The sequence below is a fragment of the Salvia miltiorrhiza genome, chromosome 2 (assembly GCF_028751815.1).
Source record: "Salvia miltiorrhiza cultivar Shanhuang (shh) chromosome 2, IMPLAD_Smil_shh, whole genome shotgun sequence".
Taxonomy (NCBI): domain Eukaryota; kingdom Viridiplantae; phylum Streptophyta; class Magnoliopsida; order Lamiales; family Lamiaceae; genus Salvia; species Salvia miltiorrhiza.
In genome coordinates this window covers 43,256,799-43,378,694 of record NC_080388.1, presented here as the reverse complement: position 1 = coordinate 43,378,694, position 121,896 = coordinate 43,256,799, and the positions used below count along the sequence as shown (strand labels likewise).

At 36.8% G+C, this 121,896-nt stretch overlaps 7 protein-coding genes, 1 long non-coding RNA gene and 1 other non-coding gene across 12 annotated transcripts; 6 read left to right on the top strand and 3 right to left on the bottom strand.

Annotated features, from left to right (window-relative positions):
• The first annotated feature begins 5,258 nt into the window (after nucleotides 1–5,258).
• Nucleotides 5,259–5,338, top strand: TRNAL-UAG (transfer RNA leucine (anticodon UAG)). The gene has a single exon. It is a non-coding gene; the product is annotated as a tRNA-Leu (tRNA).
• A 2,417-nt stretch (nucleotides 5,339–7,755) lies between these two features.
• LOC131013589 (LRR receptor-like serine/threonine-protein kinase FLS2) lies at nucleotides 7,756–11,441 on the top strand. The gene is given in 10 exon segments (XM_057941716.1): nucleotides 7,756–8,107; nucleotides 8,109–8,321; nucleotides 8,323–8,586; nucleotides 8,588–8,668; nucleotides 8,670–8,975; nucleotides 8,977–9,090; nucleotides 9,092–9,250; nucleotides 9,253–10,470; nucleotides 10,472–10,883; nucleotides 10,964–11,441. Coding segments are annotated over 10 exon segments (3,420 nt in total). The 5' UTR covers nucleotides 7,756–7,792; the 3' UTR covers nucleotides 11,302–11,441.
• A 6,865-nt stretch (nucleotides 11,442–18,306) lies between these two features.
• On the top strand, nucleotides 18,307–25,307 carry LOC131013588 (chlorophyll a-b binding protein 21, chloroplastic-like). Its single transcript, XM_057941715.1, has 5 exons — nucleotides 18,307–18,811; nucleotides 18,916–19,288; nucleotides 23,071–23,077; nucleotides 24,707–24,731; nucleotides 24,836–25,307. Exons 1-5 carry the CDS (start codon nucleotides 18,388–18,390, stop codon nucleotides 25,210–25,212), a joined length of 1,206 nt encoding a protein of 401 aa, XP_057797698.1. The 5' UTR covers nucleotides 18,307–18,387; the 3' UTR covers nucleotides 25,213–25,307.
• Nucleotides 25,308–35,819: 10,512 nt separating this feature from the next.
• On the top strand, nucleotides 35,820–42,300 carry LOC131013587 (chlorophyll a-b binding protein of LHCII type 1-like). Its single transcript, XM_057941714.1, has 3 exons — nucleotides 35,820–36,208; nucleotides 41,532–41,664; nucleotides 41,769–42,300. The coding sequence occupies exons 1-3, from the start codon at nucleotides 35,918–35,920 to the stop codon at nucleotides 42,143–42,145; spliced, it is 801 nt and encodes a 266-aa protein (XP_057797697.1). The 5' UTR covers nucleotides 35,820–35,917; the 3' UTR covers nucleotides 42,146–42,300.
• Nucleotides 42,301–55,130: 12,830 nt separating this feature from the next.
• On the bottom strand, nucleotides 55,131–61,000 carry LOC131013585 (protein REDUCED WALL ACETYLATION 3). 4 transcript variants are annotated; one of them, XM_057941713.1, is made up of 16 exons: nucleotides 60,538–61,000; nucleotides 59,070–59,161; nucleotides 58,815–58,952; nucleotides 58,664–58,720; nucleotides 58,519–58,591; nucleotides 58,110–58,268; nucleotides 57,769–57,918; nucleotides 57,441–57,696; nucleotides 57,166–57,281; nucleotides 57,002–57,088; nucleotides 56,813–56,901; nucleotides 56,616–56,678; nucleotides 56,459–56,515; nucleotides 56,020–56,116; nucleotides 55,750–55,909; nucleotides 55,131–55,511 (listed from the first exon to the last, which is right to left on the bottom strand). In XM_057941713.1, exons 1-15 carry the CDS (start codon nucleotides 60,571–60,573, stop codon nucleotides 55,754–55,756), a joined length of 1,626 nt encoding a protein of 541 aa, XP_057797696.1. In that variant the 5' UTR covers nucleotides 60,574–61,000; the 3' UTR covers nucleotides 55,131–55,511; nucleotides 55,750–55,753. The 4 variants fall into 4 exon arrangements, with proteins under 4 accessions (XP_057797696.1, XP_057797695.1, XP_057797694.1 ...); XM_057941712.1 differs by having other exon boundaries at nucleotides 55,131–55,501; XM_057941711.1 differs by having other exon boundaries at nucleotides 57,441–57,918.
• A 15,679-nt stretch (nucleotides 61,001–76,679) lies between these two features.
• On the top strand, nucleotides 76,680–77,447 carry LOC131008503 (uncharacterized). Its single transcript, XM_057935374.1, has one exon. It carries the CDS (start codon nucleotides 76,680–76,682, stop codon nucleotides 77,445–77,447), a length of 768 nt encoding a protein of 255 aa, XP_057791357.1.
• Nucleotides 77,448–78,168: 721 nt separating this feature from the next.
• LOC131013584 (uncharacterized) lies at nucleotides 78,169–78,876 on the bottom strand. The gene is made up of 2 exons (XR_009097737.1): nucleotides 78,449–78,876; nucleotides 78,169–78,361 (listed from the first exon to the last, which is right to left on the bottom strand). It is a non-coding gene; the product is annotated as an uncharacterized LOC131013584 (long non-coding RNA).
• Nucleotides 78,877–79,355: 479 nt separating this feature from the next.
• On the top strand, nucleotides 79,356–83,661 carry LOC131013582 (uncharacterized). Its single transcript, XM_057941708.1, has 5 exons — nucleotides 79,356–79,380; nucleotides 79,491–79,544; nucleotides 80,235–82,815; nucleotides 82,900–82,999; nucleotides 83,085–83,661. The coding sequence occupies exons 3-5, from the start codon at nucleotides 80,246–80,248 to the stop codon at nucleotides 83,439–83,441; spliced, it is 3,027 nt and encodes a 1,008-aa protein (XP_057797691.1). The 5' UTR covers nucleotides 79,356–79,380; nucleotides 79,491–79,544; nucleotides 80,235–80,245; the 3' UTR covers nucleotides 83,442–83,661.
• Nucleotides 83,662–93,996: 10,335 nt separating this feature from the next.
• Nucleotides 93,997–96,047, bottom strand: LOC131013581 (WRKY transcription factor 71). Its single transcript, XM_057941707.1, has 3 exons — nucleotides 95,539–96,047; nucleotides 95,293–95,442; nucleotides 93,997–94,442 (listed from the first exon to the last, which is right to left on the bottom strand). Exons 1-3 carry the CDS (start codon nucleotides 95,913–95,915, stop codon nucleotides 94,097–94,099), a joined length of 873 nt encoding a protein of 290 aa, XP_057797690.1. The 5' UTR covers nucleotides 95,916–96,047; the 3' UTR covers nucleotides 93,997–94,096.
• Between the last annotated feature and the right edge of the window lie 25,849 nt (nucleotides 96,048–121,896).

The following is a 121,896-nucleotide window of genomic DNA, read 5'->3' as shown; positions in this document are numbered from 1 at the left end:
CCCTTTGTTAACAATGAATTGAGCCCGATCCTCCATTAATTATTCGCCCCCCCTTTCTATCCCCGCTTCTAGTCTCCCTCCCTTCGTCACGGTTTCCCCGGCTTAGTTATCCTTAATTAGGACCGGTCGTGACAAACGGGACGCGAAGCTTATACCATTAAGGAGATAATTGCAGGTTATGAGAGAGCTTTTGGACAACTGGTAAACTTTGACAAATCCAATATCTCTTTTAGCCCTAACACGCCTGACCGAGTTACGCATGAGGTTCAGGGGATTCTCAGTGTCCAGATTGGACAAGCTTTGCAGAAATACCTGGGCCTTCCGGCGTTCTCCATCCGCCAAAAACGCCTTCAATTTGGTTACCTGCTGGAGAAAATTCAAAAAAAAACTTCTCTATTGGAACCAACGTGACTTCTCAGGTGGCGGAAAAGAGGTCCTTATTAAAGCTGTGATTCAGTCGATACCTATTTTTGCTATGTAGTGCTTCCGTCTTCCGGACTCTATTTGTGATGACATTCAACGCGTTTGTGCCAATTTTTGGTGGGGCGACAAAGATGACAAACGGAGGCTGCACTGGCGAATATGAGAGGCTATGTGTCAGCCAAATGAGGATGGAGGAATGGGCTTTAGGAACCTCAAGGATTTCAATAAAGCTCTTGTGGCAAAACAGGTTTGGAGGATGTTGCAAAACCCGGGCTCGCTTGTGGCTAGGGTCTTTTGATCACTAATTTCTTAGCAACAAATATCGCAACTAACACGATGCAATTGTAGCAAATAATCAGTAACCGAGTATCGTATCCACAGGGACTATTATAGTGAATCACTCTAAGTAATCCTAATTAAACTCTAGTAATATTCAGGCAAACGAAAGAAGGAAGGTTTAATTAACTTAAACTAAAACGCAAATAACAATAATTAAAAGATCGTAGGAAAAATCAAATATAAAAGACAACTGATCCTAGGGTAGTAAATTTATTAACTAAATCTATGCAATAAATCTATTAATCCTATGTACCAATTTAATCCAGTTATGATGAGAGATCACTTAATTAATCAATTACTCTCGCTAGAGCAGCAACGATCGTAGATTAGTAAATTATCTATCTCCGTTAGGTCTCAAGAAAATCTACTAATTCCCAATAGCTCCTAAGAATAACTCCCTATAATCCACCTATCTCCGCTAGGTCTCAAGGTTAAAATCATATCATACATTCCTGAATCCGCTAAACAGTTATCTCCGCTAGGTCTCAAACCGAATAGCTAAACATGCAAACTATTGGCCAAATAATTCACAAGAATTTAAGCACCAGGAATTATGAATCATAAACTGGAAGGCACAAAGGTATTAACAAATAAATCACATAAATTCAATCAACTATTTACAAACCCTAGAATCAGCTAAAGGAAACTAGCCAGACATAGTAAAATAAAACATAAACATAATTAAAAAGAACGCAATTGTAAAAACTGAATTATATAAAAACCGAATAAAAACGATTTTAGCGACTTGAATCTTCAATCTTGATCCAAGCCTTGAAAACTGAAAAGCAATAAAATTCTAAAGCTATAAAACTGAAAATATGAATGCTAGGGTTCGGGGCTTGGGGGCTGCTTGAATAGGTCAAAAGAAGACCTATTTATAGATTTCAGATTTCCTTCGGATCACTATGGAAGTTGTCATGCAAAGTAGAATTCTAATGGCAATAGAATCGTGTAAAATATGGCAACTCTCCAGCTGGATGCGCGCTCCGGAAAATACTCCTACTCTTGCCGAATTCGCAACTCTCGCCAGAGGAACGGGTGTCGTCAGGGAAACGGGTCGCGCCAGAGGAATGAGTCGCCAGCGGAATGGGGATCTCTCTGCTATTGCCAGAGGAACGGTGATTTGGTCTGGCTTCGATTCCGCTGTAATGGCTTCTCTCCCCTCTGCTCTGGTCTTGACTCCTTTGGTGATGACTTCGCTACACTGGCTTCTTGATTTCGCTGACTCCAGAGAAATGGTGATTTCGCTGACTCCAGAGAAATGGTGATTTCTCTGGCGATTGATTCTGATGCACTGGAGACTTGATGTCGCTGCTCTGGTCTTTGATTTCTCTGACTCCAGAGGAATGATGATTTCTCTGCTCTGGAGACCAGAACACCTAGAAAACGCCAAATTCATCCAAAATTCTCCAAAACTGCATTCTTCCATCTCGAAAGCCTAAATCTCCTGCAAAGCATAAAATACACCATAAACGCACCAATTTGCAGAAGATTATCTTAAAACATGCACATACAAACCCTTAAAAATAGAGTAAATTAAGCATAAATCATCTTTCAAGCTAAATATTTCAAACATGGAGATATTTTAACTGCGCCGATGAACTCCAATGCCTCATATGTATGGAGGTCGCTTGCATGGAGTAGAGAGGTGATCAAGAAGGGCATGATTTGGAGAGTTGGTAACGGGAAGCGAATTAAGGTCTTCCAAGACCCGTGGGTGAACACACTGAACTCCGAAAAACTCACTGGAAGAGAGGAGCAGGAACTCGAAAACCTAACGCTGGACACTTGCATGCTTCAAAGTGGTAAATGGGACGTCCCGAAACTGACAGATTTACTTTGGCCCTTTGAACTTGAGGCTGTGCAGCGCACTCCCATTGGTGAGCACGGATCAGTTGATCGGATCTCTTGGAAGTTCGAGCCTAAAGGTAACTTTTCGGTGAAGACGGCGTATCTTGCCGAATGGGGATACTATGAGCAACATGATAGCCGAAGCTCGGTGGATACGAAAATGTGGAATAAGCTTGTGTGGAATTTGTCTATCCCACCGAAGGTCCGAATTTTTCTTTGGAGAGCACTCTCTAATCTTCTCCCTACAAATACCAACCTTAGGGTTCATCATGTGCCTACGGATGGGATTTGCAGCTTTTGCCATGATCGATGGGGGACAACCGAGCACTCACTTATTTTCTGTCCGCTGCTACGTGACCCATGGAAGAGCTCAAGATTCTAGACTTTCTTAGCTAACGCGCATTACTTGAGGCTTTGGAACATTGCTTTGATGATTTATCATGAGAGTGACAAAGAGGATTATGAGATTTGGGCACTGATGCTCTGGAAATCATGGTCTTCCTTCTGCGATCGTGTGCATGGTGATGATACAAGTAAAGCTCTAACACATGAACCTGCTGTGGTCGCTCTGTGGGAGTCATACCAGGCGGCGAAACCCACTTTCACGTCGGAGATGTTGATGGGAGTAAAGACGGGTGAGAAGAAATGGAGGTAACCGAGGACTGGGCGTTTTCGGGTTGATGTTGATGCTTTGTTTGACAGCGAGGCCAACAAATTCGGAGTGGGAGTTATCGTCCGCGACAGCAAAGGGGCGATCAAAGTGGCTGTTTCCAAGCCGATGGCACCTAGCTCGAATGTGGTCTTTGCTGAACTCATGGCTGTTTTCCAAGGGCTGATTGTGAGCATTGAGCATGATTTTCTTCCTATTGAGATCCATACAGATTCACTCTTGGCTGCGAGAGTCATGGCGAACCCAGATGACGAAAAGAATTTGTTGCCGGAAGACATGGTCGAGATGATGCAGTGCTCCAGGGAATGTTTCTTGGTGGGTGTTTTCCATGTTTTTAGAACGGCTAATAGGGCCGCTCATTGTCTTGCGCAATTTTCGCGTAGTCTTAGCCAACCCAAGTTGTGGAAATGTGATTTTCCAGGGTGGTTAGATGCTATTGTAACCGATGATACTTCTTAATTGAAATCTTGGTTACTGTAAAAAAAAAAAAAAAAAAACCTCACCTTTGCACATTTGTAGCAAATTAAACATTCTCAGCCTATTTAGATCACTAAAATTTGGTGGGCCATTTCCCATTTAATGTAATGGCAGTAATTGACACAATTATGCCAAGTCTCAGTTAATTATGACCTCTATAATATATTAAAATTAAAATGATAATTTTTAATTTGAAATGAATTTTAAAATTGAGTGACTAATTTTATGATTGTAATAAAATTAAAGCTTTATATTATAAATTATATTGACTATATTAAAAAATTAAATCACTTTGTAAACATAAATATTGCCGTTTCATTGAAAGGACTAAAGAGGAAGCCATAAATAATTCGAATGGGCGAAAAAGATTCAGAGTGCGCTATAAATTTAAGGGTTAAGTATCAAATAAGCCCCTAACGTGGAAACCCTTATTACGTTGCCGACCCTATGACAAAGGGGGTATCAAATAAACCCCTATCATAATTAATTTTGAACAAATACACCCTTAGACCTAACGTCCACTTAACAGCCGTTTACTTATTATTATTTTTTATTTTTCTTTTTTTGGTGGGTCCCACTTGTCCCAGCCTTGGCCCGGCAGTAGCGGCTGCCTTCGTCATCTCCGCACGAGAGCAGCGCCGCCGTCCGTTCTCCAGATCCGACGACGCCGCCGCCTCCCTCCATTTCGCTCCCCCTGCTCTCCCAGCCCTGGCCCAACAGCAGCGGCTGCCTTTTTCATCTCTGCACGAGAGCAACGACGTCGTCCGTTCTCCAGATCCGGCGACGCCGCCGCCTCCCTCCATCTCGCTCCCCCTGCTCTCCCAACCCTGGCCCGGCAGCAGCGGCTGCCTTCGTCATCTCTGCACGAGAGCAACGACGTCGTCCGTTCTCCAGATCCGGCGACGCCGCCGCCTCCCTCCATCTCGCTCCCCCTGCTCTCCCAGCCCTGGCCCGACAGCAGCGGCTGCCTTCGTCATCTCTGCACGAGAGCAACGACATCGTTCGTTCTCCAGATCCGGCGACGCCGCCGCCTCCCTCCATCTCGCTCCCCCTGCTCTCCCAGCCCTGGCCCGGCAGCAGCGACTGCCTTTGTCGTCTCTGCACGAGAGCAGCGGCGTCGTCCGTTCTCCAGATCCGGCGACGCCACCGCCTCCCTCCATCTCGCTCCCCCTGCTCTCCCAGCCCTGGCCCGACAGCAGCGGCTGCCTTCGTCATCTTCGCACCGATAAATATATATATATATATATATATATATATATATATATATATATATATATATAAAGTAAACAGTTGTTAAGTAGGCGTTAGGGCTAAGGGTGTAACTGTTCGATTTTAATTAGTTTAGGGGTTTATTTGCCACACCCCTTGCCATAGGGTGTTCAATGCAATAAGGGTTTTCACGTTAAGGGCTTATTTGATACTTAACCCTAAATTTAATGATGTTTTAATTGTAATTTGCAAATGACTAATAAAAATGAGTGTTAATTAACAAATATTAGACAGTTTGGCCGAGTGGTCTAAGGCGCCAGATTTAGGCTCTGGTCCGAAAGGGCGTGGGTTCAAATCCCACAGCTGTCAATTTTTTTTTTCGTTTTCCAGTTCTTTATTTTTCATTTTGTTCAAAATTTCGATATTCTTTTTTTTTTTGTTTAATGTTGGTTTTCCGGTTCTTTATTTTTCATTTTGCTCAAAATTTATCAGAATGTTTTTTTACATTTTAATTTTCTACTTTTTAAATTTATCGATTTTTTTTATTTCTTATTTATCAGAATTTATTTTTTTTAATGTTGGTTTTCCAGTTCTTTATTTTTCATTTTGTTCAAAATTTCGATATTCTTTTTTTTTTTTTGTTTAATGTTGGTTTTCCGGTTCTTTATTTTTCATTTTGCTCAAAATTTATCAGAATGTTTTTTTACATTTTAATTTTCTACTTTTTAATTTATCGATTTTTTTTATTTCTTATTTATCAGAATGTATTTTATTTAATGTTGGTTTTCCAGTTCTTTATTTTTCATTTTGTTCAAAATTTCGAATAAAATGTTCCTTGGTGTATTTTTTCCTATTCTTTTTTTTTTTTCATTTTAATTTTCTACTTTTTTCATTTATCGAATTTTTTATGTCTTATTTATCAGAATTTTATGTTATTTAATGTTGGTTTTCCAGTTCTTTAATTTTCATTTTGTTCAAAATTTCGAATAAAATGTTCCTTGACGTCAATTTTATTTTTCATTCCTCGTTGTCAATTTAATTTTTCTAGGTTTCATTTATCACATTTTATTATTTTTCTATATCTTTTCATAATTCTCATGTTTTATTTAATTTTTTTATATTTTCCAATTTATCAAAAAGAAAATTGGTTATTAGCAGCCTAATTAAATACACTTATTTGGGGAGTAGTTTGATTTTGCACATGAACTTTGAAAGATGTAAAAAATACATAACTTTAATGTTGTAGCAATTTTGCCACAAATTCAACTTTTGCTCAAATTAAAGCTGACGTGGCAAATCGAAATATCGACATGTACTCATCGGACGTTTTGAAAAATGACATTGTATATATAGGACATCTCTTAAAAGATATAGTATAAGACATCTAAACCCGTAAATCTTAAGATTTTAATAGAGTTCGAAATCTAGAATTTGAATTTGTGATAAAATTGATACAACATTAAAATTCATGTACTCCATTTTTTAATGTTTGTTTTTTTTCCAGTTCTTTATTTTCATTTTGTTCAAAATTTCGAGTATAATGTTCCTTGTTGTCAATTTTATTTTTCTATATACGTTTTCATTTATCAGATTTTATTTTATTTTTCTCTTTTAATTTATCATGTTTTCTTTTGTTTTTCTGTTTTCTCATTTATCGATATTTTTTTTCTCATTTATCAGAAATTCTGTTATTTAAGTTTGTTTTCTAGTTCTTTATTTTTCATTTGTTCAAAGTTTCGAATAGAATTCCTTCCTTGGAACTAACATATTGTTAAAAAAAATATTTGAATATGCTTTTTCTAATCATATGTCAATGTCAATACTCCTATTCCAATTTCAGATTTTTCATTGAATTCTGTTGTTTAATATGTTTTCCAGTTATTTTTATTTGTTGAATTTGTTCAAAATTTTGAATACAATAACCCTTTTGTTTGAACTATATTGTTTAAAAGAATCTTCGAATGCCTGATCTCATCATATTTCAATGTATATATATTTGAGCTTCATATTTTTTTACATCAACACTTGCATGTATAATTCCTACGTACATAATAATGTAGAAACAAAATCACAAACACTTGGGAGTTGGAAGTGATGCTAAAGCCCCCCCAAAAAGAAAGAATCTGATGCTAAACAATCACGAGCTCATATAGCTCAATAGGAAAAATACAAAAAGCTACTAGAAGCTATTCTGATTTCCAAAATCCCATATACATATCAATAGATGCATGCATCTCTCTCTCTCTCTCCCCATACAGAGTTATGCACTATATGCATGCATACGCGTGTGTGTGAGAGAGAGAGACATGTGACCAAACTAGCTACTAGAAGCCATTCATATGTATATAATTTCCAAAATCCATATCAATATATATAGGAGTATATATTAATTACTTTTATATAGTATAACTAAAATTCAGCAGTAAGTACGTGCATGAGAGAGATAGAGAGTGCTACCACTTGGAGTTGCTCACATCGTACACCACCCCACTTGGGCAGCCTATCATATTTGCTAGTATCAGTCAACTTAATGTATATATCTCCAACTTTCGTCTTCAACCCTACATTGCTGCACATTATCTGATTTTATTATATTTTACATGTCAATACAAATCCCACAAAATTCTGTTCACATTGCAAACCACCCCCTCTCATTACCGACACCAAAATAAACCATACATGTTTGGTTTCACTCATTCTCAAACTCAATTAAAAAACGTATTACAATATCTCGATCTTGATCATACTTTGACTCCATGAGTTGACTTCATATCTATAAATTCTTGACCCAAAAAGGAAAAGTAAAAAGAAAAACAAGAAACCATGTTCTTTCAAGTGATCATACTCATACTACTCTCAACTTTCCTTCTCGGAGCTCTCTCACTACCCCAATCCGAAGTCCAAGCCTTGAAGGCCTTCAAAAACTCGATCACCCACGACCCGACGGGCGCCCTCCTCGACTGGGACGAGGCCGCCCGCCACCACTGCAACTGGACCGGAGTCACATGCGATCCATCTACGCGAAATGTCATCAACATCACCATGGTGGACAAGCAGTTGCAAGGCGAGATCTCCCCATTCCTCGGAAATCTCTCGAGCTTGGAGGTACTCGACTTAACCCTAAACTCGTTCACCGGCCCAGATCCCCACCCAACTAGTCTCGTGCACGCACCTCACACAGCTGATCCTCTACCAAAACTCTGTCTCCGGCCCCATCCCACCGGAGCTCGGACGCTTGGCAAACCTGCAGCTGCTAGACCTTGGGGATAACTCTCTCAACGGGAGCATCCCCGACGCCCTATGCAACTGCAGTGAGCTACTACTACTAGGCCTAAACAGCAACAACCTCACAGGGCAAAATCCCACAACAAATAGGCAACCTAGTTAACCTACAAATGTTTACCACTTATAGAAACAATTTAGAGGGCTCAATACCTAATTCAATCGGGAATTTGACACAAATGCTAGCTTTTGATCTAAGTGAAAACATGCTAACCGGCAAAATCCCTCAAGAAATAGGATCCATGTCAAATTTAGAGATCCTTCAACTCCATATAAACCTCATCTCTGGCGAGATCCCACCCCAACTCGGCCAATGCACGAAGCTCGTCAACCTGCAATCTCTACACGAACCGCCTCAACGGAGCCATCCCACACGAGCTCGGGCGCTTGGTGGATCTACAAGACCTGCGACTATACTGGAAACAAGCTGAGGTCAAGCATCCCAACCACATTATACCAGCTAAGGTCACTCATCCACTTAGGCCTCTCCCAAAACGAGCTCTCCGGCTCGATTTCACCGGAGATAGGCTCCCTAGCATCCCTGGAGACCCTGACGCTCCACTCCAACAACTTGAGCGGCGAAATCCCTCCAAACATAACGCGTTTGAGCAACTTGTCGTACATCTCCCTCGGCTTCAACTCGCTCACGGGGCCCATCCCCGCAGAGATCGGGCTGCTGCACAACCTGATGAACCTCACGGCCAACGACAACGCCCTAGAGGGTCCCGATCCCCGCCACCATCACCAACTGCACGCGCCTCCTCGTCATCTCATTGGCTTACAACCGGATCACGGGCAGGATCCCACACGGCCTCGGCCGCTTGCCTAACCTAACCTTCAGTGTCCCTGGGCAGGAACGCCCTCTACGGAGACATCCCCGATGATCTCTTCAACTGCTCTAAGCTGCAGGTGCTGGACTTTAGTTGGAACTCCTTCAACACGACGCTCAATCCTCTGGTCGGAAAAGCTTTCGAGGCTCACGACTTTGAGAGCTATAGGATGCTGCATTTTTTGGTGAAATCCCAAGAGAGATGGGCAACTTGAGCTCACTCGTTTACTTGGACCTTCCCGAAAACAGAATTTCTGGCCTAATCCCAATACAAGTTTCTAGACTTTCATTGCTGCAAGGCCTCTCTTTGAATGATAACCAACTCCAAGGAGAGATTCCACAAGAAATCTCTCTCCTCAAACACCTCACTGATCTTCAATTACAGAGGAATCAACTGATAGGCTCAATCCCAGCTTCTCTCTCAGAACTCGACTTTCTCTCCTACTTGGACCTCAGTGGGAACAACCTCAACGGCACCATTGATGCAGCCCTAGCCCGTCTCATCCGTCTCACGAATCTTGACCTGTCAGACAACCGTCTCACCGGCTCCATTCCCGCACCGGTGATTGCAGGGATCAAGAACCTGCAGCTCAAACTCAACCTCTCACACAACTTGTTGAAAGGATCAATCCCAGATGAGATAGGCATGCTAGAAATGGTCCAATCAATCGACATCTCCAACAACGACCTCTCAAACACCATTCCTCGTTCCATCAGAAGCTGCAAGAACTTGATCTCTCTTGATCTCTCTAGCAACAATCTTTCCGGTCAAGTTGAACAAGACATTTTCCCTCAGCTCACTCAGCTCGTCAGCTTGAACCTCTCGAGAAATCAACTAGACGGCGCCCTACCTCAAAATCTTGCAAATTTGAGGCATCTCTCAACGCTTGATCTATCACAAAACAAGTTCACAGGCAGCATCCCACAGTCCTACGCCAACATCTCGAGCTTGAAGCATCTCAATCTCTCCTTCAATCTGCTCCAAGGCCGCGTTCCTGAGCTCGCAACCACTGCTAGTTTACAAGGGAATCCATCTCTCTGCGGCACAACTCATCTTCCACGATGTACAACCAGGAAAAGCAACAAGAGAGGCCTACTAATAATCATGGTACCTCTTGTTTGTGCTACTATACTGCTAATCATCCTGCTCTCAGCACTCTATGCTTTTCGAAAAAAAACCAAGAAAAGCAGTCCCAAAAGCGCACCCCCTGCAGCAGCAATCGCCCTCAAAAGATACGAAGCAAAGGAGCTAGCAACGGCTACGAATTCCTTCAGCCACGAAAACATAATCGGCTCCACCAGTCTGAGCACAGTCTACAAGGGAAAACTGGAAGACGGGCGGGTGATAGCAGTGAAGAAGCTGAATTTGGAGCAGTTTGCAGCAGAGTCATGATAAATGCTTCTACAGAGAGGCCAATATATTAGGGCAGCTACGCCATAAGAATCTGGTGAAGGTGCTGGGGTACGCGTGGGAGAGTCGAAAGATGAAGGCATTGGTGCTTGAATTCATGGAGAATGGAAACTTGGAGGAGATGATACATGGGTGGTCTGATGAGGATGGTTGGAGCTTAGGCGAACGCGTTGAGGCATTGGTCTCGATTGGTGCTGGATTGGTGTACTTGCACTCTGGCTATGACTTCCCCATTGTGCATTGCGACTTGAAGCCTTCCAACGTGCTTCTTGATGCCGCTTTAAGGCCTCGTGTCACTGACTTTGGGACTGCTAGGATGCTCGGCCTTCATTCCGACAACGCCATCTCTGCTTCCTCTGCGTTTCAAGGCACCATTGGATACTTAGCTCCAGGTACACAACACACTTCATCTTCGCTTTGTTTTTTTTGAAACTTGACCAAACAATCACGCACATTTCTTGATATGCACCAGAGCTAGCATACATGAGGAAAGTTACAACGAAAGTAGACGTGTTCAGCTTCGGCATCATAATGATGGAGATGATCACCAAGAGGAGGCCAACGGGGCTCGCAGCAGAAGATGGATCCCCAATCACCTTATCACAGCTAGTTCATCAAACACTTGGACTCGGAACCAACGGCCTAGATCAAATTGTGGATCCTTATCTCACATCATCTACGACCAAGAATCACGAGGCGTTGGAAGGCCTGCTCCATCTCGCCCTCTCCTGCACCATCCAGGCCCCTGAAAATCGGCCTAATATGGATCAAGTGCTGGCTTCTCTCTCTAAGATTCGTAACATGAGCTAGCTACAAGTGCCTTTCTCACTTCATTGTGAAGTTGGATAGTTTTTAGTGAGAGAAAAGTGTCAGCTTAAATGCACCAACATGCTAGCTTCTGTAACACAAGCTGTTCGAAATAATGAATCCATAGCCACAGATTTACAGCATGATCAATATGAAAGTCATTTATGCATAAGTAATAATCTATCGAATCCTCCATGATTGTAATATTTTTGCATTTGTTCCACTCGCGTCTCACTATTAAAATCACTATTCTAATAATATTATGATAACAATAACACCATAAACTTACTTTATACCTCACCCTTACAAGTAATCCCCATTTACTTTAAACTCTAAGCACATTTTTCATAATTTCCGTGTTAAAGATCGACAAGAAATAACGAATAACGCGAGACACACTGTTTACGTGGTTCGATCCTTGAGGGATCTACGTCCATGGGCCAAAGGAATGTTGAGATTTTATTCACGAACACAAAGAGTAATTACTGTAACAACCACGAGCTAATTGAGCAATTAATCTACCTCGACAAACTCAGAAAAGGAGGAAAGAAAGTACAACTCTCTCTTAGCTCTCAAGAAACTGTAAATCACACACACCAACTGTGAGAAAATGAGCTGCGAAGAAGATGAAATCAGAGCCCCACCCCGACACTTGATTAAAGTTAAGCCCTTGGATCGCGATCAACGGCTGAGATAAATCTTCCCATCCTGCAACTAAACCCTTCCGTCTTTAGTAATTTGCAAACGAGCCCTTCCTCCCAGATAATTAGACATTGATGAGGTAGATGACGCGGCATGCACATTTGGCAGTGGTTTACGACAACTTATCCTACGTTGGATTTCTTTGGGCCAAAAAATCTCAACCATTTGCTTTATCCAATCAGAATTTGACAATTATTCGGATGCATGGATTGCAAACTTTAACCGACAACTTGAATTTAAACAAACATTGTGTTGCTACCACCCTATAATTACATAACTAAAATTGTAAAACCTACTCAAAATTGTGTCGACGATAATTATGTTTTTACCATTTTCTTCTGTACATAATAAATACACCATTATATTTTAATAAATATATCTGTTGAGTTTGTCTTCCACTTTGATGTGGGCCCCAAACCTTTTGACATTTGAGCCACAACTTTTTGACTATATTAGTTGTGCAGATTAATTGAAGTTCAACAATTGCAGCTTCAACAATTGCTGCTGCTCATTTTTCAACAATCGGCAGCTCAATTTTGCCTATAAATTGAGGCTCATTCTGCCAAATGAGAGTGTGCAGAAGAGAAAAGAAAAGTGAGGCAACAAGAGAGAGTTTGGTGAGTGCTTTTTTTGAGAGAAGAAAATTGTGAGGAAAAATCATAGGATTTTTTCATCTCTCTTAAAATAGTAGCTCAGTCCTCTTGTGTTTTCCAAGTTATTAAACTTGAGATTTGTGTTTCCCCTATTTTGTGTAGGGAGAATTTTGTAAGCCTACTATATACATAGTGGAAGATTTCTAGACTACGGTCTCGTGGTTTTTCCCATTTTGGGTTTTCCACGTAAAAATTCTTGTCTCATATTTTCTTATATTTTGCACCAAATATTTTTCTTGGTTTGGATCCCATTTTGTAATCCAGCAAGAGGGAAAAGAATTATCCTGGTTCCGCTGTGCAAGTGTCATTTATTTTGACACTCGTGAATATTTATTCACCACTTTTCCCAACAAGTGGTATCAGAGCCAGGTTGGTTCTGAGGCGGATTAAAAATGGAGAAATCGTCGTCGCTTGGTGGTATGTTCAAATTGAACGGATCAAATTACTCAATTTGGAAGCCAAGCATGTTGGATCTTCTCTATTGTAAGGATCTCTATTTGCCCTTACATGGAGATGATGCCAAACCAAAGGATATGAGTGATGATGAATGGCTCATCATGCACAGAAAAACAGTTGGTTACGTCCGGCGCTTCATTGAACACAGTATTTTTCATCATTTTGCTAATGAGGAAAAAGCTGACGTTCTTTGGAAGAAAATGGAAGCTATGTTTGAAAGGAAAAATGCTTTAAACAAAGCTTCCATCATCAGAAAAATCGTTCGCTTGCGATATGCGGAGGGTGCCAACATGACGGAGCACCTCAATGCATACCAGGGTCTTATCAACCAATCCACCAACATGAAGATTTCTCTTGATGATGAAGTCGTAGCTTTATTGCTACTTAGTTCGTTGCCGGACAGTTGGGACACTCTTGTAGTGTCAATCAGCAACTCGGCTCCAGGTGGAGCACTGACCTTGCAGATGGTCAAAGATTGTCTTCTTAATGAAGAATCCAGAAGAAAAGATCAAGAACGTTCTTCTGAGACAAAGGCGATGATTGCTGAAAACGGAGATCGAGGGAGAAGTAAAAGTAAAGGCTCTCAATACTCGAGAGATAAATCCAGGGAGAAGTCTAAACCCAGAAAAGACTTCAAATGCCATTATTGCGGTGGTCCAAACCACTATGAGAGAGACTGCAGAAAGAAGAAAAGAGATCAAGCGCGTGGAAATAATGAAAATGCTGAGAAAGACACAACAGCAGTTGCAACTGATGGCGATGTTGTCGTAGTTTGCGATGATGCTTTTGTGAGTTCGTCATGCCAACAAACAGACTGGATCGTTGATTCAGGTGCATCATATCACATTTCACCACATCGTGATATGTTTGCATCCTACACCGGTGGCAGCTTTGGCAAAGTCAGAATGGCCAATCATGGTGTGACAGAAGTTGCTGGTATAGGAGACATTGTCCTGCTTACTGACACTGGATGTAAGCTTATCTTAAAAGATGTCCGACATGTTCCTGATATCAGACTCAATATTATTTCCACTGGCAAGCTCGACGATGATGGCTACATCAACCATTTCGGCGAAGGAAAATAGAAGCTAATCAAAGGCTCTCTAATTGCAGCAAAGGGTAGAAAGCAAAATTCTCTCTACATGATGCATGCAACGTTGTCCAATGGAGAGGTGAATGCAGTCGTCAAAAATTCCTCTATTGAGATATGGCATAAGAGGCTTGGGCATCTGAGCCAGAAAGGTCTGGAGATCTTGGCTAGAAGAAGCCTCATCCCTGAGGTTAAAGGAATGCACTTGGAAACCTGTGTTGATTGTTTGGCTGGAAAACAACGCAGAGTTGCATTCAAGAGCTTCTCTCCCTCAAGAAGAGCTCAACCTCTTGATTTGGTGCACACAGATTTGTGCTACATGAAAGACAGAACTCTTGGTGGCGCACTATATTTCGTCACTTTCATTGACGATTTTTCGAGGAAAGTCTGGTGTTTTGCTTTAAAAACCAAAGACCAAACGTTGGAGGTCTTTAAGAATTTTCAAGCAAAAGTCGAGAGACAAACAGGAAGGAAACTGAAGTGTGTTCGTGCAGATAACGGCGGTGAGTACCAAGGCCCGTTTGAGCAACACTGCAGGAACCATGGTATCAAGCTTGAGAAAAGCGTCCCAAAGACCCCTCAACACAATGGCGTGGCAGAAAGGATGAACAGAACAATTTGTGAGAGAATCAAATGCATGCTGTCGCACTCCAAACTGCCAAAATCCTTTTGGGGTGAAGCTATGAGGACCGCAGTTGACTTGATCAACCTTTCTCCATCAACTCCTCTGGGTGGTGACATTCCAGATAGAGTTTGGTCCGGGAAAGACGTGTCTTACAAACACTTGAGAGTGTTTGGCTGCAGGGCTTTTGTTCACATTCCAAAAGATGAGAGATCCAAGCTTGATGATAAAACCAAACCATGTATCTTCTTGGGATACGCTCATGAAGAGTTTGGTTATAGATTATGGGACCCAGTTAACAGGAAAGTCATCAGAAGTAGGGATGTTGTATTCCTTGAAGATCAAGTTCCTGATGATACGAAAGAAAAGCCTGAATCTAATTCAGAAGTTCCTGTCAACTTAGATCCAGTTCCTTCACCGACACTCCAGAATTACGGGGGAGATACCCAATCGGAGCATGGTGATCCGGTTGATGATGAAGCAGGTGACGATCAGACTCCACCTGTACAAGATGATGTCCCTCCAGTCAGAAGGTCTACCAGAGAAAGACAACCTTCTACCAGATATAGCCCACATGAGTATGTAATGCTCACTGATGGAGGAGAGCCACAGAGTTTTGTAGAAGCCATGGCGCATGACCAAAAGGAGAAGTGGTTAGAAGCCATGAAGGAGGAGATGAACTCCTTAGTTGAAAATCACACCTATGACTTAGTGAAGTTGCCAGCCGGCAAGAGATCGCTGAAAAACAAGTGGGTCTACAGATTAAAGGCTGAGGAGAATAGCTCACAACCAAGGTACAAGGCGAGACTGGTTGTGAAGGGTTTCAGTCAGAAAAAGGGTGTTGATTTTGAAGAGATTTTCTCACCAGTGGTGAAGATGTCTTCAATCAGAGTGGTGCTCGCGATTGCTGCCAGTTTGGACCTGGAGATCGAGCAACTTGATGTGAAGACTGCATTTCTGCATGGAGATTTAGACAAAGAAATCTACATGGACCAGCCTGAAGGTTTCAAAGTCAAAGGAAAAGAGAACCTTGTATGCAGGTTGAAGAAGGGCTTGTACGGCCTGAAACAAGCTCCCAGACTATGGTACATGAAGTTTGAGTCCTTCATGTCAATCCATGGCTACAACAAGACCACCTCAGATCACTGTGTTTTCTTCAAGAAGTTCACAGGAGGTGAATTTATCATATTGTCAGTCTACGTTGACGATATGTTAATTGTAGGCCATGATGCCAGCAAGATTGATGAGCTGAAGAAAGAGCTAAGCAAGTCTTTTGCGATGAAAGACTTAGGCGCGGCTAAGCAGATCCTTGGAATGAAGATCTTCAGGGATAGGAAGAGCAAGGAGCTCTGGTTATCTCAAGAACAATATATTGAGAAAGTTCTTGAAAGATTTAGAATGAGCAAGTCGAAGCCAGTCGCCACTCCACTTGCGGGTCATATGAAGCTAAGTTCAGCACAATGCCCGACAAGTGAGACAGAAAAGGAAGAATTGCAAAAGATTCCATATGCTTCTGCGGTGGGGAGTCTAATGTATGCTATGATATACACTAGACCTGACGTCGCTCATGCAGTTGGTGTGGTTAGTCGATTTCTCTCAAACCCAGGAAAAGAGCATTGGACAGCAGTGAAATGGATATTTCGGTACCTGAGAGGTACTTCTAAACTTTGTCTGAAGTTTGGTGATAACCATATTCTACTTGAAGGATATGTGGATGCAGACATGGCTGGTGACATAGATTCCAGGAAATCCACATCTGGATACCTGATGAGACTTGCAGGGGGAGCTATCTCGTGGCAATCGAAACTTCAAAAATGCGTGGCATTATCCACAACGGAAGCTGAGTACATTGCTGTGACGGAAGCTTGCAAAGAGGTGTTGTGGTTGAAGAAGTTTCTACAAGAGTTGGGCTTGAAGCAAGAGAAGTATGTGCTTTACTGCGACAGTCAAAGTGCAATTCACTTGAGTAAGAATTCGAGTTTTCACTCGAGAACGAAACATATTGATGTGAGATATCACTGGATTCGAGATGTACTTGAAAGAAAACTAATGCAGCTCGAGAAGATCCACACCGATGAGAATGGTGCAGATATGTTTACCAAGTCCTTACCCCGAGATAAGTTTGAGATCTGCAAACGTGAAGCAGGTCTAGTTGAATCCCCACATCAAGTGGAGGGGGAGAATTGTTGAGTTTGTCTTCCACTTTGATGTGGGCCCCAAACCTTTTGACATTTGAGCCACAACTTTTTGACTATATATTAGTTGTGCAGATTAATTGAAGTTCAACAATTGCAGCTTCAACAATTGCTGCTGCTCATTTTTCAACAATCGGCAGCTCAATTTTGCCTATAAATTGAGGCTCATTCTGCCAAATGAGAGTGTGCAGAAGAGAAAAGAAAAGTGAGGCAACAAGAGAGAGTTTGGTGAGTGCTTTTTTTGAGAGAAGAAAATTGTGAGGAAAAATCATAGGATTTTTTCATCTCTCTTAAAATAGTAGCTCAGTCCTCTTGTGTTTTCCAAGTTATTAAACTTGAGATTTGTGTTTCCCCTATTTTGTGTAGGGAGAATTTTGTAAGCCTACTATATACATAGTGGAAGATTTCTAGACTACGGTCTCGTGGTTTTTCCCATTTTGGGTTTTCCACGTAAAACTTCTTGTCTCATATTTTCTTATATTTTGCACCAAATATTTTTCTTGGTTTGGATCCCATTTTGTAATCCAGCAAGAGGGAAAAGAATTATCCTGGTTCCGCTGTGCAAGTGTCATTTATTTTGACACTCGTGAATATTTATTCGCCACTTTTCCCAACAATATCTTTATACTTTTAACTTCATTCTCACATACAATATTTATCAAAAACTCATCTCATAAACTATTTATTAATTATTTAATAAATTAATTTTGATGGGATCATTTCTCCTTTATATACATTTCTCAATATTTTCTTAAAGTTTGTGTCCTCTCATTCATGCTACACTTATTGTGGACAAAAAAATACTTATCATTTATGGGTCCAATAAAATTTATAAGTATAGGAAGAAGCCCTCTCACATTTTTCTTTCTTTCAACCATATTTTAATTATTAATACAATAAACTTTCACGATATTCACTTAATCGTTACAACAACGATAACTATTAGGTGTTGATTTTTTTTAATTCCACTAATAACTTGTAATTAACAACACAAAAGACTAACCACATGTATCAATTAAAGCTTTGATTTTGTGTTTTTTTTTTCGAGCATACTATTTTTATGTTTCAGTGTATGGATGTTTGAGTTATTTGACAATTCAACATCAACATCTCTAAACCGATAGATTTCATGATGGGAATTTGGGACCTTCTCTTTGTGAAATTTCAGAATAGATGGCTAAGAGATTGCCAACTCAACATGAAATCTTGAAACCCAATAAAAGATTAGAGAGATATTCGGATATCCACATCATCAACCTACATTACTACCTCTATATGTCATTACCACTTCACTTCCATTTTCTCCATCTCTCAATCCCAACTTTCTTTGCATAACCCATAAATTCAGAACTTGTATTTCTTACTAATACAATGGCTGCTTCTTCAATGGCTCTTTCTTCTCCTTCTTTCGCCGGTCAGGCGGTGAAGCTCTCTCCCGCTGCCTCAGAGACCGCCGGAAACGGCAGAGTCTCAATGAGGAAGAGCACCAAAAAGCCTGCAGTCTCCTCCGGCAGCCCATGGTACGGCCCCGACCGCGTTAAGTACTTAGGCCCATTCTCCGGCGAAGCCCCAAGCTACCTCACCGGAGAATTCCCCGGCGACTACGGCTGGGACACCGCCGGACTTTCTGCTGACCCCGAGACCTTTGCCAAGAACCGTGAGCTTGAGGTGATCCACTGCCGGTGGGCCATGCTCGGTGCCCTCGGTTGCGTCTTTCCGGAGCTCTTGGCCCGCAACGGCGTCAAGTTCGGAGAGGCCATCTGGTTCAAGGCCGGCTCTCAAATCTTCAGCGAGGGTGAGATTCTATTCGAGCACATAACATTTCTATTAATTTTAGTTATACTAAATGAGCATTTTATTATAAATATTTATATATAAACATTTGAATATATGATGTAGGTGGACTTGATTATTTGGGCAACCCGAATTTGGTTCATGCACAGAGCATCTTGGCCATCTGGGCTACCCAAGTGCTCCTAATGGGAGCCGTTGAGGGCTACAGAATTGCTGGTGGGCCCCTCGGAGAAGTCGTGGACCCATTGTACCCGGGCGGTAGCTTCGACCCATTGGGGCTTGCCGATGACCCGGAAGCATTTGCTGAGCTAAAGGTGAAGGAGATTAAGAATGGTAGACTTGCTATGTTTTCAATGTTCGGATTCTTTGTTCAGGCCATCGTCACCGGAAAAGGGCCGTTGGAGAACCTTGCCGACCACCTCGCCGACCCCGTTAACAACAATGCTTGGTCATACGCCACCAACTTTGTCCCCGGAAAGTGAACTTCATAAGATGTATATGGCGCAGCACCAAATTATCATTAATTTGTATTGCTTGATGCTGATATCTGTGATTTTAATGAAATAGAATGTAAATTTTTCATGCTCTCAAATATGTGTGAAATTGTACCTATCCAACAATCAATTGTCTCGACCACACACAAAAAGAGTAAGCTGTGATACTCAAAGAAAATCAAGCGGAAAGTAAAGAATACAAGACACCAACAATGATTACCCAGTTCGGTGATAACACACCTACGTCTGGGGGGCCACGCCCAGTTCCAACAGTTCACTAGTGAAGATAAGAAATACAAAGGACTTACACACGAAGACTCGATCTTCCTAGCCTCTATTTCTTTCCAAATCGTCACCTATGTGAACTACCGAGAGCAAGATAAAACTCACTCTCACAAACTTGATTGATACTCAATCCACATTCAAACCAACAACAATAAACACTCCAACAAGCTGGAGTACAGATGAACGAACATAAAACCAACTCACGCTTCCAAAGAAAACTAGCAAGAATCAACAGCACACTCACACACGAACTGTATGCTCTCCTACTGCACGAAAATACTCTCTCAAAATAAAGAGAATAAGAAAGATAGCAGCAGCACATTCGAAATCTCTTCATCACCAATAAATAGCCAAACCCTAGAAGAAGATTGGGCTCTTGGAAGTATGGGCTCGTGACAGGCTGCAGGCTCCAGACGGCGGCTCATCGAAGGGATTACTTGAGGCGGCACTGAATAGGGTTCATAAAAGCCCTAGGAATAAAGACTCATTAGCAAACTTGAAGGTCCAAGCCTATCTCAAACAAAAAACCCGTAGAGAGAGAAAACTGCCAGACAAGAGACTGAAGAAGCTACTCTGGTAGAAACAGTCCAAGAAACTCCTGAAGAGACTCACTTTAGTCTACAGCAATGACAACTAAAAAATAGAGTATAGAAATACTCTAACAATGTGGATTCATTTTGATAATTTATTGTTGATTTTAGCTATTTGCCCCATCGTTATATCATGCAGTCGCACACTCCATCAATTAAGTTATAACAAAAAGGGTAAATTGCGTGAAAATACTCGACCTTATATCAAAATTTGGTTTTTTGACAAACTTTTTTACTGTAGCAAAAAATATAACGACCTTGAAATTGGTTGAATGTCAGTACATAGACATTTTCCGTCTAAATTCAATTAGGGTTTACTGCTTACGTGTGGGTTTTATCCGATCTGGCAAAAATTAGTTGTATTCATGGCATGGGCGGAGCCACATTATGAGGTGGTAGGGCAATTGCCCCCCCTCCCCCCCAAAAAAATAGTATACTTATTATATTAATATGTGTATAATTATTATTATATAAAAAAAAGTTTGCCCCACCAAAATTTTGAGACAAAAGGGGCAAAATGTGGAGATTGGAAAAAAGTTGACTTTGATAAACTACATTCTTTTTCTTTTGTCTAACTTGGAGATCGGAAAAAAGAGAAATAAGTTAAATTTGCACCAATTAGTAAGTCTTGCAATGGAGATGGTGAAGACAAAAAGAGATATTGTATATTTATTGGTGTATAAGCTTATTAAACTTGCACTTGTTTTACCTGTGACAACTGCAACTATGGAAAGAGCTTCTGTTATGAAAATTGCCAAAAGTCAGCTTCGAAATCGAATGAGTGATTTTTGGATGAATGATTATTTAGTTACTTATATTGAGAAACAAATTTTTGAGACAGTTAATATTACATCGCTTTTAGAATATGAGTGATCGTAGAAAATTATTATAAAAATATTTTATTATATAATTTTTATAGAAGTTATTTTAATTTTTTTTATTTGCCCCCCTTGTCTTTGGGGGCCTGGCCCGCCCCTGATTCATGGCCTGGTGTGTGTGCAATGACTGAACGACATCATTTTCGATTGGGACCAAAACAACGTCATTTCTAGAAATTGGATGAATTTTTGGAAGAATTTTATCGAAGGAGAGGGAAGAACAATAGAAAGAAGAGATGGTGAGATAAGTTTGATTGAATCCTTAATCCTTATATGTATTGCAACCGATTTATTTCTTGCTAAAACGGCGTCGTTTTATGCAAATGGAAACGACACTGTTTCATTAGCCGGCCCGACTAGCCATCTCAGCTTTTCGGAGATCCACCTCAGCATCGAGTTGGGGGAAAAATGTCTCCGGACCGACATTGCAACCGATTGCAAGGTTGTTATACTTTTTGCTACAATTAAAAAGTTTGTCAAAAAACCAGATTTTGGTATAAGATCAAGAATTTTCATGCAGTTTACCCTAAAAAAATAGTAATTTATGACTTGGAATATTATACTCCCTCCGTCCCGTTAGGCTTGTCCCATTTATTTTGGGCACGATTATTGAAGAATATATAATTAGTGTAGTAAAAATATGTAAAGTGTGGCATTCATATTGTTTGTAGTGTAAAATCATTATCAAATATAAAAATATGATAAGATAAATGAGACAACTCAAAAAGAAAAACACGACGGAACGGGTGAAGTATTTGTTTGTGGGTTTGGATGATTTGCATGGCCATGCCCTTTTATACGGGTCATATATATCTTTGGAGATTATAACTATCTGTGTTTTGATTGGTTGGTTACATTTTGATGACGTGGCATGCACATTGGCAACTTATCCAACGTTGGATTTTCTGGCATAAAAAATCTCAAGCGAAGGGTTTGAGTATCTCCGTTTAGCCAATGAAAATTTGACAAAATGCATGCACCGATTCTATTGTTTTTAGGGATGTCAATCGGGCCAGTCCATCGGGTTTTCGGGCTAGCCCTATCGGGTTCCGGGTTAGTCGGGTGCGGGCTAATCGGGTTGGAGATTTTTTCGGGTTGTAAATCTTCAACCCTAACCCTAAACTTTCGGGTTTCGGGCTAGCCCATCGGGCTAATCAGATTAAAGGCGTAAAAATAAAATTATCATTTGTATTTTATTATTCCTAATGATCTAATGTATAATGTATAAAATATACATAGATATTAAAGATATAAATTATATAGCAAAGCATGAAATGCAAAAATATAAAATATTCAAGATTACATAAACAAAATTATATTAAAATGAGATAGTAAAATTTAACATGTATCAATGCACTAGAATCAATCTGGATTATTACTGAATAATTAGTGGATTTGCCATGCACTTCTCATTGACTGAAAAAAAAATGGTATCACTTTAAAATGAGATACTAATAATTAATTTCTAACTAATGAGATACTAATAATCAATTTCTACAAAAAATCCGTAATTAATTTCACTTTTTTTAATGAGATTGCACACACACACACACATATATTCTAACTAATTAATTTTACTTTTTTTAATGAAGCTACATTTATATATATTTAAGCAAATACCATAGATCTAAACATAGCAGAAGTTGTAACTGGATGCATCAGTCACAATTCCGTCAGCCCACCGGGCCAGCCCATCGGGTTTTCGGGCTAGCCCTATCGAGTTCCGGGTTAGTCGGGTGCGGGCTAATCGGGCTGGAGGTTTTTTCGGGTTGCGATTTTTCAACTCTAACCCTCTAATTTTGTCGGGATTATTCGGGTCGGCCCACGGATTTCGGGCTACATTGACATCCCTAATTGTGTTTAATGGTGATTGTTTTTTTTTTAACTAAATTTTAATGGTGATTGTTAATGATATTGATTATTGTGAAAGGAAATTATGGGGAGTCTATATTTTCTTCGTTCCTATTAATTTGTGATTTATTATTGTATATTACAATGTTGATAGTAAAATAGCAAGCAAGTGGCCATTATTTTGTTATACTCCATCCGTCCCAATTCAGTAGACTATATTTTTTTATTTGGACATTCCATTTCAATAAATCGCTTCTTAAAATAAAAAGTTAATACATAACAAATATTCTCACATAACTCATTATTTACACCAAATGACGTTGTACTTCACACGTAATTATCTCTTCTTTATTTTCTCTCCTACTTTTTAGACAAATATATCATTAAAAAAAGTTACTTTCTCTATCATGTTTTATTATAAAACTATTCGTTTTCTTAATATCTGTGTCTAAGCCTTGTGGCCTATTGAATTAAGATGAGAGAGTATAAAAAACTAACAATAAATTCTAAATTAATTTTATATTTGAGTACTGTCATAAGAAATAATTTCATTCTATTTGTGCTTTCATTATTATATATACATTAATTAATCAAATTGGGGAAAATTGATGTTTTTCTCAGTAATTTATTTAGATTCTCAATTTGTGCAAGCCATATACAAAAAATATATTTAATATCCTATCTTCAAATTGTAGATGGAACCATATTTTGTGACCATAAAATAATTATAGTGTATAATTTAACGAGGATATATTATTTATGTAGTCGTGTAACATGTCAGAATAAATTGTTGTCTACACAGGCCTATATATATCTTATTAGTATATCATCCCTGTTAATAATTTTTTCTATAGTATATTTTATTTCACCAAATTAATAAACTATGTATAGAAGATATACATACAACACATGCGTGCATTGATGCTATTGTAACACCATCAAGATCCTAACTCAAGGATAGATTTCCTGGTCGGAATTGGGACCCTCTCTGTCAATTTTTTAAAATAGATGGCCAAGAGATTGCCAACTCGACATAAAATCTTGAAGACCAATCGAAAAAAGAGATAATAATATCCATATCATCAAGCAAAAAACAATACATCTATCGCCTAATTTTTTATTAAAAAAAAAAAGGATGGCTAAGAGATTGCCAACTCAACATAAAATCTGTTATCAAAAAAAAAACTCAACATAAAATCTTGAAACCCAATCGAAAAAAGAGAGATACTATTATAATATCCATAATTCCATATCATCAAGCAAAAACACCACCTCTATCGCCTGCAAAAAAAAAAACCTACTTCTATATATAACTACCAAATAACTTGCATTTCTCCATCCATCTCTCAATTTTCTTTGCAAAACCCATAAATTCAACCTTCCATTTCTTACTAACACAATGGCTGCCTCTTCAATGGCTCTTTCTTCCCCCTCTTTCGCCGGACAGGCGGTGAAGCTCTCTCCCGCCGCCTCAGAGATCGCCGGAAACGGCAGAGTCTCAATGAGAAAGAGCGTCAAAAAGCCTGCAGTCTCCTCCGGCAGCCCATGGTACGGCCCCGACCGTGTTAAGTACTTAGGCCCATTCTCCGGCGAGGCCCCAAGCTACCTCACCGGAGAATTCCCCGGCGACTACGGCTGGGACACCGCCGGACTTTCTGCTGACCCCGAGACCTTCGCCAAGAACCGTGAGCTCGAGGTAATCCATTGCCGGTGGGCCATGCTGGGTGCCCTCGGCTGCGTCTTCCCGGAGCTCTTGGCCCGCAACGGCGTCAAGTTCGGAGAGGCCGTCTGGTTCAAGGCCGGCTCTCAAATCTTCAGCGAGGGTGAGACTCTATTCGAGCACATAACATTTCTATTAATTTTAGTTATACTAAATGAGCATTTTATTATAAATATTTATATATAAACATTTGAATATATGATGTAGGTGGACTTGATTATTTGGGCAACCCGAATCTGGTTCATGCACAGAGCATCTTGGCCATCTGGGCTAGCCAAGTGCTCCTAATGGGAGCCGTTGAGGGCTACAGAATTGCCGGTGGGCCCCTCGGGGAAGTCGTGGATCCGTTGTACCCGGGCGGTAGCTTCGACCCATTGGGGCTTGCCGATGACCCGGAAGCATTTGCCGAGCTAAAGGTGAAGGAGATCAAGAATGGTAGACTTGCTATGTTTTCAATGTTCGGATTCTTTGTTCAGGCCATCGTCACCGGAAAAGGGCCGTTGGAGAACCTTGCCGACCACCTCGCCGACCCCGTTAACAATAATGCTTGGTCATACGCCACCAACTTTGTCCCCGGAAAGTGATCCAATTGTTGCACCACCAAATTCTCATTAATTTGTATTGTTTGATGCTGATATCCATGATTTTAATGAAATCGAATGTTAATTTTTCTTGCCCTCGGAGAAGTGGATTCATTTTCATATTTTATTAATTGTTGATTTTAGCTATTTGCCCCATCTTTATATTATGCAGTCGCGCACTCCATCAATTAAGTTATAACCCAAATGTAGTAATTTATGTCTCGTTATATTTTCTCTAATTCGAGAGCCGTGTTTTAATATATTTCTTTTATTTGTGGAAAAGTTCAGAGCCACATATTATTAATAGCATGCGCTCATTTCAAAAATTGAATTCTTTTTGGAGATTCATATTATTTTCTTTGTAACAATGTGTATTTGATAAGTGTGGAAGGGTCTCACAAAATAATGATGATGATGATGATTAATGGACCAATTAAAATTAAAAAGTGGATTCAATAGTGGCAGTGTGTATAAATATATGGAAATGGTATGAATAATACTTAGTGAAATTATTTCCAAAAATAGATTAGAAAGATGTTTTGGGGAGAAACGAAAAATGAAATAAAAGAAGATGCTTCAGGGACAGAGGAAGTATATACGAGTTTGTAATTGTTGAATTTCGACGTATACATCAATTTACGTAATAATTTATAAGTAGAAATCATAGAAATAATTTTATATTAAGGTGGGTTTTACCATCTAGAATCGTTAGTCATGATGGAGCACGATGATGATCCTAAACAATATTAATTGTTCAACCAATTACACATGTGTAAAATCTATTTAATCGTACACATCTCAAATACAATTAAAAAATAATTTTATTACTTGTTCTAGTTTGTCGTTTAATGTGTCATTTTCTTGATCTTTTAGTTGTAGTTTTCTTGTGGAGTCGTATAGTTTAGAGTGGTTTTGATCTTATTTTGTCGAGTTGAGCTTATTTATTAATTTTGTGGAGTCAAGTAATCGTGACTTGAAATGGAAGAAAACAACGGTGCCGGAATGTGGAAAACTTGAAGATTAAATAAAGCATTTCAAAAAGGAAAGAAGAAATTCAAGTCACCCTAGTAGAGGTGGGAAGATAGGGTTCGGGTATAGGGTACCCGATTACCCGACCCGAAAAAATCGGGTATCGGGTACCCTATACCCGAAAAATTAGGGGTCGGGGTCGGGTTCGGGTACTTAGGGTGTTAAAAATTCAGGTATCGGGTATACCCGAAATACCCGATTTTTTAATTAATAAATTTTAAATTATTTAATTAAATTTAATTTAAAAATCTGTAAAATTTTGAATTAAAATTCAATTTTAATTTAAAATTTTAGACTTGGGAGTTGAGATTTGTGCTTGTTGATTTTTGATTTGATGTTATATATTATTTGTTAATACATGGAATTAAAAACATATACAATTATATAGGGAAAGGCTGAAAATAGGGGCTACATTTTTGAATTTTTTTTATAAAAAATAGGGTATTTCGAGTATTAGGGTACCCCGATTAAGCCAAATCGGGTACTTCGGGTACCCTAATACCCGAAATACCCGATTTTCACTGTTTGACTTGAAAGATTCAATTTTGACCGGGTAATTTAGGGTACCCGAATACCCGACTCGGGTACCCGAGTTGGGTATTAGGGTACCGATTTTTTTTCGGGTTCGGGTATAGGATTTTGGTCTTATTCGGAATCGGGTACCCTATTTTTTCGGGTAGGGTACCCGATCCCGACCCGATTCCCATGCCTACACCCTAGTGTGACAGTGAGTCCAAGCTCACTTAGAGCATCCACAATGGTGGTGTCTTAGAGGGGTGTCTTAGGAGTGGGCCCCACCTAAGACACACCCCTCTCCAATGCATTGTGTCTTAGGTGGGTGCTTAGATCCTCATTTCCACAAAATTCATATTTCTACACTTTTATTTTTAAAATTCAAATTTCATTAAAATTAAAATTCTACATTACAATAATTTAAATAAAATTAAAAACATAATTAAAATACGCTAATAAAATAAAAAATAACATAATTTCCTAATTTAAATAAGCCCTCGACGCTTGAGCACTTCTTGGACTAGGTGGTTGTGCAAAGCCAATTGTGCATCCGTCATACCCGTCGTATCCTTGTTCAAGAGCTTCATATCCATCTCCTCTCGTTTCATCTCGGCTTGCATTTTTTTGGCCTCGGCGATTACCCCCGTTTTGAGAGCATGCTCCTTCATGCTTTCGGCCACCTTCTCGAGGGCGTCGGAGAACGCCGATCCTCCTCCCGAAGACCCTTCTCCCTTCTTCGCCTTGCCCTTGTCTCGCTTTCCCGCTTTTCGGCCTTGGGGTCTCGCCGTGACACTCGGCTCCGAAGAAGTAGTGGTTGCTTCACCATTGGAGCCCTTCGACTTTTTGGCGGAGTGGAAATCCCCAGCTTGCGACGTGAATCTTTGGCAGTCACGAAGCACTTTTCAAGCTTTGACGTAGGAGAATTGCTTCTTGAAATTCGTCTCGAACATCGTCTGGGCTTGTTGGAAGATTTGATCGTCGCTCATACCACTCCCCCAGTAGTCCTTGCAGGTGTTGTAGAAGCCCTCGAAGAATTTTGTCTCCTTTTGGACACGGGCGAAGTGGGACTTGAGATGATCCGGCTTTCGCGGCGGCGCTCCCGACGTATTAAGCGCGTTGAACTTCTCGGCGATTGCTCCCCAATATTGGAGCAACTTTTGGGAGGTCCCCAAAATAGGATTGTGGGTTGCCTCCGCCCACAATATTGCCACGAGCTTGGTCTCCTCGCTAGAATATGCAGCACGGGTGCCCTTGGCTTTCGGCTTCACCTCCTCCGGCTCTTCTTGAACGTTGGCGTTTGCCGCCGGCGTAGGAACATTTCCCGTTGCCAAGACATTCGAGGCTTGTGAAAATGGAGCAAACCCCATCATTGGAACCCTCGATCCGCCTTGTTGCTCCATGTATTCATCGAATTCACGATCCATCTTTCGAAATGTAGAAGAGAGAATTGTTTTTGGGAGAGAATTGTAGTTGAAGATGTTGGTGAATTTGAAAGAATGGAAGGAAGAGTGGTATTTATAGAAGGGGAAAAAAGAAAAAAAAATAAAAAATCAAAATAGCCGTTGAATTTGCAACGGTCGTTTTTTTTTTTAAAAAAAAAAAACAAAAATTGAAAACGGTCGAATTTTGCCAAAATTACCGATTTTTTTATATATTTTTTTTAAATTGGGCGCGTCCTTCGGACGCGCCGTCTCCTCTCCTCTCTCGCCCCGTGTTGAAGCCTCGACCCCGCTTCGCATCTGGGCGCCCCTCCAGCGCGCGGCCGACTCCTTCGCCCCGGATCGACACCGGCTTCGACTTTGGCGCTGTGGATGCTCTTAGAGCATCTCCAATGCATGGTGTCTTAGGGGGTGTCTTAGATGGTGGTCCCCACCCACCTAAGACACACCCCTCTCCAATGCATTGGTGCTTAGATGTCTTAGATCTCCATTTCCACAAAATTCATATTTCTACACTTTTATTTTTAAATTCTCAATTTCATTAAAAATAAAATTAAACATTACAATAATTAAAATAAAATTTAAAACATAATTAAAATACGATAATAAAATAAAAAAATAATAATTTTCTAATTTAAATAAGCCCTCGACGCTTGAGCACTTCTTGGACTAGGTGGTTGTGCAAGGTCAATTGTGCCTCCGTCATACCCGTCGTGTCCTTGTTCAAGAGCTTCATATCCATCTCCTCCCGTTTCATCTCGGCTTGCATTTTTTTGACCTCGGCGATTTCCCTCGTTTTGAGAGCATGCTCCCTCATGCTTTCGGCCACCTTCTTGAGAGCGTCGGAGAACGTCGAACCTCCTCCAGAAGACCCTTCTCCCTTTTTCGCCTTGCCCTTGTCTCGCTTTGCCGCTTTTTGGCCTTGGGGCCTCGTCATGACACTCGGCTCCGAAGAAGCGGTGGTTGCTCCACCATCGGAGCCCTTCGACTTCTTTGCGGAGTGGACATCCCCGGCTTGCAACATGAATCTTTCACATTCGCGAAGCACTTTTCAAGCTTTGATGTAGGAGAATTGCTTCTTGAAATTCGCCTCGAACATCGTCTGGGCTTGTTGGGTGATTTGATCGTTGCTCATACCACTCCCCCAATTCTCCTTGCAATTGTTGTAGAAGCCCTCAAAGAATTTCGTCTCCTTTTGGACACGGACGAAGTGGGACTTGAGATGTTCCGCCTTTCGCGGCGGCGCTCCCGACTCATTGAGCGCGTTGAACTTCTCCGCGATTGCTCCCCAATATTGGAGCAACCTTTGGGAGGTCCCCAAAATAGGATTGTGGGTTGCTCCGCCCACAAGATTGCCACGAGCTCGGACTCCTCGCTAGAATATGCAACGCGGGTGCCCTTGGCTTTCGGCCTCACCGCCTCCGGCTCTTCTTGGACGTTGGCGTTCGCCGCCGGCGTGAGAAGATTTCCCGTAGCCAAGACATTGGAGGCTTGCGAAAATGGAGCAAATCCCATCATTGGAAGCCTCGAACCGCCTTGTTGCTCAAGGTATTCATCGAATTCGAGATCCAATATAAGCAAAATGTAGAAGAGAGAATTGTTGTTGGGATTAAAAAAATTTTAAAGAGAGAATTCTAGTTGAGAAAGTGGTGAATTTGATATTGTGGAAGAATGGTATTTATAGAAGGGAAAAAAGGAAAAAAAAATTAATAAAACAAAAAATAACCGTTTACAGCAACGGTCGAATTTAAAAAAAAAATTGCAACGGCTATTTTAAATTTAAAAAATGAATTTCTATTTTTTTTAAATGGGGCGCGTCCGGAAGACGCACCAATCATTTCCTCCCTTCCGTGTCTTAGTTAAGACACCGCCTCGCATCAGGGCGGGTCTCCAACGCTGGCAGCCTCCCAGCGACCCGGATCGACACTCCACTCGCACCAGCGAGTGGAGATGCTCTTAGAGAGCATCGAGAGCAACAAATTGGCTGGAGGCAGTGTCACCCCAAGGTGACAGTCACCCTAGGGTGACTTTACATCAAGATGCGTTTTTTTGCAGGAGCCTTAGTTACCCTAGGGTGACCCTCATCCTTGGGTGACCATGACATTCTTTTTACGAGAATTTAAGTGGGAATAGTAGTTTTTTCACTTAACACTCAACTATATTCTCTTAATTTCATTACTCTAGATTTGGTAGAAAAAGGTAGAAACACATATATTTTGCAAATTTTCTCTACAAATATCATTGTTAGAAGAATTGAAGCTACTTTTGTGAGAATTTAAATTACTTTCTCTTTAAGTTTTACTTGACTGATTTTTTTTTGTCCTGGATGAATGTTTGCGCTATGATGAACTAATTTCTAATCTACGGTTGGAGCTTAACTTGGATTTAATTGATTTGCTTGTGAATTTTTTATGCACATTATCCAATTCAGTTGTTTGATTTTCGATTTAGCAATTGATCATTGTTTTGTTGTGTTTGCAACGTGTGAGATCGAGAGAAAGAACTCGTTGCTTGACCGTGGTTGGACTTAATTGGAAACGTATAGTCTAATAATTGATTAATTCATATGATTTAATTAGCGTAGACTGCAAGCTTAAATTTGAAAGCTATGGTTTGAGCACATACGTTAGGATAATTTTGCGGGTTCATGAATTGTGCAATATTTTCACTGGCTTATAAATTTCCCGAGAAGATGATCCATCGCTCTAGAATCTTTAATCGTTGAACTTTTATTTATTTATTATCTTGAATTTATTTCTTATTATTTTAGATACTATACTTGAAACATTGGATAAAATGTGTAGGATTTATTGCTTTTACGTGTGTAACACATAAATCAAAACCATGCTAAGTCTTCTTCGTGGAATCTGACTTGGGTTAACTCATTACAAAACGATAGATCTCGTTCTCTTGCGAGTAATCTATAGGTTGAACATGTAACATTACTCGCTAATTACACAAATTCATTTGAATGTGTAAATGTAACTATTGCAATCGTTGAATATACGACATCTTGCAAGAAATCCAAGAATTTTTATTAAATATCTGTCGTAATAACAACCCGAACATTTTTAAGTAACATTAATAAATAAATTGAATAAACAACAAAATATTATAAATTATAAAAATCGCTTAAACATGTCGATTAATGTTCAACCTCGTTTTTAAAAATGATTTTAGTTGCAATTTCTATCTCAAATTTGTAAATAATACCTAATAATTTTTCAAACTCATTTATATTTATAAAATATAATTTATTAGAATAATTAGTTATGTTTCTCAACAAATTTCAAACATTGCATTGCAAGTATTAATAATACATAATATATCAAATATTTTTATTAACCAAATTATGCATGTTTTTTAGGAAAAAAGAAAGACATAAATGAGAATGAAAAAAGAAATAAATAATTTTTTGTATTTTATGGAAATTTTTATGTTTGGGGTCAAGATTTCTATGTTGAGAAAGAGAGAATTATTATTAAAAATATAAAATTAAATAATAAATCAATATCAAAGTAATTAGACGATGGAGGATTTTAGATAAATAAAAATTAAAATATCACATAGGAGAGAGAATTGTTGTGGGCACAGGAATCATCAATTTGGGATTAATATGAATCGTCATGGATTTTTCCTACTCCTTATTTCACCTTTGTGCTCGTTGAGTGCTCATCGACCACCTTGGATCCCGAGCGCGCGGTATTGATTAATGTCAGGGCTGACATGAAATCCCAACATGATGAATTGTTGTGGGGTTGATTCTGCGTATTTTAAGGAGGAGAATGCCACCGGACTTATAAGAAATCATGAGGGAAACTTTGTAGCTGCGTATTTTTATTAAGGTATAAATGTCCTAAATGACTACTTTTTTTCTCCCATTAGTAATGTCTCATTACTTTTGAGCATGTAAAATAAGAAAAATGTAATTAGTATATAATTAAAGTGAGTCGTTGGTGTATAAAATAAGTTGGACCCACTGTTAATAATACTTTAAATGATTAATCTTTTAATGAAAAAGGTATGAAACATTATGTCCCAATATAATAATTGAGACATTAGTAATGAGAGGGGGAGATCGGGAGAGTATTATTTATATGTTTTAATCTATCTATTACATAATAGGATACATATTAGAGAGCTCACATCAATTCTAAATCCTATGTGGCACTTTAGAATCATTCTATTCTTAATTTTCTAAATTCTTTATAAATAATTCAACTCAATTTAAATATCGCTCTCTGGCGTAAAAAATGATTCACTTTTACTTTTAAATATATTTTTTTTCTTAATTCTAGATTATTAATCATTGTTTTACTATCTTTAGCTAAAATAATTTTAACTTTGTAATTTTATTTTTTATTGGGAAAAAATCAAGAAAAAGATATATAAAATATAAATTTTAAATATAATCACCAAGCACTAGATATGGCATAATAGATTTATTAGAGTATTAATTACTATGAATTACTAAACTCAAATAATAAATTATTATTAAAATTTTAATTTTTACTATTATTTAAATTGTTAGAATTTCATTTACTAGAGAGCTGATCATTAAATTAAATGATTGAATATGATTTTAAATTTGAATGATGTCGTTTAAAGTTTGAGACGAGGTGATGCTCATAACTCAATTTTGGTATTTCAAGTTTTAGAGATGATGCTCATAAGTACAAGGCGAAATTATTAGAACTCAATTATGATCTTTTAAACTCTAGACAAGATGATGCTCACAAGTCAATTGTGGTCTTTCAAACTTCAGACAAAATGATGCTCAAAACTCGATTATGGTATTTCAAGTTTCAGACAAGATGATGCTCAAAACCCAGTTATATTTTTCAAGTCCCAGAAGTGATGGTGTTCGGAAGTCAGAGATGACATGTTTATTCTCATAACTCAATTATAGTTTTGCAAACTCTAAACTCAACATAATACCCATAAGTAAGTTATAATCTTCAAACTTTAGATAAGATGATACTCAAAAATCAGATATGGTATTTCAAATTCCAGACGATATGGTTTTCAAAATTCGGACGTTCAAATGTCATATGTGGTTTTTAGAGCTCCAGATGATTATCTAGTCTTATTATGTCCACATATGAGATGATACTCAGATGATTAATTAAATTATTTCTTATCTATCAATTTAAAAGAATTTGTACAAATTTAATAAATATTATCTATATACGATTAACAACAAATACAACACATCAATCATACATCATATCATACTTCAAATTTACATATTTTTTTGTGTTCTAAAATCTTCAATCCCACACCAACTTTTTTTAAACTTCATCAAATGAATATTTATATGAAAAGGTATTTCTATTATTACAATCTACAATTAAAATTTAATTGGTGAAAGTGATTGAGATTAATATTATTTCAAATATTGTACTACTAATTTAATTTGATCATATTTAAATTAATTATAAAAATAATTTATATATAAATATTTCATACGCTATAATAATATAAATTAATTATAAGTAAATACTCCCTCCGCCCCATTTGTATGGCACCCTTGCCATTTTGGGCTATCCCAATTGTATTGGCTTCTTTTTTAAAATAGTAAAAATAAGGGCTCTTAATTGGGCAAAAGTAAAGCTCTCCACCTATTTAATTCATAAATAAATATTTTTTTTAATTTTCGTGCCAAAAAATAAAAAGTCAATACAAATGAGATTGAGGGAGTATTATCGTAACAACTAGGGGTGGCACGGTACGGTATACCTTATTAAATCGACCATACCTTATACCTTACCTTTACCTCCGGTATGGAGAAAATTCATACCTTTACCTTACCTTTACCTACGGTATACCTTAGTTCGGTATACCTTAAGTACGGTATGGAGAATATACAAAACCTTTACCGTACCTTTATTTCGGTATACCTTACCGAATTTCGGTATACCGTACTTTCACGGTATACTGCACTTTAACGGTATATCACAATAATCGGTATTATCAAAATCGAAAAAATTCAATTGGTATATCGTACTTTATATTCGCATACTTGTATGCATTCATGTAATATATAATAAATTATATAAATGTTATAAGTTACATATAATTTATATGTTAGAAGTAATATTATTTATAATATAATACTAATATTATAACTATGCTATTATATATGTAACTATTATAAGTTAGATGTATAATTTATTGTAAAACAATAATTTTAGTTATATATTATAACTATATTATAATATCAAAATAAACAATTTTATTTTATTGTATGACTTATACTATATACTATATTTTATTTATTTTTGTATCATTTGATGATATTTATAAATTTATAAGTTATATAGTATATACTATATACTATATAGATGTTATAAGTTATATGAGATTTATAAGTTAGATGTAATCTAAGTAATAATATAATATCAATATTAATTATAGCTATGCTATTATATACATAGATGTTACACGTCAGATGTATAATTTATTGTAGAACAATAATCTTAGTTATATAATATATAATATTATATTATAACTGTGTTATGATATCAATATAAATAATTCAGTTATATTAAATTATATAACTTACATACTATATTATATTTTATTCACTTTTATATCATTTGATGATTTTTTTATTCGCATACTTGTATGCATTCATGTAATATATAGTAAATTATATAGATGTTATAAGTTACATATAATTTATATGTTAGACGTAATATTATTTATAATATAATACTAATATTATAACTATGCTATTATATATGTAACTATTATAAGTTAGATGTATAATCTATTGTAAAACAATAATTTTAGTTATATATTATAACTATACTATAATATCAAAATAAACAATTTTATTTTATTGTATGACTTATACTATATACTATATTTTATTTATTTTTGTATCATTTGATGATATTTATAAATTCATGTACAATTGTATATATTCACATAATATAGCTTTTATACACCCTTTTATAAAATTTATAAATATTTTTAAAAATATAGACATAAAAATAAATATTATATATTTTAAAACTATAGATTTTGATACGATATATACCGCGATTTTCGGTATACCAATATATACAGACAACTGCGGTATATCAGAATAAGGTATTGTACCTTATTACCGGTATATACCGAATATTAAGGTATACCAGAATAAGGTATGATACCGCATCACCGGTATATGCAGTAATATTCGGTATACCAGTAATACGGTATCATACTGTATTCTGGTATATACCTTTAATATGATATTTATTAATTTTTTCGGTATATACCGCGGTATCGGTATACACCGGTATACCCCGGTATTTGGAAAATTCATACTTTTATCTTACCGTAAATCTTTGGTACGGTATCATACCTTACCAAAAAAACCGGTATACCTTAAATTCGATATTTTGCGGTATTTTACGGTACGGTATGGCCGGTATACCGAAAACGGTATATTTTTCCAGCCCTAGTAACAACATTAAGATCTTAACTGACGGATAGATTTCCTGGTGGAATTTGGGACCCTCTTTGTCAAAATTTTAAAATAGATGGCCAAGAGATTGCCAACTCAACATGAAATCTTGAAACCCAATCACACAATACAGGGATATTCTGATATCCATATCATCAACCTACATTACTACTCTATATACAACTACCAAATAACTTACATCTCTTCATCTCCCAATCCCAAATTTCTTTGCAAAACCCAAAACTTCAATCTTCCATTTCTTACTAATACAATGGCAGCCTCTTCAATGGCTCTTTCTTCCCCCTCTTTCGCCGGACAGGCGGTGAAGCTCTCTCCCGCCGCCTCAGAGACCGCCGGAAACGGCAGAGTCTCAATGAGAAAGAGCATCAAAAAGCCTGCAGTCTCCTCCGGCAGCCCATGGTACGGCCCCGACCGTGTTAAGTACTTAGGCCCATTCTCCGGCGAGGCCCCAAGCTACCTCACCGGAGAATTCCCCGGCGACTACGGCTGGGACACCGCCGGACTTTCTGCTGACCCCGAGACCTTCGCCAAGAACCGTGAGTGATACGTCTGAACCAGCGGTGCCCAATGATACCACTAGCCCAAGCCCAATCAAAAAGGATGAAGGTCCACACCATGCAAGGCCCACAAGAGTTACTCGGCCCCCCAACAAATTCAAGGATTATATCGTGGGATGATATCAAAGCTGCTGGTCCCAGGGAGTTTGTTAGGAGTGCAGGTCCAGTTGTTTCTTTTGTTTGCTAGCATAACCGAAGGCCTGCGTGCCATTAAATAGATGTAAAACCCTAGTTGCTTTTTCTTTAATGAATGAAAATCCTGCTGCTATCTGAAAATCTTGTTATTTCCTGCATTTTTGGGAGTTAGAGTTCACTCGAAGAACTCAACACTAATTGAGAGTGTATCAATTGGTGCTTTCATTGCCTTTTTTTTCTCCTTTTCACCATGGTTGACTCTGACATCCTCGCTGCCATCAATTCACTCAAAGCCCAACTGGAATCTCAACAACTCGCCCATTCCACCACCATCCAACAATTTATGACATCGGTCGAGTCCCGTTTTGCAGATCTGCATTCTCGTATCACACCTGGGTTCCGCTACTCTGCTTCCGGCTCTTCTCGGCCTCCACACCGCCCGCCGCCAGATCCAGTTCCACCGGCCGATATCTCGCCCTTACTTCGTTCCATGAAAATGGACGTGCCTCGTTTTGATGGATCCGATCCTCATGGTTGGATCTTTCGCATTGAGGAGTTTTTTTGACTTTCATGGTACCCCGGACGATATTCGCCTTCGCATAGTATCGTTCCACATGGACGGTAAGGCTGCTTCTTGGTTCCAGTGGGCGAAAGCCAACAACCTCCTCTCTTCATGGCCGGCGTTCCTTTCTGGTCTCACAGACCGCTTCAGTTCCACTCTGTTCTCGGACCCTCAGGGTGCTCTATCTAAGCTCACTCAAACGTCTACTGTGACTGATTTTCAGTCATCGTTTGAAGAGCTAATGAACCAGGTCACGGGGCTCCCAGAACACCTTCTCATCAGTTTCTTCATCACAGGTCTCCGAGCCGACATTCGTCGGGAGCTAAGCATTTCTCGGCCTTCTTCTCTTATGGAAACTTTTGCCTTGGCGCGGGCGTATGAATCTCGACTGGAAGAGGCCAAGCAGGACTTGCGCCCACCGCAACGGTGGCCGCTGAAGGTGGCGCCGCTCACGGCTATACCCCCACGAAGCTCTATGTCTGCCCCCACTTCGCCGCCACCATTGACATCGCCGCCGGCGCGCCCTCCGCCAATCTCATCGTCAGGTCCTTCTTCCCCTGTTCCATCAGCCCCTTCCCTTCCCGTCAAACGCCTCACGGCAGCAGAAATCAAAGACAAACGAGAGAAGGGGTTATGCTATAATTGTGACCAAAAATGGTCATCATCTCACCGCTGCCGCAGCAAGTTCTTCCTGCTATTGGGTACGGATCAAGAAGACGAAGCCGATCTTGAGGAACTACCACAAGACGAGGTTGCAGATGAAACCACGGTGGGCGATATATCTAGCTTACATTCATTCTCTGGCTCCACGAGCCCTCGTTCTCTCCAGCTCACAGGAACAGTTCGCGATCGCACTATACGTGCTCTTGTGGATAGTGGGAGCACGCATAACTTCATCCATCCCACTCTGGTGGAAGCTCTGCACTTACCTCTGCGAGCAATACCTTCATTCCGAGTGTTTGTGGGCAACGGTGATTTCCTACCCTGTACGCACATCTGCCCGGCTGTTCCGCTCATTATTCAAGACAATTCCTTTGAGGTCGATCTGTACGTTTTGGCAATTGGTGGTCCGGATGTCGTCTTAGGTATTCAATGGCTCCAAGGATTGGGAGCCGTCACCCACGACTATGCCAAACAAGAGATGGCATTTACCCTTAGCGGTAAACGAGTGGTGTTGCAAGGCGATACTCCACCGGCGACTCCGATTGTTACTTTTTCACAGTTTCTTTCCTTGATCTCCTCTGAATCAGTGGACCAAGTTTTCGAAATTTGGGTTCGGGCTGTTCCAGACAATGGGCCTCATTCCTTATTTTCTTTAGAATCCAACACTAATATCACGCTTGGGCCCAACATGAATATAGAAGATGTTACCAGCCCAGTGGAGTTAAAGCCCATATTACAGCAGTACCGCCATCTTTTTAAGGAGCCCACCGGCCTTCCACCCCACAGAGCTATAGATCACCGGATTCACTTGCTACCCAACGTTGCCCCGGTCAACGTTCGACCGTACCGTTACCCACAGTTCCAGAAATGCGAGATGGCCAAGTTGGTAGCCGAAATGCTGAAGCAAGGTATTATCCGTCCTAGTCGGAGCCCCTTTTCTTCTCCGGTGCTACTTGTTCGTAAGAAGGATGGCACTTATCGATTTTGTGTCGATTACCGCGCCCTCAATGCAGTCACGGTACGCGACCATTTCCCTATTCCGACCATCGATGAATTATTTGATGATCTTGGTGCTGCTAGAGTATTTACTAAATTGGATCTCCGATCCGGTTACCATCAAATTCGGGTTCATGGTAAAGACATTCATAAGACGGCTTTCCGCACAGCCGATGGCCACTTCGAGTTCCTTGTGATGCCATTCGGTCTCTGTAATGCTCCCTCAACTTTTCAGGCCATGATGAATAACATTTTCACGGACCAGCTCCATAAGTTCGTTGTGGTATTCTTCGACGACATTTTGGTGTACAGCCCCGACTTGGTATCTCATATCTCCCATCTTCGTACTATTTTTGAGTGCCTTTCTACTAATCACTATTTTTTGAAGTTGTCTAAATGTGTGTTTGGACAAGCCACTATTGATTACTTGGGACACATTATCACGAATGGTGTCGTCAAACCAGACCCGGACAAGATTGAGTCTATGGTCACATGGCCTTCCCCGACTGCCATCCGTCACCTTCGTGCTTTCTTGGGCCTCACCGGTTACTACCGGCGTTTTATCAGGGGTTACGCCGGCATTGCTGCGCCGTTGACGGACTTACTGAAAAAGAGTGCGTTTATATGGTCGTCAGGAGCGCAAGGTGCTTTTGAACTCCTCAAGAAAGCCATGACCACAGCACCGGTGCTTCATCTGCCCAATTTTGCCATCGAATTCGTGGTGGAAACTGACGCTTCCGACGTGGGGGTAGGGGCTGTTCTAATGCAGGAAAACCACCCTCTAGCTTTTTTCAGCAAGAAGCTAGGCCCTCGCCTTCAAGCAGCCTCTGTCTATATCAAGGAGTTATATGCAATAACAGAGGCAGTCCGCAAATGGCGACAATACCTTTTAGGGCGTTTCTTTGTGGTGCGCACTGATCACAAGAGCATTAAGGAGTTGTTTCAGCAAGTAATTCAAACGCCGGAGCAGCAACGATATGTGAGTAAGCTTTTAGGCTATCATTTTCGCATAGAGTACCGGACTGGTACTTCTAATAGGGCGGCTGATGCCCTCTCACGTCTGCCAGAGGAGACCACCAATGCTGAACCACAACTCTTTCTTCTTTCGGGTACTAGCAAACCTGTCTCTGAATTATTGGATGTTATTCGGCAAGAAAATGCTACTTTACCAGACTTGCTAGACCTCCACGCCAAGTTTCAAGACCAGAAACTGTCGCCGGACTACTCTGTTCAAGAGGGACTTTTATTTTTCAGACGCCGGTATTATATCAGTGCCGCTTCCACTCTCATTCCTCATCTCTTACATGAGGCTCATGCTACGCCTATGGGTGGTCACGGTGGGGTAAAACGCACACTAGTGCGGCTGGCTGCAACCTTCTATTGGCCAAAAATGCGCAGTTCCGTTGAATACTACGTGTCTACGTGTCTAACGTGTCAACAAACGAAGTATTCCACACAACCACCAGCGGGATTGTTGCAACCTCTTCCCGTTCCTGCCCGTGTTTGGGAGGATATTACCATGGATTTCATTGTTGGATTGCCTCTCATTCGCCATTATACGGTGATTTTGGTCGTGGTTGACCGCCTAACTAAGTCTGCCCATTTTGGGCCGTTACAGACGCACTTCACCGCTTCTTCGGTCGCTATTCTCTTTATGGACATCGTCGTCAAATATCATGGGTTCCCATCATCGATTATTTCGGATCGTGATCCGATTTTCTTGAGTAAATTTTGGCACCACTTGTTCGAGCTTTCAGGTACTAAGCTCCATCATAGCACCGCTTACCATCCTCAAACGGACGGCCAAACGGAGGTGGTCAATCGTGGCATCGTGCAGTACCTACGGGCCTTCTCCCACTCCAAGCCCACCACATGGCTTCAATTTTTGAATTGGGCAGAGTACTCCTATAATACCTCATACTGTGAAAGTATCCGTATGACCCCCTTCCAAGCTCTCTATGGCCGACTGCCTCCGAGCATCCCTTCGTATGTGCCTGGATCATCCAAGATTCAAGCAATTGAAGAGTTATTAGTTGAGCGCGATGAACTCCTCAAACAACTCAAGGCCACCCTTGCCCAAGCTCAGCAGCGGATGAAGCAAAAGGAGGACCGTGCGCGTCGAGAGCTGGAGTTCCAGGTTGGGGATAAGGTGTTAGTCAAATTGCAACCTTATCGCCAAACTTCTATTGCTGGTCGTGTGTCTCCTAAACTGGCGCGACGTTTTTATGGTCCATTCCAGATCACGGAGAGAATTGGAGTCGTGGCGTACCGACTGGATTTGCCCCCGACTAGCCGCATTCATCCCGTCTTTCACGTATCTTCCTTGAAGCCTTTTAAAGGAGATGGTTCCGAGTTGGTATGTCAACTGCCACCAGACTCAAGACATGGCCAGCCGATGCTTACCCCAGTGGCAGTCTGCTCGGCACGTCAAATACTCTCTCGCGGCAAGGTGTGTCCCCAAGTTTTGGTTCAATGGTCAGGCGAGCCCCCGGAGAGCTCAACGTGGGAGGATCTTGAAGAATTCAAGCGTGATTTTCCTCAGTTTCACCTTGAGGACAAGGTGGTTTCAGAAGCGGTGGGGAATGATACGTCTGAACCAGCGGTGCCCAATGATACCACTAGCCCAAGCCCAATCAAAAAGGATGAAGGTCCACACCATGCAAGGCCCACAAGAGTTACTCGGCCCCCCAACAAATTCAAGGATTATATCGTGGGATGATATCAAAGCTGCTGGTCCCAGGGAGTTTGTTAGGAGTGCAGGTCCAGTTGTTTCTTTTGTTTGCTAGCATAACCGAAGGCCTGCGTGCCATTAAATAGATGTAAAACCCTAGTTGCTTTTTCTTTAATGAATGAAAATCCTGCTGCTATCTGAAAATCTTGTTATTTCCTGCATTTTTGGGAGTTAGAGTTCACTCGAAGAACTCAACACTAATTGAGAGTGTATCAGTGAGCTCGAGGTGATCCATTGCCGGTGGGCCATGCTGGGTGCCCTCGGCTGCGTCTTCCCGGAGCTCTTGGCCCGCAACGGCGTCAAGTTCGGGGAAGCCGTCTGGTTCAAGGCCGGCTCTCAAATCTTCAGCGAGGGTGAGACTCTATTCGAGCACATAACATTTCTATTAATTTTAGTTATACTAAATGAGCATTTTACTATAAATATTTATATATAAACATTTGAATATATGATGTAGGTGGACTTGATTATTTGGGCAACCCGAATCTGGTTCATGCACAGAGCATCTTGGCCATCTGGGCTAGCCAAGTGCTCCTAATGGGAGCCGTTGAGGGCTACAGAATTGCCGGTGGGCCCCTCGGGGAAGTCGTGGATCCGTTGTACCCGGGCGGTAGCTTCGACCCATTGGGGCTTGCCGATGACCCGGAAGCATTTGCTGAGCTAAAGGTGAAGGAGATTAAGAATGGTAGACTTGCCATGTTTTCAATGTTCGGATTCTTTGTTCAGGCCATCGTCACCGGAAAAGGGCCGTTGGAGAACCTCGCAGACCACCTCGCCGACCCCGTTAACAACAATGCTTGGTCATACGCCACCAACTTTGTCCCCGGAAAGTGAACTTCATAAGATGTAGCACCAAATTTTCACTTGTATTGTTTGATGCTGATCTATGAATTTTAATAAAATGGAATGTGAAATTTTCTTGGTCAAAGATGTGGATTCGTTGTGGTTAATTATGCTGATCTATATATACATCTCCCTATGATTAATTATTTTCTTCTGTCAATGTTACCTATTTGGAACTAAAAAGGAATGAGTAGAGTGTTGGAGTATAAAAGGATAATTGGAGAAATTAATAAATATTGGAGGAATGAATTTCTTTAAATTTTGGCTACTATGTGGACGTGTGTGTGCGTGTGTATATGATGGAGAAAAACTTATGAAAGCAAATTTGCTTATTTTCTTTTCTGCACATCACAACTCCAATACAAATACATATTTATAGGTGGAGATTGCCACCATATTTGACATATTGTTGCCCACCATATTTGACATATTATTGCCACCATATTTGACAAATTATTGCCCACCATATTTGACATATTATTGCCACCATATTTGAAAAAACTAATATTCTAGAATTCTTACTAAATTAAGTTTATTTATTCAACACTCCCCCTTAAACTTGATTTGTCACTCCGAGCAAAATTCTGAACTTGACGAAATCCTCGAATTTGAGCGGTTTGGTAAAAATATCGGCAACTTGATCTTGTGATTTCACATACTCCACTTGGACCTCCTTTTTGTGATGCATTCTCTGATGTAGTGGAAGCGGGTGTCAATGTGCTTGCTTCGATTATGAAACACCGGATTCTTTGAGAGCGCGATTGCTGACTTATTATCCACGCAAATAGTTGTTGGCTCCTTTTGTGGCCATCCAAGCTCCATTAATAGGCTTCTGAGCCAAACTGCATGGCAAACACTGGATGTGGCAGCCACATATTCAGCTTCACATGTTGACAGTGTGACTATGGGTTGCTTCTTTGACATCCAGGTGAAAGCAGTGTCTCCCATGAAAAATACGAAATCCGCTTGTACTCTTGCGATCGTCATTGTCTCCGGCCCAATCGCTATCACTATACCCAACAAGCTTATAATCATCAGTACTTGAATAGAACAGGCCATAGTTGAGCGTACCTTTGAGGTAGCGAAGAATTCTCTTTGCCGCCTTAAAATGCGTAGTGGTTGGATTTTCCATATAGCGACTTACGAGTCCTGTCGCATAAAGAATATCCGGCCTTGTGCAAGTTAAGTACCGTAAACTTCCAACCAAGCTCTTGAACAATGTCGGGTCCACTTTTTCTCCTCCATCATTCTTGGATAATTTGATCCCGCATTCCACTGGCGTGTTGATTGCTTTGCAGCCCTCCATCTTGAACTTCTTGAGAATTTCCTTGGCATATACTTCTTGTGTGATGAAGATCCCATCTTCGAGTTGCTTGACTTCCACACCGAGATAGTACGCCATCAGCCCAATGTCGGTCATCTCAAACTCCTTTGACATGGCCTTCTTGAACTCATCAATCATCTTTGGATTATTTCCTGTGAAGATCAAATCATCTACATACAAGCACACAATTAATATATCCTCTCCATTGACTTTAACGTAGAGGGCATGCTCGTGAGGGCATTTGGTGAAGCCATTCTCCTCCAAGTACTTATCGATCCTGCTATTCCATGCCCTTGGTGCTTGCTTTAGTCCGTATAGGGCCTTCTTTAACTTCAAGACTTTATCTTCTTGCCCTTTCACCTCGTAGCCCATTGGCTGCTTGATATAGACTTCTTTGTCTATATACCCATTCAAGAAGGCTGATTTGACATCCATTTGATAAATCTTCCATCTATTTTGGGCTGCAAGAGAGAGTATTAGTCTGATAGTTTCTAAGCGAGCGACAGGAGCAAATACCTCATCATAATCGATTCCAGCTCTTTGGCTATATCCTTTTGCAACCAGCCTTGCTTTATATCTTTCAACTTCACCCTTGGAATTCTTCTTAACTTTATACACCCACTTGACACCAATAGCTTTGTGCCCTTTCGGTAGTGTCACGAGCTCCCACGTATCATTCTTCTTTATAGCCTTGATTTCTTCATCCATCGCGATTCGCCAATTTTCACTATCTGCTGCTTCTTCAAAGCTTACAGGTTCACAGTCAGCAAATAGGCAGAATAAGGTAAGATCTTCTAACCTTTCAGTATCCTCATATATCTCGCCCAAACTCCTTGCTCGTGGTGTGGCTCTTTCATTTAAGAAAGATGGTGGCGAGTCTTCAGTGACTGGCACTGGTGAAGCTGGTGGAGTCACTGGCTCTTGTTGGACTTCTCCAATTTGCTCTTCTGCACTTTGTTCTTCTAACTGTGGGATGTAGGTGAAGTCACCGTTGGAGCTGAAATCCCATACTCCTTCTTCGTTGAACTCGACGTCTCGACTTATCACTGTTTTCTTGGTCTCTGGGTTATATAACTTATAGCCTTTGGAGCTAGAGTCGTACCCGATAAAGATGAATGCTTCACTTTTGTCATCGAGCTTCTTCCTTCTCTCATCTGGTACATGCACGTAGGCTTTGCTCCCAAATACCTTTAGGTGAGAAATTCCTGGCTTTCTCCCGCTCCAGGCTTCTTGTGGAGTCATTCCCCACACGCTCCTTGTCGGCGATCGGTTGGACAGGTACACCGCGCACGCCACTGCTTCTGCCCAGAACTCCTTAGGCAAATTCTTCGTCTTTAGCATGCTCCTCGCCATCTCCATGATTGTCCTATTTTTTCTTTCCGCCACTCCGTTCTGTTGGGGGGATCTCGGAACTGTCAGGGGCCGCCGAATTCCATTTGCTTCGCAAAATTCTAGAAACTCCCTTGACGTGAATTCTCCGCCTCGATCGGACCTCAGGGCCTTGATTTGTTGTCCGCTCTCCTTCTCGACGGCAGCTTTAAATTTCTTGAATGCATCAAATACTTCTGACTTCTGCTTCAAGAAATATACCCACGTTTTTCTAGAAAAATCATCAATGAATAGCAGAAAATAATTATTTTTACCCAGGGAGCTTGGATTTATTGGCCCACACACGTCAGCATGAATCAACTCCAGTGGCTTTTGAGCTCTTGAGCTTGACTCCTTTGGAAACGGCTTTCTGAACTGCTTCCCGAGTAGACAACCTTCGCAGAGTTGATCGGGATGTTTGATGGATGGTAGGCCTCTCACCATCTATTTTTTAGACAATAACTCCAAACCACCAAAATTTAAGTGCCCAAACCGAAGATGCCACAACCAAGACTTATCTTGGTAACATGCTTTCAGGCATTTTGCCACATCATTTCTAATATTTAATAGAAACATTCTATTTTTCGACATTGGCACCTTGGCAATAAGATTATTTTTGTCATCTCTTATTGAAAGGTTATAATCTCTCATGTGAATATCATAACCTTTCTCTAAGAGTTGTCCCAAACTCAAGATATTATTTTTCATATTGGGCACGTAATAAACTATTGGAAATAAATTCATGATTTCCATTCTTCAAGCGGATTAAAATTTTTCCTTTTCCTTTAACTGGAATTTTAGATTGATCACCAAAGGAGACGTTGCCACTTACCGACTCATCGAGCTCCACAAACATATTTCTTTTCCCGCACATGTGATTGCTAGCACCAGTGTCGAGGTACCACGTGTTATCTTGTCTTCCAGCTTCTCCTTTATATGCTAGAAGCACACTACCAATATCTTGATTCGTACTTTCGGCGTAATTGGCCTTCTCTTCAATCCTTACTTTTTCACTTCTGCACTCGGAAGCATAGTGCCCAAATTTATGGCAATTATAACACTTTATTGAAGATTTATCGTACCTCGACTGCGGGTTGCTCCTTCCCCGACCATTTGTAAACTCCTTTCTTTCACTACTGTTGACGAAGCCCCCTCGTCCTCGTCCACGTCCACGTCCTCTTCCTCGATCTTGACCTTGACCACGTCCTCTCCCGAATTGTCCATGGCCATTGCTCGAACCTTCTTCTTTTTCTTTCGGGCTTACTTGCAACTTTAAAAGTTGCTCTGAAATTTCTTGCTTTTTCTTTTGCTTCTCCTCATATGCTTGCAGCGACCCCAACAAGAGATCGATCGTCATCTCCTCCAAATTTTTAGTTTCTTCAATCGTCACCACAATGTGCTCAAACTTTGGGGTTAGTGAGCGCAATATTTTCTCCATAATTCTTACATCTTCCAATTTTTCACCATTTCTTTTCATTTGATTAGATACAGCCAAGACTCTTGAAAAATAATCCGAAATCGATTCGGACTCTTTCATATGCAAAGACTCAAACTCTCCTCTTAAAGTTTGAAGTCGTACCTTTTTTACTTGATCTGCTCCTTTGCACGCGTTCTGGAGCTTCTCCCATGCTTCTTTGGCGGTGCTCGCGTTTGAGATTTTCTCGAAATCGTCGTCCCCTAGCGCCTGATAAATGAGACAGAGAGCCTTCTTGTCTCTCTTTCTCGCGTCTCGCAATCTATCCTTTTGTTGTTGGGATAGTGCGGCCTCGTCCTGCGGCTCCTCGTAGCCATTCTCCACGATCTCCCAAACGTCGTGGGCTCCCAATAGCGCCTTCATCTTGATGCTCCAATTGTCAAAGTTGCTCTTGTTGAGCATGGGGACTTGAAACGATTGTAAATTCGCCATACCACAAGTAGAATCTTGTGGCTCTGATACCACTTTGTTGGAGTATAAAAGGATAATTGGAGAAATTAATAAATATTGGAGGAATGAATTTCTTTAAATTTTGGCTACTATGTGGACGTGTGTGTGCGTGTGTATATGATGGAGAAAAACTTATGAAAGCAAATTTGCTTATTTTCTTTTCTGCACATCACAACTCCAATACAAATACATATTTATAGGTGGAGATTGCCACCATATTTGACATATTGTTGCCCACCATATTTGACATATTATTGCCACCATATTTGACAAATTATTGCCCACCATATTTGACATATTATTGCCACCATATTTGAAAAAACTAATATTCTAGAATTCTTACTAAATTAAGTTTATTTATTCAACATAGAGTGCATAAATTCGACTCGATGTTGAAGAAATATGATAGATAAAGAAGAAAATGATTATTTATTATTGCTAGCTACTTTGCAAAGAAGAAATGGTGAAATTAACATTAATTAAGTCCTAGACCTTCTAATTTATACCCATATATGGAAGTGATTTGCGAGGCTCCGGATCTGAAAATATCGGAACGCATAATCGAAAATTTAAGGAAATTAGAACCCATTGAGGGGGCCGGGGCCTCGGCCTCAGAGAATTAATAGCAAGGTTTGCTTTTGTTTATCCCAGTGAAGCTATTGGAAAGGCAAAGCTTAGAACTTAAAAATAGATTTTGCATTTGCGAATTGAATATGAACGGAGTTCAAGATCCATTGCCATCTTTAAGAACCATATCTTCTCTACACTAATTTTTTTTTATTGATAAATTAACAGTATTAAATAAAGAAATTTTAAAGGCCGCTTCACAGGGGACTCAAACCCAAGACCTTTCGCTTTAGGCATTAACCCCTTACCGCTTGGGCAACAGACGCACACTCTTCTCTACACTATTATCATGTATTAAGGAAATTGAAAAATCAAAATTTAATTTATATATGAAAAAATCATACTTCATCCGTCTACAATAAGTGTGGTACATTGGATTTGTCACGAATTTTAGTAAGAGTTTGATAGATATTCTTTTAGTGGAGAAAAGGTAGAACATGTTGATGTTTGAATTATAGGGATTGAGTGTGGGAATGAGTGATTTTTTGATAAATAATGATTGGTTTTTTGAGTTTTTTTTTCTTTTCTTTAAAAAGAATTACTCCCTCTATCCGCCAACCATAAGTATAGTATTTTGGTTGAACACGAGTTTTAATAAAATAATTAATTAATATATTTTTAATAGATAGATGGTCTCACCATATATAAAATGAGTAGTTGAAGTTGAATTAAGTGTGGGCCAGGGCTTCTTCTTTTTTGTAAATAAGGGTATATTTAAGAGTAAAGTATAAGGGTAATGGTGGGGCCATGTCCTGAAAAAAAAAGTGTTATACTTTTTGGCGGATGGAGGGACTATTTTATTTTAAAAGTTGTGAGGTTGAATTATAAAAGTTGAGTGTGAGGTCATATCCTAGAAAAGAAAGTGTTACACTTTTCATGGATGTTAAATAAGAAAATTTTACCACACTTATAGTAGGCAAAATCACTACAAGAAAAGCTATCGATCATCGACGGGCTTATCGCTGGCACTATTTCTGTCGATGATCGCCGATGGAATGCCACCAGATCACCGATGATGATTTTGTTTAAGGCGTGAATTATTAGCTCGTGAATAACCGACTGAATCACCGGCGGTAACTTTTTCAATGGAGGACAGTCGTTGGTATTAATATTTTTTATATTTACTATTTTTTTTTAAAACAAGACTGGCGAAAAGCCGGCAAAATTGTCACCGACATATCTTTTCCGTAGGTAGTCCGTCAGTGAAGTTTTAATACTCTCAGTGTCGGGTCTTCCTCCTGCATTCCAGCTGTTGTGCCCTAAGTCCTAAATTCCTCCTCATAGGCAGAATGAGTATTTGGTTTTAATTGTACAGGTAGTCGATAACTAGCTATGTACAACAAAAAAATATGCCAATTTTTTTTCAAAAATACTGATGGAAACTTCCTTTGGGCAACATGGCCGCCGCTCAACCTCCGGTGAGGCTACTGATGGAAAAGACGTCGAAGAAAATTGTCCATCACCGACGTTCGATAAATCTCCAATGGCGGTTTTGCAGGTAACATAGTTGGAGAAGTCGTTGGGTGCCGTCATCTTTGAGGTGTTTCTGATGGCATTTTCGTTGGTGGTTCCGTAGGTTACCATCGATAGTTGTTCTATTGCGTCAGTGGACTATTTACGGACGTGACGTTGGCCGTCGACCGTCCGTCGGCGAGCCTGGTGAGATTGTTTGTAGTGAATAAGTAATTATTTTCTATACAATTAAAGAAATAATTAATACTTTTTAACCTTGTACGACATGGTGACCATCTTCGGCAGATGCAATGGGAGAATACTTCAATAGCAAGGATTCAACCTGTTCAAAATTTGCACGAAGAGAATGTTGACTAAGTCAATTTATTTTAGGGTTATTGACGCCTAAATACACGATCTTTGAGCCAATTCTAATTTTTTTCTCACGCACTTTAAAAATTGTAAAAAAAATACATTAATTTTATGATTAGCAATTTTACCATGATAATAAATTAGGCTCAAATTGAAACTGGCATGACATGGAAAAGTTGACGTGGATGAAACGATCTGTCTAATGAACAACGTATAGATCAGACATCGCTTCATTAGGGAAAGTGAAATATATTAGATTTTAATTTTGAAAGTAAAACACAATGTTCTTTATTTGATTAATCTCCTAAAGAAAAGAGGGGTTCATTCTAGTGTCCTTGATCTTATTGTTCATCCCGACCTTAATATGTAGAATTGGAGTTTTAAGTGACGAATCGCCTGCGGTTTGTGTGGACCATATATAATATAACCATTCTAATTAGTATCTAATCTTGATTGGTTCTGATCAGTTGATATATGTTTTAAAGTCTAACTAAAACTAATGATTCGTATGTATATATATAGTAGATATATGCTTAGAAGGTGAAAACATTGAAGCTACATTTAACTTCCACCATAAAGAAGAATTTGGTTAAATACTTGGACTTTTTATTAAATTAAGTTTAGTTGTTCGTGAAGCAAAAACATATGAAGTTGGGGGACACTCACTGTTATTTCGATTAAATGTCCCACAAAGGAATACCACCTTATAATTTTTTTTACACTTTGGTGACAATTTATTTAATTCTTGTAGCTCGGAATGTAATGTTAGTTTCAATTTAAACGTAATTTAAAATCATGATAAAATTGTTAGAGTTGTAAAATTTATATATTTTTTGCAACTGTAATGGTTTGTGAAAAAAAAAAAAAAACGAAAATTGGTGTATTTAGGGGTGCTCATTTCTCTTATGTTATAAAAAAAATAATTAAAATGAAAAAAGATTAGTTCCAATATAAATTTCAATTTGGGCGTCGAAATTAAATTTGAGTATGGTGAAAATAATAGTGATAAACATAAGATGCGAAACCCCAAACACCCAAAATGATGGACATCACCTTCATCCCATCCAAACCAAAATTAGAATTAGCCCTACGGATCCAATCTCTCTCACAGCGGATTGGAATATGTTGATGTGCAAAACCGCGCAGAAGCTTTCCTTTCTGATAAAAATCTCGTGTGATCATTTGCGTAGTGGTTGGGCTGGAAAATGAGGAGGCGAAGATGGCGTTGAAGCCGAGCTGAGTAGTGCTGATCGAGATGAAAAATACATGTAGATTGGGATGAGAAACAAATTCAACAAGTTGTTTCGGCCTCCATTAATTCAAGTATAGTCCAGCTAGTAAAGTTGAGGTTGATTCTCCCACAAGAATAAGTAAACGAGGCCATGAATGGATCTTTCCTCGTTCATGGATGGAGACTGACATCGATCGCAACAAAACATTAGCGATGAAAAAAGATTGGTAAGGTGTGGGAGAAATATTATCTTTGCAAATGGGATTCATAATCTTTGACCCTTTGATGCTACTAGCAGTGAGAACGTGCGATGCATGTTTAACACATACGATTTTATACTATTAAAATAAATACATAAATATTACTCCTATTATATAGTTTTGAATATTTTTTTAATTAATTGTATTTATGAAATTGTCTTATTCACTTGACTATAATTAAAATTTTAAAAAGTAATCAATAAAACTATTAATGAATAAATTTTTAAATGTAAAAAAGTAATATTCATAATATATGTCTAAATAAAAATGCAAACAGATCTATGAAAAATGTCGTAAATTATCTAAGTAAAGAGCAAGACGAATTTTAAATCTTTTCTTGTTTGATTTTGACGATTAAGGATCTCAGAATGTTGTTCAGCGGCAAATCACCGTCACTTGTAATTTAATTCAATGTATTCATCAAACTTTTTCTTGGCTACTATTCTTTTTTCTTTTGCGATTTTCTAGACTTCAACTCCATCGATTTATGTCTTTCTTGACGCTATTATTTTTGTTTTTTCTTTTTTTTTCTTTTTTTTTGGGTGAATGTATCAACAATTTTTTAAAAAATTAAAAATGCATATTGCTATCTCCCAAAACAACAAAGACAATTAAAATTATGAAATTTCATTTGCTACAATATTGAGATTTCCACGTTGATTGAATTAATTAGGATATATAAACATAACTTGTAAATGAAATATTTTATACTTTTTGTCAAATATGGAATAACGAATCAACAATCATATTAAAAAATTTATATTAAAATAGACAAATTTTTAAAAACAATCATATTAAAATAATGTTTTAAAATCTATGAGTTTGTAAAAAAAAATGCATATTGCTATCTCAAAAAACAACAAAGACAATTAAAATTATGAAATTCCAATTGCATGCCGAGTGTCTTCAACACAATGCGAATCAATTTCATCTTTTGATTCTTCGTGATTTTGTTGTCCTATTAAACATGTAAATATACTATTATTAATGATAAATAACAACATATAAAATATTTTTTCAAATAAAAAAATTACCTGCGATCAAAACTTGAGTGTAGACCACATTTTTTGTCAACATATTTTGTCTTGTGTCTGTTGTGTTCTACTTAATTAGCACTTTAGTAGTAGACATTGAAGTTCCTTGTGATAGAGAAACATATAATTAATTATCCACGGGAAAAAATATTGGTGATAAATATGCACCAATATTTGGTATAGTTTGTCCTTGAGCTTTGTTTATTGTCATTGCAAAATGAAGTCTGATAGGAAATTGCTTTCGTTTAAACTGAAAAGGATATGCTTCATTTTCAGTTGGTGAAAGAGCAATGGCGGATCCAAGATTTTCAAATTGGGGATTTCCTAGAGCGAGGGAGGTCGGTGAGGAAGGTGACGCACGGCACAGGTATGGATGCTTGCGAATCGCCGGCGAACGGAGTACGGAGTGCCAGAGCTTATAATACGATGTTGCGCTTCAAGATTAAAAAAATTGTAGAGGAATTGACAAGATAATAGTGAAAGTCAGATTTTCAGAGAATGAGGCTGCTATGGTAAGGGGTTTCCGTAGATTTTCAGATTCGTTAGCTGGTTTTGGCCGGGTTTTGGAGAGCCGACAACCCAGAGAAAAAAAAAAAAAAAAAACTAAGCTACTGGCGTGCATACAAGTGATAGGGAAGTAGTTGAATATAAATTGGCTTATGTATATGTTGAAGAAAATATATCCGAGAATTCGAAATTCCAAAATATATCCAAATCTTTTATATTCAATTCAATTCATCATTGACTCAAATGCAACTTATTCGGTGATTAGGGTGGAAAGGATTCCAAATATATGTAATAGGGGTTTCATAGTCATGGTAATGCAATATGGAATGATGCGGATGAAATCAGGTTATAATAATAAATATATATTACATAGATTGTAACTATGTATAGTATAAAATATGTAGAGGGGTAAAATAGGCAATCCACAAGTTGTCCCATATAATGTTTAGACTCTTTTTCTATTAGTATAGATATAGATATAGATATAGATATAGATATAGATATAGATAAAGAGTTGTAAGAATCTCATTATCTTTGTGTGGAAAAATATAGCACTGTCAACTAGCTTATGTATGAAAAAATATAGAGAGGGTGTGTATTACACATAATTAATAAAATTCACATTAATAAATTGTTAGAGTTTGATAATTATAATAAACTTCATAATACATACTACTTATAAAATAGTCTTGAACGCAAGTAGCTCTACTAATTTAATTAAGATGCAACATTGCTAAATGAAATAAGATATTCAGCCATGATTGAAGATTAGTGAGTGTATAAACAGGCACCCCTTCATCCCGATAAGATTTAGAGGATGTTCGGCTAAGCTTATTTTAAAGAGCTTATAATTTAAGTTGTCAAAGTGTTTGGATAATTGAGCTTATAAGTTAGAGAGAGAATTTTTTTCTAGAGAGAGAAAATATTTTTTTAAAGAGAGAAAATCGAAGAGAAGTGAACTTAAATGATATATGATGAAAATAATAAATTATATAGTTGAAAAATATTTGTAAAATGATTGTTGCATATGAGATTATAAAAAAATAAGTTGGGGTAGAGGAACTTATTTTTTGGGGAGCTTATAAGCTGTTTAGGAGCTTATTTTGCCACACTTTGAAGAAACTTATAAGCTCCTAAACAACTTATAAGCTATTTTAAAGAGCTTATAAACTCAGCCAAACACCCTCTTAGCCTTCCCAAAATGCATGTTATGAGATCTTGTCATGGTTTGTATGAATCGCAATATCATTCAGAATTTCGAGATCACTCAAACATTGGGAGCTTTGGTTCGACATAGTTATAACTAGAACTAGAACTAAGCTGCTCTTTTGACAATATAGATGCCTTTTTATGTTAGAGATTTCAAAATTTTGAATAAATTGGTTGCTTTTAATTTAGAAACTGCTCTTTTATTGATATAAGGACGGACTCATGAAATCATCATTTTCAGATGTACTTCTCTGCTCCGCTAACGTTTGGTAGATAATCGGAGTTAACATTGAACAATGAATAAAGTTGATGTATATCACTGAACTTTTCAAAGTATGGGTCAAAAATGAATTTTAGCCTAAGTTGGTGCATGTATTTTCATGCAATTAAACCTTTTTTAAATGAGAAGAGATAATTATATATGACTATATGAGTCATAATGACATATATATGACGTAAATAATGAGTTATGTGAGGTTATTTGTTATTTATTAACTTTTCATTTTAGAAAGTGACCTAAGAATAGAATGTCCAAATAAAAAAATATGACATATTGAATTTAGACGAGGAAGTATATAGTACTACATTTAACTTTAAATGAAAATATGTATTCTCAAATGATGTATACCAATAACATTTTGACTTTAAATGATAGTTTAGTAATTTAATATACTTCCTCTGTCCCACAAAAATATGCCTAACATGAAACGACACGAACTTTAAGAAATTCTGTAAAGTGTATTCTGAGTGGAGGAAGGATTCCACATTATTATAATAATAAGTGGGGAGAATTATTACTATAAATGTGACAGACATTTTTATGGGGCAAATGAAAAATGAAATTAGGCATGTTTTTATGGAACGAAGAGAGTATATAAGTTCTATATAGTTGAAATAAGATTGTCTTTTTTTTTTTAATCTAAAACTAATCAAAAGTTTAATGAAATTTATGTATATATAATAGAGAGAAAATATCCAATAAGAATGTTATTTTTCGTTCTAATGACAGTAACTATTTTTATGAGAAATGAAAATAACGAATAAATCAATATAAATTTATGATTAAGTTGTGTGATACACGCATAACTATATTTAGTTAATGTGGTGAAATTTTCATCTCTACAAATAAATATCAATCATAGAATTTGAATATTGTGTTTTAGATCCATTCTCATTGTCTCGATATATTTGTTTATTACTCCCTCCGTCCCCAAAATAAGTTCCTCTTTGGGGACGGCACGAGTTTTAAGAAAAAATGGTAAAGTGTATTGATAGTGGAGAAAAATATGTTATAATTAGTATTGGGAGTGGTGAAAAGGTGAAAAAGTGTTATAATTAGTATTGGGAGTGGTGAAATAGTGAAAAGTAAGAATAAATAAAGTATTATTAGTGGTGGGGTAGTTGTCAAAAATGGAAAAAAAGAAAGAGGAACTTATTTGGGGGACGTCCCAAAAAGGAAAAAGAGGAACTTATTTCAGGGACGGAGGGAGTATTACTAATCCTTTCTTTGTCATTCTCTTTCTCTCTCTATATATGTGCACTCCCTTCCCCCAAATTAGTATTCATATTTTACTTGCACGCTCAACCAATTTCTTAAGATTCTTGTCATTGTTATTATTTAAAGACAATATTTTATATGGTTAATATTAATAAAAGATGCTCCAGCAATTGATCAAAATATGTACCCCACCAAACACAGGTAGACCACCAGTGGTATCCCTATAACCTGTAAACTTTTTTTTTTTTTTTTTTTTGGCATAAGGGAAATCAAAGAATATGAATAGTGTTGTGCTGTGCGTGTAACAAATACACTTTCCAATTTTTGTTTTTTTTTGTTTTCCTCGTTAAACTTGTAAATAGCACTGAAATTTCCACCATTCTTCAATGAGAGCCCAAAAAAGGGATGCAGCGATATCTCACAAAATTGCTAGGAATGAACCATCACCACTCATCAAACGAAGAACTTTGAGGTCCCAGATTTCCTTTTCTACACGTCGGGCCGAGCATTCGACTACACCTTAGCTTCTCCATGCAGAAATCTGCACCAAACTAGTCAAAATTCAGATAAAAAAAACACAGAATATCGGCAAAAGATGTTGTAAAAAAGAAAATTGTATTCAACAGCTGTATTGTTTTCTTTCAGGACAACACGAAACTAAGTTGAAAACTTCAAGCACAAGGTGGTTGGAGCTTTTCCAATCTCAGCCAGAGGAATGAAGACGAAGTAGGTGATTTTCACCAATCAGTAGCTTACATTAATGTATTAGTAATCGGATAAAGGACTTACTTGACTAATGAGGAATCTGAACCAGGATGAACGAAATGGAATACAGACACACGGAGATGACAACCGCGGCAAAAAAATTGTAGAACAGTTTCTTATCATCTCTAGTGGGTATAAAAGCTGACTTAAGCGTATTGGTGAGCTCAAAAAGCCTGCATGATATCTGCAGCAGCAATTGAGTTACAGATTAAAATTTTCAATGAGCAAGGAATATTCCAAATTTTCAGTATCTTTTGACATAGATTCAACACATAGCTCGGAGAAGTAACTAACCAAGATATAAATGGCAGTTGTCAGCATGAAGTTAAGCATGGGATAATCTGGAATGAAGGATAGCAGCCATTTAGGCTGTCCATTGGGCGTATTAGATCTGTAATAATACATCAAGAGAAACCCGTGAGCCCTAGTAAATTGCATTGAGTTTGGTCATGCTGAGTTCTGATATCATCGAAACTGCTGAGTTCTAACAACTATCAATTTGTTAAGATGTACAGGTACCTTTGCAGATGCAAGATTAAATATCTGATTATATATGGACATAGTTTTGTCATGCTCAAAAATATAATATGTTGTGCACTAGCATAAATAGTTTAGTCATATTCAAAGGAAAGATAACTAAATTGCTGCTCCAGATTGCCACAACATACTGAAGGTCTCAAGCATTCAAGTATCATCATATGTAATATTTAAAAACACAAAAGTAAGCACTCACCTCAGCCAGATGTGGAACTGGGAAATATAGGTCTCCAAAGTAATTTTCCCAAGCCACCTGGAAAGAAAGCAGCACATATTATATTCCAGCAAATGTAAAGTGATATGCCAACATCTGTCGACTGTCAAGATCTAAAGAAAATCTTAATATCACTTACGCAAAAAGTGTCAAGGAATAGTTCCGAAGGTTCTGGCTGAAATTCCGCAAACAAATGTAGACACTGTAGAAAGAGATAGAAGCAAATGAGGAAAGACCAGACAGCAGCTATGCCATGGCTTGATGAAGAATTCTCCTCTAACAAAATTTAAAAGATGTGCTACTAATTAGATTGAAACAATGTTTGAGTATACATACGTTATGGGAATCCATGATGTGTAAGGGTGCAGCTTGTTATATGCAATCTTGTCCAGCTTGTAAATGTATTCGTACCACAGGTAGCCAACCTACAACCCAATGTTTGCAGTTTAGTTCAGAGAAAATTTGAAGAAGGATTAATGACCATCACACACCATAAATGATAAATCAATAAATTAAGTGACTCACGATTAAGGTAACAGTAACAATGGATGTCTTGATTGTACGTCTCCTCTTTGCCTCAGATTCCTCCAATTTCTCCATCAACTTTTCAACCTGTAATGACAAACAAGTCTTAGTTCTGAATCAATGCTAAGAAAACATTAGTGAAAATTGCAATCTTAGAGCATTACATTCGGGTGAAAATAAGCATAAATCATCCCGATGATCCAAATATAACGATCAAGCCCAGACCTAAAATGCCACTCATGAAGTCGAGGAAGTTCTGGTTTTGCCGGATCATTATACCCTGTCAGTAACATGACAATAAGGAATCATTGCTCTGGCACAAATAACAAATAAGCTAAGAGGTAAAATTTATGGATCACTAGAAAACATGTGAATATCACTGGAAAAAGACAGAATGAGATTGGTTCAAGTAACAAGGTAAAATTTATGGATCACGAACCTAAGAGAAAAGTGAAAGGACTCCATAGAACTACAAAAACTCCAGGAACTTCCCATACAAAGATAACAACGAGAAAGCACACCAAAATCTTCAAAGCCATGACTGATCTTATATCATTATACTTGTAGCCAATGCCAAGAGCCCCGTACACCATTAGAGTGAAAAGGGTATGCATCGGGCAGATATAGTACAGCATATAGTCGTTATTAAGAACAATACAACAAAATGCCACAAAAAAGTTGAGCCTCCACATCATCTGCAATAACCCAGTCAAGTTAAACCAATTGTTAGAAGACCAAAAAAGAACAGTGACAGATTGTAAAATCACCTGAGCAAATCGAGCAACACTAAAATCTTTGCGAATATAATAATAGGAGAAGTTTCCGAAGCCAGTCATCCAAACATATGCAGCAATAAAAATGCGAATTGCATTGTAGATCTCTGCTGCGGCAAAGTAATGATACATCAGAAACAGCACCTATAATAAACATAGTACATTGTCAGACACTTCGCCAGCAGAAAATGATGGTCATCTAGTGTTAGAAACATCCAGTATCCACTGAGAGAAAGCCAGACCTACGAGTCCTGGGGCACCTACAAGCCTACTTTTATATCTTCAAACACCTACTCATGAGTATAACATTGTATTAAACAATAAAGAATACTTGCCTGCATCCATCCTTTCCACTCCTCAGTCTGATGGCGATTGAGGTATAGAATTGATTTTCCAGAAAAAGCTGATTTATCATGGTGCTTCTTAAGAGAAGTCATTGCCGAAGTTATGATGAGAAGAATATACAGAAAAATAAACAGATCGCGGTTGTAGTTCTGTCCAACAATAGAAAAATGACAAAATTAGTTGAGGCTATTCTTCTGATAACACACCATACAGAAAATATGTATATTTTAAAGTTATTGCATTTCTTTCTATTCTATCAGGAAATATAAATGAATATTTGTAAAGTTTACTGTTTTATTGTTATAAAATATGTTTTCTAACTTAAACTTTGATAGGAGGCATAAATGCTATCAGCTTCTACTGATGAATATCAACAAGACTAACAGAGAAGGTAGGCACCTTGGTAGAATCTGAAAATATATCTGTCCGGTCGCAAATATAAAAATAGAACAAAATTCCTCCAAATTCAGCCCTGTGTGAGTTATTTTCCATTAATAAACGGAGCAAAAAATATAACATTGTGAAACATCATAAAAAAACTTACATTGCCCTTAAAAGTAGTCGATGTTCAAGTAAAAATGCGTCGTCCATGGTTAGAAACCTGTACATAACACACAGATGGTAAGACTGAATGCATCATTCAAAGAAGAACAGGCCTAATTATGTTTGTTCAAGTAGTCACAAGGATAACCGACCTTATTATGTTAGTCTTAATTGATGGACTGGATGATTTTGTAGATGCAGATTTAGCGAGACCACCTTCCATTAATACTGCTCGCTCGTCTTCTTTGATAGCTTCACTTTCCAATTCAGCCAGGTTATTATCTGAATGACTTTTGGGCAGAAAAGCAAGTCACTTATCATAGGAGATGATTCACAGAAGAAGATATGGTAATGGTCACTAGAACCTGTTGGTCCAAAGTGTCGAACGAGAATTATTAGGAGCTTACACTTTAGAAGGGGTAGAAGATTTCCTATACTCCAACCACTCAGCATATATCCATGTGATAATAATCGGGATTACTCCAAGCAGAAACGACACCTAGTAATTAAAGATCTCAAAATAGTTTAAGGAAGGGACAATCCTCAAATATAGCTAACACAAGCAAGATGAGAGGTAGAAAATGTAATAGCAAAACACATGAAAGAAAAAAAAATGAACCAGAAAATCCAGCCCACCAAGAATATTGCTTCAGGTTATTAAGGAAAAAAGGATCCCATAAAGCCTATCCTAAATAAATTGGTCAATTGAGGTAAAATTGCAGAACATTTCCAATAACTTCTCTTTACGAGACAAAAAATCATCACACAACCTACGAAGATAGAACTCCACAGTATTACTAAGAAAATCACTTCATTTATAAGTTTATAACCAATTATAAAAGTTCCCCTACATCAGAGCCACGAATTCATCGGATATAAATGAAGTGATTTACATCCAATTAACTCTTTTTTATGAGACAAAAAATCATTACACAACCTACAAAGATAAAACAGCTACAGAACTACTAAGAAAATCACTTCATTTATATCCAATTATAAAAGTTGCCCTACATCAGAGCCACAAATTCTAATTATTGTTACCTTTTTTGTGTAGTGCATTATATTTAAAACCTATAGTAATCAAAATTATGGAGGTCGACACAATTCATATGATCTGATGATAAAGCTGAAATAGTGGAAAGCAAGATGAAGGAATTTGTTCCCCCATACGCATTTTCAAATTTTATTCACTTTGTGTCGAATTTCTCACTATAAAATTGGGTCACACGACTCACACAAGATCTACTTTCTTCCATACTCTCATTTAATATTCACCATGAACCAGATCACAGAATACAAGAAAACATTTCATTTGTACTAGGACCAAAAAGAAAACTGATAAGAAGAATCATATAAAAAAATGAAGTTGAATCGGCCCCGAAACAATCAATCTACAAGCTTATGGAAAAACAAAGGCATCAAAACAGACAAGCAACATCCCTAATACACTGCATTTTTGCATTCATTACATAAAACCAACCTATGGGTCAAACTAAAGCTTCAGATGCCAAAAACTCAAACAAAGCGAAGAGAAAATTAAAGTCGAATTGCAATATTAGTAGCACATTCAACATAAAAGAATTCCGGAAACCTAGATTCAAGTCAAAGAAGCAGTTAAACCCACCAGTCCAAGCGATCAAGATACTACTAACTAAACAACTAATCAAGGGCCAAATTAAAGCTTCGCACAGAAAACTAAGTCCCTATTACTGCTAGATTCACAGCATGCACCGAATATCTTCAACCGCAGTAAAGAAACTTGTCTTAAAATCCACATCCAAAATGAAGTAAATCTTCAACTTCTCAGGAACTCCCAATCACAGAAACTCAAGTAAAAGCAAAGAAAAAATGAACTCGGGAACATCGAAATCGCACCTGACCAGGCGTCACAGGCCCAGCATCCACAGCCATTTTAGGAATCGATTAATCAAACGATCAAGCAACCAAAACCAAATCTACAGAAATCTCATCGATCAAGTGAATGCAGGAACTGAGGTGCATCAACACACACATACACACAGTGAATCACTGAGGAATGAGTCGATATATAAGAAAGGAAAATGCAGAGCCCTAGAAATTGGGAGAGGGAATGCAGAGATCTGAAGCAAACAAATGAATAGAAATTGCAGGAAAACAAGAGCAGGAGTCAGTGGGTAGAATTGACGTCTTCGTTTGCTTCAAGAATTGATAATGGCGACTTGTTCGGTCGAGATGTCTCTCTCTTCTTCTTCTTTCTTTCTTCTCTCTCAAACCAACCAACCGTTAAGAGGGGTGGTTGCAGTTTGGTTTATGATTATGCAATTTTTTCTATTTTAGTTCTTCAATTATTTTCACACTTTTTTTTTTTAAGGGAGAAAGAAGATATCCTAAGAGAAAAAAGAAAGAAAAAAGAAATTACGCATCGGATATGAAGTATTAAAATGGATAAATTCTGATTTTCGTTTTTTTACTTTTCTTAGGATATTTTATTATTGTGTTGTGTTTGAACATGATGAATTAAAACGTTTTTTATAAACTCTTTCAAAAAATGTATAAACTGGCAAGATATCTTTTTAAGTAAATACTAGTAATTTGAAAGTGATATTTTTGTATGATAAAGACTATGATCAAATTCCTTTTTTGGGTTGAAAATTTGCAAAATGATAAATCTTGTATACTATTTCTGTTAGAAGGTAGATTTTTGCTATTTTAACTAAGTAAGTTTGATGATAACTTCCTACCCTCCAGTTTATATAATGATATAAATATTGTGCTTAATTATATGATGGTAGGTGATATTTAATATGTCCACTGTGAATAATAGTTCATTTCCATATTATTTTTTTTTAATTCAGTTCATTTCCATATTTAATGTAACTCTTTTCATAAATAGCCATTTTTATTCGCAAGAACGAATTGAATCCAATAAAACGAAGTTTTACTAATATTTATGGGTTAAAAGATTATGTATATTATCAACACATATTGTGAAGATAGTTTTTGTAATTGGTTGGTGAACTTTATATTTGGTTCAATTGAGTCCTTCAAACTTTAATTATTACTGTAGTGCGCCTCCATATCTTTTTATATTTATTTGTAATAAGCAACTAATTACGATTGATCTGACTAACTATGTCCCTTCGAGAAGGGTCAATAATACTCTCTTTGTTGCATATATATATATATATATATATATAGGGTCGCATTCTATGGAGACCACTTCTTATATAGAGAATGAAGACCAAATCAAGGTCATTCATCTCAATCCAATCAATGATCCAGATTATTTCTGGATTTAATTTTTCATGTAATTAAATAATGGTTAATTACATTTATTTAATCTAAAAAGGGCAAAAACGTCCACTCAAATCCACGAATTATGGCATTTGGTTGAACAAATCCCGAAAATTACTCTCTTCCAATTCTGGGACCTGATCCGTCAATGAACATAATAGGTGAACATTAGTATGTTCATTTGTTTTCCTATGAACATATTGATGAACATTAGTATGTTCATTTGTTTTTCTATGAACATTAGTATGTTCATTTGTCGTTTTTCTACGAACATTATCATGTTCATTTATTTTTCAACGAACACAGTACAAAAAAATCGATGAACATTTATTTTTTTTCTACAAACACACTACGAACACACTACAAACATGACAATGAACATTATAATGTTCGTTATATTTTTCTACGAACACAGTACAAAAATATCGATGAACACATGGAAAAAATCGATGAACAAGGGCGATAGGCGGCGTCCTCATCGGAGGAGCAAGGGCGGCGACGGCGATGTAAGATCTGAAAAAGGGAGGCGGCAGCTGGGCGGATTTGCGGTCGTTGCTGCCGCCGATCGAAGTACAGATGGGTGCATGAACTAGCGGAGCAGAGGAGGAGGCGCCCACGACGATTGGGGAGGCGGCGGAGCAACAGGAGGAGAGATGGAGGCGATTGGGGAGGCGGCGGAGCAGCAGCAGGAGAGATGGAGGCGATTGGGAAGGTGGCGGGGAGGGAGGCGGCGGAGCAGTAGGAGAGATGGGGAGGCGGCGGAGCAGCAGAGATTGGGGAGGCGGCGGGGGAGGGGGGAGAGTGATTGAGAGAGAGCGTGAATGAGAGAGAGTGAGTGAGATTAGGGTTAAATAGAAAATGACATGCTTAACCTTTTGATTATAAAATAAATGAAAATTCATAAATTTAATCAATTAAATTACCACCATTAGATTAAGTTAGATCAAGGAACCAGATTTGGTCTTCATTCTCTATATAGGGGAGTGGTCTCCATTGAACTCTCCCCTATATATATATATATATATATATATATATATATATATATATATACCACTGTAAAAATTAATGCATTCGTTGTTAAAATTAATGCACTAAAAAAATAAAAAATAAATGCTCTCTTCAGGATTCGAACCCAGGATCTGCATTCATCCAACAAGATGATGCATCCACCGTAGATCTTGATGATCGAATGACTGAAAATGGTTCTCCGGTCTTCTTTTATTTATGGTTCTTTCTTGAACCTCTCCCTATATATATATATATATATATATATATATATATATATATATATATATGTTGATTGAGATTTTTTAAGAATTAAAAAAAGTTACTTTTTCCATCCAATTAGGCTTGTTCCATTTCTTTTGTGCACGATTATTAAGGAGAATATAATTAGTATTGTAAAAGTGTGTAAATGTGTGAGACCGTATTATTTGTAGTGTAAAAAATCATTACCAAATATAAAAATAGGACAAAATCAATGGGACAATTCAAAAAGGAAAACAAGACAAAATTAATTGGACGGATGGAGTATTAGAGATGAAAATATATAAGTGAACTTCCTAATATGCTCATATTTATTATTTGATGATGTATTAAAGTTGGAGTAAATTAAAGAATTAAATAGAAATATAATAGTAAATGAGTAAAAAAATTATTACGTACTTTTTATAGAAATAAACCTATATAAATGAGACATCAAAAAAATGAAAACAAGCCTATATATATGGGACGAAGGGAGTATTATATGTAAAAGAAAAAGAAGAAAAATATATTTAGAGTTCAATCCTAATTGCTATTCCTCACCCAATTTATAAATAAATAAATAAAATGATTAAATATCAAAAGATTGTACCACCTTGCGCAAAAATAACCCTAAGGAAACGTCAGTTGCATTTAACCCCTTATTGTACCATTTATTAAAAGAATCCGTCCACTCTTTGGACGGCCGTTAACTTCCGTCAAGATTTTTTTTAACAAAAAAAAATTTATATCCTTAAGATTGTATTTGGTATTTAACCCTAAACAAAAAGGAGAAATGTCTAGGAGCACAACATGATTCATGAATATGATGATCCTGATTTTTGTAATAGAAATACATGTTGGATAATCAACGCATCAAATCTAAAAGCTACATGTTTAGTTATAGATATATAGTCACTAATAGCTAGGGAAGTCCCAAATCGCAAGTAATTTTAACAACTCTGCTTTTTGAAGTTAATAACATTTAATGGTTAATTATTTGGTTGACAATGAGTGCAAATGAAGCAACAATCTTTATTAGGTGGGTTACGTGGGTATAGTTGGAAACAGAAAATTATCTAATTTAATGGATTTTATGACAATAATGTTTTTTTCCTAATTCTTGTCTGACTAAGATAGTTACGTTATAGATTCATGGGACGCTTGAATCATAAGTTTTGCTAATGAAAATTCAGTTATAGGTATCAGAAAAATATACTTCTCAAAAAAGAGTATTAAAAAAATAAAATTATAGGAATAATAGCAAGCACAGTGCGGCTCGCGCAAGCCGCATATTATTATCGAAGGCTCGGGTTGAGGCACGTGGATGCGCGCCGGGCGCGAAAGAAGAAAAAAAGAGGGGTTTGGTTGCATTGCCAAAGGGCATGGGGCGAGTTGGAAGCAGAGGTGGGGCACGACCGCTACAAAGCTCAGTGGCTAGGACGGGGGACCACCTGCGAGCCGAAGATGGGGTTTGATGGCTGTGGATGCTCTAAGGTCTTTAAATTGTGTTAATGGTGTGAAATATTTAATTGGGGATAGTGAAAATCTATAGTTGTTCTTCCAACAATATTTCAATAAATTACAGCTAATTTTAACTATTTCGGACGAAATTATCCCCGATTTTTCTCCATCTTACATACAAAACAAAACACGGGCTCTATTATATTTGTTCTCGCTCTCTGAAACCCTAGTTTTCTCCTCCGAGTCTATCTCTCCCTTTCTCTCTCGGATGAGTTACTCTCTTTTTATATCTGAGGACCTCTTCTCTGATTTTCTTCGTCACCTCCTTCAACATTCTAATTTATGCAGGATCCGATGAAATATTTGTTCGAGGAGTTCCTGATCTATAAATTTATGAGATGCAAATCTAGATCCAAGAAAATGTGGAACGAAATCGTACGAATTCATTCCATCTGTACCAATATCAGTCGGATGAATGGATGGTCCAAATCTACCCACTGGTACCATCCATTCTTGGAACAGTAAGAAATGTGGCACGAAATGGTACACTATTTGTCATTTCGTGTGAAAAGTGTACCAAGTTCTGCAGAAGTTGATGGACTTTGTTGCCGCACTCTTGAGGGATAAGCCTTTTTTTTAAGTTATTATGTCAAAGTCTAGTAGTTGTATTATTTTCTCTAGTTAGTTTTGTCGTACTTTCTTACCAAATTGTGTGGTGTAGTGGTAATTTTGTGTATAAATTGAGCTTGGTGTAAAATTGTGATGCTTTAGGTGTGGAAGTAAGCTCACAATGATGCAAAAGAGGGTGTACAAGTCTTACTAATCGTGGCGCACAATGAACCGGGTTGACTAGTTGAAGAAAATTGGGCAGAAAATGCAGCGCGCCCCGACGCACAGTCAACCAGGCTGACTGTCAGAAGAAAAGTGGGTAGAACGCCCAGTCAGCCGCGGCTCACTGTCAACCGGGCTGACTAGGACGGTTTCTAACTTAATGGTGACATGATTTTAGCCCTAAAAACCAGTTTTTAGCAATTCAAACACTAAGCTTTCACCTTCAACTTTTATATTCTCTCTTATGAAGCAAGAGAACTTTAGAAAAACCTTAGTTTATCATTTAATTTCGATTTCTCTACGCATTTGGAACAAATTTGCACTCTAATTTAGTAAGAATTACGTTATCTTTCTTCTTTGCTTTCATTCTATGGATTACTTTTTCTCTTACTTTAATTTGTACAACATTATGAACTAATTTCCTATTCTAGGGTTCGGGATATTCAAATTAATGAGCTAAAATTGTTTGTGATTGATTTTTGCTTATTGATTAAATTGTTCTTGTTATGATTATCAATTGGCTATTGATTAATCTTTGTAAACGATGAATGAGATCGAGAGATGAATTTATTATTGGATCACGGTTTAATCAATGTTAGATTTGATTGGAAATGTGTAATCTAATTGATTTATTAGTTCTAATTAATTATTTTGCATAGTCTCAAAGCATGAATACGAAAGTTATTGCATTGAGTTCCTACGTGAATGCATTGTTAGGATTGATAAATTTTGCTCATTTTTTGCTAACGAGTTAACTCTCGAGGCGAATATTCCTAGACCCTAGACTCGATTTTCCTCTTGTTATTCGTTTTATAATCATTTTTGTCTTTGCTTTGAATTTACTTTTGATTCTCTAGAAACAAACCTTGAACTATTTGAATAGAATGTTTAGGATGTATTTACTTTTTTAGTGTAAAGCATAAAGCATTAGCTCTGTTAAGCTTTTTTTGTGGATACGACTTGGGCAACTTATCACTCTATGATTGACCTCGTTCTCTTGTGAGCAATCTAGAGGTATACTTTAGGTTGAACAATTCTAACAAATCTAAATATAATTGATGAACAAAATTCAAATTAACATTTTATCCATTTTCTTTATTTTTCCAAACAATACAATTGCATATCATATGAGTAAATTAACACAATATAACACAAAATCTGTAAAATCTAGCTAAATCCAAGTTATGAACGATAGAAATTGGTTCAGGGACGCAAGTGAATCCCCCTCCGGTTGGAGAATATTTTCTCTATGTTTTTTGTACCCTCCTATTACGAACTATATGAATTCGAGAAAAGAAAGGCATCACTCGACAACGGAAGTAAATCTAGGGATATTGTGAGAGTATTTTATTCTCTCTTCCGACACTAATGGTGGTGCTTATGGCTGAATTGGCGCTTTGATATGACAGATCTTGGAATGGATGGTACGAATTCGTACCATTTCGTTCCAGATCTTCTTAGATCTAGATTTGCATCACATAATTCTTGTAGATCTACAACTCCTTGAACTGCTGGAGCTCGTCAGAGATAGATAGATACTTGTTGAAGAGAGCAGAGAGAGTGAGAGAAAGAATAAGAAAGAAAGATAGCAATGGTGAAAGCGCAAAGACGAACTAAAGTTTCAAAGAGAAAGAGAATATAAAAGTAATGAAAAGAGAGAGCCAGTGTTTTATGAACGTACAACAGAGAAGTTGTCGAATTTCTGACATGCAATTCACAACATATTCTCTTTGATCTCTTCTGATCCGATGCACATTCCTTCAAGAGTGTTCCACATCTTTTTGGCCGTTTCACACTTCATGATCTTCGTCAGGTGCTCGTTTGGTACAGTGTCGAAGATGATGTTCTTGGCGAGATTGTCTAACTCAACCTGCTTTCTTTCTTCTGTTGTGAGGTCACCATTTTCTTTAAAGTACATTATTGGACCATTGGTGATGACTTCCCACATTCTGCAATGTTGTGCGGTGAGAAAGTTTCTGATTCTGAATCTCCATTTCTCATAGTTATCCATAGAGAACGTCGGTAAAGAAATTGATATGCTAAAGTTAGTCTCCATAATAACCAAATAAGACAAGTAAAGCAACGCACGTAGCACACAAATAAAAAGAGGATCTAGTTCTGTAGAACCGGATCAAAGCAGCCTGTTCTTGAGAACAACCTGCTATGATACCAATTGTTGGGTCCCGGGGTGCTATAGAACTGGTGTATGGGGGGGAGAGAAATACACCAATAAGCTTTTTAAAACTTTTCTGTCAACTGAGGTGTACATAGATTAAAACTGAAGATATGATAAGATACTCAAAGGAGTTTCTGTTGCTTGAAAAAGTGTTCAGTCGAGTCAGAAAGAAAACAAAGTAAGATGAGAGAACTTTCTGATAGTCCAAAGAATTATCAGCACGAAGTCTCACACAGGTGCAGAAGCAAGATGAACAGAAAAAGCTTTTAGTGTGATAGGTTATGAATTTTAAGGTTTCTCTTTTTAAGTTAACAAATTTCAGTATAAGGTGATTGTGAACAAAAAACAAAATTGAAAACTGAAAGTTGTAAGAGACACAAGATTTTTACGTGGTTCGAAAACACGTTCCTACATCCACGGTCAGTCGATCAAGCTGACGAGTACTCGCTTGTGCTTACGGGTGCACAACAAACCTTACGACTAAAATAACTTTTTCAGTACCAACACGCTGGGTTGGATTTCTCTTCTCTTTTTTCAATCTCGCAGAAACGCCAAGACTTCGATCGTCTTGCTTGCGGGAACTGAGAACTCTTCGAGTTTAGACAACTGTCTATAACTTTGTCACTCAAACTCTCTTTTCGCTCTATTGAAAAGGGGTTTGTTCTTCCAACTAAATTACAGAGAACAGACTCTCTGTAATATGAACTTAGGCTAAAGGTTTACAATGGATTGCCTAAGTATTCTAAGAGAATGTAGGTAATCAGAGATCTGATTTGAGCTTTGTATATTCTCTTATTCAATTCAAACTTTGGAGGATTGTGAGTAGGCTGAGTTGCAAATTTGGTTGAGGTTCAGCTTGTGTGTTTGAATCGGTGAAGAGTGAATTTGAACGTTGAGCCTATTTATAGGCAATGTTTAGAATAGATCCGTTGGAGGAGATGTTCTTCAGAAACTACCGTTGTGAGACATTCTTGAATTTGGGCTTAAGTCTTCAATCTTTTGTTCTCCATAAAGCTAAAAGAGATAACGTCTTCTTTAGCTTGGAGATAGTGTTTGCAGGCTGATGTAACACGGAAAGGGAGGCTTTGTGTCAGCAAGGACGGTCTCCTATCTTTGGCCTTTAATGCTTATGTCCTTTGCATTAAATTCTCTTTGTACGGTGGTTGACTTCTTTAGCTTCTTGAGGAACTGACTAATGCATTTCAAGGTATCAGTTAGAATATTGTCACATAGGCTTCAGTGCCAATTCTTCAGTCGGCTCTGCAGATCATGTATCTTCAAACTCATGCTTCAATTAAATGTTCTTCAATCTTCTGCTTCAATCAACATCCTTCATTCTCCAGTCATGAGTCTTCAAACATTGGTCTTCAGTATTTGCCGCTTCAGTCTAAACTAATGTGGACCAAAAACACTTAGTATCCATAAAAGAGTACTAGTCTAGAGAAACTTCCTAACTGTTTTGGTATCATTAAAACAAGGAGGTTGCATATATCTTTTTGTGTCCCAACAAGAAGTCTTCATGAATTATAAAATGTGAATTGTGCTTTGTGAATTAGTAAATTGTAATTGAATTTGTGCGAATTTGTGGTTGACAATTTGGAATTAGGAATTGTGAATGAATTGCGAATTTGGGAGATTGCTTGGTATCCTGAAGACTTCTTGATAGATGATTATTTATATTTTTACAATAATTTCGTAATATCTTTATTAATATGCACTTTTTAATAGTTGATTGTTTATGTCTTCCACAACAACTCCGTAATTTCATAGCATTTGTGCGGCATCATCTTCGTTTTTCTACGATCACTGATTTGAGAAGTTTTGCTCAAGAAATGGTTAAAAGTGACAATCATTTAATTTTTGAATTGATTTATCTCAGATGATTGAGTTGACATTGGTTTTACCTGTAGCCACTGTTTTTTTCTGCAATGAAGATTGTCAAAAGTGATTTGCAAAATTGTATGCAGGACGAGTGGATGAATGACAGCTTAATCATGTATATTGAAAATTATATTTTCTCAACAATTGATAATGAGAAGATATTGCAACGTTTTTAATCGATGAGTACACGTCGCAATCAATTGTCATTGCTTTCTCAAATAAAAACAACTAGCTAACAAAGTATTGAAACTATTTTAATTAGTTATGTTATTTATAATGTATTGGAACTATATAATCAATGAAAATGTTGTTCATTATTATTATTATTATTATTATTATTATTATTATTATTATTATTATTATTATTATTATTATTATTATTATAAAAAATGTCTAAAATGTACAGAATGTCCCAAAAAAAAACCTGGGGCAAGTTCAGCTCCCCTAACAAAATTTCTAGCTCCGCCACTGTTTTCAGATAAATGAAGTCGCTTATTTTTAGTTCTAAAATTTAGGATGTTTATCAGAAAAGACAAAAGAAAAATAAGGATACGATCACAAAGACAATGAATAATTATGGGTATGCGTATAACAACCACATCACTTATTTTGTAAGTTATATGATTAAGGATGTTTATCAGAGAAGACAAAAGAAAAATAAGGATAAGATCACAAAGACAATGAATAATTATAATTGGGTATGCTGTTTAACAACCACATCACCAATAATTAGTCATGTACAGCACGTTTGTAGTTAGTACTTATGACCAAATAAAATATATTAATTTTTAATATTTTATAATTGAAATCAATATATATATATATATATATATATATATATATATATAGGGAGAGGTTCAGGAAAGAACCATAAATAAAAGAAGACCGGAGAACCATTTTCAGCCATTCGATCATCAAGATCTACGGTGGATGCATCATCTTGTTGGATGAATGCAGATCCTGGGTTCGAATCCTGAAGGGAGCATTTTTTTTATAATTTTTTTAGTGCATTAATTTTAACAGCGGATGCATTAATTTTTACAGTGAATGCATTAGATTTCATGGTTCTCCCGTTCTCACAAATAATGTAGTTCTCTCTAGAACCACACCCTATATATGTATATATATATACATATATAGGGTGTGGTTCTAGAGAGAACTACATTATTTGTGAGAACGGGAGAACCATGAAATCTAATGCATTCACTGTAAAAATTAATGCATCCGCTGTTAAAATTAATGCACTAAAAAAATTATAAAAAAAATGCTCCCTTCAGGATTCGAACCCAGGATCTGCATTCATCCAACAAGATGATGCATCCACCGTAGATCTTGATGATCGAATGGCTGAAAATGGTTCTCCGGTCTTCTTTTATTTATGGTTCTTTCTTGAACCTCTCCCATATAGGGTGTAGTTCTAGAGAGAACTACATTATTTGTGAGAACGGGAGAACCATCAAATCTAATGCATTCACTGTAAAAATTAATGCATTCGCTGTTAAAATTAATGCACTAAATTTTTTTAAAAAAAATGCTCCCTTTAGGATTCGAACCCAGGTTCTATATTCATCCAACAAGATGATGCATCCACCGTAGATCTTGATGATCGAACGGCTGAAAATGGTTCTCTGTTCTTTTTTTATTTATGGTTCTTTCTTGAACCTCTCCCTATATATATATATATATATATATATATATATATATATATATATATATATATATATATATGTATGCTCGTGTCATTTATAATTCGTTGATTTTGCTTGATTTTAGAATACCGCCACCATCATGATAAATAAAATATCCGTTAGAAATGGAATTACAAAAATATTAGTAAAGTCGATCAATAATAAAATTAATAAGATTAATGTTGGATATTATTTATTGTCTTCAAAATATAACGATTTTGGTTGAGCTCGAATCGTTGCACACAGGTTCAACATTCTGACAAACAACAGATTACTCGATACTCGAGACTGAGTATTTATTTATGACTTGAATTATAAGAATATAATGATAGATGCTTTGAAGAAGATCCTCTATTTATAGGTGGAAGCAATGGCGGAGCCAGAAATTTAGTTCGGGAAGAACTGAATTTGTATGGGGTTCGAAAGCGGTAGTCTCCGGAAAAAAAAATTGAGCATTCCATATATTTTAGACATTTTTTTTTTATTAAAAGACAAGTATAATATTAATAAATAACAAACATTTTAGACATTCTTTTGGTCATTCCATACATGTTAGACATTTTGAATAATGTTTGAAAATTATAATATTATAAAACTCATAAAATTGAAAAAAAAAAACTCACCTAAATTTAATATAAAATCATGATCAAAAAAGAAAAGAATTTTGATTGATCGAGATTCAGGTTTATTTTCTATGTTTCATCTTTATATAATTATTTTAATTCCAAGGCTAGCAAAATTAAACTTCTAAAACTATTAAATAAATCCTTTGTATTGTAATTTTAAATTATTAAATTTACAAAATTAAAAAAACTAACTTATGTAGATGAAGAGTTCTAATGAATAATACTACTTAAATAATTATTAAAGTATAAAGCATGAACTATAATATGTTTTTAGATTTATTATATGTATACTATACTAAATAACATAATTGACGATAAAACGCAGTCTGTTGGTAAGATGCTTCTCTTCTAATCAATAGGTCGGAGATTCGAGTCACCTAGAATTAAGCATATATGAGGGATATAATAGGCAAATCAACTTTTATAAAATAAGACTATTTTATAATAGGTATATATATACATACATATATATAGGGGAGGGCTATTCAGAAAACTCCTCTTAGACTATAAACTATAAACTAATTAAAATATATGAATTATATGTAGAACACTCATGAATCCGCTATGTAAATGTATGAATTACGAAAATTAAATTTTTTGCTACCTATGAGATTCGAACTCAGGACCATGAATTATTCCAACAAGGTGATGAATTAACCGTAGATCTTAATGATCCAAGGGCTGAAAATAGTTCCTATTTTATAGTCTAACTTTGATTTTTATTTTAGCCTTCCCCCATATATATATATATATATATATATATATATATATATATATATATATATATATATATATAGGGAGAGGTTCAAGAAAGAACCATAAATAAAAAAAGAACGGAGAACCATTTTCAGTCATTCGATTATCAAGATCTACGGTGGATGTATCATCTTGTTGGATGAATGCAGATCCTGGGTTCGAATCCTGAAGAGAGCAATTTTATTTATTTATTTTAGTGCATTAATTTTAACAGCGAATGCATTAATTTTTACAATGAATGCATTAGATTTGATGGTTCTCACGTTCTCACAAATATTGTAGTTCTCTCTAGAACCACACCCTATATATATATATATATATATATATATATATATATATATATATAATATAAATTTAAAAAAAAATCACAAAATATTGGAGGGGATCGCCCCTCCCCTGGCTCCGTCACTAGATGAAAGGTGCCTGGTGGTGTAGACGTGGGAACATGAACAGTTGGGTTGGTACGTTGAACCTGAACAGGGTCGAGCCCTAACCTTGGCCTGAATCAACACGTCAGTTCAATGCACCTGGGTGACCCATATACATGCCCACTGCATGCCAACAACTGCCAATTGTTTTATGTGGCACAACTTTCGCCCACTGCATCCACGTACACACTATACGGAACTGTGCTCGATGCAGTACCGAACCACTCGGACCGTCACCAAGCCACTTTCACGAATTACTTTGTTAAAATTAAAGGCTCATCGCGATGATGCGCACATGCATCTCAAAGTGTCCATTGCGACGTGCCTGTACCCGTGCTCGAACTAAGAAATTGATCTAGCCATAAAATGGTTAACACAAACGACCCACTAACTAGCTAGGGTGCACCACAGTGGTTCATACTTGATTTTTCCTTTCTATTGAAACAACACTTATAATGCTCATTCATCCTAACTCGGAATACAATATGAGACTTCTTTATTCATTCAATATGGAATACCGTCATTTCCTACATTCTCAAGCACAAATTTTTATGTATTAATTATCCATTCATCATAATTCGGAAACGAACTATTAAATACATTAAATTTACATAATTCAGATGTAGATTCCAACAATCCCCGAGTTACCATATATACTACTCCCTCCGTCCCAAACGAAATGTTCTGTTTTCCTTTTTGGACTGTCCCAAACGAATTGTCATGTTTCCTTTTTTGGCAATACACACTCTCTCTATATTTAATATTTAAATAATTTCCACCAATCCACTTTATCTACTTTATACACATTTCTTAATCTCAGTGCCGAAAAAAAATAAGACATTTTGTTTGGGACGGAGGGAGTATATAATTATGATTTCATAACTATTTAATATACAATTTTCCAACACATCTAGCATAAAATGAAGTGATTATTATGTTAAAAAAATTTGTAAAACAAGTTAAAATACAACAAGCTAGAGGTTAAAAGTGTTTTTTGAGCAAACTGATCCACTAAGTATAATGGTCGTCTCGAAATTGCTCTTTTTTGGTCGATTCCATTTCTTATTATCAATCAACAAGTTAAAACACAACATTGCTACTATCCCAATAATGTAATTATTTTTAATTTTGTGTTTGAATTCATTGTAATAAGTTCATATTATAGTTGTGTAGCTCACTTGGACATGTATGGAAACATTTAGCCCAAACGTCATTCAATTCTACGAATATTTCAGTCCAGTGGGCTTAAGCCATTTAACTTTTTATACTTTTTCTCAAAAAAATAAAAATAAATAAATAAATAAACTTTTTATAGTACTATAATCTATATCTATATCTATGAAAGCCGAGTTTTTTTTTTTTTTTCCTTCTAAATTTTCTCTCCCTCTTAATTTTTTTGATCAAATTTTATATCCCTTTTTTTCTATTTTAATTCTGTTCAAAAATCGTTTACTTCAATTCATGAAAAAAATTATTCAATATGCATATTAAATTAAAGATTATGAGAAGATCTTTAATTTAATGATACAATTATAAAAAATAAATTTGAAATAATAAATCATGATCGTTTAAAGTCTCAAAATTAATTTTTATTTGCTCTCGTTTATCTCTAATGTTGACTCTTACTCTTTTTCATTTTGGTTTTGTTGATTGGTGAAAAAATAATTAGATGCCATTTCTGTCTTTGAAAAAAGTTTACAGGATTGTTAATTAATTATAATTATTTTAAATATAAATATTTTAAATTATAGTAGTAGTTTTTAATGCAATTAAGGAGAAGGAAATTTGTAATAATTTTAATATGAATTTATAAATAAAAATTTGGTTATATATATATATATTAAAATTAGAATTTAAATATTATATAGATTTATTTAATTACGGGTTATATAAATATATTTATTGTTATATATCTTTTTTATAGTATTCATATTTTTTTCTGATTTTTTAATTAATTATGGACTATTTAAATATGAACTTTTAATAATAATACAATTTGGAGTTTTAAGAATCCAAAAAATAGAACCTTGTATAGAACCAATGAGGTATTGTATAGTTGGATGAAAATGAGGTCCTTTAAATATGAACTTTTAATAATAATACATGGCATAAATATATTCGTTTGGCATAAATATGCTCGTGTGACATAAATATGACCTTGTAGAAAAGTAGAACCGATGAGGTATTGTGTAGTTGGATGTAAATGACGTCCTTTCATGCCTAATGTTTGATCGGAAAATAGACAAATATGCAAAATGAGAAAAAGTTAATAGTTGAATAATTTTAATAAATATTGTAAAGCTTATGTGCAAAATGAGCATTTGTTGAATGTTCTGTAATTTATATGCAATTAACCCTTAATTGTATAGGAGAAGGATTAGATAATAAGGTATTTTTATGTGAGAATTGTGAGACTATTACACAAATCTATGAAATTCATGAATAAGAAATTACTATAGCGAATAAGGAAAAATATATATGCATGCACAATCATATTAATTAATTAATTTTCAATCACATTATTCATGTGTTATATCCATTTGTTCATAAATTTTATGTGTTTGTACAAATTAAAGTGTTTACAATTCTTTTACCAAAGATATGATTTTTACTATATCTCATCTTGTAACGTAGATATCTACATATCATATAGTAATAAGTACTGAATTATATAAGGTTGAGTTTCTGTACTATCATGTCCTTAGGTATATAGTATCAAATCTGAATCAAACGTTGTGTACATATGATGCACTAATTTCGAATATGAATACAAATTTCAAATATTAAAAGAAAAAAAAATTATTAAAAAATTAGATTTTTTTTTGCACTCAGTGACATAAATATGAATACATAAATATGCATATAGATAAACACAAATATGCATAACGTTGCACACAAATATGCATTGCACTAGACAACCCATCAAATATGTGTGAAACGTTATGCATATTTGTGTTTATCTATATGTATATTAATTTGTGTTTAATTATATGCATATTTAACCCAGCAAGCGGTGCGAAAAAAAAATCAGATTAAATAAAATAATTTTTTTAATATCTGAAATTTGTATTCCTATTTTACCCCTTGATGTATTTTGCCACGTATCCCATTCTTAGTGCGCGGTCCAAATTTTATATTACATAGTACTACCTAAGGTTTTAGTAAAACAAAGTGTGTTATCAAATCACTTACCAGAATTCAAAGAGATTTCTTATGGGGGGGAAAAGAAAATAGCAGGAAAATTGTGTGGGTCAACTGGGAAAGAGTGTGCCGGTGCAAAGATGACGGGGGGCTCGGAGTGAGAGACATTGAAGTGTTTAATATAGCTCTTTTATGCAAATGGTTTTGGAGATTTGCTAAAAATCAAAATGTTCTGTGGGCTAGAGTGCTTAGGTCTAGATATGGGGACTTTTCTGTCGGGAACAGGGTTTCGAGTAATATGAATCTTCATTCTTTATGGTGGAGGGATTTGAATCATTTTCTTACAGGGGATGAGGGAAAGTTGTTCAGTCAAAATCTCTCTTTTAAGTTAGGAAATGGCCTATCAGCTCTTTTTTGGGACGACCCGTGGTTCGAAGGAGGGATCCCGTTCAGGAGTAAATTTAAAAATCTTTTTGGTTTGTCTATTCAAAAAAACTTTAAAGTTGGTGAGATGGGTTTGGTGAAAGATGGGAAGTGGGTCTGGGAGTTTGGGTGGAAGAGAATATTTAACAATGTTGAGTTTGTAGAATTTGTGGATTTGTGGCTTTGTTTGTGCAGGGTGTTTATTCGACCTGGCTTGGCTGATTCTATTGCTTGGAATAGCTCGCGGTCAGAAATCTTCACAACAAAAGAGATGTACACAATCCTTCACAATAGCCGGCAATCCATGGAGACCACCCCGACTGCTCTTAAGGACATATGGCATAAGTGCATTCCCTGCAAAGTGTCCTCATTTGTTTGGAAAGCTCTTCAAGATAGAATTCCAACGAGAGAGAACCTGTTGAAGAGAGGAATTTATCTCGAGAATAATTGCTACAGCTGTCCCCTTTGTCCTACTCCCTTTGAGTCTACTGACCACATTCTGATCTCGTGCGCTTTCTCGAACCAGGTTTGGAAGGCCATCTATAAATGGCTGAATTTCAGCCATATCTCCCAGTCATCCATACTGGATCACTTCTTTGAATTTGTTGAGAAAGGAGGGAATAAGGTTGGAAAAGCAATTTGCACCATGATTTGGCAATGTACTTGTTGGAAGATTTGGAAAATCAGAAATGCGAAAGTGTTCAAGGATGAAAGCCCTAATAGTTCTAGAACGGTGGATGAAATCATTTTCTGCACGTGGAGATGGTTAAAAGCCAGGAACCCAAATCATTTTTATTACTCTTCCTTTGAGTGGATGATGGATCATGTTAGCTGCTTTCCGGCAAAAATCGCTTGAGTCTTGTTCGTTTGTTGGGTGAAGTTTTCGGGTTGGTGTTTCTTTGTTTTTCCTTGCGTTTTGAGATTGGTGTGCTGTTTTGGGCCTGTATCTGTACTATCATTCTTGGGGATGAGTACCGCTGGTACTCTCCCACATTTGTGTTTGTTAATGAATTTATTTACTTTTCAAAAAAAAATATACTAATTGACTAATAATTAATTAGTCACAACACAAGCGCAATCTAAGAATAATTATTCTAAGGGGGCGTTTACTTTGAAGGATTAGCCTTGATAAAGATAAAAGTAGCTAAGGTTAATCCATTGTGTACTTTGATGAATTCATGAAACTTTAGGATATCTCAATGCCCTTGATTATTTCTATTCTTTAATTTAGGGGGGTGTATTCGTTGTGGATTTCCACAGACTTTAAAAAGTCCATGGAATTTAAATTCCATGGAATTCACATAGATTCCAGATGACTTTCAAAGAATTCGTGGTTGGATTTCACCCCGATTTTCATTGATTTTCGAAGACTTTACGGGACAATTCTGGAATTGAATTCCATGAAAACCAACGCCCGCTGAGTCCCAGCACCGCTGGAAACCCAGCGACCGCTGGGTTCCAGCGACCGCTGGGAATAAGTCACGCCCTATATCACAGCAAGTCTTCCATTTTTACTGCTCATCCTCGCCATAGAATTGTTGGTAGAATGAATAGTTGTTCCAACTAAAGCAAATAGCTAAAAGTTAAGGCCGTGCAATTCATCGCAGTAAAAAGGAAACTACAGTAATAAATTTTAAGAACCAGGATACTGAAACACAACGATAAATTCGAAGAATCAGTACATTTTAGTAGTGTAGTTCTCGCTACTATTTGGAGTTCCTCTCAAGCAGCTTCCTGAGTCTTGGTCTTCAAAGCATATTACCATGTTTTCTTGCAAGAGAACATATGACATCCTTGATTAGATTTTGACTCTGTAGAATAAGGCACAAAAATGCACAACCTCATATGCCTTCTTACCAGGTTTGATATCCCTGTGAGTGATGTTGCGGTCATGGCAGGACTTGATTGCGATCAACTAAGCAAAACACAAAGTGATACATTACAAGGTTGAAGTGAGAATCACAGATCCAACGTGGATCTGGACACTCCAGCGCCCGCTCAAATCCAGCGTGGGCTGGACACTCAACGATGACTGAGTTCCAGCGCTCGCTGGCTTCTTGGCCGCGGGCGCTGGAACTCACCGCTCGTTTAAAACTTCATGGATTTCAATTCTCGTGGTTCTTGGCCGGATTTCGTCGTGTGTATTTTTTGGATGAAATCCATGAAAGTCATTCCGGATTTTAAGTCAATGGAATAACGAATACACCTAGATTTGTATGGATTTAAAAAGTCTGGAACGAATACACCCAGATTTATATGGACTTTTAAAAGTCTTGAACGAATACACTCAGATTTCTGCAGACTTTTAAAAGTCTTGAACGAATACACCCAGACTTTTAAAATCCACAGAAATCTATTAAATTTCACAACGAACACTACAAAAAAGCGCGTATTTACCGGCGAAAACTACCGGCGGCGATTTTGCCGTCGGTAGATAACGGCGGCAAGGCGGCGGCATTGCAGGCGACCCGAAATTTCGAAATTACCGGCCAGTTACCGACGGCAAACTCGCCGCCGGTATGTAACGGCGGCGTCGCCGCCGTTAATGTTAAAATACGCATTATTTAATTAAATTTATAGACTTAGCGGCGGCAAAATCCCCGCCGCTAGATAGCGGCGGCATTTGCCGTCGGTAACCTTTAAAATATAGGGCAGCGGGTTTGCCCATTTTTTCAGTATCTGCGCCGCAACCAACCCCCCCACGCAGCACAGAAACTACCCCCCCAGCCCCTCCCCTGCTGCTGCTGCTCTTCCTTCGCCGCCGCCGCCGACCGCCGCCGACCCAGCAGGTATCTCTCTCTCTCTCTCTCTCTCTAGATCTATATATATATATATATATCTAATTAATTTTAATTATATATATATAATTATATAATTTCACTTATATTATTTATTGTAGTTCGACGACCTCGTTTCACCGCCTTCTTCACGACACCCACCGGAAACCACCACCGTACGCTCTCTAATTTAATTATTTAATTATGAATTTATTTATGTATTTAATTATATATTAATTAAATAGATTTAATTATTTGTTATATATAGTTAATTAATTTATAATAGATTTTGTTTATAATTAAATTATATGAAGCATGATTAATTTTAAATTATATTAATCCATTTAATATATGATGTTGTTAGTTTAATTTTAAATTATGAAGCATGATTAATTTTAAATTATATTAATTTTAATCAATTAGTTTAAGTTGTTTGTTAGAATAATTTATATATGTTGGATAATTTTGTTAAATTCAATGTTATGTGCTATGTGTTTATGAAATGTTATATTATTATATATATATATATATATATATATATATATTGTGGGATAGATTTAATCAATTTCTTAAGGATCTTCTCCCTTTGGGATAGAAATTGATTATTTCTTAAGGATCTTCTCCCTACAAATGATTGTTTTTAATTTAATTACCATGATTTTTATTGCTTTTATTTGTATTGTATTATTGCTTCGACATTGGGGGGTCGGGTAGACCTAGTATAGGCTTAGTAAATTAGGACCACTATGGTCACTATAGTTGCTGGTAGAGTCGAGCACTTGGTAGTTAGGATAGTGGGGTTATGCTGTCGAAATTTTGTTAGATTTCAAGTAATTTATTATGTTTTATTTGTTTTTTTCAATTAGAATTTGCAAGAATGAGTGATAATCGTACGTGGATGTACGCGAGATACAATGATCGTACCGCATTTGAAACGGGGCTTGAGTTTTTCCTTGAGTGGGCGTTCAATCAAACGGCGTACACAGATGGACAAGGTAACATTAGGTGCCCGTGTAAGAAGTGCAAGAATCAAGCGTATTTAGATGTACCTACGGTCAGAGAACATGTTAGTAGGCGTGGATTTGTCCTGAATTACAAAGTTTGGGTTTGTCACGGGGAAGCACCGCTGTCTATGCCGAGAGAACATGCTATAATGAATGAGGATGATGGATTATACAATAACTACGAAAGGATGGTGCATGACCATGCTGGACCTAGTAATTATCAAGATCCTCCAAATCTGGAGCAGCCGCCCAATAATGACGCTCAACAGATTTATAACATGTTGGATGCAGCGGATACTCCATTGTACGCAGGATGTGACACGTACTCACAATTAAGTTGGATGACTCAATTCATGAGCATAAAGACTGAAAGCCACATGTCAGAGAGGACTTACAATCAGATGTCTTCGATGATGAAAGCTGCTTTACCAGAGGGTAACAACTGTCCAGAAGACTTCTATAGTACGAAAAGAAATCTACGTGGTTTGGGTTTGCCAGTAGAGAAGATCGATTGCTGTGTTAATAACTGCATGTTGTATTGGGGGGAAACTAGTGAGCTACATAGTTGTATGTTCTGTGACCAATCACGATATAAGGACAGCTTGCGTGCATCTGGGAGTCGCAGAAAGAAACAAGTGCCCGCTAAACAGATGCACTATTTTCCCTTGACGCCCCGATTGCAGAGATTGTTTGCATCTCCTGCAACTGCTGAACATATGCGGTGGCATGCGACCTCCACAGACGATGGGATAATGCGCCACCCGGCCGACTCTCCGGCATGGAAACATTTGAATTCAGTCTTTCCTGGATTCGCCGATGAGATCAGAAATGTGAGATTGGGCCTCTCTACAGATGGTTTTGCCCCATTTGCACAATCAGGGCGTCAATATTCTTCTTGGCCAGTTATTGTCACGCCGTATAACCTGCCTCCGTGGTTGTGCATGAAAGAACAATTCATGTTCCTCACAGTCCTCGTGCCTGGCCCATCAAACCCAAAGATGAAGTTGGACGTATTCTTACAGCCATTGATACACGAGTTAAAATCTCTGTGGGAGGTTGGTGTGAACACTTACGACATATCGTTGAAGCAAAATTTCCAGATGCGAGCAGCTCTGATATGGACTATCAGTGATTTTCCAGCGTACGCTATGTTGTCTGGGTGGGGTACAGCTGGGAAATTGGCATGTCCACATTGCATGGAGAATACAGCAGCATTCACTTTGCCGATGAGTGGAAAACAATCGTGGTTTGATAATCATCGGAAGTTCTTACCTCCTAACCATGTGTTTAGGAGAAACAAAACTTCATTCTTGAGGAATAAGACATGCAATGTTGGTCCACCAGAACAAAGATCAGGAATACAAATCTTGAATCAAATCGAGGGGTTAGGCTTCGTGAAGGTTACCGAAGACTTCGATGGCAGGAACGCTCAACTCGCCAAATATCAAGATGTAGGGTGGAAAAAGAAAAGCATATTTTGGGATCTACCCTATTGGAGATATCTTTTGATTCGACATAATCTGGATGTTATGCACATTGAGAAAAATGTGTTTGATAACGTGTTTAATACTGTCCTGAATGTGAAGGGGAAGACAAAAGATACAGAAAAATCTAGAGAAGAATTGAACACCTTCTGCAAGCGGAAAGAGTTGAAGAAAGTGGATGGAACTCGAGGGTATCCGAAAGCATGTTATACGCTTGACAGGGAAGAGAAGAAGATCTTACTCCAATGGATCAAGAGTCTTAAGTTTCCCGATGGGTACGTGTCAAATATTAGTAGATGCGTTGACATGAACGCCCTGAAGATGCACAACATGAAAAGTCACGACTGTCACGTGTTCATGCAAATCCTTCTGCCTGTTGCATTTAAAGAACTTCTTCCTAAGAATGTTTGGGAGGCAATTACAGAGTTAAGTTTCTTCTTCAGAGAATTAACATCCCGCAACGTGGCCATATATGACATGAGAATACTGAGTGAGAAGATAGCTGTTACTCTTTGCAAACTTGAGCGTATCTTCCCGCCTAGTTTATTTGATTCAATGGAGCACCTACCAGTTCATTTGGCAGATGAGGCACGATTGGCTGGTCCAGTGCAATATCGGTGGATGTATCCTTTTGAAAGATATTTGAGGACATTAAAAAATCATATAAAAAACAAAGCCAAGGTTGAGGCGTCCATCGCCAATGCATACTTACTTGCAGAAATGTCAACCTTCTCTTCGTTTTACTTTGAAGATCAAATATCTACAAAGTGGACAACTTTGCCTCGCAATATTGAGATGCCCGTTGCTGAAAATGATGATCCTCTTTGTCTCGCCATATTCAAACCTATTGGGCGTTCACTTGGCCGAGGGACGAAGAGATACATGGATGAGCGCGAATGGCATGCTGCACACATGTATATTTTGAGCAATTGTGCAGAGGTTGCAGAGACATATAGCAAGTGAGTATTCTCGTTCAATTTACGTATAAGAAGTGTTCATCATATATAGGTGTTAACATATTTATTTGATTCTTTGTATCCAAGGATCTTCAAGGAGGAAAAACGATATGCAAATCCTTACATGACTGATGCAGAGTTTGAAGTCGCGTTTCACAACGAGTTTATTCTGTGGTTTAACCATTACGTAAGAGACGATAAATTTATGTTAAATATACATTTACTTACTCTAAAATTGGCTAGCAAACTTAAATGATATTTGTGTGAAACAGGTTTGTCGTCCTTGTAACGACGAGTTGAACCCTTATATTAGATCGCTTGCAGCTGGACCATTAAGGGAGATTGAAACATACTCCGGCTATTTCGTGAATGGCTACAGGTTTCACACAACTGATCATGATAGAGAGAGTGCGACTGTGAACAGTGGCGTTTGCATAAAAGGTTCGGTCTATGGTAGTGATAGAGATGTGCTAGACTTTTATGGGCGTCTGCAAGAGGTTTGCGTGCTGGAGTATCCGGGGTATCCAATTAAGCAGACAGTCTTGTTCAACTGTGAATGGTTTGACTTGTCGGCTCAGGGAACTTCTATTGATACAGACTTCAAGTTAGTTTCACTGAACCACACATGAAGATATAAGAAGTATGATCCCTTTGTTTTGGCGAGTCAAGTAGTTCAAGTGTTTTACTGTCCCTATCCCAGTACGAACCAATCAAAGAAAAATTGGTGGTCAGCATGCAAAGTCAACGCAAGATCTAAGGTTGAAGTGTCTACTGCAGCATCTACATCAACATTAGATCAACCATTTCAAGAAGAAGTGGTTACTATTATGCCTACTCACACAAGTGTAGGCATTGAACAACTACTTCTCCTTCATCCCCTCGGTGGAGTCGTTGAGATTGAAGATGACGATGAAGCAGAAGACGATGATTCCCCGTTGACATCTAACGATAGTGATGAGGACTGTAATTCCCATCAGCGCTGTGCTTAGCAATCTAAGCCTATTTTACCTTATTATTATTATTATTATTATTATTATTATTATTATTATTATTATTATTATTATTATTATTATTATTATTATTATTATTATTATTATTATTACAGAAACTAACAGCGCAGGTACGATAGGATATCTTGGATAAAAGAGTAAGAAATCCACCTAAGTAGATGGAGTGAAGAATGATTGCACACAGAAACCTTCCCACGCAGCCAAGGTGCCTTCCTGCGCAGCCAAGTAGCTTTCCCGTGCAGCTGCGCAGCCAGACCAGAGCAGTGCAGACCAGAGCAGAGCAGCGCAGAGCAGAGCAGCGCAGACCAGAGCAGAGCAGCGCAGACCAAAGCAGCGCGGCAGCGCTGCGCAGTCAAAGCAGCGCCACCAAAGTGCCTTTCCTGCGCAGCTACGTATGATAGTTCAACTTCGGGAATAAGACCATTGTACTGAGTTTTGGGCCCAATTGACTAGATGAGTGGGCTTTTAGAATTAGGGTTTGCTCACAAACTATAAATAGCACATCTATTGGAAAACTAGAGGATCAACTCATTCAAGCAACACACTTGTAATATGTAACTCTCTCTCAAAGTATAGTGAAACCAACGAAGAACCTCTCGTGGACGTAGGTCTTGATGGCCGAACCACGTAAATCCGTGTGTCATTTATCGCTTTCTAATTTCTAGTTTAGGTGTTGGTGATTCCGTGCTTCACCAACTGGCGCCGTCTGTGGGAAAATCGAGCTAAGACGTGAGATTCATTGTTTTTCGGGTACTGTTCATCGATGGATTACTGTTTATGGCAGCTGGATTACTGTTCATCGGAAAAAAGGGGAGAAATTGGGAAATTAAGATTACTGTTCATCATTTGTCATGGTTACTGTTCATAACAAGAAAAAATGTGGAAGGATCCCCAGATCTGTGGGGGGTCGTCTCTAATCCGGTGGAATTCTGTCATTTCCGATACGGGAACAACAGTTCTTCTCTTTTTGGGCATCGCCTCCAAATTTTCAGACCTGGAACTCCTGGGTTTATCGTGAATCTGGTCGATTCCCTCCACCGAGAATGAATCTCAGCCAGCGGATCGCCACTCCTCCGTAGCCAGCGAATCGCCATTCGTCCGCAGTCGGGGAATTGCCGCCCTCCTCCGGCCGGGCACGGGAGATGCTCTCCATAGCGGTCGAGGATCTGTTGCCCGATCTCGCCACCGCAGATTCAGTCATTCTCTTCGAATCGGGACAAAGCGCTGCCGTTCAGGCCTCCGTGAAAGCACAGGACCGCGCGCCGCTGCCGCACACGAACCACACATCACCATCGCGCAGACACCGTTGCCGCACAAAAGTCACCACCGCCGCGCCGAGCTCTCATCCTCTGAGCCGATCATTAGCTCGTGGACCAGGGGCAGAGGGGAAAACCCCCAATTTTTTCTTAAATAAATATGCATTTTCCAGCGATTTCGAACAAATAATGGCAAATCCTGATAATTCTTCGTGTTTTCTTGTGTTTTCCCAGCAAATCACTGGTGGAGATTCAATTTGCGGGGATCATTACCCGCCTCATCGGCGTTTGAGGGCTGCAAGATCTACGCCTTTTGAGAATTAGGGGAATCGCCGAAATCCGGTGCTCTGTCGCCGTTTCAGAAGAACAACAATCCAGTTCAAGAAATGGCGTATTCAGCCACAATCAAGGAATTTTCAGAAAACAAATCACCCGTAAATTTTGGCAATCAAACTCCGGCAAGCACCGCCACCTTCTCTGAACTCCCATGCGAGAAATTCCTCCCAAATTCGTCCTGTTTCCGGCTTCGACGAACAGCTATCCTACCAGAACCCCGCATCGTCATTCTCTGCCAAGATATGGCGAACAGCGTCGCCGCTATGATTTGCCTGCCTGAACTCCAACAACTCGGAGCCCGCCTCCGCCTATACCACTGTCGCCGTGTAGGAGCCGCGCACGACGGGCACTTCTCTGCTCTGACGGGCGGGAACTTCTCTTCTCTGACGGGCGGGCACTCTTCTGCCACAGCGGGAACTTCATTTCTCTGCCAGCGGGAACTTCTCTTCTCTGACGGGCGGAAACTTCTCTGCTCTGACGGGCGGGCACTCCTCTGCCACAGCGGGAACTTCATTTCTCTGCCAGCGGAAACTTCTCTTCTCTGCCACAGCGGGAACTTCATTTCTCTGCCAGCGGAAACTTCTCTTCTCTGACGGGCGGAAACTTCTCTGCTCTGACGGGCGGGCACTCCTCTGCCACAGCGGGAACTTCATTTCTCTGCCACAGCGGGAACTCCTATGCTCAGAGCAGCCCTCAATCAGCTATTCAGGGACGCCGTTCAATTTGGTAAAGATTCGGATCAGGAACGAACATTGCGAAGCTAAGTTTCTCATATCTTTTCGTTGTGATTGATTTTCTGATGAGTCAATTGCTTGTCTTCTATTGATTATTTAGTCGATTGTTGATTTAATCGATGGGAGATTGAACATTAGGCGGTTATTCTAAAGGTTTCGTTCTTGAAATTTTGCTTGATGCTCAACCTTTCTATGCTTTGATGGGGGGTCTGGATTTGACAGCAGAAATTTAATCTCTTTTTTGAATCAGTTAGGGATATATGAAAATCAAAGATGTATATGCGATTATTCTCTTATTGCAGTTGCTCTTTCTTTGGAAAATGCTTATATGTGGGCATATGAAATGCGATTATTGATGTTTTTCTCATGAATTAAACTATTCCTTGTCTCATAAGAAAACTTCTTTTTGTGAATGCCTATTGGTGTGGAGTAAGGGCTCTGTTGAAATACGAAAAGAATTTCAATGTGTATTCTGATGTTGGTCTAAAGATTGAGGATATTTTGATATTTGGATATTCTTTGGTATTTTAATATCATTAGCTTAGATTTATTGCTGTTTTGAATTATGGAATTGAACATTACAATTGTTGGGATAGGACCGTGGAGATATATGTCTTTATGTGCATAAACGAGTTATTATGGGGCATTTAAATTAACTCCTTATAATTTGCTTTTGATGTTCGTGGGGCCTTATTTGAATTTTGGTGATTGAATTTGAGTTTATTGGTTGGTTATGATGATTTACATCTTGCGATACTATGATTTTGCTTTGGTTTTGGGATTGATTTTGTGGGATTAGGACCATCAAGACTAATCAATTACTCTAATGTTTTAGAACACAGGAAGTACATGAATTATAATAAATTATTCCAACACCTGAGTCTTAGGAAGCTCGCCTGCTATTACGGAGTAATTTCTTATTTTCAGGGCATGAAGTTCTTGGGGTATCAAGCTCGCTGCAGTGCTGATGCAACGTAAGGAGGGAGAGGGTACTTTATCTGCGCTAAGACAGTGCGCTGATGCAGAGCAAGGAGGGAGAAGGGTAGTTCATCAGCTCGCCGAAGCAACGCAGGGAGGGAGAGGGTAGTTCATTTCGCTTGCAGCGCTGCATCAAAAATATTGCATTGTTTTCAGGGAATTTTTGGATCCGAAGGGCAACGTAGCTGCTTTGGGTGAACGGGCCTGCGCAGGACTTTTTTTTTTTTGACGCTAGGGGATTTCAGCCCCGCACAGGGTTCTCTCAACACAGCGGGATTCCAGCTCTGCCGTTTCAAAAATCCTGATATTTCAGGATTAATTTTGCTTTAATTGGGGATTGCATCTGCTGATTTTGGGGTTATCCATGTCTCGTTTTTTAGACTGACTTTGCTCTACTTTTCTTTACAAATTCAGGGCTGCGTAGGGCATTTCTCGTGGAGGGAGCGCAACGTTTTTCAGGGAATCTATTGGAAATGCTGTCTTCTTTAACACTCATGAGTATGTGCGCTATTACATGCATAAACCACTCAGCCTTCAATTGGGTAAGGGTCGGGGTTTCGAGTAGCGCAGGTTGGAAGATACACCGAAGGGCAGCGCAGCTGCCTTAAGTAAATGGCAGCATGGATTAAACCAATTGCCGCGTTTAGAGTCACCCTATCAATCTATCATAATGATGAATAATTTTTTACTGATTTTGGGGTTGATTTTTTCGTTCAAATATATTGATATTATTCGTTGAATATGCCATTTGAATTTCAATAACTGAATCTGGGATTGTGCCAATATCTCTTACCTTATTTGGGTACTTAGTAAGTTGATGAAATCGTGAATTTTTAACTTATGATTCAATTGAATTTGCAGCGCATTTTCTTGTGAAAATGGATCATGGTTGGGGTAAATGAAATGTAATTGTTGTTATTGCTGATATCTTGTTGTGGTGGAATTCAACTCTTAAATCTGGACAGGACCAAACGAATGATGATTTAAAATTTATTTCTTATTCATATGAGAATATGCTATAAAGTTGAAAACTAATTGTGATTGTTCGTTGATGAATGCGAGGATCATGCGAAGAAAGACACAACAGCAAAGGAAAAGGAGGAATTAGTGGAATAGCAAGATGAAGTAAAATTATTAAGCTGCGCAGGAATGAAAGTAAGAAGAGTTACTAAAGTTGCGCTGCATAATTTTCTAAGCGGTGCTGTGGGATATCTAAGCTGGTCTTCAACACAGGAACTCTACATCCCAGCACAGAATGTCTAAGCTGTAATGTAACAAAGGTAACTCACTAACTAGTGGTGATCCAGGTACTTCGCAGAACTGAAATTTCTCACTACATGATCTTAAGGTGTCTTATCGAAGCATGTAAGTATGAATGAAACGTGATGTTAAGTTACTCCACCAAAGCATGTAAGTATGAAACATGATCTTAGAACATTTTATCGAAGCATGAAAGCATGATTAGGATTTGGGAAATGTTATACTTTACCACTTGAGAAAAATCACGATTTATATTATCTCTTGAAGGGATTTGGGAATTTGATATTATGTCTTGGAAGCTGCACACCTTCTGCATATGTGCCTAGGTCTAAAATATGAATTGACTAAGTATACGAAGCTGCACACCTTCTGCATACGTGCTAGGGCTTGGAACATAATTTGGATAACATACTTTGGGACCATAGAGTCATACTAGCCCTGTCGCTAGCATCACAAGTAGGAACACCAATCACAAGCATACACATAACATGTTTATTTTAATCATGCACATGTTACTGAGAGGGAGGGAGTAGGGTATATGTTGCCATCTGTATTTTTCTTGAAAATTTACAGCACATCAGTAATGGTTAACAATGCTGGAAAACCTGCTTCGGCAGAAAATGAGCTTTAGTGGCAATTCAGCCACGCTTCGGAGGGGAAAGCCTTAAGTAGAATTTGGGTCTTCTCAGCGCAGTCAGGATATTTATCTCAGCTACCTCTGCGCGGTTATCTCAGCGCAGCTATCTCAGTTATCTTAGCTACCTCAGGGCAGCTACCTCAGCGCAGCTATCTCAGCGCAGCTATCTCAGCACAGTCAGGGCAGCTATCTCAGCTATCTCAGAGCAGCTATCTAGTTATCTCAGCTATCTCAGAGCAGCTATCTAGTTATCTCAGCTACCTCAGCGCAGCTATCTCAGCTACCTCAGCGCAGCTATCTCAGTTATATCAGTAGTTTTCAGCGCAGAATGTCTGAGCCGTTGTCAGTTCAGAATGTCTATGCTCCGCGCAGGAATATCGTAAGCCGCGAAAGTTAGACAGGGTTCTTTGATTGTCTATGCTCCGCGCAAGAATATCGTAAGCCGCGAAAGTTAGACAGGGGTGTACCATCTTAAGGGCCGCGTTGCGGAAGTGTACCATCTTAAGGGCCGCGTTGCGGAAGTGTACCATCTTGAGGGCCGCATTGCGGAAGTGTACCATCTTGAGGGCCGCGTTGCGGAAGTGTACCATCTTAAGGGCCGCGTTGCGGAAGTGTACCATCTTAAGGGCCGCGTTGCGGAAGTGTACCATCTTGAGGGCCGCGTTGCGGAAGTGTACCATCTTAAGGGCCGCGTTGCGGAAATGTACCATCTTAAGGGCCGCGTTGCGGGAGTTTATCATCTTTGTCAGTGCAGGTAGTGCAGCGCAGTCAGCGTGGGGTTGTCAGCGCAGTCGGTGCAGCGCGGTCAGCGCGAGGTTATCAACGCAGATCACTTGAGTCTTCCCAGCACAGGTTATCTAAGCCCTTATTATCTTTAATGATGTTCGACGAATCAATAGGAATAATTGCTATCTCTTTTATCTCAGCTTATTTCCAGCATTAAAATACTTTGTCTTTATCATTTTTGCAAAGATTGACAGTTCTTGTCTAATAAGTCGCAGGGAATTGTGTATGCTTAATTGACACGGGAGAGCAGCACAGCGCTGACTTCACACCACACACCACTAGTTGAACAAAGAGAACGTTGTTCAACTAGACTAGGGGGGAGTAGCTGATGAGGACTGTAATTCCCATCAGCGCTGTGCTTAGCAATCTAAGCCTATTTTACCTTATTATTATTATTATTATTATTATTATTATTATTATTATTATTATTATTATTATTATTATTATTATTATTATTATTATTATTATTATTATTATTATTATTATTATTATTATTATTATTATTACAGAAACTAACAGCGCAGGTACGATAGGATATCTTGGATAAAAGAGTAAGAAATCCACCTAAGTAGATGGAGTGAAGAATGATTGCACACAGAAACCTTCCCACGCAGCCAAGGTGCCTTCCTGCGCAGCCAAGTAGCTTTCCCGTGCAGCTGCGCAGCCAGACCAGAGCAGTGCAGACCAGAGCAGAGCAGCGCAGACCAGAGCAGAGCAGCGCAGACCAAAGCAGCGCGGCAGCGCTGCGCAGTCAAAGCAGCGCCACCAAAGTGCCTTTCCTGCGCAGCTACGTATGATAGTTCAACTTCGGGAATAAGACCATTGTACTGAGTTTTGGGCCCAATTGACTAGATGAGTGGGCTTTTAGAATTAGGGTTTGCTCACAAACTATAAATAGCACATCTATTGGAAAACTAGAGGATCAACTCATTCAAGCAACACACTTGTAATATGTAACTCTCTCTCAAAGTATAGTGAAACCAACGAAGAACCTCTCGTGGACGTAGGTCTTGATGGCCGAACCACGTAAATCCGTGTGTCATTTATCGCTTTCTAATTTCTAGTTTAGGTGTTGGTGATTCCGTGCTTCACCAGATAGTGATGATGATAGTAGTGATGCTTATGAATAAATGTAAATGCACATTTTGGTTGAATTTGATTGCAAATTTGTTATGTTTGTTTGTTACTGTTAATGTTATGTGTCGCTATATATTTGTTAATTTAATTGTATGCAACAGGCATCATGTCTACCTCTCGAGGTTTGTTGGGATTTGGGAGGCGATCTGGCGTTAATGCGCCAGAAGCTACAGCAGATACATCTGATGGGTCTGGGACGCATATTTCTGGGACTCCCGAGACTCCCCAGGCTTCTAGTAGTTCACGGGCTAGAAGGCCTAGGGGCCCTACAGCTGCCGCTATCAGAGAGAGAGAGGTTAAGGCACCTGATGGGAGGACGGTATTTCAGAGGCATCCTGAGACTGGGTAAGTACATTAGTTAAAATTATTGTTTCTCGTACACCATGATTAAGTTAATCAATTACTTGTACACAGTGTTTTGTTGGAGCCCACTGGCCTGTCCAAAGCTTGCACGTGCACATTTAAGATGTTTGAAAACCCAGGCGGATACACATGGAAGTTGACGCCCCCGGCGATGAAGGATAAATTTTTTGATGAATTACAGGTACAATTAAATTTATAATACATATAAATATATCATATTAAATTGTTAAAATGTTTGATATTAAATTAATTCTCTTTCTTTCAACAGAAAGAGTTTACGTGGCAGCCCGATGATGAGCATGACGTGAGGATCATGTGGGAGACAAAAGCCCGCAAAAGGTACTCCGACATGATGAGCGACTACAAGACAACTCTCAAGCAGTGTATCAGCCAAGGGAGAGAGATGTCTAGGCCCGCCTGGATGACTCCCGATTTCTGGACTGGACTCCGGGATTACTGGCATCAGCCCAAGGTTGAGGCTGTTTCAACTCGAGCTCGTGCCAACCGGATGTCCGAGCCCGATGGGGAGGGTACAGGGATCAGTAGGCACGTGGGCGGGTCCCAGTCGACTCGTATCCTGCAGCAGTATATGGTATGTAATTAACAAATAATTAAGTATATAAATTAAATTAATATATTGACTAATATAACTTATTTATCTTATATAAATGCATATACAGAGCTTGGATCCTGGTACTCCCCAGGATGCACCGAACTATGCCACCTTCCTCCGCCTCCACACGTACGCCGACGGAAGTTATACGTCGGAGAGAGATGCTAGAATTGACGTAAGTGTTTAAGTTTATTCAAATATTTAGTGAATGTATTTATTTTCTAACAATTATGCATTGTTATGTATGTATTAGGCCGAGGTTCATCGACTGGCCGCTGCCACAGGACGACAGGAGCGGCTAGACGAGGTGTATTTGGAGGTGGTGCAAATTGATAGGTCACGGATCTACGGCGTCGGGAGTGCCGGGCAGAGTCAGGCTAGTAGGGGGTCTATCCGCAGCACGGGCACTTCTGCGGTGTCTCAGCAGCTTTATGAGACACGGATCTCCACGCTGGAGGAGCGATTGGCGGCAGAGCAAGCACAACGCCAACAGATAGAGGAGCGCATGGCGGCAGAGCAAGCAGAACGCCAACAGATGCAGGACCGCGTGGCTCAATTGGAGGCGTTTATGAGGATGTATAATGCTCCGCCACCTCCACACCCTGATGCCGATGATGATGATGATGATGATGCTTAGACTTATGTTTATGTTTTCAAACAAAATTACATTTGCACTTTCTTTTCAAATTTATGTTTTATTGAACTATATATTTCAAGTGCTTTAATTATTAAAACTATAAATGTTTTATATATTTATGGCAATGATGATGATGATTGCATTTAACATAAACAAATAAATTCAAATCACATTATAATAACCAAATTAAAACACTTTTGGTGTATTAATGTTAAAAAAAAAAAAAAAATAATTAATTAATTAATTAATTAATTATTAAATATTAATTAAATATTTTACCGACGATAAAAATAAGGACCGAAACGAACTCGCTCACTAATTAACAACATATTTAAGGTATTATCTCCACATATTCAAAGATTATAATTATATGAGTGAGTATATAGCATTTAAATGAATTAATAGATGTAGATATATCAATAATACGAGTGTTCTGTACTGGTGATCACTCGAAAAGAATTTCAAAGTTAAGCGTGCTTGACACATAGCACAAGCAAGATGGGTGACCCACTGGGAAGTCGGGTCGCCGACTGGGAAGTTCGTCTAAAGTATGCAATACCGTATAAATACGGAAATAAATTGTGGATATACAATATACAATAAAATAAATAAATAAATAAATAAATAAATAAATAAATAAATAAAATAAAATAAAATAAAATAAAAAAATAAAATAAAAAATATTACCGTGGGCAAAACGCCGTCGGTAGTTACCGACGGCAATTTCCCCTCGGTAAATACCCGGCCATCCTCCGGCGTGAACCACCGGCCGGCGGTAGATTTTTACCGACGGCGATTCGCCGCCGCTAGTTAGCGGCGGTAATCGCCGTCGGTAGTTTTCCGGCAAGGTCAGCCGGACTCCGGTGGCTCTCTACCGACGGCAAGATAGCCCTCGGTAACTAGCGGCGGTGTCTGCCGCCGCTATTTCTCCGGCTAGGCTCCGCCGTTTAACGGCGACAATTCCGGCGGCAGCGCCGCCGTTAACTGCCGACGGCGGATGTTCGCCGCCGTTATTGTCGTTGCCGACGAACCGTTTAGCGGCGGGAGATTGCCGCCGTTATCGCCGCCGGTAACACTATTTACCGGCGGCCGTCTTTTTTTACCGACGGCATTTAGCCGTCGGTAATCAGCGCTTTTTTTGTAGTGGAATACACCCCCCTTAAACTAATTTTGCTTGATTCTTATTCCGCCGAAAGAGTTGGATTGGAGAAATCCTATTATTTAATATAAAAATATTCAATCATACATCATCACCCATGCACAGTAAATACACGTACAGATCATACGACAGAATGTGCCTAGCTCATATGACTCATAAACACGATCCAGTCATGCATCAAATTCTATATGCTAAAATGAAATTATTGCAAAATTATATTGCTATACAAGTAATGAGTGTTGGGATAATTAATAAAAGATGATATACCCGAGTTAATCAAAATGCATAAATGAAGAAACCTTTTATAACGAGATTCTGGTAACATAAAAAAGAGATACTACGAAATAGAGAATTAATCCGAAGCCGTAGAGTTAATTCCTAGGACTCCCTTTTGGGAAATAGAGGAGGAATAATATCCTGCAAGAGCCCATAGTCATGAAACTGTTGCTGTTGCTGCTGCAGCTGCTGCTGCTCATTATTATTGTACAAATTGCTGCTATTGCCACCGTAGAGGTGAGGCATTTGGAGCAAGAGTTCTTGAGGGAAAGCCGGCGGCCCTAGCATCGATTGCCCGAATAATCCGACCATACTGCCGCGCAGGGTTGCCGGAACGTGGTGGTTGTGCTGCCCTTCGTAGGTGGTTATCACAATCGAAGGATCTTGGAACGATCTCTCCACGCGTTTTTTCACCGGACATTTCTGTGTCGTGCATCTGTAATAGCTTCTGCGATATGATATGATATTATGTTATTTTACTACTATATGTAATATTCAAATTCACTCAATTAATAATAGATGTAAATTACAATTTATTACTATATTTTATATATATTTATAATAAACATTATCAAACCAATACATAAATAAATATAATAGTGGTAGACATTGGTAGGACAGAGGGATTCGAAAAGTAATTAATAATAACTAAAAGCACATGAATTTGCAACCGTGATTTATCATTCAGTGCACCGGAATTGAATCTAACTACACAGTGATATAAAGTAAAAATGATGATCGTGATAATGAAAGAATATATAATACGTTGTAGCAAAAAGTTTGGACTGTTTGCATGAGTTTGTCATGAAAAATATTGTTCATAATAGTTAGCGTTGGATTTAGTCCACACAAACAAATTAACAACCACCAATCATAATTTTCCTCTAATAATATAATTAAGTTCATAGCTAGATTTTATCTGAAAATCACACAACTAGCTAGCCCACCTGCATGATTTCTTGTGTTCATACTTCACATCCAAACGTTGTAATAATCGAAAATTAATCATCAGTTCCAAGGCTACATTACCACACTGAATAAGGTGGAGACTCTCTTATAGAATTTCAAATAATGTAACTGCACTGTATATTCCATTCGATGAGATGGTTCAGCTTTAGTTTCCATGTTGAATTTTCAATCGTAGGCCAAAATTGAAACTTTTTGCAATATTACAGATTTTTTTTTCTTTTTTTTAAAACATTTAACAAAACAAAAATTCATTTTTCTTTTTTTAGAAAAAAAGGCTCGAAACAGTACAAACTGTACTCAAACCTTAAAAAATGAAATGAAAATATAACCTCGGATAGGGGCTGTTTTTCACTGCCTTCTGCCCATATTTTCTCCATCTATATCCATCTTCTAAGTGATCAACTTCACTCTTTGTCATGAAAGCAAATCGTGGCTGTCTTTCCTTCTTCTGCTCTCCTTTCTTCTTCCCTTTGCTACCCCTTTATTTAATTCCAAAGATACACATATACATATCATCAATATATATTTTATTTTGTCTCAGGTATATACATGTTGAAGAATAAAAATATACATACTCTTTCTTGGAGTTTTCTTCATCTCCATGAGCAATGAAGGATTCCTTCTCTTTCTTACTTTTATTTGAATCCTCTTCCGCCGCGGCCACCTCAGTTGAGGAGGAGGAGATGGAAGAGTTGGGCGTAGCCGGGGTTTCGTTGCCCCCCGCAGCCTTCTCCTCCTCTTTGGACGTCGGCGGCGACGGGCCGCAGGCGGCGGAGAGCGAGTTGTGATCGGTGGGTCCATGCAAGAACTCGGTGAAGCTAAGGTACGACGAGGGATCGAACATGTGGAGGTGAGCATCGGCGCCGGAGTAGGGGAAGGTGGCAGCACCGCCGTGGCGGTCTTCGTTGTAGGGGTGGTGGTAGTAGAATTCTCTCAGATGATCTTCAGACATTAGATCAGCTGTGGAACAACAAGTGAGAGAGAGAGAGAGAGATGGAAGTTTAGGCAGAGCTTAGTATGCTGCCTTTATTTAGAGCTTAATTTGACGATCGAGGAGAAGATTTGGTTGAGGTTTGCAGTCGTTGTAAAATTGCTTCTTTGTTAATTTATATATTCTCGTGGGGGTTGGCCAGTTTGAATTTTCAATCGTATTTTATTTTATTGTTATGTCTTAGTATTAGCATACTACTATTAGTTGTTATTTGTTCGGACAAGAACTAACATATTTTCGTGACATGTTTTTATCATTTTATATATGTAAAAAAAAGAAAAAAAAAGAGGGTTATTGTCAAATAGTGAATGCATTTTGATCAATTAATTTATTTGCAATTTTAACACGATTTTAAATTTATTTAAAAAAATCATTTTAATTAAAATTATGAAATAAATCAAAATTCTTCTGTTATTTGATAATTGACCAAAATAGAAGATGTAGTGTGTTAAGAGATGAAAATAGTTTGAAAATGGAGGTACGTAGCGACCCCACTTTATAAAAGGGGGTTTGACAAAACGAAGTCGATAGAGGAATGGAGTCATTCGCCACTATACGTTTTCTTGACGATGAATTATTCCATTTTTGCTGCTACTATCAATCAATCTACACCTTTTCTTAAAATAAAAAATAATCAATTTGCCCCTTTTGGTATCACATGTGTGTTTATCTTCGATATTTATATATGACATTATTTTAAGTCTGGTTAAAGATTTTTGGGATGAATCAATTATTTGGATTTAATCTCATTTTTAATGTTATATTTGTAATTTAATTAATTAGTAATATTGAGTTTAGATCATGAGTTGATGAAATCTTGATGCGTTTCACTGTGTTATACAAAAATTCCTCATATTTTTGAAAATTTTATTTCGATAATAAGGAATTAAAAGTAAATTATATTTTTCTCCAGCTGCATACGCGATCATCTCCATGTCGATGATGAGCGCATGCATTAAGTTGTGCGCTGCATTCCTTTTAATTAAAAGTAAAATCACCTCGTCCTTATTTTAGATTAATATTTATATTATCAAACTCCACGAGATGAAAGTAGTTCCAAACACCTTGTACAAACAAATACGTCAGTCAATAGAATTGTGAAATCGGTATATAAATAACATATACACATGCATGTACGTACGTACGTATAATGTAGAGTATTAATTTTTAAGATAAAACATTGAATTTTAAGTACATATAGTATATTTTCACGATATAGCTCATATATATTTTATCTTCAAAATATATTTTATCTCAACCCTTATAATAGTATAAATATTTAAATATGAACCACACAATGTGTGTATGTAGGACACAGACCTTCTAAGGCATGTTATTACATACAGATCTGCATGATGTTGTCACATGGACAATTCTTAATTTATTACCTGATAGTATGAAAATGTATATTTGTGTGCAACTTTATGTATATGTGTGTTTATTTATATGCATAGTGTTCAATTTAAGCATAATTAAGGCGACGAATGGTGAGCCGCAAGAGGCATTTGACAGGTCGCATAGTGCTATGCAGTGACGGAGGGAGGGGGGTCCAGTGGGGGCACTGGGCCCCACTGGAAATTTCAAAATAATTACTAATATATATATAGTAATATTTATATTTTTAATTAAATATATGTACTTTTAATTCTAAAAAAAAATCTCTTTTTTCCTTAAAACAATCATAAATTCACAATATTTTTTAATTTAGGTGGATGTTATTTTATATTGTTTGTTATTATTTTTAATTGAAAGAGTAAATTTGAATTTTCAATTATCTATAATGAACGATCATAAAGAAAACAGTAAATTTTGAATTTTAAATGTAACTTTTTTTATAATCACCTTGCAATTTACTTTCCATGTTTATTTTACTTTTTAAATTATGTTATAGATTGTTTGTTTTAGTTTCTTTATTAATAATATTTTTTAATTATAACTTGATTTTATTATGTATTACATATTATAGTTTTCCTTAATAAAATTCCCATTTAATATTAGATATTATAGTTAATATATTTAAGTAATTAATCTTAGTTCATATCAGTTATTAGCTCAAACCATATGCTAGTGAATTAGTTTTCATTTCTTTTTTGTATATATGTTATTCGTATTTACATTATTAATGAGGATTTAGTATTTCTTTAGTTATGCGAAGTAGTGCGTTAGTGAATGAATCCAATTATTACTTTTATTTTCAGATATCAAGTTATTAATTATTATTAATAATCCTAAATTTTGTTATGTAAGTTATTAGAACATATTTTGATTAATCGTAGTACCTCAAATTGAAAGAGATTTTTTTGATTCCATTTATTTTAAATATTACAATGAAGTTTTTATATTATAATTTTAGAATACTAAATGTAAAAAAAATACTATATGTTATAATATAGCAATGCCTAGCTATTAATTTTAAACGATGCATTGTACATAAAATAAATTGATAAAAAAATAATTTTATTTTTAATTTATATATATATATATATATATATTATTTTAAAATTATTACAAATTGGGCCCCCCCTGAAATAAAATCCTGGCTACGTCACTGGTGCTATGCATATATGTGATTATGTATATGTATATTTGTGTTCAATTATATGCATAATTAAGGTGGCGGCGGTGCGGAAAAAAAATTTCCGACCAAAAAAAGTAAAAAAAAATAATAGTTTTAATTTTTAAAGTTTTATTCCTATGTTACCCATGTGTGTATTTTGTCTTGAAAAGCCTCTGCCCCGTGTCACGTGCTTAGTGCGCCACTTAAATAAAATATACGATCTAGATTTGGAACTATATACTACGTGGGAGTGGATATTATCAGATCTCACTCATATATACTGCTCTCTCAGTTCCATTAGTAATGTCTCATTACTTTTAGGCACAGAGATTAAAGAATATGTAATTAGTAGATAAAGTATAATTAGTGGGGATTGTTTTAGTTAAAATGATTAAATAATTAGTGTATTTTAAAATAATATTTAAACAATTATTAATTACACATTTTATCTATTAGTTACACAGTTCTTAATCTATGTGCCTAAAAATTAATGAGATTACTAATGAGAGTCATGAGACGGAGTTGGGTCATATACGAGCTAGATGAGATTGGAATTAATTGGGCCAAATTTAGCTCACACAATGTCAAGGGTTTGTTGAGATTCTCGTGGCTAAAATTATGCTTCTATTCTTGTAAAAGATAAGCTATAAATATCTCCTTCATCTATTGAGAAAGTTAATACTCTTCGAACATATTTCTCGTTTTGAATTTAATTTCTTTGACTTCGGCGTCGGAGTCTCAGTTTTTGTACACTCCTTATCCGCAATAACTTTCTCAGTTCTTTTATCTGCAATGTAATTCTAGCTATGGAAGAACTTCGAAGAGTTCTTATAATAATATTGAGCGGCATTTATTCTTAACATGGAGTACATTATTCACGCGAATTTATGAAACATCCACATCAAAATAATTAGCAAAATTGGATGAATAAATGATATTTCTTTCAGTCCATGAAAGTGATCTTTTTTATGGGAATATATTTTAATTAAATTGATAGTAATTTTTATGTAATGGAGAAAGAGTCACGTCATTGTATGGAATAAGTGATTGAGATTATATTATTATTTTTTTTGTAAATATTTATAAGAATGCAAAGTAAAGAAAAAATACGGGATTATATTTTAAAAAGAAAATATTTATATTTTTAATGAACACTAGAAATAATGAAGATGTCGTGCTTTTCTTGAACGGGGAAATAATTTGGGGAAGGATGGTTGAGAGTAAAAGTCAACGATGACAAAATTTGTATGGGTAATTAACAACAGTCGTAAGGTCGGCATAGGCATAAGTGAGCAATTTGGGTCAACATCGGATGTGTGGTCTGAACACGTGTCTTTACTACTGCACCGTCATTTGACCATGACTACCACGTGGGTTATGCTCTGTGGTTCGCTCACATTTCGGCTCTCGTCCACATTATTAGGATTTAGGAGGTGATTGGGTATAATTTCATTAAATGGGATCATCTGTCCCAAAATATAGTGTGTACCACGTGTACCACTCTTTATTTATTTATATTTATAAATTATTTTTTATTCTATTTTAATTTATTATGCTTTTATATATTATAAAGATAATTAGCAAGGGTTCACTCATCCATTTAGGGTTTATAATTATTTTTTTATATTTATTTGAATTAATAATAGATTATTTGGGTTCATTAATTCAAAGTTAGGGTATATAATTTTTTAAATTTTAATTTTTCAATGATAAATACTAATTAGAGTTTATAATAATATAATAATTTTTATTTTTATAAAAAATAATTTATAAAATAAAAAAATAAAAAGTGATACACATGGTACACACAATATTGTGGGATAGAGGATCTCATCTGATAATTTCATTTGCTTCTTATAAGGTGCTACTCATCTTATAGCTTCTCCTCTTTAATACATTGATTTTATAAAAGGGCTCTATAATTTCTATTTTTATTTTATTTTATTAAAATTAAATTCTAATAATATATTAATTAAAATAAAATATAAGATTTAAAATTAAAAACATTACAATAATTAAAAATTAGATAAAAAAAAGTTTAAAAGAATTAACAAAATTATGATTTTTAAATAAAAAAAATCAAATATCAAAATAAAAAATCAAAACACAAAAATAAAAAAAACCTTACCCAAACCCCCACCGCCTATTCTCATTTCATTTTCTTTTTCTCCTCTTTCTTCCCCTGTCGCTATTCTCCTTTCCTTTTCTTTTTCTCCTCTTTTTTCCTCCATTCTTCTCTCTCTCTATACGCTTTCTACTCTTTTTTTTTTAATTAAAATCCAAGGAGCGGATAACACGCACCTCACATAATACACCCACCGTACCGGCTTCCTCCATCGTCCTCGCGTCGAGTCGAGGGATGCGCCAGCGAGCGGCTGCCCCCGGCGTGCTGCATTGGTGTGGCGCACCCCACTGAAAATGCTCTTATTAACGATTACATTAACTTTTTTGCAATGAAATAACAAATCATCATTATTATTGAAATAAACACCGCATAATATCCTTCTTGGAAACTTGTCATAATTATTATACAAAAATCATAACATCAAGTCAAGAATAAACTATTTTCTTTAATATCTTATATACATACGAACAATTTTAAAGTTTAAACAAGAATAGAAAAAAAAATTAATTTATTAGAATTTAATCTATTAGAGCACAATACTGGAAAAACCAAGGATGATATGTATTGACTCCTCTAAATCTTACCGAAAAATATAGCATTTGCATATCACAAATTCTTACCGAAGAACTATAGCATTTGCATATCACAAAGTCTTCTTTATATATCATGATGTACGATGCAGACAGTTCGGTTAGGTTTATTCGAAAGCAGGGGCGGATCTAGAATTTGTCAATAGGGAGGGCTGAACTAGTTGAAAGTATTGCGCGGAGGGTTCGGGGGCGGTAGCCCCCGAGCCAAAATTTTTGGGTAGTCCATACTGTTTATTTTTATGTTCAAGTAAAATTTTAATGGATATAGGATTAAAATTCGATCACAGATTATAATAAATAATTTAATAATATATACATTGAAAGCATATAAAAAATGACCTCTATATATTTTTTAAAAAATTAATCTATCTTCTACAAGAATAAATTAATTTTTATTATTATGTTGAAATTTTTTTATCTTTCTCTAAAAATTGGACTGGGCTAAGAGCTGAATTATATAAATATTAGGCTAAATATATTTAATATATATAGGGAAAATTTTGGGGTTGCACTGGGCTGGAGCCCAGTGTAGCCCCTATGAAGATCCGCCCATGTTCGAAAGTATCATTTGCATATATTAAATGTGACATTTGTAATATATCATTTATTTTTATATAAAGTATCATTTGATTTTATAAAAGATATCATTTACAAAGTATGATTTGTATACATTAAAAGTATTATTTTATGTTATTAAAAGTGTCATTTATAATCTATCATTTATTTTTATAAAAAGTATCATTTCCGAAGTATCGTTTATATTTAATAATAGTGTGTTAGTAAAAATATTATTTACGTCGATCGGAAAAAAATGAACGGGTCAAGTTAGGTCTACGAATTTAGGCGTGGGTGTGGGCATAGTTGATATGTCTGCTTGGTGCAAACGGATGTACAAGAGACCACCTATTTGCCTATTACATCAATTCCAGCCCAACAAAATATCATTGGATTGCGATAGAACCATCGTCGGCAATGTTGCATCATTCAACAATCTCATCTGGCTTTTCTTTCAAATTAATTCTCATGTCGAGAAATAATTGAAGATAATTATGTTAAATTTTCAATCATGATATTGTTATGATGTTTGCTGCATGCTTTAGCATTGAGGGGCTTAATGACAAATTGCAAGAGTTGGAGGGCTAAGTTGTGATATATTCCATTAGAATATGTTATCAGATTTCATAGCCGTTGCATGGATATTTCTTAGCTCTGGACTGATCTCAGTCGTTGATTCTCAACAGAAAAGATCATGAGTTTCAAGTCAATTGCTTCGCATACTTAAGTTGTTGAAAAGCCTCATTGTTCTTCTTCTTGCTTTTGGCGTTTTGAGAGTTTGAGATAGAAGGCAATACACTTAGTGAAGAAAGTTAATTTTTCTTTTCTTTGATCCAGTTTCTATTGGTGAGAGTGTGTGATTGTAAAACTTCAATCTCTGATTCAAAAAAGATAAGGTTGACTCTCCCGTGAACGTAGGGGTTTTCTCGAACCACGTAAATCGTTCTTGTCGTTGTTGTTGTATTTTTTGATTTGCAATTATTTCACAAAGTGGCGCCATCTGTAAGAATCTTCTTTTCCGATCAATCAAGAATTGGAAGTTGGTCCACGATGAAGACAACGAGGTTCGATGTAGAGAAATTCTCTGGTGAAGATGACTTCGCTCTTTGGTGACTCAAAATGAAAGCAATGTTGATCCAACATGGTCTCGTTGATGCTCTCAAATCGGCGTCAAAAAAATCTGATAAAGATGAGGATGGGGACAGTAAGTCCGCATAGATCGCGATGCTTAAGAGAGCTGATAATGGAGAAAGCACATATCATTTGTTATGTGCTTAATTGATAAGGTTCTACGAGAAGTGGCAAAAGAGACGACAGCAGCAGACATCCTGAGCAAACTGGAGAGTTTGTATATGATGAAGTCCCTTGCTAATCATCTATACATGAAACAACGCCTCTATTCTTACAAGATTGTGGAAGATATGGGTATCGCAGAGCAATTGGACGAATTCAATAATTCTATTGATGACTTAGAGAATATCGATGTTCAAATAGAAGATGAGGACAAAGCAATAGTCCTTTTAAACGCACTGCGTAAAAGCTATGACCAATTCAAAGATACTATGCTATATGGTCGGGAGAACTCTATTTCTCATGAAGAAGTACAGAATGCTTTGAAGGCAAAGCAATTGCAAAAGCAGATAAATGGAACTCAAGTGGATCCAGTTGGTGAGAGTTTGAACGTGAAGAAATTCAAACCAAAATAAATTCAAGAAGCCAGTTAATAATTCAAAGAAGTAAACTCCTTAACTGAAGGCTAAATATAATGATCCAAAGGAAACAAGAAAGTGTCACTGGTGCTATAAGGCAGGGCATATAATGAAAGATTGTTTTTCTTTCAAGAAGAAACAATCTAATGAAGGTCAAAAGATGGACTCTACAGACATAGCGGAAGAATTAGAGCATGCAAATATGTTGAATGTATTGGATGTGAGGGTAGAGTGAGCCTGGATCATGGATTCAGTTTCTAGCTTCTACATGAGCCCTCGCAGAGAATGGTTCATAAACATGCAGGAAGATGAACAAGCATATGTACTCCTCGAGAATAATCACGTATGCAAAGTAAAAGGAATAAGTAACATCAAAATAAAAAAACATGATGGCTTATTTAAGATTTTGACTGAAGTCAGATACATTCTTGAGATTAAAATTAATTTAATATCACTTGGCATGTTGGAATCAAAGGATTACATTTTTCATTCTGAAAAAAGGCCACGCATATGTGTGCAAAGATTTAAAAGATGTCATGAAAGGCATTAGAATGAATCAGCTATATTACCTAATGGCTAGTGTGGTGTCTGGTACATCTAATGTAGTTCTTAGTATTGACATGGACCTATGGCACATGAGATTGGTTCATGTCAGTGAAGGTGGATTGAGGGAGTTGGCAAATCAGGGTCTCATAAAAGTTGAGGGTTCCAGAAATCTTGAAACTTGTGAGCAATGCATATTGTTAAAAAGCGAGAAAACTCCCTTTAAAGTGGGGAAACACACATCTATGGCATATTTTGACTATGGTCACAATGAACTGTAGGGACCTACACCAACAATAGCAATATGAGGAGGAAAATGGTTCATGAGCATAATAGATGACTTCTCAAGAAAGTTGTGGTTGTTTGTGTTGAAGGATAAGAACAAGGCTTAAGGATTGGTGTGCAAAGGTTGAAGTTGAGAAAGGCACTGCTCTTAAGTGCTTGAGAACAGATAATAGACTGGAATTTCTGTCACATGAATTCTAATCATTTTGTGCACAAAAGATAATCAAAAGGAATAGGATTGTGCCATGAACCCCCATCAAAATGGTGTGGCAGAGAGGATGAATAGGACCATCTTGAAGTGAGTAAATGTATGGTGATTAGTTCTGGACTTCCTAAAAGGTTCTGGGGTGAGGCTATTTCAACAACAACTATTTTGATCAACAAAAGCTCCTCATCTGCCATAGGTTTTCTCACACCAGATTATAGGTGGTATGACAACAATGGGGATTATTCTAATCTCAAAGTCTTTGGGTACAAGGCATATGCTCACATCAAGCAAGGGAAGCTGGAGGAAGAGCAATAAAATGTATTATGCTAAGATACCAAAAGGGGGTGAAATGTTACAGATTATGGTGTATTGAACAATGTATATAAAGGATAGTTATAAGCAGAGATGTTGTGTTTGTTGAAAATGATATGCCTTATCTCAGCAAGGAACATGTGAAGATTTATGAAAGAACTCAGGAATCAGATTATGATGACTTGAGAAATTATAAGCTTGCTAGGGACAGGCAGAGAAGAATCATCAAGCCTCCAACAAGGCTTGGTGAATCAGATATGTTACACTATTGTTCGTGTATTGCTGAAGAAATGGAACACTCTGAACCAGCTACTTATGAAGAAGCAGTGGCACAGATGAACAAATATTTCATAGCCATGAAGGAAGAGATAGAGTCTTTACTCAAAAATAAAACCTGGATTTTAGTGGAGAGATCCTATCAAAAGGCTGTGCAAAAAGAAAATTGAAGCAGCTGAAAATAATAGGATCAGATTTAAGGCCCGATTAGTTGCTAAAGGTTTCACTCAAAATGAATGAGTGGATTTCAATGAAGTCTTTTCCCCAGTTGTAAAACGTAGCTCCATAAGAATTCTATTGGTTGTTGTTGCTCAATATGATTGAGAATTACAATAGCTTGATGTCAAGACAACTTTCTTACATGATGATTTGGAAGAAACCAACCTCAGGATTTTGTTAAACCTGTAGATGAGGATAAAGTGTGTCTGCTCAAGAAAAGCTTGTATGGTTTGAAATAGAGTGGTAGACACTGGTATAAGAAATTTGATGAACACATGGAGAATTTTGGTTTTAGCAAATCAAGCTATGATAGTTGTGTCTATATCAAGAAAATGAATGATGTTGCAATAGCTCATTTGTTACTATACGTAAGTGATATGTTAATAGCAAGTCCAGATAAGACAGAAATTGAATTGATTAAAAGGGAGCTTCATACTAGTTTTGATATGAAGGACTTGGGAAATGCCAAAAGAATTCTTGGCATAGATATTGTGAGAAACAGATAAAGGAGAGAACTATGGTTAATGCAGCATAACTATCTGGTGAAGATTTGAAAGAAATACAAAATGAAAGACGCAAAAAAAGTCTCTATCCTTTAGCTCAATATTTCAAACTATCAGCTGACCAGAGGCCTAAATCTGAGGAAGAAGTAAAGGCGATGAAGCAAATTTCATATTCTAACATAGTTGGAATTATCATGTATATGATGGTTTGTACAAGGCTAGATGTAGCTCATGCAATGAGCGTTGTAAGCAGGTAGATGTCTGAACCAGGGAAGAGTTATTGGCTTGTTGTGAAATGGATACTAAGGTATCTCAAAGAACCAGTAGATCATGGATTTTTGTTCAAAAGTAATGCAAGTTTTGAAAGAGATCCTTTGATAAGATATTGTGATGCAGATTGCTTCAAATCTTGACATAAGAAAATCTCAAACAGGTTACATTTGCAATTTGTTTGGGACAACCATTAGTTGGAAATCTAGCCTGCAATCTGTAGTGGCTTTATAAACTACAGAATCTTAATATATTGCTCTGACTAAGGCAGTAAGGAAAGCATTTGGCTTAAGGGGTATTCTGAAATATTTTCATATTAAGCATGATACAGTGGTAATAAATTATGATAGCCAATCCACTTTACACTTATCAAAGCATCAAGTGTTTCATGAACGAAGCAAACACATTGATGTGAGACTACATTTCATTAGAGATTAAGTTGAGAAGGGGACAATTAAGATCAAGAAGATTCCTACTGAGCATAATGCAACAGATATGCTCACAAAGTCACTGCCAACTTCTAATTAGTTCAGTTATTGCTTAGAGTTGGTAAATGTTCTTTCTCATTTAAAGGAAATGGAGCCCTGTGATGGGGCAGTTTGGAGAGGAAGTTGGTTTTATTTATTGATGAGCATTTGCCAAGGTGGAGATTTGTTATAATATGTCGCTGCATGCATTAGCATTGAGGGGTTTAATGACAAATTGCAAGAGTTGGAGGGCTAAGTTGTGATATATTCCATTAGATTTCATAGTCGTTGCATGGATATTGTAGTGACGACAAATACATTGTGACTATTGACTGAGAAATTTAGTGACGTTTGTATCATGTCACTAAATTACATAATTACAGCGACAACAATATCATGTCACTGCAAACAGAAACTATTGTGACAAACTTCAAACGTGGCTACAAATTTCAAAATATAGTGACAAAAGTAAAATCGTCACAATTTAATCATATTCAGTGGCAACATCATCCGTGACAATAAATAGATTTGCAGTGATAATGTTTTTTCGTTGTCACTGTAGCTTTTAGCGACGGTTGATATAGCCGCGACTTACCGACGACCACAAAAGTTGTCACTAGGATGCTTTAGTGACGACTTTGACACATATAGTGACAAAAATTGTCGCCACTAAAACCCTTTTTTTTGTAGTGTAAGTTCAGTTATTGCTTAGAGTTGGTAAATGTTCTTTCTCATTTAAAGGAAATGGAGCCCTGTGATGGGGCAGTTTGGAGAGGAAGTTGGTTTTATTTATTGATGAGCATTTGCCAAGGTGGAGATTTGTTATAATATGTCGCTGCATGCATTAGCATTGAGGGGTTTAATGACAAATTGCAAGAGTTGGAGGGCTAAGTTGTGATATATTCCATTAGATTTCATAGTCGTTGCATGGATATTTTCTTAGCTCTGGACTGATCTCAGTCGTTAATTCTTAACAGCAAAGATCATGAGTTTCAAGTCAGTTGCCTCGCATACTTAAGTTGTTGAAAAGTCTCATTGTTCTTCTTCTTGCTTTTGGCATTTTGAGAGAGTTTGAGATAGAAGGCAAGACACTTAGTGAAGAAAGTTATTTTTTTTTTCTTTGATGATCATTTTCTGTTGATGAGAGTGTGTGATTGTAAAACTTCAATATCTGATTCAATAAAGATAAGGTTGACTCTCCCGTGAACATAGGATTTTCCCGAATCATGTAAATCGTTCTTGTCGTTGTTGTTGTGTTTTCTGATTTGCAATATTTCATGGATATTATGTGGAATTCATTTTATTATTAATGGATGATCTATTATGGAGTTAATATATAGATATAGCCACTTTCATATAGTAAAATTAAAATTTGGCCTATGAAATAAAAATATTAAATACCCCTCCCCCAAAATTAGAAATTCAAAACCTCTCTCTCACTCTTATCTCTTTCTCTTCTCTCTCTCTTTACAACCGCTGTGCGACGTCACTCTCTCTTCTCTCTCTCTCCAGCGGCTGCGCGGCAGCGATGCCGAGCTGAAGTCACCGGAGCTCTCTCTCTCTCCAGCGGCTGCGCGGCAGCGGCACCGAGGATGTAGATCTCTGCTCTCCTCACCGCCGTTCCTCCTCTCTGTCCTCCGCCATCTGCCAAATCCGACGAAAAATTTAGGTTTTCTAATTTGATTTTGGTGGATCAAAGCAGCGGAACTCCTTCTCTTGCGGTGGATGCAGCTGAAAGAGATAAAAACACAGATGATAGTTGTTCGGCTCCGAGCATGGAACCGGAGCTGAATTTGCGAGAGGATAATGAAGAGGAAGAGGGAGAAACTAGTGAGATTTCTGAAGATGGAGAATCAGAGAGAGAAGTTGACTACAATTTTCAATTCGAAGACGAAGTGGATCCCCTCTCTTTTGTTGAGGTTGGAGGAGGAGACTAGTGGAGCGACCCGTGAGGAAATTGAGGAAGCTATGAACTTTGGTGTGAAGAAGAGAAGGTCGAGGAAGGTTCGAATGTGTTGTTTGTTATGGATGCTAACTTGGTATATCTTGATTTAAAGTTATTCGATTCTTTTTCCCATTGTAATTCCTTAGTTTTGAGTTGTATATGTGGTTATTGGTAATTATGACATGTTAGTGGTTGGAAGAGTCTGTTTTATGCATTTAAACTTTTTGTGATGAATTATGAAGGAGCTATTAGGTAGAAAAGGTTTATCTCTCTCTCTCTCAATCTCAATAATGTGTATTAGTTGTATTCGAATTTTAATTATCACTATTAATTAACATTTGCATATATCAGAAGACATTATTTTTTTAATGTTCTTGAATTCACAACTAGGTCTATAAATTCACAATTCAATGTTCTTGAATTCACAACTTAATATTCTCGAATTCACAACTTAATGTTCTTGAATTCACAACTAGCTCGATGAATTCACAACTTAATATTCTTGAATTCACAACCAGATCTATGAATTCACGACCAAAACTCGAATTCACAACCAAAATAAATTCTAGTTTTAGTTGTGAATTCAAACTTTAAAAACTCAAATTCACAACTACTTGAATTCACAACCAAAATAAATTATAGTTGTGAATTTGATTGGTTGTGAATTCACAACAAAAAAAATTGTAGTTGTGAATTCACAACAAAAAAATTCTGGTTGTGAATTTGACTGGTTGTGAATTCACACTGGCTGTGAATTGCGGGATTTTTTAAAAGAGTGATGTTTAAAGGGTATAATGAAGTGGGCATTTTTTTAAATTTTAATGTGAATGGTATTTTGGTAACACTGGCCATTTTTTTTAATATTTTTATCTTAATGAACAATTTTTAATTTTACAATATAAAAATGGTCATTTTAAAAATCCACTCTCTATTATGTCATGACGAAAAAGTTAATGGAACTTGTTAAATATGGATTGAATGTGGTTGAAAGGAGACTTATTAAAATGAAACAATTAGTATAAAACTTAAATTAATAAAATAAAAAATAAAAGTATAAAGATCTATAAATGTATTTTGCCTTTTTTCTTGTCTTTTTATATCAGCTTAGCTCCTCTGCCCCTAAAAGCTGATTCTCGTAGTGGGCCTTGTTTTACTTAAAGCCAACATATTTTCCTATCAAACATATGCTACAATTTTTAGGTTGAATTTTTCTCGATAGAGATTGGAGAATATATATATATATATATATATATATATATATATAGGGTGTGGTTATAATGAGAACCACACTTATTGTGAGAACATAAGAATCACTAAAATCAATGCATCTGCTATATAAATTAATGCATTCGCTATTAAATTTAATGCATCCGAAAATAATAAAAATTTTGCTCCCTTCAGGATTCGAACCCAGGATCTGCATTCATCCACCAAGATGATGCATCCATCGTAGATCTTGATGATCGAATGGCTTAAAATGATTCTCCGTTCTAATTTTATTTAGTGGTTCTTATTTGAACCCCTCCCTATATATATATATATATATATATATATATATATATATATATATATATATAAAGATCTACGGTTGATTCGTAATTCTGTTGGATGGATTTATGGTCCTGAGTTCGAATCCCAAAGGTAGCAAAAATTTATTTTTCACAATTAATATTTTTATACAGCGAATTCATATGTGTTCTACATAAAATTCATACTTTAAAAATTGCCCTTATTTTTTATTTTAAGATGTGCTCTCACGGTAGCCCACCCCTATATATATATATATATATATATATATATATATTATTTTTTGCTTTTTTCATGTATTAAGTTGGATAATTATTTTAGAATATGATGTTTTGTTTTCTTTTTTCTTATTTTCACTCAAATTCATGATAATATATCATGTTGTATTAATTTTTTCATCTTTTCTTATTTCTTAATTTTTAATTAATGATGGTTTTTCAATAAAAAAGAACACACCTGAGCAGGTAAATATATCATTATATATATCTCAAAATATACAAATCTAATAAAGAACGAGAGAAATGGCTAATTGGTGTTTCCTTTTGCATGAGATTTTTTTTGAGAGGTAGATCATTTGATAGCATGCATTATGCATATGGCTCTGTTTTTGAACACAAATCGAACACTTAGAAGAAACGTTTGACCCCAAACTTAAAAACATATGTAGTGTATGACGATGCGAACGAGAGGGTATATAAAACTCCGACTATTATATGAAAAAAGACAAAATATGTAGCTAGGTTAGGCAACACCTTTAGTCATATCAATTAAAAAGTTTTTGACTTAATCGGGCTAAAATATTTTTTAAATATACAACATATATTTATTGAATTTTGACCTTTTCGTGGCAGTATATTATCCAAGCATTTTCCGTACTCGCATTGTTTGACGGAATATGTATAAAAGCTAATTAAGAGTTTTGTCCCATTATATTTTCTAATATATTTGAACCTGTTGTTAATTAGTGTGTGACAATCTTCTATTTTTGTTTTTTAGCAATCAGTAGTGATTTTAGCAAGATGTCGCATAATTGTCTTATTTGAATGCACTAATCCCTATTCAATAATTTAATGCCAATTTTGATGTCTTAGTTGAATGCACCAATTCTTATTTAATAATTTAATGACAGTTTTGATAGGTTCAACGGAGAGATAGGGTTTCACAAATTTATTTCGAATGATTTACCCGAATTTGTAATTTTCACATGATTTTAACAATATTGCAACTATAATATAAACTTATTTTAATTATTTTCTGGTAATTACAAGATTTCTATTTTTTTCAGCAATAACACTACTCTGTGTTCTCAGTATACACACCAAACAATTAAATTTGCCTAAAATACTTTTTTTTGTAAATTGTGCATGAAATTTTTTAGCTCGAGTTTAATAAAAAAATATTAATTAAGTATATTAATAGGGAGAAAGAGTCTCACATTAAATGTATTATTCAGTTGATTATTGGTAAATATGTACTCTCTCCGTCCCATGAAGCATGACCCAGTTTCCTTTTTAGTTTGTCCCACGAAGCTTGACCTGTTTCTAAAAATGACAAAAAATTTACCATTTATTCATCTTTTCACTTTTTCACCTATCACACTTAACACACAAAATACCAATTTCTTAATTCTCGTGCCGAAAAGAAATGGATCATGCTTCATGGGACGGAGAGAGTACAAGTTATAAGGTATTAGTACTCCTTCGGTCACATTACTACTTTTGGGCACAAAGATTAAGAAGAGTGTAATTAGTATATAAATTAAGAGAGTAGGTGAAAAGTATCTAAGAATTATTTTAAGTGAGTTGGTCTATAAAGTAAGCAGCTCATTGTTAATAATATTTTAAATAATTATTTTTTTTTACTAAAAAGAATACGATACATTACTAGTGGATGAATAAATACAAGCACAAGTGCACAACACAGCTTGAAACGCATGGACACCATGAGAGAGGAAGCTACAAAAACACTAGTGAATCTCTGAAATCTTTTGTGCTATATTGATTTTCGAGTATGCAGTTACCCTAATACCCGCATCGGGTATTAGGGTACCCGATATACTTCGTCGAACCGGGTGCGAGTAGATTGTATAGGGTGATATTTTTGGGGTCGAGTACCCACAAATATCGAATAGGGTACCCGACCCCGACCAGTTCCGTTTGGACACCTATGTGGTGTTACTTCGTAGCCTACTTATTTTGCAGGTGAGAATTAATGAAACAAAGTTTAAATAAAAAATGTGTAAGATGTACTAGAAATCTCCATGTGATATCTTTTTCTTTTGGATTCGGAGATTCATGATTTTTAGCATCGTGCAAAATGCAAATTATGACAAAGATGAATAACTTTTTGTCTCGATTTTCAAAGTGGACGATATGTCGGGGCTATTCGTCGCATGACAAAATTCATGGCTGAAAACGAAGAAAGTTTATTGGAAGACTAGTTTTCGAATTTGATATACAAGTGCGGAGAAAATAAGCTTTATTGAAGAAATGAAGGGTAAAAAATGGTTTGAATGAGAATCCCCACTGTCGTAGTTCCCGCAACTAAAAAGAGAGAGAGACAACTTCCATGTATGTCTCCAAATAATTCTTTTCGATTCACTTCACCAACTAAACAATAAAAAAAGAAAAAAGTTGTGTGGTTACATGCATTCAAAAGATATGAAGTACTCATGTCTTATCTCTGTCTACCGACCCCTAGGAAATCCAATAATTAGTCTAAAAGAAATATTTCTTAACTTGCCATCTATGATGCACGGATTCTTAAAAAATTAATATGTACGGCGAATCGGATTCTTTTAGGGTGCGATTCTTGTCGGATTCGCATCCGATTCGCCACGTGACATATCTTTTAAAATAATTTATAAAAATAAACCGGATTCGCAAATTTCATAGGCGAAATTCACGTATCTCGTGCACGAAAAGCCTACACAATGTTATTTTGATAATTTTATTTTCAGTTATGACTTATATATTGGACTAATAATATTTGAATCATTATATTGTTGCTCAATTAACTTATATAATTGAAAATGCATAACTTTTGGGTAAAATAAAATGTAAATTACATATAATTAATTTAAGAAAATTTAAATTGTATTTATTTTATAAGCATTATATATCATAAAATTTTAATAATTAGATGTATCCTTGCCGAATCGCACCCTATAATTTTTAAAAACCCGTATTCTCGTACTCGTATCGTATCGCTACAGCATCCACACCTCCGTACCTATGCAACATAGCTTGCCATCTAGTACAATACCAAATATATAATCGCTCCGTCTTCAAAAATAATTATAAATCAAAATTAGTGAACGATACAAATTTTAATAAATATAATTAAATTTATTGAAAGTAGAAAAATTATCTTAACAAAAAAAAATAATAATAATAATTAATTTTATTATGAATGAAGATATAAACCTATCATATAGTTAAAAAAGTAAATAAGTAGGAGATGGTCTACTGTATATTCGTCTACACTGTGCAAACAGATCAACCCTACCAAAACCAAAGCTCTGACTAGATCTACCCAATCTTTTTTTTTTTTTTTGCAATCAACGAAAAAAGAAAAGAAAAAGTAGATTAAATATAACCAAAATATATATAAAAAAAATAAAATCAAATCAAAAGATAAATGATAATATCCATCCAAAAGAGTGAAAAAATTATTTTGAGACTTTTGATTTTTATAAAAAAATTATTTAAATCAATTTCTAACATAATAGTATCAAACTATTAAATGAAAGCTCTTATCATTACGTTTAATTTAATATGCATACTAAATACCTAATTATTAATTAAACTACACAATTTAAAAGAAAAGGAAAGAAAGATCAAATAAGAAATAAAAAAGTAAAGTGGAAAGATAGTGGAAAGGAACGATAACAAGTTTGGCGGGAAAAAATAGGATGCATTAGAAAGAAAAAAGAAAAAGAAAATTGATTTTTCAAAGCTGAAGACAAAAAAAAGTAAAATTGATTTTCATATACTCCTATATAGTAGGTCTTAATACACATAAGTACCTAAAAAATACTTCATCTGTCTCATTTATCTTGTCATATTTTTTGTTTTAATTTGTCAAATTTATAATGATATTTTTCAAAAATAATATGTGGTTCATGTCTTCTCTACACACATTAAATAAGTGGTCTTCACTCACTTCGCATTCTTAATTCCTTATTCTTAATTTTCGTGGAGTAATAGATTAGGATTAATCAACTAAAAATATACTTTCATTTTTTCGACTACAAGAAACTTTATTAATTTCAAAATTTCAACTAAAAAACTCACTGATGATACACGACATGGTACCAGTTTCCGATCATCGGATGATCAAATCAATTTGGGTTGAAAATAATCTTTGATACCTTTAATGTTAAGAAATTGTGAAAATAAAATCTAAATTTGCTAGAAAAAAATTCCTATTCGAAGTTATATATGGGGTCTGAAAGTGAGACCATACCTATACTATATTAAAAAGGAAGTTCTCAATTTCAAATTGATTTTTACTGACAATTTTGAAAATATTTTTAATATGAAGGTTAGGAATTAAATGATCCATTCACAACCCCACTATCCCTCACTCACATTCTCGCATATCTAATTAAAATATTTAAGCCCACTAACTCACGAAAGGTTAATTTATTTACAATTCTATAATCTATAAAAAGGTTTGGTGAAGCACGGAATCACCAACACCTAAACTAGAAACTAGAAAGCGATAAACGGCACACGGATTTACGTGGTTCGGCCATCAAAGACCTACATCCACGGGAGGTTCTTCGTCGGTTTTCACTATAGCTCAAGAAAGTTTACATTTTACAATTGTGTTGCTCGAATGAGTTGATCCTCTAGTTTTCCAATAGATGTGCTATTTATAGTTTATGAGCAAACCCTAATTCTAAAAGCCCACTCATCTAGTCAATTGGGCCCAAAACTCAGTACAACGGTCTTATTCCCGAAGTTGAACTATCATACGTAGCTGCGCGGGCAAGCTTCTTGGCTGCGCAGGAAGGCACCTTGGCTGCGTGGGAAGGCGTCCTGGCTGCGTGGCTGCGCGGGCAAGCTTCTTGGCTGCGCAGGAAGGCACCTTGGCTGCGTGGGAAGGCATCCTGGCTGCGTGGCTGCGCGGGCAAGCTTCGTGGCTGCGCAGGAAGGCACCTTGGCTGCGTGGGAAGGCATCCTGGCTGCGTGGCTGCGCGAGCGAGCTTCTTGGCTGCGCAGGAAGGCACCTTGGCTGCGTGGGATAGTACCTTGGCTGCGCGGGAAGGTTTCTTTGTGCAGTCATTCTTCACTCCATCTACTTAGGTGGATTTCTTGCTCTTTTATCTAAGATATTCGATCGTACCTGCGCTGTTAGTTTCTGTAATAATAATAATAATAATAATAATAATAATAATAATAATAATAATAATAATAATAATAATAATAATAATAATAATAATAATAATAATTAGGTAAAATAGGCTTGGATTACTAAGCATAGTGCTGATGAGTATTCCAGTCCTCATCAAGGTTTATTTTCTTTTTCTTTAACTTTTAATTTATTTGTTTTATTTCATTCTAAAATTATGGAATTCACTTAATTATAATATATTTATTATGTATATCAAATTAAAGATAACGATAAGAGCTTTAATTTGATATATTTTATTTGAAATATAAAAGTTATATTTATTTAAAGATTAAAATTTTAAAAATCTATCTCCTGTCTCATCTTTTTTTGAATAAATCTATTTTTAATTAATTTTTATTTAAATTTATTTTTTTTGTCTTTACATAATATCAATTTTTGTTATTATGAATTCTTTTTTATTTTTTTGTTTTTCAATATTCAAATAATTAAAATACATCTAATTAATTAAAGTTAATTTTTATTATATTTATAAATATGATATTGAGTTGATATCAATTTTATATAAATTTAAAAATATAAAAATATTTTCCGTGCATTGCACGGGATGCAAATGCTAGTAATAATATAATAATAGCATACAATTTTCTACCTTTTTTTTTTTTTTTTTTCATTTCAATGTTGGTATTATTTTCATCTCTTCATCTGCGGTATTCCACTTGAGTGAAGCAAAATGATCCTTAAGCACATTGACACTTAATTTATTAGTAAACTAACCTACGAGATAATAAATACAAAAAAAAAAAAATGTTTTGAATAAAATATACATGTCGTCGATCAATGGAAGCGATAAGGCGATAATGTCTTGAGTTGTTAGTTGCTAAATAACAAAATTGGGCACAACTGTACTGACCAATGAAATATGGTTGTTCGACATAAGTAATAATCAGAGGTGGCATAAATCATTAATGAAGTGTAATCTGGAATCAGAAAATGTAGGCACATTACCTAACTAATGCATACCTATGACTAAAGCACAGTAGTCTATGATCTATATATTCAATACAAAATGCATAACCTAACTAATGTATCAATTTTGATGGAAAAACGAAATGTACCTAACTCGTATATATTTATATGTTTTATGTAGGGTTGGGGAAAAAAAGTACCAAAAAGTCAGTACATCGCATATACCATATTGGAAAATACCAAAAAATATTAAATTTTCCAATACCGATGTACTATTATTGATACTATACTTTATTCGTTCCTCAAACATTTTTCTAAAAAAGATTAATGTGAATTTTAATAAAAAAAAATAGTTATATATTTGATGAGTGGAGAATATGTCCCACAAAAAATAAAGATTATAATATTATAGTTAGTGGATTAATTGTTTCCAAAAATAGGTTGGGAAGATGTTTTAATTAGGGACGAATCAAAATGAAAAGACAAGAAGATGTTTGACGGACGGATGAAATATGTAATTAGAGATAAATTATTTAAAAATTTGTTTGTTCATAATTTATAATTCATTCGTCTCCAAAACACATGTGCAATTTGTTATTTTCGGACATCTCCCAAAAACATTCATTTTTCATTTTTAGACACCACTTCAATCACAACAAAGTGGTACTCATTTTTCACTCACACATATTTATCAAATATTTTTTAAAACTAATGCGACCAAAAGTACCGCTTGTTTTTTGAAGACACGTGGGGTAATAAAAAAAATTACAAAATGGAGTATATGATTATTATTAATTTAGAAAATAATAAAATTTTAAAATTTGATTATAATCATGAAATAAATTACATGATTACATCTATATTTTATAATTAATTAACTATGGAATAAAATAATCGTAACTTATGAATAGACTTTGAAAAGTAAATAAATAAAGTACTTAATGAAAAATTCAGAAGTTTTGGCAAATAAAATCATAAATTATTTTGAATTTGCAATTTTAACGTGATTTTTGAAGTGTAGCGAATAAAACCAATTTTTCAATTTTCGTAATTCCGTCCCCTCCCTCCCTTCCCATTTTTTTCCGGTCACCAGAGTTTTGAATTGGAGTTTACGTCGATTAATAAAGACGGCATCATTTTTATGAGGCCTAAATAACGTCGTTTCGTGCAATTTCAATTAAAAATTTCTCCAAATTACAAAGGAACTGTATCCTGTATTTGCACCATAATTACCAAAATTCAACAATTTTATTGCAAACGACGTCGTAACATGAATATTATGTGGTGAACTAATCCAACTCAACAATCTGACGACATAAGGGGGGGGGGGACAAAATTATAAATATTGAAAAGGTTGCGATTTAATTCGCCACATTTCAAAAGTCGCGTCAAAATTGCAAATTCAAAATAGTTCATAATTTTATTTGTCAAAACCCCAAAATTAATGAAAAATACTTAAAAATAGTGTTAATGGCGCGAAATATCTATTTAGGATAGTAAAACTTAACAGTTGTCCATAAACATAGTTTCAATTTCAATAAATGATAATCAATTTTAACTGTCTGAAACAGAATTACGCCCGCATTATCATACAAAAAATACAGCCTCCCTCTATTTTCCTCACTTTCGCTATTCTTCTCTATCTGAAATCCTAATTCCCCCGTTGCGCAGTCGAGCTGCTATATTTCTCTATGTTCGTCTTCAATGTCACAAGTACGTTGTCGTCAATATCCTCTTCTTCAAATATAATTTCGTTCAAGATCTACAAGAATTATGAGATGCAAATGCAGAACTAAGAAAAATTGCAACAAAATCGTAGGAATTCGTACAATCTGCACCAAGATCTATCATGCCAGCTGGCCAACGCGCCATTAGCACCACCCATAATAGGTGCTCACGGTGCCTGTTTGAACTTTATTTGCGGGGGATTTGTATCGCCCATCATTAGCACCACACATAAGTAGGGTTGTAAATGAATCAAATATTTTTGTTCGATTCAGTATTCGATTCGAAAATTTGATATTCGTATTAAAAAATATTCGATTCGATTCGATTAGTAGTCAAATACAAATATGAAATTATGATATTCGATTCGATTCGATATTCGTATATACCTATTAAATATTTAAGTATTATATATGTGTGTGTATGGATGAACTAAAATAAATTATGAACTATTTTTCATCCTTAGATTGTACTCCCTCCGTCCCATGAAGCAAGATCAAGTTTCCTTTTTGGTTTGTCTTACGAAGCAAGACCAGTTTCTAAAAATAGTAAAAAAATTACTCTTTATTCACTTTTTCACTTTTTCACCTACCACACTTAACACACAAAATACCAATTTCTTAATTCTCGTGCAAAAAAGAACTAGGTCTTGCTTCATGGGACGGAGGGAGTAAAATTTACGGTGAATTCATCACTTTGTTGAATGAATTTAATTTTATATTCACAAGTATATAATTATATATATATATAATATTATAAAAGAATATTATAAAATAATTATGGTATTACATAATAATTGACAATTTCAAAAAGAAAAAATGCAAAGAATCATAATATACATGTATTAAATTCATTCTTCACAATTTGGTAAACTAATCAAATAATTCATATTCGATGTTCGAATTTTGATATTATTATTCAATAAATATTCGATTCAAAATATACATATTCAATTCGATTCGATTAGTATTCAAATACGAATACAAAATGATGATATTCGACACTATTCGATTCGTTAGTGCCCATAATGTGGATTCAATGGCGATCCCTATTGGTATCCATTTAAAATCATTGTAGGATTAGTTTTGCCATAGATATAGTTAGATTTGCAAGATTTACTTTTATTTTGTGAGATTTGTAGTTGGATTTGTTGTAAAATGAACAAGATGGATAAAATGTTATTTAAAATTTGTGTTATTTCAAACTTCTGTTACTCCGTGTTATTTTTAAATTTCTATCGCGCCAACACTTGGGATGAATGGTACAGGTATTCCACTTCTTATTATTTGTTCCAAAGTCTATTCTTGCCAATTGTTGAAACAAATGGTGCGAAATGTCATATTTCAACCAATTGTCCTAGTTGTTGTCGTGCCAAATGTTGAGACGAGTGGTACGAAATGACTTATTCACTTCATTCATATTAAGGTTGTCACGACCGCACTTGCTAAGGATAGCAAATTCGGGGAAACCGCGACTAAGGGAGGGAATTTAGGAGCGGGATTTAGAAAGGGGCATATTCGGTTTCTTGATGACTCGACTTGTATAAGGAAAACAATTGAAATTAACTAGAATTTAACGAAGGTCAAAAGGAACCGTACATAATATTATCCAAAAGAGGTACTCAACGAGTTTGAGTACATTATTAAATAATACATATTGTTTTGACATAATATCTTAACATAATCAGTGTTCGCAGCGGAATAACAATTTGAGTATATGTATGAAGACATATACTCTACTCTGAGGTAATCATCCTAGTTTGACAAAGCTCCGCTTGCACACTACATCCTCGATCACCGCTCAACCTGCACATTTAAAAATACATGCAGGGCTAAGTACAAAAGTACTTAGTGGACACTTGCCGAAATTTACATACATGCATAATATTTTATTGTCAAGCCTTTCAACAGTAGTAAGATACGAGGGTTTTCCTTTAAAGACTCGTATTTACCAAACATAATATCATTTCTTTCATCAATAACCCGCGCAGGTATTTTATATCATTAATCACCATATCAGTAACTCGTGCCGAGAGGGAGGCCTCCCTCTACGGACACTATGATCGGCCAACCCGCTAGATGACTCACGATCACAAGGTGTACACTAATTCCGAAGGGATTTGCGGTCCCATCCAGAATCCGAATTCGATTAACATCAGATAGGCAATTAATAATAAAACATAAAGCATTTAGGCATTGACAATATCATTTAAATTCATAAGCATAAAGTCTTAACAATTCTAATATATAATTTTAGTTTATACGTAGAAAGCCCACCTGAATAGCAGACTCGCGGTTTAGCTCTAACTCTGGTGCTTGACCTTTAATTCGAGAAAATAAAATAAGATTCTAATTCTCGAAAAATCTCAATAAATGAGGATGCATGATATGATTATGCATGACTCATATTCCTTTAATTAAATTATGAGATGCTAATCCTATTTAAGGAATTAAAGCTCGTCTTATGAGGTCGGATTATTAATCTTTAATAATCTACTCATCTTAAAATAATCTAATTCACTTACTAATTAATAATTAGTAAGTCTTAAAATCTTCTCTAATTAAACTTAATAGAATAATTATGAAGGCCCAATTAAAATAAAAAATAATCAAGACCCAAAAGGAATTTAATTTGAGCCCAAATGAATAAATTCAAAGCCCAATGCATTAATAATATTAGGCCCAACATCAATTAAATTCTAGAGCCCAACAAATGAGGCCCAAGATAATAAAATCATGAAGCCCAATAAGTGAGCCCATCACCATCCTTAAAATAATTAATAAATTTTAATATTAATCACTAATTAAAATAATTAGGATTAATAAAGAAGCCTAAAATAATAATTCTTATTGGGTTAAATAAATAAATTTCATTGGACTTAATCAATTAAATCGTAGGAGCCCAAGTAATATAAATTCGAGACCCATTATTAATAAATAATAGGAATCCAAGTAATAATTAATGTGGACTGGAAAGAATTAATCTTAGTCCAATAGACACTTTAATCGGCCCAAATGACGAATTAACAGCTGGGTTGAACTAAACAAATCTGAAACAGGCCCAATAGAATTAAATAAATTCCAGCCCAAGAACATTAAATAAATTCGGCCCAGTTAGAAATAAAAAGATGGCCCAATAAAAGAGTCCAAAAATTCTCCCCATAAATCTTCACTCTCGGTTCACTCACTACCGACAATTCTCCTCTCTCTCTCTAAATTATCGGTTCTCTCCCTTTCTTTTTCTTTTTATTAAAGCAGCCACTCTCTCTCTCTCTCAATTATCAAAATTAAAACTCTCTCAATTCTCTCTCTCAGCTCGATCATCTCTCTCTCACTGCTCATCATCTCTCTCTCTCGCTCATCATCTCTCTCTCTCGCTCGATCCGTCTCCAGCCAAGGCGGGCGCCGCCGCCGCTGCCGGCGCGGCCGTGCCTGGCAGAGGGCGACACACCTTGCTGTCTCACTCTCATCTCTCTCCCAAGGAGCTGCTCGCCCCTTCCTCTCTTCACTCGATTTGCTGCCCAACATCTCTCTCTCGCTCGATCCTCGATCCAGCCGTCGCCGAGGAGTTCCGCCGCCGTGGCTCCGGAATCCGGCGCTGGCTGCCTTCGCGCCCATCCGTGCGCCCTTCTTTCTTCCTCTTCTCTCAAGCGATCTGCTCTCTCTCAAACTCGTCTCCCTCTTGCTCCGCCTCCAGCCGACGCCGAGGCTTCTGCTGCCGCCGCGGTCTCCTGCAGTCCAGCGACCTGTTGCCGGCGTTCACCTGCCTCCTCAGGCTTCCCCCTTCTCTCGATTTGCCT

Coding starts and splice junctions, on each gene's coding strand:
- LOC131013585 (XM_057941711.1), bottom strand. CDS start 60,573: ATGGCTGTGGATGCTGGGCCTGTGACGCCTGGTCAG. Junction 58,953..59,069: donor TCTTCTACCCCTTCTAAAGT/GTAAGCTCCTAA, acceptor TCTGCCCAAAAG/TCATTCAGATAATAACCTGG. Junction 58,592..58,663: donor CGACTACTTTTAAGGGCAAT/GTAAGTTTTTTT, acceptor TAACTCACACAG/GGCTGAATTTGGAGGAATTT.
- LOC131013587 (XM_057941714.1), top strand. CDS start 35,918: ATGGCAGCCTCTTCAATGGCTCTTTCTTCCCCCTCTTTCGCCGGACAG. Junction 36,209..41,531: donor CCTTCGCCAAGAACCGTGAG/TGATACGTCTGA, acceptor TGTATCAGTGAG/CTCGAGGTGATCCATTGCCG. Junction 41,665..41,768: donor CTCTCAAATCTTCAGCGAGG/GTGAGACTCTAT, acceptor TATATGATGTAG/GTGGACTTGATTATTTGGGC.
- LOC131013582 (XM_057941708.1), top strand. CDS start 80,246: ATGAGTGATAATCGTACGTGGATGTACGCGAGATACAATGATCGTACC. Junction 82,816..82,899: donor GTTGCAGAGACATATAGCAA/GTGAGTATTCTC, acceptor TTTGTATCCAAG/GATCTTCAAGGAGGAAAAAC. Junction 83,000..83,084: donor TTCTGTGGTTTAACCATTAC/GTAAGAGACGAT, acceptor TGTGTGAAACAG/GTTTGTCGTCCTTGTAACGA.
- LOC131008503 (XM_057935374.1), top strand. CDS start 76,680: ATGGGTTTGGTGAAAGATGGGAAGTGGGTCTGGGAGTTTGGGTGGAAG.
- LOC131013588 (XM_057941715.1), top strand. CDS start 18,388: ATGGCTGCTTCTTCAATGGCTCTTTCTTCTCCTTCTTTCGCCGGTCAG. Junction 18,812..18,915: donor CTCTCAAATCTTCAGCGAGG/GTGAGATTCTAT, acceptor TATATGATGTAG/GTGGACTTGATTATTTGGGC. Junction 24,732..24,835: donor CTCTCAAATCTTCAGCGAGG/GTGAGACTCTAT, acceptor TATATGATGTAG/GTGGACTTGATTATTTGGGC.
- LOC131013581 (XM_057941707.1), bottom strand. CDS start 95,915: ATGTCTGAAGATCATCTGAGAGAATTCTACTACCACCACCCCTACAAC. Junction 95,443..95,538: donor GAAGAAAACTCCAAGAAAGA/GTATGTATATTT, acceptor AATTAAATAAAG/GGGTAGCAAAGGGAAGAAGA. Junction 94,443..95,292: donor AAAAACAGCCCCTATCCGAG/GTTATATTTTCA, acceptor ATCATATCGCAG/AAGCTATTACAGATGCACGA.